Consider the following 121896-nt stretch of genomic DNA (forward strand, 5'->3'; position numbering starts at 1 on the left):
ATATATAATATACAGGGGGGGCTGTGATGTCATACACTGTACATGATATATATTATACAGGGGGGGCTGTGATGTCATACACTGTACATGATATATAATATACAGGGGGGGCTGTGATGTCATACACTGTACATGATATATAATATACAGGGGGGGCTGTGATGTCATACACTGTACATGATATATATTATACAGGGGGGGCTGTGATGTCATACACTGTACATGATATATAATATACAGGGGGGGGCTGTGATGTCATACACTGTACATGATATATAATATACAGGGGGGGCTGTGATGTCATACACTGTACATGATATATAATATACAGGGGGGGGCTGTGATGTCATACACTGTACATGATATATATTATACAGGGGGGGCTGTGATGTCATACACTGTACATGATATATAATATACAGGGGGGGCTGTGATGTCATACACTGTACATGATATATAATATACAGGGGGGGCTGTGATGTCATACACTGTACATGATATATAATATACAGGGGGGGCTGTGATGTCATACACTGTACATGATATATAATATACAGGGGGGGCTGTGATGTCATACACTGTACATGATATATAATATACAGGGGGGGGCTGTGATGTCACACACTGTACATGATATATAATATACAGGGGGGGCTGTGATGTCATACACTGTACATGATATATAATATACAGGGGGGGCTGTGATGTCACACACTGTACATGATATATAATATACAGGGGGGGCTGTGATGTCACACACTGTACATGATATATAATATACAGGGGGGGCTGTGATGTCATACACTGTACATGATATATAATATACAGGGGGGGGGCTGTGATGTCACACACTGTACATGATATATAATATACAGGGGGGGGGCTGTGATGTCATACACTGTACATGATATATAATATACAGGGGGGGCTGTGATGTCATACACTGTACATGATATATAATATACAGGGGGGGCTGTGATGTCACACACTGTACATGATATATAATATACAGGGGGGGCTGTGATGTCATACACTGTACATGATATATAATATACAGGGGGGCTGTGATGTCATACAGTGTACATGATATATAATATACAGGGGGGCTGTGATGTCACACACTGTACATGATATATAATATACAGGGGGGGCTGTGATGTCATACAGTGTACATGATATATAATATACAGGGGGGGCTGTGATGTCATACAGTGTACGTGATATATAATATACAGGGGGGCTGTGATGTCACACACTGTACGTGATATATAATATACAGGGGGGCTGTGATGTCACACACTGTACATGATATATAATATACAGGGGGGCTGTGATGTCATACACTGTACATGATATATAATATACAGGGGGGGGCTGTGATGTCACACACTGTACATGATATATAATATACAGGGGGGGCTGTGATGTCACACACTGTACATGATATATAATATACAGGGGGGGCTGTGATGTCATACACTGTACATGATATATAATATACAGGGGGGGGCTGTGATGTCATACACTGTACATGATATATAATATACAGGGGGGGCTGTGATGTCATACACTGTACATGATATATAATATACAGGGGGGGGGCTGTGATGTCATACACTGTACATGATATATAATATACAGGGGGGGGCTGTGATGTCACACACTGTACATGATATATAATATACAGGGGGGGGCTGTGATGTCATACACTGTACATGATATATAATATACAGGGGGGGGGGCTGTGATGTCATACACTGTACATGATATATAATATACAGGGGGGGCTGTGATGTCATACACTGTACATGATATATAATATACAGGGGGGGCTGTGATGTCATACACTGTACATGATATATAATATACAGGGGGGGCTGTGATGTCATACACTGTACATGATATATAATATACAGGGGGGGCTGTGATGTCATACACTGTACATGATATATAATATACAGGGGGGGGGCTGTGATGTCATACACTGTACATGATATATAATATACAGGGGGGGGCTGTGATGTCATACACTGTACATGATATATAATATACAGGGGGGGCTGTGATGTCATACACTGTACATGATATATAATATACAGGGGGGGCTGTGATGTCATACACTGTACATGATATATAATATACAGGGGGGGGGGGCTGTGATGTCATACACTGTACATGATATATAATATACAGGGGGGGCTGTGATGTCACACACTGTACATGATATATAATATACAGGGGGGGCTGTGATGTCACACACTGTACATGATATATAATATACAGGGGGGGCTGTGATGTCATACACTGTACATGATATATAATATACAGGGGGGGCTGTGATGTCACACACTGTACATGATATATAATATACAGGGGGGGCTGTGATGTCACACACTGTACATGATATATAATATACAGGGGGGGCTGTGATGTCATACACTGTACATGATATATAATATACAGGGGGGGCTGTGATGTCATACACTGTACATGATATATAATATACAGGGGGGGCTGTGATGTCATACACTGTACATGATATATAATATACAGGGGGGGCTGTGATGTCATACACTGTACATGATATATAATATACAGGGGGGGCTGTGATGTCACACACTGTACATGATATATAATATACAGGGGGGGCTGTGATGTCACACACTGTACATGATATATAATATACAGGGGGGCTGTGATGTCACACACTGTACATGATATATAATATACAGGGGGGGCTGTGATGTCATACACTGTACATGATATATAATATACAGGGGGGGGCTGTGATGTCACACACTGTACATGATATATAATATACAGGGGGGGGCTGTGATGTCACACACTGTACATGATATATAATATACAGGGGGGGCTGTGATGTCACACACTGTACATGATATATAATATACAGGGGGGGCTGTGATGTCACACACTGTACATGATATATAATATACAGGGGGGGGCTGTGATGTCATACACTGTACATGATATATAATATACAGGGGGGGCTGTGATGTCATACACTGTACATGATATATAATATACAGGGGGGGCTGTGATGTCATACACTGTACATGATATATATTATACAGGGGGGCTGTGATGTCATACACTGTACATGATATATAATATACAGGGGGGGGGCTGTGATGTCATACACTGTACATGATATATAATATACAGGGGGGCTGTGATGTCATACACTGTACATGATATATATTATACAGGGGGGGCTGTGATGTCATACACTGTACATGATATATAATATACAGGGGGGCTGTGATGTCATACACTGTACATGATATATAATATACAGGGGGAGGCTGTGATGTCATACACTGTACATGATATATAATATACAGGGGGGGCTGTGATGTCATACACTGTACATGATATATAATATACAGGGGGGGCTGTGATGTCATACACTGTACATGATATATAATATACAGGGGGGGCTGTGATGTCACACACTGTACATGATATATAATATACAGGGGGGCTGTGATGTCATACACTGTACATGATATATAATATACAGGGGGGGCTGTGATGTCATACACTGTACATGATATATATTATACAGGGGGGGCTGTGATGTCATACACTGTACATGATATATAATATACAGGGGGGCTGTGATGTCATACACTGTACATGATATATAATATACAGGGGGGGGGCTGTGATGTCATACACTGTACATGATATATAATATACAGGGGGGGGGGCTGTGATGTCATACACTGTACATGATATATAATATACAGGGGGGGGCTGTGATGTCACACACTGTACATGATATATAATATACAGGGGGGGCTGTGATGTCATACACTGTACATGATATATAATATACAGGGGGGGCTGTGATGTCATACACTGTACATGATATATAATATACAGGGGGGGGCTGTGATGTCATACACTGTACATGATATATAATATACAGGGGGGGCTGTGATGTCATACACTGTACATGATATATAATATACAGGGGGGGGGGCTGTGATGTCATACACTGTACATGATATATAATATACAGGGGGGGCTGTGATGTCATACACTGTACATGATATATATTATACAGGGGGGGGCTGTGATGTCATACACTGTACATGATATATAATATACAGGGGGGGCTGTGATGTCATACACTGTACATGATATATAATATACAGGGGGGGCTGTGATGTCATACACTGTACATGATATATAATATACAGGGGGGGCTGTGATGTCATACACTGTACATGATATATAATATACAGGGGGGGCTGTGATGTCATACACTGTACATGATATATAATATACAGGGGGGGGCTGTGATGTCATACACTGTACATGATATATATTATACAGGGGGGGGCTGTGATGTCATACACTGTACATGATATATAATATACAGGGGGGGCTGTGATGTCATACACTGTACATGATATATAATATACAGGGGGGGCTGTGATGTCATACACTGTACATGATATATAATATACAGGGGGGGCTGTGATGTCATACACTGTACATGATATATAATATACAGGGGGGGCTGTGATGTCATACACTGTACATGATATATAATATACAGGGGGGGCTGTGATGTCATACACTGTACATGATATATAATATACAGGGGGGGGCTGTGATGTCATACACTGTACATGATATATAATATACAGGGGGGGCTGTGATGTCATACACTGTACATGATATATAATATACAGGGGGGGGCTGTGATGTCATACACTGTACATGATATATAATATACAGGGGGGGCTGTGATGTCATACACTGTACATGATATATAATATACAGGGGGGGCTGTGATGTCATACACTGTACATGATATATAATATACAGGGGGGCTGTGATGTCATACACTGTACATGATATATAATATACAGGGGGGGCTGTGATGTCACACACTGTACATGATATATAATATACAGGGGGGGCTGTGATGTCATACACTGTACATGATATATAATATACAGGGGGGCTGTGATGTCATACACTGTACATGATATATAATATACAGGGGGGGCTGTGATGTCATACACTGTACATGATATATAATATACAGGGGGGGCTGTGATGTCATACACTGTACATGATATATAATATACAGGGGGGCTGTGATGTCATACACTGTACATGATATATAATATACAGGGGGGGCTGTGATGTCATACACTGTACATGATATATAATATACAGGGGGAGGCTGTGATGTCATACACTGTACATGATATATAATATACAGGGGGGCTGTGATGTCATACACTGTACATGATATATAATATACAGGGGGGGCTGTGATGTCATACACTGTACATGATATATAATATACAGGGGGGGCTGTGATGTCATACACTGTACATGATATATAATATACAGGGGGGCTGTGATGTCATGCAGTGTAGTGGGGTGTAATATGACATCACTGATGTGTTCTCCCTCCCTCGGGCTGGGGCGCTGTGGGCCGCGGCCTGCGGGCGGGGAGGCCTGGGGCTGGAGTGCGGCCTGGTAGCCGGGCAGTGAGCAGGGCGGGCGGCAGGTGTTGGCGCGGGGCTGCGGGCTGAGGCGGCGGCTCCGGGGAGCTGTGCTGCGGGCGGCGGTGACAGGAGCGGAGCCCCGGGCCTAGCGCTGCGCTCCCCGGGCGGCTGCAGGCACAAGGCACACTGGGTAACACACATTTATATACCAACCTCCGACACAATTTTCCAACAATTCCTCCGTCCGACCACCATGCATCAGGGCAGGAAACAGCCGCGCTCTACCGCCCTGCGCCCGGGATACCCTAATAACACGGCGGCGAGGCGGGGAGGCGGGAGCTCGCTCATTGGCTGCCGCCGGCCCGCGCTGCTTGACGCCGCTCTCTGATTGGTGGAGGGCGACTTGTGAACGTGTCTTATGTGCTTATACAGAGCGCAGGGTTGTTCTGAGGAGCCTGGAGAACCCGCCCAAATCGCAGACTCGTCTCTGGTTGGCTATGAAGAATTTCAGCTCATCTTAACTAGCCTCCTGATTGGTCTGCGGAGCTGTCAGTTCCAGACGGACCCGCCCAGTGATGCCTGGAAAGGTGCTGGTTCTGGGGCTGAGGGAAGCGGGCGCCATCTTGTGCGGAGTCGCTGAGAGACACAGAGGTTGTGCGGCCCCGGGGAGACCCGGTAACCGGCGTTATCACCCGCTACCCCACAGGGGGAACAGCCGGAGGAAACATGGGGAAGCGGTCACCTCATAGCGGCCTCACAGTAACCGCACTGACCCGAGATACGGCGGCTCTACCGTGTAACCACCGACACCTGTCATCCTCTGTGCTGCTATGTGTAACACCTTGTATAACACCTCACACACCCCTACAGATATACACTGCACCCGCTATATACTGCCACCCCGGAGTACAGGATAAGTAATGTCATGTATGTACACAGTGACTGCACCAGCAGCAGAATAGTGAGTGCAGCTCTGGAGTATAATACAGGATGTAACTCAGGATCAGTACAGGATAAGTAATGTCATGTATGTACACAGTGACTGCACCAGCAGCAGAATAGTGAGTGCAGCTCTGGGGTATAATACAGGATGTAACTCAGGATCAGTACAGGATAAGTAATGTCATGTATGTACACAGTGACTGCACCAGCAGCAGAATAGTGAGTGCAGCTCTGGGGTATATTACAGGATGTAACTCAGGATCAGTACAGGATAAGTAATGTCATGTATGTACACAGTGACTGCACCAGCAGCAGAATAGTGAGTGCAGCTCTGGGGTATAATACAGGATGTAACTCAGGATCAGTACAGGATAAGTAATGTCATGTATGTACACAGTGACTGCACCAGCAGCAGAATAGTGAGTGCAGCTCTGGGGTATAATACAGGATGTAACTCAGGATCAGTACAGGATAAGTAATGTCATGTATGTACACAGTGACTGCACCAGCAGCAGAATAGTGAGTGCAGCTCTGGAGTATAATACGGGATGTAACTCAGGATCAGTACAGGATAAGTAATGTCATGTATGTACACAGTGACTGCACCAGCAGCAGAATAGTGAGTGCAGCTCTGGGGTATAATACAGGATGTAACTCAGGATCAGTACAGGATAAGTAATGTCACGTATGTACACAGTGACTGCACCAGCAGCAGAATAGTGAGTGCAGCTCTGGGGTATAATACAGGATGTAACTCAGGATCAGTACAGGATAAGTAATGTCATGTATGTACACAGTGACTGCACCAGCAGCAGAATAGTGAGTGCAGCTCTGGAGTATAATACAGGATGTAACTCAGGATCAGTACAGGATAAGTAATGTCATGTATGTACACAGTGACTGCACCAGCAGCAGAATAGTGAGTGCAGCTCTGGAGTATAATACAGGATGTAACTCAGGATCAGTACAGGATAAGTAATGTCATGTATGTACACAGTGACTGCACCAGCAGCAGAATAGTGAGTGCAGCTCTGGGGTATAATACAGGATGTAACTCAGGATCAGTACAGGATAAGTAATGTCATGTATGTACAGTGACTGCACCAGCAGCAGAATAGTGAGTGCAGCTCTGGGGTATAATACAGGATGTAACTCAGGATCAGTACAGGATAAGTAATGTCATGTATGTACACAGTGACTGCACCAGCAGCAGAATAGTGAGTGCAGCTCTGGGGTATAATACAGGATGTAACTCAGGATCAGTACAGGATAAGTAATGTCATGTATGTACACAGTGACTGCACCAGCAGCAGAATAGTGAGTGCAGCTCTGGAGTATAATACAGGATGTAACTCAGGATCAGTACAGGATAAGTAATGTCATGCATGTACACAGTGACTGCACCAGCAGCAGAATAGTGAGTGCAGCTCTGGGGTATAATACAGGATGTAACTCAGGGTCAGTACAGGATAAGTAATGTCATGTATGTACACAGTGACTGCACCAGCAGCAGAATAGTGAGTGCAGCTCTGGGGTATAATACAGGATGTAACTCAGGATCAGTACAGGATAAGTAATGTCATGTATGTACACAGTGACTGCACCAGCAGCAGAATAGTGAGTGCAGCTCTGGGGTATAATACAGGATGTAACTCAGGATCAGTACAGGATAAGTAGTGCCATGTATGTACACAGTGACTGCACCAGCAGCAGAATAGTGAGTGCAGCTCTGGAGTATAATACAGGATGTAACTCAGGATCAGTACAGGATAAGTAATGTCATGTATGTACACAGTGACTGCACCAGCAGCAGAATAGTGAGTGCAGCTCTGGAGTATAATACAGGATGTAACTCAGGATCAGTACAGGATAAGTAATGCCATGTATGTACACAGTGACTGCACCAGCAGCAGAATAGTGAGTGCAGCTCTGGAGTATAATACAGGATGTAACTCAGGATCAGTACAGGATAAGTAATGTCATGTATGTACACAGTGACTGCACCAGCAGCAGAATAGTGAGTGCAGCTCTGGGGTATAATACAGGATGTAACTCAGGATCAGTACAGGATAAGTAATGTCATGTATGTACACAGTGACTGCACCAGCAGCAGAATAGTGAGTGCAGCTCTGGAGTATAATACTGGATGTAACTCAGGATCAGTACAGGATAAGTAATGTCATGTATGTACACAGTGACTGCACCAGCAGCAGAATAGTGAGTGCAGCTCTGGAGTATAATACAGGATGTAACTCAGGATCAGTACAGGATAAGTAATGTCATGTATGTACACAGTGACTGCACCAGCAGCAGAATAGTGAGTACAGCTCTGGGTATAATACAGGATGTAACTCAGGATCAGTACAGGATAAGTAATGTCATGTATGTACACAGTGACTGCACCAGCAGCAGAATAGTGAGTGCAGCTCTGGGGTATAATACAGGATGTAACTCAGGATCAGTACAGGATAAGTAATGTCATGTATGTACACAGTGACTGCACCAGCAGCAGAATAGTGAGTGCAGCTCTGGGGTATAATACAGGATGTAACTCAGGATCAGTACAGGATAAGTAATGTCATGTATGTACACAGTGACTGCACCAGCAGCAGAATAGTGAGTGCAGCTCTGGGGTATAATACAGGATGTAACTCAGGATCAGTACAGGATAAGTAATGTCATGTATGTACACAGTGACTGCACCAGCAGCAGAATAGTGAGTGCAGCTCTGGGGTATAATACAGGATGTAACTCAGGATCAGTACAGGATAAGTAATGTCATGTATGTACACAGTGACTGCACCAGCAGCAGAATAGTGAGTGCAGCTCTGGGGTATAATACAGGATGTAACTCAGGATCAGTACTGGATAAGTAATGTCATGTATGTACACAGTGACTGCACCAGCAGCAGAATAGTGAGTGCAGCTCTGGGGTACAATACAGGATGTAACTCAGGATCAGTACAGGATAAGTAATGTCATGTATGTACACAGTGACTGCACCAGCAGCAGAATAGTGAGTGCAGCTCTGGGGTATAATACAGGATGTAACTCAGGATCAGTACAGGATAAGTAATGTCATGTATGTACACAGTGACTGCACCAGCAGCAGAATAGTGAGTGCAGCCCTGGGGTATAATACAGGATGTAACTCAGGATCAGTACAGGATCAGTAATGTCATGTATGTACACAGTGACTGCACCAGCAGCAGAATAGTGAGTGCAGCTCTGGAGTATAATACAGGATGTAACTCAGGATGAGTACAGGATAAGTAATGTCATGTATGTACACAGTGACTGCACCAGCAGCAGAATAGTGAGTGCAGCTCTGGGGTATAATACAGGATGTAACTCAGGATCAGTACAGGATAAGTAATGTCATGTATGTACACAGTGACTGCACCAGCAGCAGAATAGTGAGTGCAGCTCTGGGGTATAATACAGGATGTAACTCAGGATCAGTACAGGAAGTAATGTCATGTATGTACACAGTGACTGCACCAGCAGCAGAATAGTGAGTGCAGCTCTGGAGTATAATACAGGATGTAACTCAGGATCAGTACAGGAAGTAATGTCATATATGTACACAGTGACTGCACCAGCAGCAGAATAGTGAGTGCAGCTCTGGGGGATGATACAGGATGTAACTCAGGATCAGTACAGGATAAGTAATGTCATGTATGTACACAGTGACTGCACCAGCAGCAGAATAGTGAGTGCAGCTCTGGGGTATAATACAGGATGTAACTCAGGATCAGTACAGGATAAGTAATGTCATGTATGTACACAGTGACTGCACCAGCAGCAGAATAGTGAGTGCAGCTCTGGGGGATGATACAGGATGTAACTCAGGATCAGTACAGGATAAGTAATGTCATGTATGTACAGTGACTGCACCAGCAGCAGAATAGTGAGTGCAGCTCTGGGGTATAATACAGGATGTAACTCAGGATCAGTACAGGATAAGTAATGTCATGTATGTACACAGTGACTGCACCAGCAGCAGAATAGTGAGTGCAGCTCTGGGGTATAATACAGGATGTAACTCAGGATCAGTACAGGATAAGTAATGTCATTTGTACACAATGATAACCAGCAGAATAGTGAGTGCAGCTCTGGAGTCCACATAAAATATCTCTCTGCCTATCACTGTAGCTGCACAGAGACTTTTACAAGGGTTAGACATCTGGTAGTTTCCCTGCAGTGAAGTCCTTATAGGACCAGGACGATCCTCCTACATGTTACATATCTGGTGAAGCCCTTGTCTTGTAGATGAAACATCAAAACACAGTTTGTATGGGGACGGTCAGTGTTCTTGGTACTGGTGTGGAAGGTGAAGTATTTTTATTGACCAATGAGCAGTCAGTAACTATAGACGTTGGGTTCTTCCTCTGTGATCAGGAGGTTTTGTTGCTTGTTATGTGTGTAACTTATTCTAATGACGTCTCTTCTTGTTCTGGGCTGTACTCGGCTGTTACACTGTGACGTGCAGCTTGTGTGTTATTCGGTTTGTACTTGTATTACGTTTTCCCTCGGCCACAGCACCAGATAACAAAACACAAATGAAGTCGCTGTCAGCCGGGAGAGCCCCAGTCTAAAGTATCCAAGATTTCGGATAAAGTCACTTCCTCTTTTACAAATGAGGAAATGCAGAAATTCTTTAAGTTCTTCTGACAAAGAGACTGGAACGTTATCCGGGGGAAACTCTCGTCTTCATATTTAGGAAAGGACGTTATAATTAATCCATATTATGTAATACTCAGGACGACTTGATGAGAAGTGTTTTAGAGCTTTTTCAGGAATCCAGGGAAGTGCTTAAAGGATTGGGTAATTACTTTAGCAATTGCTCATCCAGAAATTACCCCGCCTCCCCCACTGACTTGGGGTCTGAACAGTTGAACGCCTGCCCCCACACCAAAAACTGTCACATTCTTACCGAAGGCTGAAGTCACAAAAACTGCACTAAGTCTTTTGCACCAATTGAGTTTGCTCTCTGGGGCCATTTACAGCTGGAGTCATGTTGGACCAAATATATCATTTATAGCAATGCTAATTTATTAAAGATGGAAAAAGCTGGACACACTCTTAAAAGGAGGAGATCTATCACCAGGATGAAGGATTGTTAACCAAGCAAGGACATACTGGTGTGCACCCCCCATCTGGCTGGATCTGCTCCTCTTGAAGCTTCTTATGCCTTGGTTTTTATAAAAAGGAAAAATAATGACAATTATGCAAATGAGCCAAAGGTGCTCAAGGCTCTACTGGTGTTAATGAAGCCGGGAGACCCTCAGGCTCATTTGCATAATTTTAAGTTTAAAGAGGACCGCTCGCCAGATTTTGAGCACCCCGAGTAACACTGCTTGGTGATAAATGTTTACAAGTCCTCCCCATATCACCTAAAGTTAGCTGCCAGTGGGTACTGAACCGTCATTACAGATGTTTTTCTGATATGCAAATTAGCTTTTGTGACTCATGTCTGGTCTTTGTGACTCTTCTCTATACTGCGGGCTGCCAGTAAACCCCACTGTTGTGATCGACAGCTGTCTCTTCAAATCCCTGCTCTGCCTCCTCCTACTTAAGGACCGTCTGCTAATATTCAACTATAGACATATAAAGCTCAATGTACAGATGGAAAATATTGTGTCAATCATTTTACACGGTGTCTTATGTTACATTCATGACAGGTGATCAGTGACATCATCGCAGGTCCTTCAGCCTCCTAATAATAGCAAACTGTACACCATGTATGTGATTATATGAATGTGGATGGGGAGGAGTAGAAGTCTATGGAGTCTGCTGTGACTTCATGTGGACAGATACATGCATGGGATATAGTTTGCTATTGTTAAGAGGCTAAAAGGACCTGTGAGGATGTCACTCTGGCCACATGACATGAACTGTGACCAATAAGGAGGATTAGAGGGGCTGACTGAGCAGGACACGCCCCCTCATGCCAGTTTATTCAAGATAAAAGGTGATGTGGGTGTAAGCCAAACAAGTATCTAAAATAAGGCAGTCAGTTACTAGAGTTCTATTGGCTGTATCTATAAAGGGAACCTCTCAGCAAAGGGACCCTACCACCACCATTCCACCTATGAAGGTAGATCGGATGGTAGGTGGATGTAAGTATAGCCCTTTTTAGAGCCAATCCTCACGTCCCCGCTAACTTTTGGCAAACTTTATTGAATATGTAAATTTCGTTATGCGGCTACTGGGGCGTGGAGTAGCCGGCACGAGGCTACACAGCGCGGCTACTCTACGCCCCTGTAGCCACGTTACTCCTCCTACCCCGTTGTGGGCTGCGCGCCTTCGTCCGTCATGATGGCGTTCTGTGCATGCGCAGTAGCCGGCTTGTCGGACGAGGGCGCGCTGCACACAATAGATTAGGAGGAGTAACGTGGCTACCGGGGCATAGAGTAGCCGCGCTGTGTAGCCTCGTACCCGGCTACTCCACGCCCCAGTAGCCGCATAACGAAATTTACATATTAGTTCATTAAAGTTTGCCAAAAGTTAGTGGGGACGTGTGGATTAGCTCTAAAAAGAGCTCTCCTCACGTCCCTTACATCCACCTACCACCCGATCTACCTTTAAATAAGAGTGGATCCTGTCAGAGGGGGCACACACCAGTACGTCTGTGCTCGGTTTACAATCATCCTTCCTGGTGGTAAATGGCCTACAAAACACGGACCCTATTAAAGATTTCCTGACCTGGACACCAAACTAAAGGGATTACAGCACAGGGGGTGGAGGTCAGAGGAAGAGTTTAACGCAGTAATATCTGTCCCATATGACAGCCATATCTGCAAATGTGAAGCGGGGGGGGGGCCTAAAGCGGAAGCTTTACAAAATGTTCGGAGCAGAATATCCATTCCTGGGCAATGAAACAGTATGGAAGAAACAAACAAATGTCCCTTCAGAAAAACTTGAGATGAAAACAGCAAGATTTTTATATTTCTTATAGGAGAACGGTATTAAACCGAGCTTAGAACCAGGAAACCTTGAGCATGATGGTGGATTATCTCCTCTGGTCCTACATGCATCGCGTGGCAACATTTTATCAGCTCCCGGCTCTCGCGGTGACTGGAGATCAAAGACTAATTCAGGAGAGGAGAGGAGAGGCGATGGGGACAATTCTAGAGTCATGAGACAAAGTGGCATTGTCTGACCGGGGCATCAGAAAAGACAATCCATAACTAGAACAACTATTAGCCAGTCTGACGACGACAAAGTTATCAACATCTCCACATAAATCGTCCAGCAGGAGTTATCCGCACAGAATGAGACCAGTCTGGCTGTACCGATCTATTCACAGATACTTTGTTATATCTCCTGCATTGCCCTTACAGATGGCCTCCCCCCATTAGGAAGAACAACACCGTACAGATATTGTAACCCATAGACGTCAGATCTCGGAGCTGTTAACGTGTCCTTTGCATCATTACTACAGCCGACCTTATGCCCTGGTGCCCCAGACCACCACATCCACATGAAGTCCTTAGCACAAGGCCTCTATCCTGGAGACAGACCGGTGTCCGATCCTCTACACAGGGGCAGTCTGGAGCCTGTGAAACACTGCCACACCCTAATGGCCAGGTCATCACATCCTAGATGAAAGCAGCAGGACGGTTGTTTGCACAGATGAGCCTTCTAATGCATCACCTTATCACAGTCACTTATAACCATTAAGAAAAGTCACTTTCCTTGTATTAAGTTTTTTTTTGCCTCCGGTTGTCCCCCTTGTTACTTCCTGAAAGAATCGGTCCCCTCTGGAAGCCAACAATACAGTCCCTCATTACTTCCCTTACAGCCAAACTACAAAGGCTACGCTCCTGTCCTGCCAAGCAGGGCAAAGATCTACACAACGAATGACTCAGACAACGAATGACTCTGCTTTACAGACAGAGGCAAGACATCTTGTGAACCAGTATCCAAGACATCTGTGGAATAAGCCCAACTCACACCTCATGTACTTTATTAATCCTTTATCTAGTATAGAGGCAGAGGAACTTCCATCCAGAACGTGACAAATACTCTGTGGGTTACAGACACAAGGATTGGAAATAGTCTGCAGATCTACGGGTTACCCTTACAATGCAAGAGTCCATTACAGTCCTAGAGGAGCCACATCCAATCATTTAAAGAGAACCCGTCATGCAAAATAATCCCCCCCTAAACTAAATATATGTCCATAAACTGCCATTAGAGAGCATTGCCTCTATCCCTTCATTGTCCCTCTACACGCCTGTAAACCTAAGCAATGAGGTCCTAAAGCTGTATGCAAATTTAAGATGGAATAGCCCTCTAAATGTGGACACAAATCTGTATTTACATCGGATGTGAACTCTTTCCAGTCACCCCCCAACAGCTTTCACCTCGAGCCCCATCTATAAGTTATGTTTCACGCCAATACATCAGTCCCGTTCCTGCGCACGGAGCACAAACATCAGTCCCAACACGAAAGAAATAAGCACAAGGCAGGAAAATTCCCCAAATTCATCTTGATATCTTTTTTTAATAGATTGCATATACAGATGTTTCATCCACACACTTCAAACTCTTTGAGAGTAGAGATTCATGTCCAATTTATTACATGCGTCAGAAGAGAAGGGCCGTCCGTCTCTGGCCCCGTACATGACCGCTTTTGTATCCAAAATTTCATCGTACATCTTAGGAGGTTCAGGGACATGGAAGAAGGAAAAAAAAAATTGGAAAGAAGAAGAAGAAGAGAGGAGGACAGAGGGCGATGCGGAACGCAGCAACAATCGATTACCAAGCCTTATTATTATTCAAGTTAGGTCCAAGGAGAGACTCCGACGCGGAGCCACAAAGACACCGGATACCTGATAGCGTTCCCCCCCCCCGTCCGTCCGTTCCCTTCTAACGCACAAACTGAAAAATTCTGTTGCCAATTTTTTTTTTTTTAATTATTATTTTATTCACACTGGTCGGGAAGGATACGAATATATAAAAAAAAAAAGTGCTGCTCGTTTCCATAAGTCGTTCTGTGTAGTGCTACAAGTGTTCAACATTCTATGTTAGGACCGCTCCATTCTACCCCATAAAAGGGAAGTCGCCTAAGGCTACAATTCATTTGCCTCTTCAATTTTTTGCCTTTTTTTTTTTTTTACAATAAAAGAATGAACATCGATCTGAGGCAAGAAATAGGTTATAGGCTAAAGACACTAAAACTGGTGAAGTAAAATTGGCCCTTGTAAGACAGGAAGGATGTTACAACGTCCCGCGCTTCCACCAGATCATGGTTGATTTTTCTACCCCCTTCCACATTGGGAAAAAACAAAACAAAAAAAAAAAAGCTGCCACGATGACCTCCCTCCCCATCGGCCTCGGTATGGAAATTGAGCTCAAAGTGTAAAGTGGAATATATAAAAAAAAAAAAAAAAAAATTCTGACGAAAACCCCCTGTGTGTTTGTTGCTGTCCCTGGGCCGAGTCCCATGATTCGCTCTCTCACTCTCCAGAATCCTATGTCATAAGTTCAGAACGTGAACCGGTTTTCTGGATCCACTAAATCGGGAGGAACACAAGCTTCTCACTACAATCAGTCACACGTTAGCAGGAAAGAAGGTGACAGCTCAATTCATGCCGGGGGCTGGGCCTCCAAAATTGAATGAACTTGGCACAACTGGAGCATTGAACTTGTAGCCTCCGTGCTTCTCTATCATTTTGGATTCTGCAAAGAAAAGAAAAAAGAAGAAAATTAGTCAATTGCTCCGAAATAATGGAATCCTCACAACCATATTCTTGTGTCACTTCACAACGAAAATGGACGATGCGTTCCAGGACCTGGAACTATATTACTAAAAATAAAGAAGCGTTAGCAGCCGCATTGCAGAGGTCACCCGCTATCGGGTTTCTGTAGCAATTATAGAGCAGTACAACTATCCCTATATTGTCCCTCCCCCATGCTTGTAAAGTTCCAGTACATTCGTAAAGCTGACACCAATGCAAATGACCCCACATGAGTGGAACTCGAATCCGTGGAAAAACAATGGTCCATCATTTTTAGGTCTTTCCTTTTGAGCTGCAACTCCAACTCAACGGAACGGGGGGGGAGACGATGACTCTTCAGTCACAGCCAGCATCCCTCTAAACTCCCTGAGGATTTCTCTTTAGGAAGTCACACAGACAGCATCTCCCTCATTCTTAGCAAAGGGGAAAGCGGTAAAGCAGAGATCACTGGGCTGAAGAGAAAAGCAAACCACTTGTCAAACAGGAAGCTAAAGGTGTGGCCGAAACAGAAGACTATGAATAGCCATAGGCATGGGAAGGAACAATATAGGGATAGTTGTACTGCTGTATAGTAGCAGTTTTCAAAGATAAGCTGTTAGTCAGTGCGGGCTAGTTTATCTCTGGATCTCAGTGCATCACCCCTCCCATCTATGCACTTACCATGAGCTGCCCGCCTCTGGTCTGCCAGGGTGACAATGTCCTGTAAATGCTTCCCTTGCTCTTCATTTAGTCCTTGAGTGAGTGTCTGATACCAGGCCGGGTCATGACCCTGCAGCTCTGGAATAACACATGGAGATTACACATTACTGGTTCAGACAGTCACATATTATAGAAGAACCATTGATCATCTACAAGACTTACTCTGAAATATAGCTTTAAATATCTGATATTCATCTACAGGAGTATCTTCATCGTCGATTATAGTCGTATAACCCTCAAGTGCCGTTTCCTCTGCATCATCTTCCTCCCAGTCTTCATCATCCCCGTCCTCTCCAGCTTGCTTGGCCAACATCTCCAGGTATTCCTGGCCGTCTTCATCTATATCATCTTCATCGCTACCAAGTTCTAGAATTGGAACAGTATTGGTTAGAAGGAGCACATAGCCAAGAGCACAGCAGTGTGAGGACAGGTCCTCAGTGCACTTGGAGAAGCTACAATCCTGGGATATGAATCTATGTGCATTAGTAGCAGCAGGACTGTGACAAAGCTATGATTACTCTCCCCTCCAGGACTACTACCCAAATCTTAACAATAGGCATTTACTTACCAGCTTCATCTTCCTCTTCGCCATCCTCGTCATCGTCACTGTCGTTTTCTTGCTCTGCATGGCAGGCGTAAGCTCTTTTCAGACCGTTAAATAAGAGGATGAAAGCCGGAAGGATCTGCGTGGAGACCTCCGCCAGGATCTGGGGCCTCTGTTCAAGTTCTATAAGAGCACATAGTCCAAGGACACAGATCTTACGATCGTGTAACCTGCGGGGAAAGGGATTGCGTTCATGCTCGTATGAAGAAGCTCACCATGAATGCTACACACCGAGCACAACCGGGCTGGATCAGAACCAGGCACTCACCCTAGGAAGCAGTCCACATCGTTCAGCCACTGCTTGATGAAGTGGTTGGTGACGGGCTCCACTGTGTTGGGGAAGCGCAGGTTTTCTAGGGTGTTGAGGAGGAGGGGAGGACTGTAATACAAAGCAGCGATGGCCACCTGGAGGCACATTGTTCTCAGCTCACTCGTCTTCACCTCCCGGGTCAGCCTCTCCAGAGCCGCTTCAACAAATAATGGGATGCACTGCGGAGCAGGAAGGAGACAAGATGGCAATGAGCAGGAACGTCCCCCAGCAACGCAAGGCCACTCAGGAGTCCGCAGTCATGTCCTCACCTGGTCAATCCCACGTCCCTTACACTGTAAGATGACAACTTCTAGCAGTTTAGCTGCGTGACATTCAGCGTCTTCTCCGGCTACACCGGTCAGCACCTGTCAGGAAACGCATCCATGTAACAAAAACCCGGGACCTGAGCTGCGGTGTATAGTCATATGTGGAGGTCAAGGTACGACAACATAGGACTCTACAGGATACAAAGGCGTTTTAGATCCAGCCACAACCCTGTCCACCAGTGTGACCCAGTGTGAATAAACCCATGTCCTATAGAAGAGCCAGATCTCAGACCTACCTTTTTACACATACTGTAGATCATCTCCAGATACTTTGTGTCTGACAGGAGGGTGTCTGTGTCTACAGTGACGTAGTTATGCAGCAGAGGCATCATATCTGGGCAGAAGCAGAGGACACAAGTCAGTGACATGAATATTGGACCAGAGCAAAAGTTACACCAATACTGAAGAAGAAGTACAAGCCTCCTATGTACCAGGTTCCTATGTCTGTTCCTACTTATGTAGAATCCCAACAGTAAAGGCCTAAAATACAAAGTGTCCAGGAGCAGGCGAGGCTCTCGCAACACAACTCACCTGTGAAGTAATCAAATCCGTCCTGCTGAAAGACCTCAAACACCAGAGGCAAGAGCTGCCACATCTGAGGGGACACCTGCTGACAGGTGAGGCTGTGCGCCAGGGAGAAGATCTCTTCATAAAATTCTGCAAACAAAACCACGGAGCGTTATATCCCCCTTCATATATTGGGAGCCGCAGATTCATCCGGCTGGTGCTCACCTAGAACGTGCTGCTGAAGAACCGTCCCGATGACCTGGAGGCAGATCCCTTCCAGCTGCTGAGTGATCTGAAGGATTACAAAGGGTTAAGCCACCGCAGTGTTTTGAGATACTGGTAAAGAGGACCCCAAACAGAGAGAGGCCATGGCATGCGCACCTCTTTATGGTCTTCCACCACGCTGAGCAGGGTGTCTATCGTGTTGAGGATCCCCATCGCTGTGACCGCTTTATCATCGCTCCCCTCCTCATCGGGACCCGTCTGAATAACTTGATTGAAAGTCATTGCCTGGAAAACAATGGGGCAAAACAGTCTTTAGACCTGCATTGGCAAAAATCAAAAAGGAGTGAACTGGCCTTTAGGTCATGTATGAGAGTTTGGAGGCTGGCCAGCGGTGGGAGCGTCCGGAGGACATCACTAGGCCAGTACTATGATCTCCGATTTATCTCGGGCCGCAGGATTTGTGTGAATGAGGCTGCAAGTCGGCAGGACGCCAGCGAGCGGCTTCACTAGTCACAGACTGACACTGTGCACACTGCCCTGCAGCCCTGGGCGACGCTATACAAAAAAAGAGGCTCTGCAGCAGGAGAGTCAACCGCAAGTGACCGGCTCCAGACTCACCAGGTGCTGCGTCATCTCCACGGCTATAGGCGTCACCTCCTCGCTGTACTCGCAGATCATTTTCTGGATCACGTTGGTGAGATCGTCGTTCTCAGTCTCACGGATGATGTGTAGCAGGGCCTGCATCACGGGTCTGATGAACGGGGCGATGTACTCCTTAGCTGTAACACAACACAAGTCATTAGAGGATGTCCCAGATTGCGTCCTCTCCACCCCAAGCTAAACCCTGGTCACCCAGTTAAGACCAAAAAACTAGATTATCCGTGGATCCTGATTAAAGGTCCAAGAATCAATGTGCCGGGTCCAAGCAAGAAACCAGAGCAACAATAGTATTATAGCAGAGGACTACACTACATACAGGTAGGTTGTACCTTTCTCCTGATTGCTGATGAGAACCTGGAGGGCGATGGCAGCTTCCACCTTGACAGGCATCTCCCGGTCATCGATGAGACACCGCCTGGTCAGCTCCAGAGCCGTCTGCAGGTTTTGGTCGTTCTTGAATTTGACTTCACAGAAATAGTGAAGAACCCAACAAGCCTGAGGAGTACAGGACAAGTCAGAGGGGACGCCGATGCCCGATAAAGCTTCCCCCAGACGCGTATATAGATGTGTATGAGAGTTTGGAGGCTGGCCAGTGGTGGGAGCGTCCAGTAGACGTCACTAGACCAGTACTATGATCTCATCATGATCTCGGGCCGCAGGATTTGTGTGAGCAGAGAGGTCAACCAGCAAGACGCAGGGAAACCCCTAAACTAGACACAGACTGATACCGTGCACACAGCCCTGCGGCCACAGGGAAGTCCAGCAACACCGGAGAGCGACTTACCCTCGCCCGCATGTAACCCAGCTCACTGCTGAAGAGGGGGAACACGTGATTCTGCAGCATGAACTCCATCTGGTCCTTGTAGATCTTTTTCTGTAACAGAAGCACAAGGTGAGACCAACCCGAAACAAAATGTCACACAACACACCCCATCGCTGCATTACAAGAGATCTGCTAGAGCGGCAGTGGTTAGCCGTACAGATTTCACTTCTTGGGCAAGTCAAGACCAGAAAACCAAACCTTTTCCTAAAGGCTTTGAATTATCATGAGTTGTAAAAATTAAATGAAAATAAAATCCGTCAGGCCTTTGCTCCTACAAAGATTTGGATGCAGGTCTAGAACATACGACAGATCCAGATACCATGAGGGTTCCCTTCATGCGATGCCACCAGCAATTACTCCGCATATAATAGTTTAAGGAGATTATAGCTCAGGTAATTGATCCTCGGAGCTGATAATCCTCGCAGAGCTGCCAGGCAGGGAGATAATAGGCGACACGACCTGATCTGGAGGACCTGGAGCGGACCCTTCCCTACACATCTACTAACACCCACATACCTTCAGCAGAATCTCCGCCAGGGACCCGATCATATGGAGGGCTCCATCCTTCTTTCTGGGATCCGCTGTCGGCTCGGTTAAAATCTGATAACAGAATCCCATCGTCTTCTGTAAGACCTGAGGAGGAGCAACAACAACAAGATCAGAAAACCAGAAATACACAAAATCCAAGGGACAAGGGAGGGTGACTGCTTCATCACAAACCAGTCCTTGTGACCCTCTGCACGGCTGATCTGTCTATAACCTCAGAGAAATATGCTACAAGGCGTCAGGAGGCTCGGCTGCTTGGCTCGGAGGATATATGATATAGATAACATTACAGCCAAACCCCACACTAACAACCAACTCCAACAGCTTCCGGGTCTGGAACCCCGCAGTATATGGAGTGGATCCTTGAATTACACGGTGGCCAGAACCCCCGGATCCCCTGGCACAGTATGGACTGAGGTCCAGGCGTCTGGTCCCCACAAGTCACTATGCAGGGACATGGGAGCGACACAAGTCACAGAAACCGACTGATTTTGGCTCTTCCAGTAGACACAAGCCATTTTGAATTAAAATCCCATCGCTGAAGTTTTATATCAAAATACAGTAACTCATCAAGAAAAAAAAAAAAAATACAGCTTTGAGGGTGAAAGAGGATAATAAACCCAATCCAGACAATTCCCAGGAGAATCCTGGAGCCCTGCTAAGAAGAGGAGCTCGATAGACGTGTATAGACAAGCGGTGGCCGTACCTCTTTCCTCTTACTGCAGGACGTGAAGAGCAGCGTCTGGGCCGCAGTGGTGGGGGAGATAAAATCTTCAAACACATCTAAGAGAAGAGACAACAGATTAGACAATGGTCACCGCACCGTGGAGCACAGCCTGAAGGATTTGTATGGAGCGGCAGATCCAGAGATTCGCTGCAGCACGGAGAGAGCACATCCACAGGGCGCCGCTGGGGCACTGAACACGACCGGCTCCACTGCTTCCCTTATTTCTTATCAAATCTTTATGCAGATATGTGCACCCCCAAATCTTATGCGTGAACAGAAGATGAGAGGGACTTAGGATGCGGATCACCTGCCCTCCCGGCTCCCAAGCCCGATCTCTCTAAAGCAACTCACCAAATTTCATGCGGATGTATTCATAGGGGTCTTCCTGCCAGAGCTCCTCATCAGAGTCCGTGTAACACATCAAAGGAAAGATGACGTCCTGGATGATGCCCTGAGGTCACGGAGAGAAGACATGAAGCAGGAGGCGCGAGCCCAGCAGCGCGGCAGAGGACGCAAGGTACAATGTCACTCACCTGGATGTGGGGCTTTAGGTTCTTCCACGTTACTGCATGGGACACCCCCTGGTTCAGATAGTTGAGCGTTTGCTGCAGGACTCGTGGCGCCATATACTGCTTCTCCTTATAATGGTACAGAACCTTCAGCAGGACCTAAAAGAGAAACCATCACATAAGACTAAAGTTACACACAGCGTCGCATAGTGCGAGCCCGAAACGCATGATTACCGCCATCAGGGTAGACAAGGGACAATCCTGAACAAACCTGTTGAACGCCAGCAGCAAAGGCCTTCAAGAAGACTTCAGCAAATTCATTGTACTCCTTGGAGACGTTCCCTGGACTCCCGTACCTGGCAGGTGAGGAGCGCGAGACACGTGAGCAATCAGCCAACAAGATATATACAACATCATCCACCCCCCACCCTCTCCGTATCACAGGTTACCTCTCGAACAGCCGGGCCAGGATGTGCAGCGCCCACTTCTTACACTTCCACCATGGCAGCTCAGGCCGGTCATCCTCATCTACCTGGAGGGTCTCCTGCATCAGAGAGGACAATGAGAATACAGCACTAGAGACTGAGGAGCGCGGGGGCCATGGCTCCACAGACCCTCACATAACATCCCCCCCATCCCTGGGCACTCACTGCAGGAACGTCCCGATCCACCACAGTCTTCAGGATCTCGATCCATTCCGCCAGATTGGGCTGATTGATCAGCTCCAGGGGTAACGTATACTGCAACACAAACACAAGATGGCGGCTCAGCGACAGGACACAGAGCCAATGCAGACAGAGCCCATGACACGAGAGGCCATCACTCACCTGGACCAAGGCGTAGAAAATCTTAAAGATCTGTTTCTGGATCAGGACAGACTGCTCAGAGGGGTCCGGAAGCAAATAGATGAAACGCTCCTTCAGCATGGGCAGGAAGTGTTGCATAGCGGCGATGAGCGGAGTCCTCTCCTCCGGCTTCTTATACCTGGAGTGTAATACACAGGATTAGCAGAATAGTGAGTGCAGCTCTGGGGTATAATACAGCAGGAGCCCCCTGGTGCTGTTGATGCCACTTACTCGTAGTTCTTCACCAGCTGGTAGAGGCAGAGCAGGATCCCCAGCCAGCAGGCGCTGTTATCTGACTGCAGGTAGCAGCCGATCTTCTCTACCACGGCGCTCCAGCGGTTGGGGTAGTCGTGTTTGATGATGTGATGGATGCAGGTTGTGAGCTGGACCCTGTAACACACAATGAGAAGTGACTGAAAATACGTGGAAATGATGAACTGACACACAGCAGAGTTTGTTACAATGAGTCAGAGCAGCCACACTGTAATACAACCTCACCTGATGAGCTCCGGGGAATGGATAATGGCCTCCACAATATTCTCCCGGATGCAGTGACGATCCTCCTCGGGGATAGTGTGAGTGGGCACTTCTCCGGGGGTCACTTCACGATCCGGCCAATACTGAGTGATCATATTCTTCAGATAGATGACACCTGGAAGGAGAACCAGACATTACCCTGTCCACGTGCGTCTCCACCAGCCCAGAAACTAAGGGGTTACTGGCGCGGAACATGGGCCACTTACCTGCCTGCCGTACAGGTAGATCCAGCTGCTCGGACATGGTGATCTGCAGGAGAGTCGACACGAAGTTCACAGATTTGTGAGCCTGGAGGGAAAAAAAAAAAACACAAAGTTACGACACATTGTTACAAAAACGGACACACACAATACAGCGGTGCACAAGAGTAGTAACAAGCGCCCCCTAAAGTCACTGACTGCAAGCAGAGTTCCTGAACATGGCGAGGAGTTAAATAGGAACTTGGTCTGTTTGCACTCAGTGATGCAGGACTGAGGTCTACGTATAGGGGACTGGGCCTCTACATGTTATAACCGCTGAGGGGCCCCCGCTGCTACACACACAGGGATACAGTGATGGGTTCTGGTGAGACCCCCAGAACTTCTCCTATGGATCGCGGTGAGATCAGCGGCTCCAGTGAATGTCTTCACATAACATGAGAGAGTGGAAGCCCCCTAATAGACGTCATCATTTGGGGTCCCAGCTGTCAGACCCCACCAGATACAGTTGGGAATAACCTGGCTGCTGTGCAGGAGGTAACAATGTATCCGTCTGACTCAGAGACGTGGATACAATAGTAACAAGGACGAGGTCTCCGTGTAAACATTTTCATTTAATGACAGCAAGCAGAGATCTAGAGACCCAGAGCTGTGCAGGAGCAACCAAGTCCTCGACTGCTGCCCCCCCCCCAAATCACTGCATCCCCACCGACTCCCCCATATCCCCACGATCTCTGCTGTGTACTGCACTGACCCCAATATCCCCAGATATATCTGCTGACCCCCCACAATATACCCATCCCCTGGTGTGACCCCAGACATGCCCTCTGCTGACCCCTCCCCCAATATCTCCATGTCCCTCCCCCCCACTGCTATACACCACAGATGCACGTGTCTTCTGCTGTCCCCCTCCCCCAATATCTCCATGTCCCTTCATCTTCTGCTGCCCCTCTCTAATATCCCCAGGGCCACGTGTCCTCTGCAGATTCCCCCCAATTCAGGGGTGCAGGGTTCTGGGGTTAGGAAGCATCGCTGTGCCCCCAGAGCCACGCGTCTTCCCCCGACAATCCAATATATCTATGTTCCATCTGCCCCCCAATATAACCTCCCCCCTGCTGTCCTGCCCCAAATCGCTGCGTCCTCTGCCAACCCCCCCCCCCCATTATCCCCTGCTGTGCCCCCCAGATCCACGCATCCTCAGCTGATCCCTACACTCCCCTGCAGCAGTTTCACTTTCATTCCCATTTGTCAGTCTGGTGACTGTTGGGGGGGGGGTGGCAGAGTAGAGCGTCAGCTCTGGGGGCACAGCGGAGTCATAGATTATATAGAAAGTGCTGAACACTGGGAAGAGACGGCTGACTGCTCATCCGACACGTCCGGCTCTGCTTCATCAGCACCGGGCGGGCAGCAGACTAATCCACCCACAGCCGCACTCACCCCCTCCCCCCAGGGACCCCCATAACACTGCAGTAGCTCTATACCAGCCCCACCCCCCTCAGAGACCCCATAACACTGCAGTAGCTCTAATTCAGCCCCCCTCACCCCCCAGGGACCCCCATAACACTGCAGTAGCTCTATACCAGCCCCCTCACTACACTACACCCCCCAGGGACCCCCATAACACTGCAGTAGCTCTATACCAGCCCCCTCACTACACTACACCCCCCAGGGACCCCCATAACACTGCAGTAGCTCTATACCAGCCCCCTCACTACACTACACCCCCCAGGGACCCCCATAACACTGCAGTAGCTCTATACCAGCCCCACCCCCCTCAGAGACCCCATAACACTGCAGTAGCTCTAATTCAGCCCCCCTCACCCCCCAGGGACCCCCATAACACTGCAGTAGCTCTAATTCAGCCCCCTGCACTACACTACACCCCCCAGGGACCCCCATAACACTGCAGTAGCTCTATACCAGCCCCCTCACTACACTACACCCCCCAGGGACCCCCATAACACTGCAGTAGCTCTATACCAGGCCCCCCACCCCCCAGAGACCCCCATAACACTGCACGTCACTCATGCAGCGCTGTGTCAGTCCTCACTGCTGTTCTGGAATCTTATTCATGCCCCATGAGGACACGTCGGCTGTAAGAGGGGCCCAGCACATTCCCGGCAGACAGCGCCCACATTCCTGGGAACATTCCTGAATCCAGGGCATCTGCTTGCTGTCACTGAAGAGAACCTTACACACAGCGCAGTGATTGGCTGTGAGGGGTCAGAGGACGCGGAGGCAATGACCGGAGGGAGATCATCTACAAGCTCCTGCAACAAACTTTATTCGCAGCGTCTCAGAGAGCGACACATTACACCATGTGGTGGGGCCCGGGGAGGGGCGGAGCCTGAGGTCACATGTGACGGGAGGAGCCGCTGCGGGTGACTCATCTGCACAAACCACATGGAGGAAATGACTGCACAGGAAGAGCGGCAGGACCCAGCGGCCGCCATGTGTGTGGGGGGCTGCGCCTCAGGACCCCCATACAGGAGGTGGCAACAATGTATCCGACATCCAGGGCTCCGCACTCCCAGCCCCAACCTCACGGGGTTAATAGTCATTACTAAAATAGAAGGCTGTGACCCCTGAACCCTGGCCTGTGGGCATCTGAGGGGCAAATCAGCGACTGTTCTGTGCTATGAATCAGTGGAAAACCCCTCTAAGTGTCCGTCGCTCCAGAGAAAACCAGGAACAAGGAATGATGGGAGACCAGGTCATGTGACCGCACATCACAGACCTCTGCTGCCCGTCAGTGAGCGGACAGAAGATCCACTCTCCAAGAGTTTGTTACAATGTATCAGTCTGGTGTCTGTAGCCAATAGTAACAAACCCTCAGCTGTAAGACACCAGTTATAACAGGAAATAAGCGGAGCAGCGCGAGCCGGAATTATTACCGGATCAGCAGCCGAACCGGCAAACAGACGCCCCAAAGTACCAGCCGAGGCTGCAGAACCCAAACAGCTCGTCTCTAGGCGTCCACGTAACCCGGGAGACCAGAACCGCCACATGTGACCAGCGGCCGAGCTCCGGGGAGGATCACGAGTCACTGACAGCAAGCGGAGATACAGGAACAGCTCGTTATCTGTCATGAGGCGGCGATCTGATTTACGTGGAGTCACATGACCTCAGGATATCAGCGCAGACGTCACATGACCCCGGAGACGCAAAGAATAACAACTTAATAAAAAACTGATGAAACATTCACCGAATTTAGGTGAATTTTTGGATAAAATTATCTGTTTATAGAGATTATTACTAAGGACATAAGAAAACCCCACAGGGAGCGGCTCACACAGGGGCCACAGCCGGCAGGAGGGCCCCCGGGGGCCGCACACACAGGGGCCACAGCCGGCAGGAGGGCCCCCGGGGGCCGCTCACACAGGGGCCACAGCCGGGCCCCCGGCAGCCGCTCACACAGGGGCCACAGCCGGGCAGGAGGGCCCCCGGGAGCCGCTCACACAGGGGCCACAGCCGGGCAGGAGGGCCCCCGGGAGCCGCTCACACAGGGGCCACAGCCGGCAGGAGGGCCCCCGGGAGCCACTCACACAGGGGCCACAGCCGGGCAGGAGGGCCCCCGGGAGCCGGCAGGAGGGCCCCCGGGAGCCGGGCAGGAGGGCCCCCGGGAGCCGGGCAGGAGGGCCCCCGGGAGCCGGGCAGGAGGGCCCCCGGGAGCCGGGCAGGAGGGCCCCCGGGAGCCGGCAGGAGGGCCCCGGCTCTCACCTCGTTGAGCTGCCGCTCGGCCGCCTCCCTCAGGGCCGGGTCCATGGTGCCCCGCAGGGCCTCGATCAGGTTGCTGGGGTCCATGCCGCCGGAGTGGCGCCGCTTCCTGTCACTGTCCTGGGCTACAGACGAGCTGCGCACATGGAGCCGCCACACAGCGCAGCGCCCGGCGCGAAAGGAAGGAGAGCGCCAAGGCCCCGGATGGATCCGCCCCCGGCAGCGTCAGGGCAGCACGTCACTTCCGGCCCACAGCGCGGAGACTCACGGGACTTGTAGTCTCTGCGGACCGGGGCGGGGCCTGATCTCTAGGCACCTGCTCTTATATCCTCTCCTAGATGTAATCCACAGAAACCAGAAAAATATGGCGGCGTGTGATGGTATCTATGGGCAGCTACATCTGTTATCAAGTGCTCAGGGGTCGCTCTCAGGACATGGCCTCTGGGGGGCGCTCTCAGGACATGGCCTCCAGGGGGCGCTCTCAGGACATGGCCTCCGGGGGGCGCTCTCAGGACATGGCCTCTAGGTGGCGCTCTCAGGACATGGCCTCTGGGGGGCGCTCTCAGGACATGGCCTCTGGGGGGGCGCTCTCAGGACATGGCCTCTAGGTGGCGCTCTCAGGACATGGCCTCTAGGTGGCGCTCTCAGGACATGGCCTCTAGGTGGCGCTCCCAGGACACGGCCTCCGGGGGTCGCTCTCAGGACATGGCATCTAGGTGGTGCTCTCAGGACATGGCATCTAGGTGGCGCTCTCAGGACATGGCATCTAGGTGGCGCTCTCAGGACATGGCATCTAGGTGGCACTCTCAGGACATGGCCTCTGGGGGGCGCTCTCAGGACATGGCCTCCGGGGGTCGCTCTCAGGACATGGCCTCTAGGTGGCGCTCTCAGGACATGGCCTCTAGGTGGCGCTCTCAGGACATGGCCTCTGGGGGGAGCGCTCTCAGGACACGGCCTCTAGGTGGCGCTCTCAGGACACGGCCTCTAGGTGGCGCTCTCAGGACACGGCATCTAGGTGGCGCTCTCAGGACATGGCCTCTGGGGGGAGCGCTCTCAGGACATGGCCTCTAGGTGGCGCTCTCAGGACATGGCCTCTAGGTGGCGCTCTCAGGACACGGCCTCTAGGTGGCGCTCTCAGGACATGGCCTCTGGGGGGAGCGCTCTCAGGACACGGCCTCTAGGTGGCGCTCTCAGGACATGGCCTCTGGGGGGCGCTTTCAGGACACGGCCTCTGGGGGGCGCTCTCAGGACATGGCCTCTGGGGGGAGCGCTCTCAGGACACGGCCTCTAGGTGGCGCTCTCAGGACATGGCCTCTGGGGGGCGCTTTCAGGACACGGCCTCTGGGGGGCGCTCTCAGGACATGGCCTCTGGGGGGCGCTCTCAGGACACGGCCTCTGGGGGGGGCGCTCTCAGGACACGGCCTCTGGGGGGCGCTCTAAGGACACGGCCTCTGGGGGGCGCTCTCAGGACATGGCCTCCGGGGGTCGCTCTCAGGACATGGCCTCTAGGGGGGCGCTCTCAGGACACGGCCTCTAGGTGGCGCTCTCAGGACATGGCCTCTAGGTGGCGCTCTCAGGACACCGCCTCCAGGAGGCGCTCTCAGGACATGGCCTCCAGGGGGCGCTCTCAGGACATGGCCTCTAGGGGGCACTCTCAGGAAATGGCCTCCGGGGGGCGCTCTCAGGACATGGCCTCCGGGGGGCGCTCTCAGGACACGGCCTCTGGGGGGCGCTCTCAGGACATGGCCTCTGGGGGGGGCGCTCTCAGAACACGGCCTCTGGGGGGCGCTCTCAGGACACGGCCTCTGGGGGGGCGCTCTCAAAACACGGCCTCTAGGGGTCGCTCTCAGGACACGGCCTCTGGGGGGTGCACTCAGGACACGGCCTCTGGGGGGTGCACTCAGGACACGGCCTCTGGGGGGTGCACTCAGGACACAGCCTCTGGGGGGGCGCTCTCAAGACACGGCCTCTGGGGGGCGCTCTCAGGACACGGCCTCCGGGGGGTGCTCTCAGGACACGGCCTCCGGGGAGCGCACTCAGGACATGGCCTCCAGGGGGCGCTCTCAGGACATGGCCTCTAGAGGGCGCACTCAGGACATGGCCTCCAGGGGGCGCACTCAGGACATGGCCTCCAGGGGGCGCTCTCAGGACATGGCCTCCAGGGGGCGCTCTCAGGACATGGCCTCCAGGGGGCGCACTCAGGACATGGCCTCCAGGGGGCGCTCTCAGGACATGGCCTCCAGGGGGCGCTCTCAGGACATGGCCTCCAGGGGGCGCACTCAGGACATGGCCTCCAGGGGGCGCACTCAGGACATGGCCTCCAGGGGGCGCTCTCAGGACATGGCCTCCAGGGGGCGCTCTCAGGACATGGCCTCCAGGGGGCGCTCTCAGGACATGGCCTCCAGGGGGCGCTCTCAGGACATGGCCTCCAGGGGGCGCACTCAGGACATGGCCTCCAGGGGGCGCTCTCAGGACATGGCCTCCAGGGGGCGCTCTCAGGACATGGCCTCCATGGGGCGCTCTCAGGACATGATTTTTGTATACACCTCACTAACACTTTGTTTTGCCTCTTTATGCAATGTTGCCCCACTGGGTCCTGACCTTTTGTGTGGAGGCAGGTGGATTCCCTGCTATCTGAGTGGCTTGTAGCGCGGCCTAGCACCAGGGTATGTCACGGTGGCTTGGTTCAGGAGAACAGTCCTCATCCACATCTGTCAGGGTCCAGTGAGGTGATGCAAGAAGAGGTGGAGGCCGCAATTTAGTGGAGGGTTCCCCGTGGGGCCCTCCCGCTGTGTATATAATAGATCCCTGGGCAGAAGGTGAAGGGGAGGTCCGGGATGTTAGCGGCAACAACCCTGGATCATACGTGGAAACAGAAATCTTGAAGTAACTAACACAGTCCAACGAAGCAGCAGGTAAAAGGCTGGGAATCTTTCCTTCATGCAGATTGGCTCTGCCGCATGGGAAGCAAGATGGCAGTCTCTGGTGGTAACAGCACACAGAGGTTCATACCAAGGAAAGGCTCAGAAATCCACACAGAGAATTTATAGACTCTGTTTTTGTGTATTTCCAGGATATCAACCAATTACCAGCCTGGATTCTACAACATACGTTTCAACATATCAGAGCAGCTGGTTGAACTAGCACAACCCTGAGTCCAACGTTTTTCCCATCTGCCTCCAGTTTTCCAAAGATCTCCTCTGCCGTAACACCTCAAGAGCGCTCCAAATGTAGACAGGGAAATCTCTGCATCTACTGTGCCAGCCCGGAACACTTCCTCCAGTCGTGTACATTGCGTCCTCAGCATCTAGGAAGTCATTCACACCTAGGGTTCCTAGGAGGAGCGTCCCTAGGCGAGAGTAAAGCTTCCCCACGCCTGCATCTTCCAGTTCTGCTCAGCTTTGGAACCAGTGAATTTTGTGGATGATGCTCTGGTTTCCCAGCATCATTTCCCTGTGGTTTGTCTGGAGAAGCCCCTGGTCTTCTCGTCCGGCAGTGGGCAGATCCTCTGTGACCCAGTCCAGTATCGCACCAGTATGCCTCCCCGCTCTACATTCTCCGTTCTATTGGGACTTTCTGTGGATACAGCAACACGCTCCTGTCCTCAACTGGCAGACTGGGGAGGTTCTTTGCTGGGGTCCTGAGTGCCAGTCTCGCTGCCTCCTGGTCTTCTTCCGATTCTTTCAAGCCGTTGGTGGGTCTTCCTGCTGTTTATATGGATCTTGCTGACATCTTCCTAGAGAAACAAGCCAAGACTCCGCACCGTCCCGACGACTGTCCCACAGAGCTCCACGAGGTCGGGTGTACCCACTCTCCTTTACCGAGACTGCGGCTATTTCGGCCTATATCAAAGAGAATCTGCAAAAGGGGTTCATCCTTTCTTCTGGCGGTGCTGGATTCTTCTTCGTGGCCAAGAAGGATGGCTTCCTCCGTCAGTGTATCGACTACCGCGGCCTCAATAAAATCACGGTGAAAAAACGCGATCCACTACCCCCGATCACAGATCTTTTGGACCATTTACGGCTCTTGGAGACTGGAGCGGCTCTGGAAAGCTGTAGACTGGAGTGGCTTCTGGAAAAGCCACAGACTTGAGTGACTCTTGGAAAGCCGGAGACTGGAGAAGCTTTGGAAAGCCGGAGACTGGAGAAGCTTTGGAAAGCCGGAGACTGGAGAAGCTTTGGAAAGCCGGAGACTGGAGAAGCTTTGGAAAGCCGGAGACTGGAGTGGCTTCTGGAAAGCCGTAGACTGGAGCGGCTTCTGGAAAGCCGTAGACTGGAGCGGCTTCTGGAAAGCCGTAGACTGGAGCGGCTTCTGGAAAGCCGTAGACTGGAGCGGCTTCTGGAAAGCCGTAGACTGGAGCGGCTTCTGGAAAGCCGTAGACTGGAGCGGCTTCTGGAAAGCCGTAGACTGGAGCGGCTTCTGGAAAGCCGTAGACTGGAGCGGCTTCTGGAAAGCCGTAGACTGGAGCGGCTTCTGGAAAGCCGTAGACTGGAGCGGCTTCTGGAAAGCCGTAGACTGGAGCGGCTTCTGGAAAGCTGTAGACTGGATCGGCTTCTGAAAAGCCGGAGCCAGGCGAGGCGGATGTGGAAGCCGACCTCGAAGATGCTGGGGTTCAAGCACGTTGAAGTGCGGAGGCAACTCTGCCTAGTTGTTCTTCCCGAAGAGTGAGCAGACGGGACCGGAAAAAACAGCCAGCAACTGATGAGAATCCTTGTCTGAGTCCCTGATCCTGGCGGGGTCCATGGCCGGATCTTACTGTAATGGTACACAGACAACAGAACTAGAATCTCTGTGGGAAGAGTCCGGAAGGAGGAGTCTGTGGACCAGTAAACCCTCTGGACCACCGTGGGAGACCGGAGTCTAAGTGGCATCTGGTCTTCACCAGAGCCTACTGCAAAGCGAGATGGTCTTGCTGTGGCGGGGTTGGGCTCTGTTAACTTGTATTGGCACCTCTGCGGACTGTGCAGCCGAAGACAGGAATGACTCTTGGAAAGCCAGAGACTGGAGTGGCTTCTGGAAAATCCGCAGACTGGAGTGGCTTCTGGAAAATCCGCAGACTGGAGTGGCTTCTGGAAAATCCGCAGACTGGAGTGGCTTTTGGAAAATCCGCAGACTGGAGTGGCTTTTGGAAAATCCGCAGACTGGAGTGGCTTTTGGAAAATCCGCAGACTGGAGTGGCTTTTGGAAAATCCGCAGACTGGAGTGGCTTTTGGAAAATCCGCAGACTGGAGTGGCTTTTGGAAAATCCGCAGACTGGAGTGGCTTCTGGAAAATCCGCAGACTGGAGTGGCTTCTGGAAAATCCGCAGACTGAAGTGGCTTCTGGAAAATCCGCAGACTGAAGTGGCTTCTGGAAAATCCGCAGACTGAAGTGGCTTCTGGAAAATCCGCAGACTGAAGTGGCTTCTGGAAAATCTGCAGACTGGAGCGGCTCTTGGAAAGCCTGAGACTGGAGCAGCTCTGGAAAGCCACAGACTGGAGGGGCTTCTAGAAAATCAGCAGACTGGAGTGGCTCTTGGAAAGCCGGAGAATGAAGCAGCTCTGGAAAGCTGGAGGCTGGAGTGGCTTCTGGAAAAGCCGCAGACTAGAGTGGCTCTGGGAAAGCCGGAGACTGGAGAGGCTTTGGAAAGCCGGAGACTGGAGTGTCTTCTGGTAAATCAGCAGACTGGAGTGTCTCTGGAAAAGCTGCAAACTGGAGTGGGTCTTGGAAAGCCGGAGACTGTAGCAGCTCTGGAAAACCGGAGACTGGAGTGGCTCTGGAAAAGCCGGAGACAGGAGCGGCTTCTAGAAATCCGCAGACTGGAGCGGCTCTGGAAAGTCGGAGACTGGAGCGGCTCTGGAAAGCCAGAGACTGGAGCGGCTTCTGGAAAGATGGAGACTGGAGCTGCTTCTGGAAAGCCGTAGACTGGAGCGGCTTCTGGAAAGCCGTAGACTGGAGCGGCTTCTGGAAAGCCGTAGACTGGAGCGGCTTCTGGAAAGCTGTAGACTGGTTCGTCTTCTAGAAAGCCGGAGCCAGGCGAGGTGGACGTGGAAGCTGACCTCGAAGATGCTGGGGTTCAAGCATGTTGAAGCGCGGAGGCAACTCTGCCTAGTTGTTCTTCCCAAAGAGTTAGCAGACGGGACCGGAAAAAACAGCCAGCAACTGATGAGAATCCTTGTCGGAGTCCCTGATCCTGGCGGGATCCATGGCCGGATCTTACTGTAACGGTACACAGACAACAGAACTAGAATCTCTGTGGGAAGAGTCCGGAAGGAGGAGTCTGTGGACCAGTAAACCCTCTGGACCACCGTGGGAGATGGAGATGGTAATAGCCAACACCCGGGACCGGAGTCTAAGTGGCACCTGGTCTTTACCAGTGCCCACTGCAAAGCGAGATGGTCTTGCTGCGGCAGGGTGCCACCAGGTCGGACCACGGGTGCGACTAGGCCCGCGGTGGCAGCCAGGGAAACAGGGGTAGCAGGACACAGTCCGAGCCTGGGTAGACAGCAGGAGTATGGCTTGGAAGGATGAGCTGGAACTCACGGCTTGGAAGCAGGCTGGAGCTGACACACGACCAAAGCGGACAGGTCCTTGAAGAAACACAGAGGCGTCTGGAAACACTGAAGACACACTGAAGACAAGAAGCGTCTGGAAACGCTGAAGACACACTGGAGATACAGAGGCGTCTGGAAACGCTGAAGACACACTGGAGCATATGGGAACACTGGAAACTATCTCACGCCAGTACAGGAACAGCTTAGGGAAGCTTGGTACGGAAACCACGGAAGTTCCTTAGGGCACAGAAGATAGGGCTTTCACTTACATGAACAATGCTGAAGATCCGGCAAGACAGGAAGGGAGGTGCCGGATTATAAGGGCAAGCCAGATTAGCCCATCAGGAGGACGGTGGCCCTGTAAGGCTAGGAGAGCCAGGGCGCGCGCGGCCTAGTTGGGAAGCAGGAGTGTTGGAGAGTTGAGATTGGGCAGGAGGTGCCTGCGATCGTACTGAAGATCCCGGGTACGGCCGTGACAAAAAGTTGCAGTTTTATCAGAAGGGCCTTCCGTTTCTCTGATACATCATCTCTGGTGAGGGCCTACAGATGGATCCTACCAAGTTATCTGCGGTACTTCAGTGGCCTCGCCCAGTAGGACTTCGTGCTATACAGAGATTCCTGGGTTTCGCCAATTACTACCAGCAGTTTATACCGCATTTTTCCTTTCTCGTGTCTCCCATTGTGGCGTTAACAAAAAAGAGCGCTGATCCTAAGCTCTGGCCTCCGGTGGCCGAAGAAGCATTTTCCAAGCTTAAATCATGCTTCTGCTCTTGTCCTTACATGGCCTGACACTGAGAAACCGTTCCAACTTGAGGTGGATGCTTCCTCTGTAGGTGCTGTTCTCACCCATTAAGGGCCCAAAGGCTGAACACTCACTTGTTGGTCCTTCTCTAAAACCTTCTCTGCTGCTGAGAGGAATTACTCCATTGGAGATCGTGAACTTCTGGCTATTAAATTTGCCTTGGTAAAATGGTGCTATCTTTTAGAGGGAGCTTGTCATTCGGTCTGTGGATATATACGGACCACAAAAATCTCCTGTACCTCCAAACTGCTCAGCTCCTCAACCCATGACAAGCCCCCTGGTCCCTCTTCTTTTCATGCTTCAATTTCCTGATCTACTTTTGTCCTGCTGAGAAGAATGTCAAGGCCAATGCTCTTTCTCGTGCCTCTGATTTTGTCGGGGAAGAACCGACTCCGCAGCATGTTATCCCTCCTGAAAGACTGATTCTTGCTGCTCCAAAGGATCTGCGGCAGCTCCCTCCTGGCAAGACTTATGTCTGACCTGCTATACGGAAAAAGATATTGACTTGGGGACATTGCTCTCGAGTGGCTAGGCATCCTGGAAAGCAGCGCTTAGTAGCCCTCATTTTTCGTTACTATTGGTGGCCAGACCTGGTCAAAGATGTGCGGGAGTTTGTGGGTTCCTGAACCTCCTGTGCTCGTAGCAAGCCATCTCGCCTAAAACCTGCTGGTCTCCTGTTGTCGTTCCCCAGCTGCCCGTGGACTCAAGTGGCCATGGACTTTATGACGGATCTACCATCTTCCTCTGGGAATCCGTCATCTGGGTGGTAATTGTCCGGTTCTCCAAGATGTCTCATTTTGTTCCGCTGCCAGGTCCGCCGTCTGCTCCTCGCCTGGCCAGTCTGTTCTTCCTCCATATCTTCCGGCTACAAGGACTCTCTCTGCACATTGGGGCTTATTTACTAAGGTCCCGCGGCCGCATTTCCATCGGGTTTCCCGACGTTTTCAGGGATCGCGCTACGGATTACGTCAGGATTTAAAATTGTGTTACAAGCCAAACACTTACATGCAGCGGGAAGAAGAAGGTGAACTCCTGGGACCTGATCGGGGAAGTGACAGATGCAAGATATCGGGCACACGCTGGTAGTGAATCCCGGCAGACTTCTTCCTCGTCGGACAGGTCAAGCTGGACTTCTCCTCCGTATACCATCTTCAGACTAATGGGCAAGTGTCACGATTACACCCGCGATCCTCGGTACGTATTGCAGGTGCAACCGTGCCTGCAGCCGTTGTCCCCGCTCCCCCAGGTCCATACTCACCTCTCCTGGCACCGGATTCCGCGTAGGTCCCGTCCTGGTCCCACGCCGGCTTCCTCCGTATGCCGCGCTCCTGCTTCTTGCCGAGGCCGCGTGCTCCCGATGCTAGGGCGCACACGCCCGACTCTTCAGGAATTAAAAGGGCCAGCATCCTCCTAATTGGTGCTGGCATTCCCGGCTCTGCTATGTAGCCTGGCGACGCCCAGCATCCCCTGCCTGATCTTCAAGTCATTCTAACTGAAGTGAAAGCCTCCTGAGCGTTCCCAGACGCCTCCGTGATTCCTGAGCGTTTCCAGACGCCTCCGTGTTTCTCTGGTGTTCCCGTATTCCTGTGGTGTTCCCGTGTTATCCTGTGGCGGTCCCGTAATCCTGTGGTGGTCCTGTAATCCTGTGGCAGTCCTGTAATCCTGTGGTGGTCCTGTAATCCTGTGGCAGTCCTGTAATCCTGTGGCGGTCCTGTAATCCTGTGGTGGTCTGGTATCCCAGTGATCTTCCTGAGGTCCTGCCAACCGTCCTTCCGAGGTCCTGCCAGCCATCCTTCCTAGGTCCTGCCTTACCAAAGTCCTGCCTTACCGAGGTCCCTACCTTGACTGCCACCGCGGGCCTAGTCGCACCCGTGGAGCAAACCGGTGGCTCCCCGGCGCAGCAAGACCATCCCGCTTTGCGTCGGGCTCTGGCGAAGACCAAGACTCCACTTAGACTCCGCTCCTGGGTTGCGGCTAGTATCGTTATCCCCCGCGGTGGTCCAGGGAGTCAAGAGGCTTTAGCCTCTGAGACTCTTCCCGCACCCCAGTGCGTGACAGCAAGTAGAGAGAGTCAAACAAACTCTGGGCTGTTTCCCTCGTCACTTTGTCTGTGCCCATCAGGACGACTGGTCCACTCTTACCGTGGGCAGAGTTCTCCTACAACTCCTCGTATTCTTAGTCTGCTGGCGCTGACCCTTTTTTCATTGTCTTTGGATGAATTCCATGTCAACCTCTTCCTCTGTCCGTTTCCTTAGATGTCCTTGCAGTGGAAGAATTGGTGCAGGACCTCAAATCGATCTGGGAACAGACACATCAGTCTCTTCTTCAGGCGTTGGTCCGCACCATGAACCAAGCTGACAGAAAGCGCAAGTCTCCTCCAGTTTTCTCTCCAGGTGACAAGGTGGTTATCTTCCAGATATGTCCGGCTGAAGATTCCCAGCTACAAGCTTGGTCCACTTTTTCTGTGGCTTATAAGCTCCGCCTTCCTTCCACTTTGCGCATCCTGGACTCCTTCCACATCTTTCCCCTGTCATTTTGAACCGCTTCTCTCGGCAACCTCCTCCTCCTGTGGCGGACTCCGCTGATGTCTTTGTGGTAAAGGAGGTTCCGGACATGAGACAGTGAGAGTTAAGCGGTTCTTCCTTGATGACTGTAAGGGGTTCGGGTCTGAAGAGAGATCATGGGAGCCCAAGAAAAATATCTTGGACCGTGGCCTCCTGCAGAGGTTCCTCCAAACCAAGAAGAGGGGGAGGCTGAAGGGGGTGTACTGTCACGGGTTTCCCTGAGACCCACATCCTGGGTCCCATGCTCCCCTCTGTACTTCCTTACCTCTCTACGCTCCTGCTCCGGATCCAGCAGCCCAGCGTGTGCGTCCTGACCTTCTAGGGTGCCTGTAAGATTTAAAGGGCCAGCACACCGCTAATTGGTGCTGCCCATTTCCAGGAATTCTATAAAAGCCGGCCACTTCCTGCCTCATGCCTCAGAGAAAGCTTGTTTCCCTCTTGATTTCCCGTTGTGACCCCAGTTCTGTTCCTGACTTTGACTCCACGCTGCCTGCCCTGACCTCTTGCCTGTCCCACACCACGATTCTGCCTCACGACTTTGTACCACGCCTTGGCCACCACCGCGGGCAAAATCGCGCCTGTGGGGCGACCTGGTGGTGTTCTGCCGCAGCAAGTCCATCCAGCTTTGCAGTCCCCCAATCAGTCCCCTTAGTAGCCCCATCAGTGCCCCCAGTAGTGCCCCCGCCTCCTCCTCCAGCGCTTCTGTTGCCTCCCACAAGGCGCCATTGCTATGAGAACATGTCGTCTGCCGACTGCACACTGTGAGATGGGACGCGCAGAGCCGGGAGCTACAGGCCTCTGCGGCTGCACAAGGGGGGGCTGCCAGATCGCACCCCTGCTTCTCCCTGTCTCACCCAGCACAGGCGACTGCTGTGGGTGCACTCTGACAGCAGGGGGCGCCTCTGGGATGTGTCCATCAATCAAAATTATTTGTTCAGGGTCTTCTAATCTACAACTCAAACACTCCACAGCTCTACATATTGCAGGCAATGCGACTATTGGGGGCACTGTGACTATTGGGGGCACTGTGACTATTGGGGGCACTGCGACTATTGGGGGCACTGCGACTATTGGGGGCACTGCGACTATTGGGGGCACTGCGACTATTGGGGGCACTGTGACTATTGGGGGCACTGTCACTATTGGGGGCACTGTCACTATTGGGGGCACTGCGACTATTGGGGGCACTGTGACTATTGGGGGCACTGTGACTATTGGGGGCACTGTCACTATTGGGGGCACTGTGACTATTAAGGGCACTGTCACTATTGGAGGCACTGTGACTATTGGGGGCACTGCGACTATTGGGGGCACTGCGACTATTGGGGGCACTGTGACTATTGGGGGCACTGCGACTATTGGGGGCACTGTGACTATTGGGGGCACTGCGACTATTGGGGGCACTGTCACTATTGGAGGCACTGTGACTATTGGGGGCACTGCGACTATTGGGGGCACTGCGACTATTGGGGGCACTGCGACTATTGGGGGCACTGCGACTATTGGGGGCACTGTCAATATTGGGCCTGACCCGTATATCGAATTTTATTTACAAAAAAGGCAGATACGCCTCACTGAAACTGATTTGTCAAATTAAAACTTCACTTTTATTAAACTCTTTTAAGAATAATATATATTTTCCCAAATATTGTACGGACAATTTCCTATGCTATAAAATTTACGTAGGTCGTTGTGGAAACTTTACTGTGTGGTTTGGAGTGTTTTACCGACAGCTAGACTGTAAAGCAACGTAATCCTGAGGTGACCACAGGTCAATTCCTTTTCCTGACACTAGATGTCAGTCTCGTTCATCTAACTCACAAAGAGATTGTAACATTGTAGTAATTATATTGTAAATAGACGCTGGGGCTCATTTACTTTCGTCAGGTTTCCTGAATATTTCCGATTTGCCCTGAATTGCCCCGGGACTTTGGCGCACGTGATCGGGTTGTGGCACATCGGCTTTCACGCAACAGAGATGGGGGGGGCGTGGCCGTCGGAAAACCTGACGGATTCGGAATTATGCAGGATATCGGGGGCACGACCTTAGTGACTCCCGGCAGAACCCGAATCAGTGTCGGAGAACGCGCTGCGGGATCATGACTGGAGCGGGTAAGTAAATGAGCCCCGATGTGTCAATTTGACTGACTTGTATCCAATCCCATGTGCGCCGGTGCTGTTTGGTGTCGCTATAGTAATAATGAGTGACACTCGGGATGCTGACATCAGCACATTCCTTTATTCGGATATTATTTTACTTTATGATGAATAACTTACTGGTCGGTGAGTATTTGTTGTTCTATTAGCAGTTCACGTCACTGTCAGAGGACTCATTGGGGCAGATTTACTTATCCAGTCCAGTCGCGATCCCGCGGTGCGCTCACCTATGTAATAAGATTGGTTCTGGTTCTGTATCCATGTAGTAACATTGGTTCTGGTGCTGTATCCATGCAGTGACATCAGAGTGGACCTTTGGGAGGCTCCTTCCTGTGATTGTCTGATCTGCTGGTGATGTGGTGTAGAAGATCAGGCCCTGGTCTCTTCCTCTGCTCATCCTGCACCTCCTGTTTCATGGCTGCTAGTGATTATCAGAGCAGAGACACTTCCTGAGGGGCGCAGGCACCAGACTGATACACTGTGACGAGCCCTCAGCTGTGGACACCAGGGGGCAGCTCTGCAACCCTGCAGCGGCCCCTCCCACTGTCTCCAAGCCACTCCCCCTGTCTCCAAGCTCCTCCCCCGCTCTCGGGTCCTCCCGCACCATAGAGCTCAGAGTGTCAGAGACACCGTAGAGCGGCGCAGGGCGGATATCCGGGTCCTCCGCGTTGCCGTGGAGATCCTGGCGCATGCGCGCTACATCCACCCGGCTCTAAGGTTCAACGGAGCCGGAAGCGGCGGCTGTAACACCGCGGAGCGTCCAGTCATGGCCAAAGCGCGGAGCGCGGGAGCCGCCAGCACCGGAACCGGCCCGAGACACCGGGAGGAGGAGGAGGAGGAGCTGATCCAAGGTGAGAGGAACCGCCGCCTCACATACACAGCATTGCGTCACAGCTCTGACGTCACTGTGATGTAACAGCCTGTTGTCATAGTGCGGAGGAGAGGACCGCCCCCCTGTGAGGTGCCTGGGGGGAGGGGCGAGCCCTCTCCTCTGCTCTCTGAGGTGCCCGGGGGGAGGGGCGAGCCCTCTCCTCTCCTCTGTGAGGTGCCCGGGGGGAGGGGCGAGCCCTCTCCTCTCCTCTGTGAGGTGCCCGGGGGGAGGGGCGAGCCCTCTCCTCTCCTCTGTGAGGTGCCCGGGGGGAGGGGCGAGCCCTCTCCTCTCCTCTGTGAGGTGCCCGGGGGGAGGGGCGAGCCCTCTCCTCTCCTCTGTGAGGTGCCCGGGGGGAGGGGCGAGCCCTCTCCTCTCCTCTGTGAGGTGCCCGGGGGGAGGGGCGAGCCCTCTCCTCTGTGAGGTGCCCGGGGGGAGGGGCGAGCCCTCTCCTCTGTGAGGTGCCCGGGGGGAGGGGCGAGCCCTCTCCTCTCCTCTGTGAGGTGCCCGGGGGGAGGGGCGAGCCCTCTCCTCTCCTCTGTGAGGTGCCCGGGGGGAGGGGCGAGCCCTCTCCTCTCCTCTGTGAGGTGCCCGGGGGGAGGGGCGAGCCCTCTCCTCTCCTCTGTGAGGTGCCCGGGGGGAGGGGCGAGCCCTCTCCTCTCCTCTGTGAGGTGCCCGGGGGGAGGGGCGAGCCCTCTCCTCTCCTCTGTGAGGTGCCCGGGGGGAGGGGCGAGCCCTCTCCTCTCCTCTGTGAGGTGCCCGGGGGGAGGGGCGAGCCCTCTCCTCTCCTCTCCTCTGTGAGGTGCCCGGGGGGAGGGGCGAGCCCTCTCCTCTCCTCTGTGAGGTGCCCGGGGGGAGGGGCGAGCCCTCTCCTCTCCTCTGTGAGGTGCCCGGGGGGAGGGGCGAGCCCTCTCCTCTCCTCTGTGAGGTGCCCGGGGGGAGGGGCGAGCCCTCTCCTCTCCTCTGTGAGGTGCCCGGGGGGAGGGGCGAGCCCTCTCCTCTCCTCTGTGAGGTGCCCGGGGGGAGGGGCGAGCCCTCTCCTCTCCTCTGTGAGGTGCCCGGGGGGAGGGGCGAGCCCTCTCCTCTCCTCTGTGAGGTGCCCGGGGGGAGGGGCGAGCCCTCTCCTCTCCTCTGTGAGGTGCCCGGGGGGAGGGGCGAGCCCTCTCCTCTCCTCTGTGAGGTGCCCGGGGGGAGGGGCGAGCCCTCTCCTCTCCTCTGTGAGGTGCCCGGGGGGAGGGGCGAGCCCTCTCCTCTCCTCTGTGAGGTGCCCGGGGGGAGGGGCGAGCCCTCTCCTCTCCTCTGTGAGGTGCCCGGGGGGAGGGGCGAGCCCTCTCCTCTCCTCTGTGAGGTGCCCGGGGGGAGGGGCGAGCCCTCTCCTCTCCTCTGTGAGGTGCCCGGGGGGAGGGGCGAGCCCTCTCCTCTCCTCTGTGAGGTGCCCGGGGGGAGGGGCGAGCCCTCTCCTCTCCTCTGTGAGGTGCCCGGGGGGAGGGGCGAGCCCTCTCCTCTCCTCTGTGAGGTGCCCGGGGGGAGGGGCGAGCCCTCTCCTCTCCTCTGTGAGGTGCCCGGGGGGAGGGGCGAGCCCTCTCCTCTCCTCTGTGAGGTGCCCGGGGGGAGGGGCGAGCCCTCTCCTCTCCTCTGTGAGGTGCCCGGGGGGAGGGGCGAGCCCTCTCCTCTCCTCTGTGAGGTGCCCGGGGGGAGGGGCGAGCCCTCTCCTCTCCTCTGTGAGGTGCCCGGGGGGAGGGGCGAGCCCTCTCCTCTCCTCTGTGAGGTGCCCGGGGGGAGGGGCGAGCCCTCTCCTCTCCTCTGTGAGGTGCCCGGGGGGAGGGGCGAGCCCTCTCCTCTCCTCTGTGAGGTGCCCGGGGGGAGGGGCGAGCCCTCTCCTCTCCTCTGTGAGGTGCCCGGGGGGAGGGGCGAGCCCTCTCCTCTCCTCTGTGAGGTGCCCGGGGGGAGGGGCGAGCCCTCTCCTCTCCTCTGTGAGGTGCCCGGGGGGAGGGGCGAGCCCTCTCCTCTCCTCTGTGAGGTGCCCGGGGGGAGGGGCGAGCCCTCTCCTCTCCTCTGTGAGGTGCCCGGGGGGAGGGGCGAGCCCTCTCCTCTCCTCTGTGAGGTGCCCGGGGGGAGGGGCGAGCCCTCTCCTCTCCTCTGTGAGGTGCCCGGGGGGAGGGGCGAGCCCTCTCCTCTCCTCTGTGAGGTGCCCGGGGGGAGGGGCGAGCCCTCTCCTCTCCTCTGTGAGGTGCCCGGGGGGAGGGGCGAGCCCTCTCCTCTCCTCTGTGAGGTGCCCGGGGGGAGGGGCGAGCCCTCTCCTCTCCTCTGTGAGGTGCCCGGGGGGAGGGGCGAGCCCTCTCCTCTCCTCTGTGAGGTGCCCGGGGGGAGGGGCGAGCCCTCTCCTCTCCTCTGTGAGGTGCCCGGGGGGAGGGGCGAGCCCTCTCCTCTCCTCTGTGAGGTGCCCGGGGGGAGGGGCGAGCCCTCTCCTCTCCTCTGTGAGGTGCCCGGGGGGAGGGGCGAGCCCTCTCCTCTCCTCTGTGAGGTGCCCGGGGGGAGGGGCGAGCCCTCTCCTCTCCTCTGTGAGGTGCCCGGGGGGAGGGGCGAGCCCTCTCCTCTCCTCTGTGAGGTGCCCGGGGGGAGGGGCGAGCCCTCTCCTCTCCTCTGTGAGGTGCCCGGGGGGAGGGGCGAGCCCTCTCCTCTCCTCTGTGAGGTGCCCGGGGGGAGGGGCGAGCCCTCTCCTCTCCTCTCCTCTGTGAGGTGCCCGGGGGGAGGGGCGAGCCCTCTCCTCTCCTCTCCTCTGTGAGGTGCCCGGGGGGAGGGGCGAGCCCTCTCCTCTCCTCTCCTCTGTGAGGTGCCCGGGGGGAGGCAGGACCCTACAGCTCCGCCCACACACAGGTCAGATGAAAGGTCACAGCAAATCAGATACAAAGGAGTCACGGGGAGAGGGGGGGTGCAGGGGGATACAATCTATTACTCTCTGTTATCAGCCATTACACCCCGGGGAGAGGAGACTGTACAGGGGGGGGATACAATCTATTACTCTCTGTTATCAGCCATTACACCCCGGGGAGAGGAGACTGTACAGGGGGGGATACAATCTATTACTCTCTGTTATCAGCCATTACATCCCGGGGAGAGGAGACTGTACAGGGGGGATACAATCTATTACTCTCTGTTATCAGCCATTACATCCCGGGGAGAGGAGACTGTACAGGGGGGATACAATCTATTACTCTCTGTTATCAGCCATTACACCCCGGGGAGAGGAGACTGTACAGGGGGGGATACAATCTATTACTCTCTGTTATCAGCCATTACATCCCGGGGAGAGGAGACTGTACAGGGGGGATACAATCTATTACTCTCTGTTATCAGCCACTACACCCCGGGGAGAGGAGACTGTACAGGGGGGATACAATCTATTACTCTCTGTTATCAGCCATTACACCCCGGGGAGAGGAGACTGTACAGGGGGGGATACAATCTATTACTCTCTGTTATCAGCCATTACATCCCGGGGGGAGGAGACTGTACAGGGGGGGGGGTACAATCTATTACTCTCTGTTATCAGCCATTACATCCCGGGGAGAGGAGACTGTACAGGGGGGATACAATCTATTACTCTCTGTTATCAGCCATTACATCCCGGGGAGAGGAGACTGTACAGGGGGGGGGGGGATACAATCTATTACTCTCTGTTATCAGCCATTACATCCCGGGGAGAGGAGACTGTACAGGAGGGATACAATCTATTACTCTCTGTTATCAGCCATTACACCCCGGGGAGAGGAGACTGTACAGGGGGGATACAATCTATTACTCTCTGTTATCAGCCATTACATCCCGGGGAGAGGAGACTGTACAGGGGGATACAATCTATTACTCTCTGTTATCAGCCATTACACCCCGGGGAGAGGAGACTGTACAGGGGGGGATACAATCTATTACTCTCTGTTATCAGCCATTACATCCCGGGGAGAGGAGACTGTACAGGGGGATACAATCTATTACTCTCTGTTATCAGCCATTACACCCCGGGGAGAGGAGACTGTACAGGGGGGGATACAATCTATTACTCTCTGTTATCAGCCATTACATCCCGGGGAGAGGAGACTGTACAGGGGGATACAATCTATTACTCTCTGTTATCAGCCATTACACCCCGGGGAGAGGAGACTGTACAGGGGGATACAATCTATTACTCTCTGTTATCAGCTGCTCTTGTACGTTCTGCACTTGGGGAGTTTCCGTCTTGTGGTTTCATGTTATTTCATCACATCCAGTGTCTTGCACTTGGTTCCTGTGTGAGGAGAAGTTCTGCAGCTTTATAATTCTCACTGTGTCCATATCTCTGTTTGCTGTCAGTGAAATGAATCTTTCTTATTTGCAATAAGAGGCTGGAAACCTGCTCTGACCTTACACTGAGGGTTTGTTACAGTTGTATCTGGTTTCTTCTTACAGTGTCAGGATAATTCTCTAGAGACAACGAGTGTTTACAGACGGCAAACAGTGTAATAAGATATAACCTGCAGATATTACATCACATGTGACTGATCCCCTCCTCTTATAACGCTCCAGCACTGATATAACCTGCAGATATTACATCACATGTGACTGATCTCCTCCTCTTATAACGCTCCAGTACTGATATAACCTGCAGATATTACATCACATGTGACTGATCTCCTCCTCTTATAACGCTCCAGTACTGATATAACCTGCAGATATTACATCACATGTGACTGATCCCCTCCTCTTATAACGCTCCAGCACTGATATAACCTGCAGATATTACATCACATGTGACTGATCTCCTCCTCTTATAACGCTCCAGTACTGATATAACCTGCAGATATTACATCACATGTGACTGATCTCCTCCTCTTATAACGCTCCAGTACTGATATAACCTGCAGATATTACATCACATGTGACTGATCTCCTCCTCTTAGAACGCTCCAGCACTGATATAACCTGCAGATATTACATCACATGTGACTGATCTCCTCTTATAACGCTCCAGTACTGATATAACCTGCAGCATTACATCACATGTGACTGATCTCCTCCTCTTATAACGCTCCAGTACTGATATAACCTGCAGATATTACATCACATGTGACTGATCTCCTCCTCTTATAACGCTCCAGTACTGATATAACCTGCAGATATTACATCACATGTGACTGATCTCCTCTTATAACGCTCCAGTACTGATATAACCTGCAGATATTACATCACATGTGACTGATCTCCTCCTCTTATAACGCTCCAGCACTGATATAACCTGCAGATATTACATCACATGTGACTGATCTCCTCCTCTTATAACGCTCCAGCACTGATATAACCTGCAGATATTACATCACATGTGACTGATCTCCTCTTATAATGCTCCAGCACTGATATAACCTGCAGATATTACATCACATGTGACTGATCTCCTCTTATAACGCTCCAGCACTGATATAACCTGCAGATATTACATCACATGTGACTGATCTCCTCTTATAACGCTCCAGTACTGATATAACCTGCAGATATTACATCACATGTGACTGATCTCCTCCTCTTATAACGCTCCAGTACTGATATAACCTGCAGATATTACATCACATGTGACTGATCTCCTCCTCTTATAACGCTCCAGTACTGATATAACCTGCAGATATTACATCACATGTGACTGATCTCCTCCTCTTATAACGCTCCAGTACTGATATAACCTGCAGATATTACATCACATGTGACTGATCTCCTCCTCTTATAACGCTCCAGTACTGATATAACCTGCAGATATTACATCACATGTGACTGATCTCCTCCTCTTATAACGCTCCAGTACTGATATAACCTGCAGATATTACATCACATGTGACTGATCCCCTCCTCTTATAACGCTCCAGTACTGATATAACCTGCAGATATAACATCACATGTGACTGATCTCCTCTTATAACGCTCCAGTACTGATATAACCTGCAGATATTACATCACATGTGACTGATCTCCTCCTCTTATAACGCTCCAGCACTGATATAACCTGCAGATATTACATCACATGTGACTGATCTCCTCCTCTTATAACGCTCCAGCACTGATATAACCTGCAGATATTACATCACATGTGACTGATCTCCTCCTCTTATAACGCTCCAGTACTGATATAACCTGCAGATATTACATCACATGTGACTGATCTCCTCCTCTTATAACGCTCCAGTACTGATATAACCTGCAGATATTACATCACATGTGACTGATCTCCTCTTATAACGCTCCAGCACTGATATAACCTGCAGATATTACATCACATGTGACTGATCTCCTCCTCTTATAACGCTCCAGTACTGATATAACCTGCAGATATTACATCACATGTGACTGATCCCCTCCTCTTATAATGCTCCAGCACTGATATAACCTGCAGATATTACATCACATGTGACTGATCTCCTCCTCTTATAACGCTCCAGCACTGATATAACCTGCAGATATTACATCACATGTGACTGATCTCCTCCTCTTATAACGCTCCAGCACTGATATAACCTGCAGATATTACATCACATGTGACTGATCTCCTCCTCTTATAACGCTCCAGTACTGATATAACCTGCAGATATTACATCACATGTGACTGATCTCCTCCTCTTATAACGCTCCAGTACTGATATAACCTGCAGATATTACATCACATGTAACTGATCTCCTCCTCTTATAACGCTCCAGTACTGATATAACCTGCAGATATTACATCACATGTGACTGATCTCCTCTTATAACACTCCAGCACTGATATAACCTGCAGATATTACATCACATGTGACTGATCTCCTCCTCTTATAACGCTCCAGCACTGATATAACCTGCAGATATTACATCACATGTGACTGCTCTCCTCCTCTTATAACGCTCCAGCACTGATATAACCTGCAGATATTACATCACATGTGACTGATCTCCTCCTCTTATAACGCTCCAGTACTGATATAACCTGCAGATATTACATCACATGTGACTGATCTCCTCCTCTTATAACGCTCCAGTACTGATATAACCTGCAGATATTACATCACATGTGACTGATCTCCTCCTCTTATAACGCTCCAGTACTGATATAACCTGCAGATATTACATCACATGTGACTGATCTCCTCCTCTTATAACGCTCCAGTACTGATATAACCTGCAGATATTACATCACATGTGACTGATCTCCTCCTCTTATAACGCTGCAGTACTGATATAACCTGCAGATATTACATCACATGTGACTGATCTCCTCCTCTTATAACGCTGCAGTACTGATATAACCTGCAGATATTACATCACATGTGACTGATCTCCTTTTATAACGCTCCAGTACTGATATAACCTGCAGATATTACATCACATGTGACTGATCTCCTCTTATAACGCTCCAGTACTGATATAACCTGCAGATATTACATCACATGTGACTGATCTCCTCCTCTTATAACGCTCCAGCACTGATATAACCTGCAGATATTACATCACATGTGACTGATCTCCTCCTCTTATAACGCTCCAGCACTGATATAACCTGCAGATATTACATCACATGTGACTGATCTCCTCTTATAACGCTCCAGTACTGATATAACCTGCAGATATTACATCACATGTGACTGATCTCCTCTTATAACGCTCCAGTACTGATATAACCTGCAGATATTACATCACATGTGACTGATCTCCTCCTCTTATAACGCTCCAGTACTGATATAACCTGCAGATATTACATCACATGTGACTGATCTCCTCCTCTTATAACGCTCCAGTACTGATATAACCTGCAGATATTACATCACATGTGACTGATCTCCTCCTCTTATAACGCTCCAGTACTGATATAACCTGCAGATATTACATCACATGTGACTGATCTCCTCTTATAACGCTCCAGTACTGATATAACCTGCAGATATTACATCACATGTGACTGATCTCCTCTTATAACGCTCCAGTACTGATATAACCTGCAGATATTACATCACATGTGACTGATCTCCTCCTCTTATAACGCTCCAGTACTGATATAACCTGCAGATATTACATCACATGTGACTGATCTCCTCCTCTTATAACGCTCCAGTACTGATATAACCTGCAGATATTACATCACATGTGACTGATCCCCTCCTCTTATAACGCTCCAGCACTGATATAACCTGCAGATATTACATCACATGTGACTGATCTCCTCCTCTTATAACGCTCCAGCACTGATATAACCTGCAGATATTACATCACATGTGACTGATCTCCTCCTCTTATAACGCTCCAGCACTGATATAACCTGCAGATATTACATCACATGTGACTGATCTCCTCCTCTTAAAACGCTCCAGCACTGATATAACCTACAGATATTACATCACATGTGACTGATCTCCTCTTATAACGCTCCAGTACTGATATAACCTGCAGATATTACATCACATGTGACTGATCTCCTCCTCTTAAAACGCTCCAGCACTGATATAACCTACAGATATTACATCACATGTGACTGATCTCCTCTTATAACGCTCCAGTACTGATATAACCTGCAGATATTACATCACATGTGACTGATCCCCTCCTCTTATAACGCTCCAGTACTGATATAACCTGCAGATATTACATCACATGTGACTGATCTCCTCTTATAACGCTCCAGTACTGATATAACCTGCAGATATTACATCACATGTGACTGATCTCCTCCTCTTATAATGCTCCAGTACTGATATAACCTGCAGATATTACATCACATGTGACTGATCTCCTCCTCTTATAACGCTCCAGCACTGATATAACCTGCAGATATTACATCACATGTGACTGATCCCCTCCTCTTATAACGCTCCAGTACTGATATAACCTGCAGATATTACATCACATGTGACTGATCTCCTCCTCTTATAACGCTCCAGTACTGATATAACCTGCAGATATTACATCACATGTGACTGATCTCCTCTTATAACGCTCCAGTACTGATATAACCTGCAGATATTACATCACATGTGACTGATCTCCTCCTCTTATAACGCTCCAGTACTGATATAACCTGCAGATATTACATCACATGTGACTGATCTCCTCCTCTTATAACGCTCCAGCACTGATATAACCTGCAGATATTACATCACATGTGACTGATCTCCTCCTCTTATAACGCTCCAGCACTGATATAACCTGCAGATATTACATCACATGTGACTGATCTCCTCCTCTTATAACGCTCCAGCACTGATATAACCTGCAGATATTACATCACATGTGACTGATCTCCTCCTCTTATAACGCTCCAGTACTGATATAACCTGCAGATATTACATCACATGTGACTGATCTCCTCCTCTTATAACGCTCCAGTACTGATATAACCTGCAGATATTACATCACATGTGACTGATCTCCTCTTATAACGCTCCAGTACTGATATAACCTGCAGATATTACATCACATGTGACTGATCTCCTCTTATAACGCTCCAGTACTGATATAACCTGCAGATATTACATCACATGTGACTGATCTCCTCCTCTTATAACGCTCCAGTACTGATATAACCTGCAGATATTACATCACATGTGACTGATCTCCTCCTCTTATAACGCTCCAGTACTGATATAACCTGCAGATATTACATCACATGTGACTGATCCCCTCCTCTTATAACGCTCCAGCACTGATATAACCTGCAGATATTACATCACATGTGACTGATCTCCTCCTCTTATAACGCTCCAGCACTGATATAACCTGCAGATATTACATCACATGTGACTGATCTCCTCCTCTTATAACGCTCCAGCACTGATATAACCTGCAGATATTACATCACATGTGACTGATCCCCTCCTCTTATAACGCTCCAGTACTGATATAACCTGCAGATATTACATCACATGTGACTGATCTCCTCCTCTTATAACGCTCCAGTACTGATATAACCTGCAGATATTACATCACATGTGACTGATCTCCTCCTCTTATAACGCTCCAGTACTGATATAACCTGCAGATATAACATCACATGTGACTGATCTCCTCTTATAACGCTCCAGCACTGATATAACCTGCAGATATTACATCACATGTGACTGATCTCCTCCTCTTATAACGCTCCAGCACTGATATAACCTGCAGATATTACATCACATGTGACTGATCTCCTCCTCTTATAACGCTCCAGCACTGATATAACCTGCAGATATTACATCACATGTGACTGATCTCCTCTTATAACGCTCCAGTACTGATATAACCTGCAGATATTACATCACATGTGACTGATCTCCTCCTCTTATAACGCTCCAGCACTGATATAACCTGCAGATATTACATCACATGTGACTGATCTCCTCCTCTTATAACGCTCCAGCACTGATATAACCTGCAGATATTACATCCCATGTGACTGATCTCCTCTTATAACGCTCCAGCACTGATATAACCTGCAGATATTACATCACATGTGACTGATCTCCTCTTATAACGCTCCAGTACTGATATAACCTGCAGATATTACATCACATGTGACTGATCTCCTCTTATAACGCTCCAGTACTGATATAACCTGCAGATATTACATCCCATGTGACTGATCTCCTCCTCTTATAACGCTCCAGCACTGATATAACCTGCAGATATTACATCACATGTGACTGATCTCCTCTTATAACGCTCCAGTACTGATATAACCTGCAGATATTACATCACATGTGACTGATCTCCTCTTATAACGCTCCAGTACTGATATAACCTGCAGATATTACATCCCATGTGACTGATCTCCTCCTCTTATAACGCTCCAGTACTGATATAACCTGCAGATATTACATCACATGTGACTGATCTCCTCCTCTTATAACGCTCCAGCACTGATATAACCTGCAGATATTACATCACATGTGACTGATCTCCTCCTCTTATAACGCTCCAGCACTGATATAACCTGCAGATATTACATCACATGTGACTGATCTCCTCCTCTTATAACGCTCCAGTACTGATATAACCTGCAGATATTACATCACATGTGACTGATCTCCTCCTCTTATAACGCTCCAGTACTGATATAACCTGCAGATATTACATCACATGTGACTGATCTCCTCCTCTTATAACGCTCCAGTACTGATATAACCTGCAGATATTACATCACATGTGACTGATCTCCTCCTCTTATAACGCTCCAGTACTGATATAACCTGCAGATATTACATCACATGTGACTGATCTCCTCTTATAACGCTGGCTCGTGCTGTCTCCTCTGTGTTGCAGGGAAGGCTCGCTCTGAGGGCGGCTCGGCTCGGACCTCTCTCCTCATCCTGGTCTCCATCTTCCTCTCGGCCGCCTTCGTCATGTTCCTGGTGTACCAGCATTTCCCGCAGCTCAGTGTGTAAGTGTCTGTGACTCCCCCGCGGAGCTGACGCTCGGTCCTGCACCTCCGGGCCGCAGCCGCCGTTTTCTCACCTCCTTTTTTTCTATTTCCAGAGAAGAACGAGAGAAGATAAAGGTCCCGCGGGACATGGATGACGCCAAGGCGCTGGGGAAGGTCCTGTCCAAGTACAAGGACACCTTCTACGTGGAGGTCCTGGTCGCCTACTTCACCACCTACGTCTTGTATCCTTCCGAGAAACGGCAGCCCCGCCCCTCCATCTGTACAGCCAATCCGCTGACAGCACTCGTAGCTTCCCATTACTGCTGTGCATGAAGTAGCAAGCTCTGGATGAGCAGCACAGCGGGGGATTATGGGAAGGTCACCAGCTGCAGTGCCCCTGATCTCCTCCGGGGGGGCGCCCTCCACACCCCCTCTGGTCACATGATCCTTAATGACGCCCCGTACAGTCTGCAGACGTTCGCCATCCCGGGCTCCATCTTCCTCAGCATCCTCTCGGGATTCCTCTACCCCTTCCCCCTCGCCCTCTTCCTCGTGTGTCTGGTGAGTAACATAAGAGACTCCTGGATGCAGCTCTGGCTGTGACTAGAGGATGTGTGCGGAGGTCTCATGTCCTTTCCCTCTCTCCTCAGTGCTCGGGGCTGGGGGCTTCTTTCTGTTACCTCTTGTCCTACCTGGTGGGCCGGCCGGTGGTCTACAAGTACCTGACGGAGAAGGCCGTGCGATGGTCACAGCAGGTGAGATGCAGCGGTAGCGACACCTCAGCTGTGAGAAGTTTGTTAAGAAGGGCTTATTCACTGACAGCAAGCGTCTCCCCATGGGGCTGCTCCCCCCTGACGTGTCATCCCACAGGATCACCCCAGTTATTAGATATAATGTGATTGTCTCCCGATCCTGCGCTGACTCCTCCCCCCTCCTCCTCACAGGTGGACCGGCACCGAGACCATCTCATCAACTACATCATCTTCCTGCGGATCACACCCTTCCTGCCCAACTGGTTCATCAACATCACGTCCCCCGTCATCAATGTCCCCCTCAAGGTCTTCTTCCTGGGAACCTTTCTAGGTAAGAGACAAGAGCGCCCCCAGCAGAGAGAAGGGGAACTACAGGAAGTAATGTCATGTATGTACACAGTGACTGCACCAGCAGCAGAATAGTGAGTGCAGCTCTGGGGTATAATACAGGATGTAACTCAGGATCAGTACAGGATAAGTAATGTCATGTATGTACACAGTGACTGCACCAGCAGCAGAATAGTGAGTGCAGCTCTGGGGTATAATACAGGATGTAACTCAGGATCAGTACAGGATAAGTAATGTCATGTATGTACACAGTGACTGCACCAGCAGCAGAATAGTGAGTGCAGCTCTGGGGTATAATACAGGATGTAACTCAGGATCAGTACAGGATAAGTAATGTCATGTATGTACACAGTGACTGCACCAGCAGCAGAATAGTGAGTGCAGCTCTGGGGTATAATACAGGATGTAACTCAGGATCAGTACAGGATAAGTAATGTCATGTATGTACACAGTGACTGCACCAGCAGCAGAATAGTGAGTGCAGCTCTGGGGTATAATACAGGATGTAACTCAGGATCAGTACAGGATAAGTAATGTCATGTATGTACACAGTGACTGCACCAGCAGCAGAATAGTGAGTGCAGCTCTGGAGTATAATACAGGATGTAACTCAGGATCAGTACAGGATAAGTAATGTCATGTATGTACACAGTGACTGCACCAGCAGCAGAATAGTGAGTGCAGCTCTGGGGTATAATACAGGATGTAACTCAGGATCAGTACAGGATAAGTAATGTCATGTATGTACACAGTGACTGCACCAGCAGCAGAATAGTGAGTGCAGCTCAGGAGTATAATACAGGATGTAACTCAGGATCAGTACAGGATAAGTAATGTCATGTATGTACACAGTGACTGCACCAGCAGCAGAATAGTGAGTGCAGCTCTGGAGTATAATACAGGATGTAACTCAGGATCAGTACAGGATAAGTAATGTCAGGTATGTACACAGTGACTGCACCAGCAGCAGAATAGTGAGTGCAGCTCTGGGGTATAATACAGGATGTAACTCAGGATCAGTACAGGATAAGTAATGTCATGTATGTACACAGTGACTGCACCAGCAGCAGAATAGTGAGTGCAGCTCTGGAGTATAATACAGGATGTAACTCAGGATCAGTACAGGATAAGTAATGTCATGTATGTACACAGTGACTGCACCAGCAGCAGAATAGTGAGTGCAGCTCTGGGGTATAATACAGGATGTAACTCAGGATCAGTACAGGATAAGTAATGTCATGTATGTACACAGTGACTGCACCAGCAGCAGAATAGTGAGTGCAGCTCTGGGGTATAATACAGGATGTAACTCAGGTCCAGTACAGGATAAGTAATGTCATGTATGTACACAGTGACTGCACCAGCAGCAGAATAGTGAGTGCAGCTCTGGGGTATAATACAGGATGTAACTCAGGATCAGTACAGGATAAGTAATGTCATGTATGTACAGTGACTGCACCAGCAGCAGAATAGTGAATGCAGCTCTGGGGTATAATACAGGATGTAACTCAGGATCAGTACAGGATAAGTAATGTCATGTATGTACACAGTGACTGCACCAGCAGCAGAATAGTGAATGCAGCTCTGCTCTCTGTGTGTTGCAGGGGTGGCTCCTCCCTCATTCGTTGCGATTAAGGCGGGCACCACGTTGTACCAGCTGACCACGGCCGGGGAGGCGGTGTCCTGGAATTCTGTCTTCGTCCTCATGGTCCTCGCTGTTCTCTCGATTCTTCCGGCCGTTTTCCAGAAGAAGCTGAAGAAGAAGTTTGAGTGAAGCTTTTGTGACGCCTCAGGACGTTTTCGCAGGAGAATTAATTTAATTTTATGGATTTTCAGATTCTGGACCTTTATAATACAGAAGAATTATTTTATGTCGGACACTTCCCCTCCCCCGTGTCTGACGCTCGATGTCAGGACATTAATTATTTTCAGATTTTTAAGATAAAGTGTTAATATTGTATTATTTAACCCTTCCCATGATAGATACTGGGTTGGAGGGATCTGCCTTCATCCTGCCTAGGCTCTTCCCACCCCCATGGTGCCGCAGGTGTATGAGAGACTGGTGAGTGTAAGCTCTGCAGCCTAGTTCTTGGCATATCCATTGCGACTGCGAGGGATGGACCTTGGGCCCTGCTGATCAGCGCTGTTCTCCATTGGGCTCCAGTGCCTCTCTTCTAGGCGCTGCGGCGCCCCCTGGTGTCATTTTCCTACAGGTTCCCTCTATGGCCTCCTCCGTCCCTCACTGCCGTACACTACATCTCCAGTCCTCCCCGGTGTCTCTGTGACTGTGAGGCTGGAGGTTCCCTCTATGGCCTCCCCCGTCCCTCACTGCCGTACACTACATCTCCAGTCGTCCCCGGTGTCTCTGTGACTGTGAGGCTGGAGGTTCTCTCTATGGCCTCGCCCGTCCCTCACTGCTGTACACTACATCTCCAGTCCTCCCTGGTGTCTCTGTGACTGTGAGGCTGGAGGTTCTCTCTATGGCCTCCCCCGTCCCTCACTGCCGTACACTACATCTCCAGTCCTCCCCGGTGTCTCTGTGACTGTGAGGCTGGAGGCTCCCTCTATGGCCTCCCCCGTTCCTCTCTGCCGTACACTACATCTCCAGTCCTCCCCGGTGTCTCTGTGACTGTGAGGCTGGAGGTTCTCTCTATGGCCTCCCCCGTCCCTCACTGCCGTACACTACATCTCCAGTCCTCCCCGGTGTCTCAGTGACTGTGAGGCTGGAGGTTCCCTCTATGGCCTCCCCCGTCCCTCACTGCCGTACACTACATCTCCAGTCCTCCCCGGTGTCTCTGTGACTGTGAGGCTGGAGGTTCCCTCTATGGCCTCCCCCGTCCCTCACTGCCGTACACTACATCTCCAGTCCTCCCCGGTGTCTCAGTGACTGTGAGGCTGGAGGTTCCCTCTATGGCCTCCCCCGTCCCTCACTGCCGTACACTACATCTCCAGTCCTCCCCGGTGTCTCTGTGACTGTGAGGCTGGAGGTTCTCTCTATGGCCTCCCCCGTCCCTCACTGCTGTACACTACATCTCCAGTCCTCCCCGGTGTCTCTGTGACTGTGAGGCTGGAGGTTCCCTCTATGGCCTCCCCCGTCCCTCACTGCCGTACACTACATCTCCAGTCCTCCCCGGTGTCTCTGTGAGGCCGGAGGTTCCCTCTATGGCCTCCCCCGTCCCTCACTGCTGTACACTACATCTCCAGTCCTCCCCGGTGTCTCTGTGACTGTGAGGCCGGAGGTTCCCCGGAGCCGGCGCCATGTTTTGTATTGGATTCATCAGTGTTCAGTCTCATCCTGTCCTTGTCTTTTGTGTCTGTGATCGAAAAATCTTATAAATCCTGAAAGTCAGATTTATGTTTTGGATTATAAAAACAAGAATTTGAGTTTCATGTAGGTAGCGCCCCCTGGTGTTATATACAGGACATCCATGTGTACGTCCACCTCTGCGCTGAGGACTGCAGGACGCACGTGCTCAGTCTATAAGAATATCTGTTTGGCCTCAGGACAGGGGCGGAGCCTCCGGGGTACAGGTGAGGAGGATGATGAGAAACCAGCCTCGCAGATGCCACCTGCAGCTGACTCCCTGTAAGCTCAGTGCGCGGTTCCTTTAAAGGGGATGTCCAAAACTGGAAAGTCACGGCAGATTAGAGAAATGGCGCCACCTTTCTGCATGTGTCTGGTATCGCACCTCCTGTTAACTAAGGTGAATGGGGCTGAGCTGTAATACCAGACTCGTCCTGTGGAAGGAGGGGGCGCTGTTCTAGAAAGTAAGTAGATCTGACCAGTAACATCCCTTTCGGTGGGTCCCTTGTCGCTCGATCCTTGAGGGGAGCAGAAGATTCTTTTCTGATGTTTCCTGAAAATAATTTTTTGATAGCAGAAGAGGAAATAAAGAAAGTGATAAGAATGGGAGCGACGCTCTGCAGTGACGATGTTCTGCAGCTCATTGACTGAGAAATCATCAGGGACCTGAAAGGGCCGGAGTCGAGGCGTCTCCCGACAGCTTCCCCCGTGCCTGCAGGAATTCCTCACCGGGTTTAGGATCTCTGCTTGCTGCCAGAGAATGGGAACAACTCGAGGGGTTTCCAGGGAATTTGTAATAATACATCTTTATCTGCATATCGCCGTCATATTCCGGGGCGCAGTACAGATCCTGGGGGATAGTGTAATCACACAATCAGATCGGGCCCTGAGCACAAGAGCTTGCACTCTATTAGGCGATGGCGCACCAGAGCTGCTACTAATGACCCCCTGGAGATAGCACTGGGCCGACCCGATCCTTCCAGACTGGATACTGAGGGTTTGTTCCTATTGGGTCCAGTCAGGACCATCCCAATCCAGACTGACACACTGTAACAAACAGGGCGAGGGATGTGTGTAGATGGACTCGCCTCACAAAGGGGCCGATACATTGTAACAAACCTGCAGTGTCCCCGGCCCCTGACAGCAAGCAGAGATCCTGCAACTATCAGAGGACATTTCCTGGAGAGGAGGAGACTGCGCTGGGAATCTCCTGGGTTTTTTTTCTTCCCGACCCATAATGCAACGCTCTGTAGCAGCCGAATTCCATGTTACTAACAAGACCCATTACACAGAGGTCTATGGAGAGGGGAGGGGGAGCAGTGAGCTGGGGCTCCCTCCTCTCATACACATAGGGGTAATTGTTACTGCCCCCGACCACCCCAGCTGAGCATTATGTACAGGTAGTCACACTGGGATGTGCAGTGGGGTCTCCCTGGGGTCACACTGGGACGTGCGTTGGGGGTCTCCCTGGGGTCACACTGGGACGTGTATAGGGGGTCTCCCGGGGTCGGGGGTCGCACTGGGACGTGCATTGGGGTATCCCGGGGTCTGGGGGTCACACTGGGACGTGCATTGGGGTCTCCCTGGGGTCACACTGGGACGTTCATTGGGGTCTTGGGACGTGCATTGGGGTATCCCTGGGGTCTGGGGTCACACTGGGACGTGCATTGGGGTCTCCCTGGGGTCACACTGGGACGTTCATTGGGGTCTTGGGACGTGCATTGGGGTATCCCTGGGGTCTGGGGGTCACACTGGGACGTGCATTGGGGTATCCCTGGGGTCGGGGGTCACACTGGGACGTGTATAGGGGGTCTCCCGGGGTCGGGGGTCGCACTGGGACGTGCATTGGGGTCTCCCTGGGGTCACACTGGGACGTTCATTGGGGTCTCCCTGGGGTCGCACTGAGACGTGCATTGGGGTATCCCGGGGTCGGGGGTCGCACTGGGACGTGCATTGGGGTCTCCTGGGGTCGGGGGTCACGCATTGGGGTTGCACTAGGACGAGCATTGGGGTCTCCCGGAGTCGCACTGGGACGTGCATTGGGGTCTCCCTGGAGTCGGGGGTCGCACTGGGACGTATATTGGGGTCTCCCGGGGTCGGGGGTCACACTGGGACGTGTATTGGGGTCGGGGGTCGCACTGGGATGTGTATTGGGGTCTCCCGGGGTCGGGGGTCACACTGGGATGTGTATTTTGGGGTCTGGGGTCGCACTGGGACGTATATTGGGGTCTCCCGGGGTCGGGGGTCACACTATGACGTATATTGGGTTCTCCCAGGGTCGGGAGTCGCACTGGGACGTGTATTGGGGTTTCCTTGGGGTCTGGGGTCGCACTGGGACGTATATTGGGGTCTCCCGGGGTTGGGGGTCACACTGGGACGTGTATTGGGGTCTCCCGGGGTCGGGGGACACACTGGGACGTGTATTGGGGTCTCCTTGGGGTCTGGGGTCGCACTGGGACGTATATTGGGGTCTCCCGGGGTCGGGGGTCACACTGGGACGTGTATTGGGGTCTCCCGGGGTCGGGGGTCACACTGAGACGTGCATTGGGGTCTCCCTGAAGTCGGGGGTCGCACTGGGACGTATATTGGGGTCTCCTGGGGTCGCACTGGGACGTGCATTGGGGTCTGGGGTCGCACTGGGACGTATATTGGGTTCTCCCAGGGTCGGGGGTCGCACTGGGACATATATTGGGTTCTCCCGGGGTCGGGGGTCACACTGGGACGTATATTAGGGTCTCCCGGGGTCGGGGGGGTCACACTGGGACGTGTATTGGGTTCTCCCAGGGTCGGGGGTCGCACTGGGACATATATTGGGGTCTCCCGGGGTCGGGGGTCGCACTGGGACGTGCATTGGGGTCTCCCTGGAGTCGGGGGTCACACTGGGACGTATATTGGGGTCTCCCGGGGTCGGGGGTCACACTGGGACGTGTATTGGGGTCTCCTGGGGTCGCACTGGGACGTATATTGGGTTCTCCCAGGGTCGGGGTTCGCTCTGGGACGTATATTGGGGTCTCCCGGGGTCGGGGGTCGCACCGGGACGTATATTGGGGTCTCCCGGAGTCGTGGGTCACACTGGGACGTGTATTGGGGTCTCCCGGGATCGGGGGTCGCACTGGGACGTATATTGTGGTCTCCCGGGGTCAGGGGTCGCACCGGGACGTATATTGGGGTCTCCCGGAGTCGGGGGTCACATTGGGACGTATATTGGGGTCTCCCGGAGTCGTGGGTCGCACCGGGACGTATATTGGGGTCTCCCGGGGTCGGGGGTCGCACTGGGACGTGTATTGGGGTCTCCCGGGGTCGGGGGTCGCACTGGGATGTATATTGGGGTCTCCCGGGGTCGGGGGTCGCACTGGGACGTATATTGGGGTCTCCCGGAGTCGGGGGTCACACTGGGACGTATATTGGGGTCTCCCGGGGTCGGGGGTCGCACTGGGACGTATATTGGGGTCTCCCGGGGTCGGGGGTCGCACTGGGACGTATATTGGGGTCTCCCGGAGTCGGGGGTCACACTGGGACGTATATTGGGGTCTCCCGGGGTCGGGGGTCTCCTCCCATCACTTTCCTCTGACCAGTAAATACAATGACATCACCCCTGGCAGCGCACTGCGCATGTGCAGACAGGCCCCTCCCCCTGCGCACAGGCCCCGCCCGCTCCCGGTGCTCAGCTGTCCGGACATCCCGTCATGCAGTGCGAGGGGCAGCGGCGCCGCTGACCGGAGACATGAGCGGGGGAGGGGGGAGCAGCGCGGCGCCGGGGAGATTCGCCGACTACTTCGTCATCTGCGGACTGGACACCGACACCGGGCTGGAACCGGACGAGCTCTCCGGTAAGTGCAGGAGGAGGAGGGGGAACCGGGAGACACCGGACAGGAGGAGGAGGGAACCGGGAGACACCGGACAGGAGGAGGAGGAGACATAGCGGGACATAACGGTGCAGCTCATATCCGCTACACCCCCCCCCCCACACTGCTGTATACAGGGTGTATATATATATATATATATCTACTGACTGCTCCTGTATACAGGGTGTATATATATATATATCTACTGACTGCTCCTGTATACAGGGTGTATATATATATCTACTGACTGCTCCTGTATACAGGGTGTATATATATATATCTACTGACTGCTCCTGTATACAGGGTGTGTATATATATATATCTACTGACTGCTCCTGTATACAGGGTGTATATATATATATATCTACTGACTGCTCCTGTATACAGGGTGTATATATATATATCTACTGACTGCTCCTGTATACAGGGTGTGTATATATATATATCTACTGACTGCTCCTGTATACAGGGTGTATATATATATATCTACTGACTGCTCCTGTATACAGGGTGTATATATATATCTACTGACTGCTCCTGTATACAGGGTGTATATATATATATCTACTGACTGCTCCTGTATACAGGGTGTATATATATATATCTACTGACTGCTCCTGTATACAGGGTGTATATATATATCTACTGACTGCTCCTGTATACAGGGTGTATATATATATATCTACTGACTGCTCCTGTATACAGGGTGTATATATATATCTACTGACTGCTCCTGTATACAGGGTGTATATATATATATCTACTGACTGCTCCTGTATACAGGGTGTATATATATATCTACTGACTGCCCCTGTATACAGGGTGTGTATATATATATATCTACTGACTGCTCCTGTATACAGGGTGTGTATATATATATATCTACTGACTGCTCCTGTATACAGGGTGTATATATATATATATCTACTGACTGCTCCTGTATACAGGGTGTATATATATATATCTACTGACTGCTCCTGTATACAGGGTGTATATATATATATATCTACTGACTGCTCCTGTATACAGGGTGTATATATATATATATCTACTGACTGCTCCTGTATACAGGGTGTATATATATATATCTACTGACTGCTCCTGTATACAGGGTGTATATATATATATATCTACTGACTGCTCCTGTATACAGGGTGTATATATATATATATATATCTACTGACTGCTCCTGTATACAGGGTGTATATATATATATATCTACTGACTGCTCCTGTATACAGGGTGTATATATATATATATCTACTGACTGCTCCTGTATACAGGGTGTATATATATATATATCTACTGACTGCTCCTGTATACAGGGTGTATATATATATATATCTACTGACTGCTCCTGTATACAGGGTGTATATATATATATATCTACTGACTGCTCCTGTATACAGGGTGTATATATATATACATCTACTGACTGCTCCTGTATACAGGGTGTATATATATATATATCTACTGACTGCTCCTGTATACAGGGTACGTATATATATATATATATCTACTGACTTCTCCTGTATACGGGGTGTATATATATATATCTACTGACTTCTCCTGTATACGGGGTGTATATATATATATCTACTGACTTCTCCTGTATACGGGGTGTATATATATATATATATATATATATCTACTGACTGCTCCTGTATACGGGGTGTATATATATATCTACTGACTGCTCCTGTATACAGGGTGTATATATATATATCTACTGACTGCTCCTGTATACAGGGTGTATATATATATCTACTGACTGCTCCTGTATACAGGGTGTATATATATATCTACTGACTGCTCCTGTATACAGGGGGTATATATATATATATATACTGACTGCTCCTTTTGTAACCTTAGCCACATCTGTGCCTTGCCACAATGTTGTCTCCTTGGGCAGTTCCTTAGACCTCATGATTCTCACATGCTCTGACATGCGCTGTGATCTGAGGTCCTATGTAGATCTAATCCAGTCCATACAGTTTCATAACATACTGGGGGGGGGGGCAGAGGGCACATTACTGGGGGGGGGGCAGAGGGCACATTACTGGGTGAGGGGGGGGGGCAGAGGGCACATTACTGGGGGGGGGGCAGAGGGCACATTACTGGGGGGGGGGGGGCAGAGGGCACATTACTGGGTGAGGGGGGGGGGCAGAGGGCACATTACTGGGGGGGGGGCAGAGGGCACATTACTGGGGGGGGGGATACTTTTAGTACCCCCTGTATATACTTGGCACTAGTGATAAACTTTGCCCTCTATTTTATAGGTGAGCGGTTGCTGTTGTGCTGGGGTTTGGATTGGGGTTCATGTTTTATGGTGGGGTGGGGGGGTTATAATCCTGGGGGTGTCCGTTAGATGCTACAGGGAAGTTTGTTGCGGGGTGCGTTCACACGTCGCAGTAACGCATCAGAACAGCTGAGAAGAGGAGATGTGCCTGACTACACAGATGTTAACAATGTGTTTACAAATCATATGTATTTGTTAACAGCATGTTAACAGCTATGTAATTAGGCAAATTTCCTCTTCCCAGCTGTGTGAACAGGCACTGCATATAACAGTGGGGTTACCCAAGGTCAGGTGCTGCATATAATGGGGGGCACAGTGGGTCATGTGCTGCATATAATGGGGGTCACAGTGGGTCATGTGCTGCATATAATGGGGGTCACAGTGGGTCATGTCCTTTATATAATAAGGGGTCACAGTGGTTCATGCACTGCATATAATGGGGGTCACAGTGGGTCATGTCCTTTATATAATAAGGGGTCACAGTAGGTCATGCACTGCATATAATGGGGGTCACAGTGGGGTCATGTGCTGCATATAATGGGGGTCATACTGGGGTCATGTGCTGCATATAATGGGGGTCACACTGGGTCATGCGCTGCATATAATGGGGGTCACACTGGGTCATGCGCTGCATATAATGGGGGTCACAGTGGGTCATGCGCTGCATATAATGGGGGTCACAGTGGGGTCATGCGCTGCATATAATGAGGGTCACAGTGGGTCATGCACTGCATATAATGGGGGTCACAGTGGGTCATGCGCTGCATATAATGGGGGTCACAGTGGGTCATGCGCTGCATATAATGGGGGTCACAGTGGGTCATGCACTGCATATAATGGGGGTCACAGTGGGTCATGCGCTGCATATAATGGGGGTCACAGTGGGTCATGCGCTGCATATAATGGGGGTCACAGTGGGTCATGCGCTGCATATAATGGGGGTCACAGTGGGTCATGCGCTGCATATAATGGGGGTCACAGTGGGTCATGCGCTGCATATAATGGGGGTCACAGTGGGTCATGCGCTGCATATAATGGGGGTCACAGTGGGTCATGCGCTGCATATAATGGGGGGGTCACAGTGGGTCATGCGCTGCATATAATGGGGGTCACAGTGGGTCATGTGCTGCATATAATGGGGGTCACAGTGGGTCATGTGCTGCATATAATGGGGGTCACAGTGGGTCATGCGCTGCATATAATGGGGGTCACAGTGGGTCATGCACTGCATATAATGGGGGTCACAGTGGGTCATGTGCTGCATATAATGGGGGATCACAGTGGGTCATGCGCTGCATATAATGGGGGTCACAGTGGGTCATGCGCTGCATATAATGGGGGGGTCACAGTGGGTCATGCGCTGCATATAATGGGGGTCACAGTGGGTCATGTGCTGCATATAATGGGGGTCACAGTGGGTCATGTGCTGCATATAATGGGGGTCACAGTGGGTCATGTGCTGCATATAATGGGGGTCACAGTGGGTCATGTGCTGCATATAATGGGGGTCACAGTGGGTCATGCGCTGCATATAATGGGGGTCACAGTGGGTCATGTGCTGCATATAATGGGGGATCACAGTGGGTCATGCACTGCATATAATGGGGGTCACAGTAGGTCATGCGCTGCATATAATGGGGGTCACAGTGGGTCATGCGCTGCATATAATGGGGGTCACAGTAGGTCATGCGCTGCATATAATGGGGGTCACACTGGGTCATGCGCTGCATATAATGGGGGTCACAGTGGGGTCATGCGCTGCATATAATGGGGGTCACAGTGGGTCATGCGCTGCATATAATGGGGGTCACAGTGGGTCATGTGCTGCATATAATGGGGGTCACAGTGGGGTCATGCGCTGCATATAATGGGGGTCACAGTGGGGTCATGCGCTGCATATAATGGGGGTCACAGTGGGTCATGCGCTGCATATAATGGGGGTCACAGTAGGTCATGCACTATATGTATTGGGGGTCACAGTGGGTCATGCGCTGCATATAATGGGGGTCACAGTAGGTCATGCACTATATGTATTGGGGGTCACAGTGGGTCATGCACTGCATATAATGGGGGTCACAGTAGGTCATGCACTATATGTATTGGGGGTCACAGTGGGTCATGCACTGCATATAATGGGGGTCACAGTGGGTCATGCGCTGCATATAATGGGGGTCACAGTGGGTCATGCGCTGCATATAATGGGGGTCACAGTGGGTCATGCGCTGCATATAATGGGGGTCACAGTGGGTCATGCGCTGCATATAATGGGGGTCACAGTGGGTCATGCGCTGCATATAATGGGGGTCACAGTGGGTCATGCGCTGCATATAATGGGGGTCACAGTGGGTCATGCGCTGCATATAATGGGGGTCACAGTGGGTCATGCGCTGCATATAATGGGGGGGTCACAGTGGGTCATGCGCTGCATATAATGGGGGTCACAGTGGGTCATGTGCTGCATATAATGGGGGTCACAGTAGGTCAAGCGCTGCATATAATGGGGGTCACAGTGGGTCATGCGCTGCATATAATGGGGGTCACAGTGGGGTCATGCGCTGCATATAATGGGGGTCACAGTAGGTCATGCGCTGCATATAATGGGGGTCACAGTAGGTCATGCGCTGCATATAATGGGGGTCACAGTAGGTCATGCGCTGCATATAATGGGGGTCACAGTGGGTCATGCGCTGCATATAATGGGGGTCACAGTAGGTCATGCGCTGCATATAATGGGGGTCACACTGGGTCATGCGCTGCATATAATGGGGGTCACAGTGGGTCATGCGCTGCATATAATGGGGGTCACAGTGGGTCATGCGCTGCATATAATGGGGGTCACAGTGGGGTCATGCGCTGCATATAATGGGGGTCACAGTGGGTCATGCGCTGCATATAATGGGGGTCACAGTGGGTCATGTGCTGCATATAATGGGGGTCACAGTGGGGTCATGCGCTGCATATAATGGGGGTCACAGTGGGGTCATGCGCTGCATATAATGGGGGTCACAGTGGGTCATGCGCTGCATATAATGGGGGTCACAGTAGGTCATGCACTATATGTATTGGGGGTCACAGTGGGTCATGCACTGCATATAATGGGGGTCACAGTGGGTCATGCGCTGCATATAATGGGGGTCACAGTGGGTCATGCGCTGCATATAATGGGGGTCACAGTGGGTCATGCGCTGCATATAATGGGGGTCACAGTAGGTCATGCGCTGCATATAATGGGGGGCACAGTGGGTCATGCCCTGTATATAATGGGGGTCACAGTGGGTCATGTGCTGCAAATAATGGGGGTCACAGTAGGTCATGCGCTGCATATAATGGGGGTCACAGTGGGTCATGCGCTGCATATAATGGGGGTCACAGTGGATCATGCGCTGCATATAATGGGGGTCACAGTGGGGTCATGCGCTGCATATAATGGGGGTCACAGTGGGTCATGCGCTGCATATAATGGGGGTCACAGTAGGTCATGCGCTGCATATAATGGGGGTCACAGTAGGTCATGCGCTGCATATAATGGGGGTCACACTGGGTCATGCGCTGCATATAATGGGGGTCACACTGGGTCATGCGCTGCATATAATGGGGGTCACAGTAGGTCATGCGCTGCATATAATGGGGGTCACAGTAGGTCATGCGCTGCATATAATGGGGGTCACAGTGGGTCATGCGCTGCATATAATGGGGGTCACAGTAGGTCATGCGCTGCATATAATGGGGGTCACAGTGGGTCATGCGCTGCATATAATGGGGGTCACAGTGGGTCATGCCCTGCATATAATGGGGGTCACACTGGGTCATGCGCTGCATATAATGGGGGTCACAGTGGGTCATGCACTGCATATAATGGGGGTCACAGTGGGTCATGCGCTGCATATAAGGGGGGTCACAGTGGGTCATGCGCTGCATATAATGGGGGTCACAGTAGGTCATGCGCTGCATATAATGGGGGTCACAGTGGGTCATGCGCTGCATATAATGGGGGTCACAGTGGGTCATGCGCTGCATATAATGGGGGTCACAGTGGGTCATGCGCTGCATATAATGGGGGTCACAGTGGGGTCATGCGCTGCATATAATGGGGGTCACAGTGGGGTCATGTGCTGCATATAATGGGGGTCACAGTGGGGTCATGTGCTGCATATAATGGGGGTCATACTGGGGTCATGTGCTGCATATAATGGGGGTCACAGTAGGTCATGCGCTGCATATAATGGGGGTCACAGTGGGGTCATGTGCTGCATATAATGGGGGTCATACTGGGGTCATGTGCTGCATATAATGGGGGATTACAGGGGGTCATGTGCAGTATATTATGTGTCTGTTAATGTGGTTGTATTTGATGGTGTTCTGCCTGTCCCTGGTCATGGATTCCCTGTGGGGTGTCTGGGGGGCGGTGGATGTGGGTGTTGCTGCTCTGCTCCCGGTGATGTCACACCTGCTGATGACATCACACGCTGGGACATCTCCTTGTCACATGCCCTCCCTGGCTCCTCCTCAGTTGCTAGGAGACATAATACCGCCATCTATTCTTTGGCCACCGCTGCGCTGCACACAATTGTCTGGGGGCCAATATAAGCCCCCGGGGGCCATGACTCAGATCGGGAATATTGCGTGGAGTTACATGTAACCTGCTGGGAGCAGAACCTGAGAACCGACCCCAGAGCCCCTCCCCCATATATGTCCTCCCCCCCCCCCCCCCCTGTGCAATTCTATGCAAATGCCTGACACATTGTGACAAATGATAGAAAAATAGATGCAACACTACAGTTTGCTACATTCTCATCCCACCCGGACTGATACACTGTAACATCCAGTCTGTACAATGCTCTGTGAGCTATTTCCTGCACTGATGCACTGTAACATCCAGTCTGTAACAATGCTCTGTGAGCTGATACCTGCACTGATACACTGTAACACCCAGTCTGTACAATCCCCTGTGAGCTGATACCTGCACTGATACACTGTAACACCCAGTCTGTACAATCCCCTGTGAGCTGATACCTGCACTGATACACTGTAACACCCAGTCTGTACAATCCTCTGTGAACTGATTCCTGCACTGATACACTGTAACATCCAGTCTGTACAATGCTCTGTGAGCTATTTCCTGCACTGATGCACTGTAACATCCAGTCTGTACAATGCTCTGTGAGCTATTTCCTGCACTGATGCACTGTAACATCCAGTCTGTACAATGCTCTGTGAGCTGATACCTGCACTGATACACTGTAACATCCAGTCTGTACAATGCTCTGTGAGCTATTTCCTCCACTGATGCACTGTAACATCCAGTCTGTAACAATGCTCTGTGAGCTGATACCTGCACTGATACACTGTAACACCCAGTCTGTACAATCCTCTGTGAGCTGATTCCTGCACTGATACACTGTAACATCCAGTCTGTACAATGCTCTGTGAGCTGATACCTGCACTGATACACTGTAACATCCAGTCTGTACAATGCTCTGTGAGCTGATACCTGCACTGATACACTGTAACATCCAGTCTGTACAATGCTCTGTGAGCTGATACCTGCACTGATACACTGTAACATCCAGTCTGTACAATCCCCTGTGAGCTGATATCTGCACTGATACACTGTAACATCCAGTCTGTACAATCCTCTGTGAGCTGATTCCTGCACTGATACACTGTAACATCCAGTCTGTACAATGCTCTGTGAGCTGATACCTGCACTGATACACTGTAACATCCAGTCTGTACAATGCTCTGTGAGCTGATACCTGCACTGATACACTGTAACATCCAGTCTGTACAATGCTCTGTGAGCTGATACCTGCACTGATACACTGTAACATCCAGTCTGTACAATGCTCTGTGAGCTGATACCTGCACTGATACACTGTAACATCCAGTCTGTACAATGCTCTGTGAGCTGATACCTGCACTGATACACTGTAACATCCAGTCTGTACAATGCTCTGTGAGCTGATACCTGCACTGATACACTGTAACATCCAGTCTGTACAATGCTCTGTGAGCTGAGCCTGGACTGATACACTGTGACATCCAGTCTGTACAATGCTCTGTGAGCTGATACCTGCACTGATACACTGTAGCATCCAGTCTGTACAATGCTCTGTGAGCTGATTCCTGCACTGATACACTGTAACATCCAGTCTGTACAATCCTCTGTGAGCTGATTCCTGCACTGATACACTGTAACATCCAGTCTGTACAATCCTCTGTGAGCTGATTCCTGCACTGATACACTGTAACATCCAGTCTGTACAATCCTCTGTGAGCTGATACCTGCACTGATACACTGTAACATCCAGTCTGTACAATGCTCTGTGAGCTGATACCTGCACTGATACACTGTAACATCCAGTCTGTACAATGCTCTGTGAGCTGAGCCTGGACTGATACACTGTGACATCCAGTCTGTACAATGCTCTGTGAGCTGATACCTGCACTGATACACTGTAACATCCAGTCTGTACAATGCTCTGTGAGCTGATTCCTGCACTGATACACTGTAACATCCAGTCTGTACAATGCTCTGTGAGCTGATACCTGCACCGATACACTGTAACATCCAGTCTGTACAATCCTCTGTGAGCTGATACCTGCACTGATACACTGTAACATCCAGTCTGTACAATCCTCTGTGAGCTGATACCTGCACTGATACACTGTAACATCCAGTCTGTACAATGCTCTATGAGCTGATTCCTGCACTGATACACTGTAACACCCAGTCTGTACAATGCTCTGTGAGCTGATACCTGCACTGATACACTGTAACATCCAGTCTGTACAATCCTCTGTGAGCTGATTCCTGCACTGATACACTGTAACATCCAGTCTGTACAATCCTCTGTGAGCTGATTCCTGCACTGATACACTGTAACATCCAGTCTGTACAATCCTCTGTGAGCTGATTCCTGCACTGATACACTGTAACATCCAGTCTGTACAATCCCCTGTGAGCTGATACCTGCACTGATACACTGTAACATCCAGTCTGTACAATGCTCTGTGAGCTGATTCCTGCACTGATACTGTAACATCCAGTCTGTACAATGCTCTGTGAGCTGATTCCTGCACTGATACACTGTAACATCCAGTCTGTACAATGCTCTGTGAGCTGATACCTGCACCGATACACTGTAACATCCAGTCTGTACAATCCTCTGTGAGCTGATACCTGCACTGATACACTGTAACATCCAGTCTGTACAATCCTCTGTGAGCTGATACCTGCACTGATACACTGTAACATCCAGTCTGTACAATGCTCTGTGAGCTGATTCCTGCACTGATACACTGTAACACCCAGTCTGTACAATGCTCTGTGAGCTGATACCTGCACTGATACACTGTAACATCCAGTCTGTACAATCCTCTGTGAGCTGATTCCTGCACTGATACACTGTAACATCCAGTCTGTACAATCCTCTGTGAGCTGATTCCTGCACTGATACACTGTAACATCCAGTCTGTACAATCCTCTGTGAGCTGATTCCTGCACTGATACACTGTAACATCCAGTCTGTACAATCCCCTGTGAGCTGATACCTGCACTGATACACTGTAACATCCAGTCTGTACAATGCTCTGTGAGCTGATACCTGCACTGATACACTGTAACATCCAGTCTGTACAATGCTCTGTGAGCTGATACCTGCACTGATACACTGTAACATCCAGTCTGTACAATGCTCTGTGAGCTGATACCTGCACCGATACACTGTAACATCCAGTCTGTACAATCCTCTGTGAGCTGATACCTGCACTGATACACTGTAACATCCAGTCTGTACAATCCTCTGTGAGCTGATACCTGCACTGATACACTGTAACATCCAGTCTGTACAATGCTCTGTGAGCTGATTCCTGCACTGATACACTGTAACATCCAGTCTGTACAATGCTCTGTGAGCTGATTCCTGCACTGATACTGTAACATCCAGTCTGTACAATGCTCTGTGAGCTGATTCCTGCACTGATACACTGTAACATCCAGTCTGTACAATGCTCTGTGAGCTGATTCCTGCACTGATACTGTAACATCCAGTCTGTGCCTTTGTATGTTGTGGGATGTTAGAGGTCGAGGTATTAGATGTGATCTTGGGAGGTACTGGGATGTTCCATGTATGATGTTGGGGGGTCCGGGGTGTGATGTTGGAGGGGTGTCGTGTGCGATATTGGCGTTCCAGATCTGATGTTGGGGGCGGGGTTTGGGTATTTTGTGAAGTTGGGGGTCCGGGGTGCGCTGTGTATGATGTCGAGGGTCCGGGTGCTCCGTGTGTGATGTCGGGGGGGTCCGGGGTGCGCTGTGTATGATGTCGGGGGGTGTCCGGGGTGCTCCGTGTGTGATGTCGGGGGGTGTCCGGGGTGCTCCGTGTGTGATGTCGGGGGGTGTCCGGGGTGCTCCGTGTGTGATGTCGGGGGGTGTCCGGGGTGCTCCGTGTGGTGATGTCGGGGGTCCGGGTGCTCCTGGTGTGATGTCGGGGGGGTCCGGGTGCTCCGTGTGTGATGTGGGTGCTCCGTGTGTGATGTCGGGGGGGTCCGGGGTGCTCCGTGTGATGTGGGGTGCTCCGTGTGTGATGTCGGGGGGTCCGGGGGTGCTCCGTGTGTGATGTCGGGGGGGTCCGGGGTGCTCCGTGTGTGATGTCGGGGGGGTCCGGGGTGCTCCGTGTGTGATGTCGGGGGGGTCCGGGGTGCTCCGTGTGTGATGTCGGGGGGGTCCGGGGTGCTCCGTGTGTGATGTCGGGGGGGTCCGGGGTGCTCCGTGTGTGATGTCGGGGGGGTCCGGGGTGCTCCGTGTGTGATGTCGGGGGGTCCGGGGTGCTCCGTGTGTGATGTCGGGGGGGTCCGGGGTGCTCCGTGTGTGATGTCGGGGGGTCCGGGGTGCTCCGTGTGTGATGTCGGGGGGGTCCGGGGTGCTCCGTGTGTGATGTCGGGGGGGTCCGGGGTGCTCCGTGTGTGATGTCGGGGGGGTCCGGGGTGCTCCGTGTGTGATGTCGGGGGGTCCGGGGTGCTCCGTGTGTGATGTCGGGGGGGTCCGGGGTGCTCCGTGTGTGATGTCGGGGGGGTCCGGGGGTGCTCCGTGTGTGATGTCGGGGGGTCCGGGGTGCTCCGTGTGTGATGTCGGGGGGGTCCGGGGTGCTCCGTGTGTGATGTCGGGGGGGTCCGGGGTGCTCCGTGTGTGATGTCGGGGGGTCCGGGGTGCTCCGTGTGTGATGTCGGGGGGGGTCCGGGGTGCTCCGTGTGTGATGTCGGGGGGGGTCCGGGGTGCTCCGTGTGTGATGTCGGGGTCCGCGGGTGCTCCGGGGTGCTCCGTGTGTGATGTCGGGGGGGGTCCGGGGTGCTCCGTGTGTGATGTCGGGGGGGTCCGGGGTGCTCCGTGTGTGATGTCGGGGGGGGCCTGGGGTGCTCCGTGTGTGATGTCGGGGGGGTGCTCCGTGTGTTGATGTCGGGGGGGTGCTCCGTGTGTGATGTCGGGGGGGTGCTCCGTGTGTGATGTCGGGGGGGTGCTCCGTGTGTGATGTCGGGGGGGTGCTCCGTGTGTGATGTCGGGGGGGTCCGGGGTGCGCCGTGTGTGATGTCGGGGGGGTCCGGGGTGCGCCGTGTGTGATGTCCGGGGTCCAGGATGAGGGACCTCCATGCTGATAACCCTTTGTTTCCCGTTCAGCCCTGTGTGAGTACATTCGCGCCTCTAGAGACAGAGATGGTCCCGGCCGGTTCCAGTCCTGCGCACCGGAAGGTAATGGGGGAGCAGCGGCCGCACCGTCCACTAACCCGCTGTAGATCCGGGACTCCTCCGCCGCTCCGGTGACCGTCCAGCTGTCACACTGGGACTACAGGAACAGTCACCGGATCAGGAGCCGGGAGAGAGGTGGAGCCTCCGAGGATGAGACGTGCGAGAGACGGGAGCGGCCACGCCCACTTCCTGGATCTGTGATCTCCATATTCATTATAAATCTACATATAAGAACCCTGCTTGCTGTCCTGACACACAACCTCTCACTGCAGAAGGTTTGTTACATAGTCTGTGTCTGCACTGACAGCAAGCAGAGATCTTGGATATGAGGAAATGGCAAAAAGTTATAAAAGACTCGAAATTTACAGCAATGGAATCCAGTGATAAGTGACATCACACATCCAAGATGGCGGCGTGCACGCAGGACCTGTCAGCAAGAGGGGGGTCCCCGCTCCTCGTATCCACACGTCTGCTCTGGGGACACATCTGTGGAGTCCAGCTACACTCCTGTCTGCTGCTAACTAGATAGATAAAGCTACTTACAATCTGCAGAGCTTTCTGCTCTCTCACTGACGCTGAGCTTTCTGCTCTCTCACTGACGCTGAGCTTTCTGCTCTCTCACTGACGCTGAGCTTTCTGCTCTCTCACTGACGCTGAGCTTTCTGCTCTCTCACTGACGCTGAGCTTTCTGCTCTCTCACTGACGCTGAGCTTTCTGCTCTCTCACTGACGCTGAGCTTTCTGCTCTCTCACTGACGCTGAGCTTTCTGCTCTCTCACTGACGCTGAGCTTTCTGCTCTCTCACTGACGCTGAGCTTTCTGCTCTCTCACTGACGCTGAGCTTTCTGCTCTCTCACTGACGCTGAGCTTTCTGCTCTCTCACTGACGCTGAGCTTTCTGCTCTCTCACTGACGCTGAGCTTTCTGCTCTCTCACTGACGCTGAGCTTTCTGCTCTCTCACTGACGCTGAGCTTTCTGCTCTCTCACTGACGCTGAGCTTTCTGCTCTCTCACTGACGCTGAGCTTTCTGCTCTCTCACTGACGCTGAGCTTTCTGCTCTCTCACTGACGCTGAGCTTTCTGCTCTCTCACTGACGCTGAGCTTTCTGCTCTCTCACTGACGCTGAGCTTTCTGCTCTCTCACTGACGCTGAGCTTTCTGCTCTCTCACTGACGCTGAGCTTTCTGCTCTCTCACTGACGCTGAGCTTTCTGCTCTCTCACTGACGCTGAGCTTTCTGCTCTCTCACTGACGCTGAGCTTTCTGCTCTCTCACTGACGCTGAGCTTTCTGCTCTCTCACTGACGCTGAGCTTTCTGCTCTCTCACTGACGCTGAGCTTTCTGCTCTCTCACTGACGCTGAGCTTTCTGCTCTCTCACTGACGCTGAGCTTTCTGCTCTCTCACTGACGCTGAGCTTTCTGCTCTCTCACTGACGCTGAGCTTTCTGCTCTCTCACTGACGCTGAGCTTTCTGCTCTCTCACTGACGCTGAGCTTTCTGCTCTCTCACTGACGCTGAGCTTTCTGCTCTCTCACTGACGCTGAGCTTTCTGCTCTCTCACTGACGCTGAGCTTTCTGCTCTCTCACTGACGCTGAGCTTTCTGCTCTCTCACTGACGCTGAGCTTTCTGCTCTCTCACTGACGCTGAGCTTTCTGCTCTCTCACTGACGCTGAGCTTTCTGCTCTCTCACTGACGCTGAGCTTTCTGCTCTCTCACTGACGCTGAGCTTTCTGCTCTCTCACTGACGCTGAGCTTTCTGCTCTCTCACTGACGCTGAGCTTTCTGCTCTCTCACTGACGCTGAGCTTTCTGCTCTCTCACTGACGCTGAGCTTTCTGCTCTCTCACTGACGCTGAGCTTTCTGCTCTCTCACTGACGCTGAGCTTTCTGCTCTCTCACTGACGCTGAGCTTTCTGCTCTCTCACTGACGCTGAGCTTTCTGCTCTCTCACTGACGCTGAGCTTTCTGCTCTCTCACTGACGCTGAGCTTTCTGCTCTCTCACTGACGCTGAGCTTTCTGCTCTCTCACTGACGCTGAGCTTTCTGCTCTCTCACTGACGCTGAGCTTTCTGCTCTCTCACTGACGCTGAGCTTTCTGCTCTCTCACTGACGCTGAGCTTTCTGCTCTCTCACTGACGCTGAGCTTTCTGCTCTCTCACTGACGCTGAGCTTTCTGCTCTCTCACTGACGCTGAGCTTTCTGCTCTCTCACTGACGCTGAGCTTTCTGCTCTCTCACTGACGCTGAGCTTTCTGCTCTCTCACTGACGCTGAGCTTTCTGCTCTCTCACTGACGCTGAGCTTTCTGCTCTCTCACTGACGCTGAGCTTTCTGCTCTCTCACTGACGCTGAGCTTTCTGCTCTCTCACTGACGCTGAGCTTTCTGCTCTCTCACTGACGCTGAGCTTTCTGCTCTCTCACTGACGCTGAGCTTTCTGCTCTCTCACTGACGCTGAGCTTTCTGCTCTCTCACTGACGCTGAGCTTTCTGCTCTCTCACTGACGCTGAGCTTTCTGCTCTCTCACTGACGCTGAGCTTTCTGCTCTCTCACTGACGCTGAGCTTTCTGCTCTCTCACTGACGCTGAGCTTTCTGCTCTCTCACTGACGCTGAGCTTTCTGCTCTCTCACTGACGCTGGCCTGAGCTTTCTGCTCTCTCACTGACGCTGAGCTTTCTGCTCTCTCACTGACGCTGAGCTTTCTGCTCTCTCACTGACGCTGAGCTTTCTGCTCTCTCACTGACGCTGAGCTTTCTGCTCTCTCACTGACGCTGAGCTTTCTGCTCTCTCACTGACGCTGAGCTTTCTGCTCTCTCACTGACGCTGAGCTTTCTGCTCTCTCACTGACGCTGAGCTTTCTGCTCTCTCACTGACGCTGAGCTTTCTGCTCTCTCACTGACGCTGAGCTTTCTGCTCTCTCACTGACGCTGAGCTTTCTGCTCTCTCACTGACGCTGAGCTTTCTGCTCTCTCACTGACGCTGAGCTTTCTGCTCTCTCACTGACGCTGAGCTTTCTGCTCTCTCACTGACGCTGAGCTTTCTGCTCTCTCACTGACGCTGAGCTTTCTGCTCTCTCACTGACGCTGAGCTTTCTGCTCTCTCACTGACGCTGAGCTTTCTGCTCTCTCACTGACGCTGAGCTTTCTGCTCTCTCACTGACGCTGAGCTTTCTGCTCTCTCACTGACGCTGAGCTTTCTGCTCTCTCACTGACGCTGAGCTTTCTGCTCTCTCACTGACGCTGAGCTTTCTGCTCTCTCACTGACGCTGAGCTTTCTGCTCTCTCACTGACGCTGAGCTTTCTGCTCTCTCACTGACGCTGAGCTTTCTGCTCTCTCACTGACGCTGAGCTTTCTGCTCTCTCACTGACGCTGAGCTTTCTGCTCTCTCACTGACGCTGAGCTTTCTGCTCTCTCACTGACGCTGAGCTTTCTGCTCTCTCACTGACGCTGAGCTTTCTGCTCTCTCACTGACGCTGAGCTTTCTGCTCTCTCACTGACGCTGAGCTTTCTGCTCTCTCACTGACGCTGAGCTTTCTGCTCTCTCACTGACGCTGAGCTTTCTGCTCTCTCACTGACGCTGAGCTTTCTGCTCTCTCACTGACGCTGAGCTTTCTGCTCTCTCACTGACGCTGAGCTTTCTGCTCTCTCACTGACGCTGAGCTTTCTGCTCTCTCACTGACGCTGAGCTTTCTGCTCTCTCACTGACGCTGAGCTTTCTGCTCTCTCACTGACGCTGAGCTTTCTGCTCTCTCACTGACGCTGAGCTTTCTGCTCTCTCACTGACGCTGAGCTTTCTGCTCTCTCACTGACGCTGAGCTTTCTGCTCTCTCACTGACGCTGAGCTTTCTGCTCTCTCACTGACGCTGAGCTTTCTGCTCTCTCACTGACGCTGAGCTTTCTGCTCTCTCACTGACGCTGAGCTTTCTGCTCTCTCACTGACGCTGAGCTTTCTGCTCTCTCACTGACGCTGAGCTTTCTGCTCTCTCACTGACGCTGAGCTTTCTGCTCTCTCACTGACGCTGAGCTTTCTGCTCTCTCACTGACGCTGAGCTTTCTGCTCTCTCACTGACGCTGAGCTTTCTGCTCTCTCACTGACGCTGAGCTTTCTGCTCTCTCACTGACGCTGAGCTTTCTGCTCTCTCACTGACGCTGAGCTTTCTGCTCTCTCACTGACGCTGAGCTTTCTGCTCTCTCACTGACGCTGAGCTTTCTGCTCTCTCACTGACGCTGAGCTTTCTGCTCTCTCACTGACGCTGAGCTTTCTGCTCTCTCACTGACGCTGAGCTTTCTGCTCTCTCACTGACGCTGAGCTTTCTGCTCTCTCACTGACGCTGAGCTTTCTGCTCTCTCACTGACGCTGAGCTTTCTGCTCTCTCACTGACGCTGAGCTTTCTGCTCTCTCACTGACGCTGAGCTTTCTGCTCTCTCACTGACGCTGAGCTTTCTGCTCTCTCACTGACGCTGAGCTTTCTGCTCTCTCACTGACGCTGAGCTTTCTGCTCTCTCACTGACGCTGAGCTTTCTGCTCTCTCACTGACGCTGAGCTTTCTGCTCTCTCACTGACGCTGAGCTTTCTGCTCTCTCACTGACGCTGAGCTTTCTGCTCTCTCACTGACGCTGAGCTTTCTGCTCTCTCACTGACGCTGAGCTTTCTGCTCTCTCACTGACGCTGAGCTTTCTGCTCTCTCACTGACGCTGAGCTTTCTGCTCTCTCACTGACGCTGAGCTTTCTGCTCTCTCACTGACGCTGAGCTTTCTGCTCTCTCACTGACGCTGAGCTTTCTGCTCTCTCACTGACGCTGAGCTTTCTGCTCTCTCACTGACGCTGAGCTTTCTGCTCTCTCACTGACGCTGAGCTTTCTGCTCTCTCACTGACGCTGAGCTTTCTGCTCTCTCACTGACGCTGAGCTTTCTGCTCTCTCACTGACGCTGAGCTTTCTGCTCTCTCACTGACGCTGAGCTTTCTGCTCTCTCACTGACGCTGAGCTTTCTGCTCTCTCACTGACGCTGAGCTTTCTGCTCTCTCACTGACGCTGAGCTTTCTGCTCTCTCACTGACGCTGAGCTTTCTGCTCTCTCACTGACGCTGAGCTTTCTGCTCTCTCACTGACGCTGAGCTTTCTGCTCTCTCACTGACGCTGAGCTTTCTGCTCTCTCACTGACGCTGAGCTTTCTGCTCTCTCACTGACGCTGAGCTTTCTGCTCTCTCACTGACGCTGAGCTTTCTGCTCTCTCACTGACGCTGAGCTTTCTGCTCTCTCACTGACGCTGAGCTTTCTGCTCTCTCACTGACGCTGAGCTTTCTGCTCTCTCACTGACGCTGAGCTTTCTGCTCTCTCACTGACGCTGAGCTTTCTGCTCTCTCACTGACGCTGAGCTTTCTGCTCTCTCACTGACGCTGAGCTTTCTGCTCTCTCACTGACGCTGAGCTTTCTGCTCTCTCACTGACGCTGAGCTTTCTGCTCTCTCACTGACGCTGAGCTTTCTGCTCTCTCACTGACGCTGAGCTTTCTGCTCTCTCACTGACGCTGAGCTTTCTGCTCTCTCACTGACGCTGAGCTTTCTGCTCTCTCACTGACGCTGAGCTTTCTGCTCTCTCACTGACGCTGAGCTTTCTGCTCTCTCACTGACGCTGAGCTTTCTGCTCTCTCACTGACGCTGAGCTTTCTGCTCTCTCACTGACGCTGAGCTTTCTGCTCTCTCACTGACGCTGAGCTTTCTGCTCTCTCACTGACGCTGAGCTTTCTGCTCTCTCACTGACGCTGAGCTTTCTGCTCTCTCACTGACGCTGAGCTTTCTGCTCTCTCACTGACGCTGAGCTTTCTGCTCTCTCACTGACGCTGAGCTTTCTGCTCTCTCACTGACGCTGAGCTTTCTGCTCTCTCACTGACGCTGAGCTTTCTGCTCTCTCACTGACGCTGAGCTTTCTGCTCTCTCACTGACGCTGAGCTTTCTGCTCTCTCACTGACGCTGAGCTTTCTGCTCTCTCACTGACGCTGAGCTTTCTGCTCTCTCACTGACGCTGAGCTTTCTGCTCTCTCACTGACGCTGAGCTTTCTGCTCTCTCACTGACGCTGAGCTTTCTGCTCTCTCACTGACGCTGAGCTTTCTGCTCTCTCACTGACGCTGAGCTTTCTGCTCTCTCACTGACGCTGAGCTTTCTGCTCTCTCACTGACGCTGAGCTTTCTGCTCTCTCACTGACGCTGAGCTTTCTGCTCTCTCACTGACGCTGAGCTTTCTGCTCTCTCACTGACGCTGAGCTTTCTGCTCTCTCACTGACGCTGAGCTTTCTGCTCTCTCACTGACGCTGAGCTTTCTGCTCTCTCACTGACGCTGAGCTTTCTGCTCTCTCACTGACGCTGAGCTTTCTGCTCTCTCACTGACGCTGAGCTTTCTGCTCTCTCACTGACGCTGAGCTTTCTGCTCTCTCACTGACGCTGAGCTTTCTGCTCTCTCACTGACGCTGAGCTTTCTGCTCTCTCACTGACGCTGAGCTTTCTGCTCTCTCACTGACGCTGAGCTTTCTGCTCTCTCACTGACGCTGAGCTTTCTGCTCTCTCACTGACGCTGAGCTTTCTGCTCTCTCACTGACGCTGAGCTTTCTGCTCTCTCACTGACGCTGAGCTTTCTGCTCTCTCACTGACGCTGAGCTTTCTGCTCTCTCACTGACGCTGAGCTTTCTGCTCTCTCACTGACGCTGAGCTTTCTGCTCTCTCACTGACGCTGAGCTTTCTGCTCTCTCACTGACGCTGAGCTTTCTGCTCTCTCACTGACGCTGAGCTTTCTGCTCTCTCACTGACGCTGAGCTTTCTGCTCTCTCACTGACGCTGAGCTTTCTGCTCTCTCACTGACGCTGAGCTTTCTGCTCTCTCACTGACGCTGAGCTTTCTGCTCTCTCACTGACGCTGAGCTTTCTGCTCTCTCACTGACGCTGAGCTTTCTGCTCTCTCACTGACGCTGAGCTTTCTGCTCTCTCACTGACGCTGAGCTTTCTGCTCTCTCACTGACGCTGAGCTTTCTGCTCTCTCACTGACGCTGAGCTTTCTGCTCTCTCACTGACGCTGAGCTTTCTGCTCTCTCACTGACGCTGAGCTTTCTGCTCTCTCACTGACGCTGAGCTTTCTGCTCTCTCACTGACGCTGAGCTTTCTGCTCTCTCACTGACGCTGAGCTTTCTGCTCTCTCACTGACGCTGAGCTTTCTGCTCTCTCACTGACGCTGAGCTTTCTGCTCTCTCACTGACGCTGAGCTTTCTGCTCTCTCACTGACGCTGAGCTTTCTGCTCTCTCACTGACGCTGAGCTTTCTGCTCTCTCACTGACGCTGAGCTTTCTGCTCTCTCACTGACGCTGAGCTTTCTGCTCTCTCACTGACGCTGAGCTTTCTGCTCTCTCACTGACGCTGAGCTTTCTGCTCTCTCACTGACGCTGAGCTTTCTGCTCTCTCACTGACGCTGAGCTTTCTGCTCTCTCACTGACGCTGAGCTTTCTGCTCTCTCACTGACGCTGAGCTTTCTGCTCTCTCACTGACGCTGAGCTTTCTGCTCTCTCACTGACGCTGAGCTTTCTGCTCTCTCACTGACGCTGAGCTTTCTGCTCTCTCACTGACGCTGAGCTTTCTGCTCTCTCACTGACGCTGAGCTTTCTGCTCTCTCACTGACGCTGAGCTTTCTGCTCTCTCACTGACGCTGAGCTTTCTGCTCTCTCACTGACGCTGAGCTTTCTGCTCTCTCACTGACGCTGAGCTTTCTGCTCTCTCACTGACGCTGAGCTTTCTGCTCTCTCACTGACGCTGAGCTTTCTGCTCTCTCACTGACGCTGAGCTTTCTGCTCTCTCACTGACGCTGAGCTTTCTGCTCTCTCACTGACGCTGAGCTTTCTGCTCTCTCACTGACGCTGAGCTTTCTGCTCTCTCACTGACGCTGAGCTTTCTGCTCTCTCACTGACGCTGAGCTTTCTGCTCTCTCACTGACGCTGAGCTTTCTGCTCTCTCACTGACGCTGAGCTTTCTGCTCTCTCACTGACGCTGAGCTTTCTGCTCTCTCACTGACGCTGAGCTTTCTGCTCTCTCACTGACGCTGAGCTTTCTGCTCTCTCACTGACGCTGAGCTTTCTGCTCTCTCACTGACGCTGAGCTTTCTGCTCTCTCACTGACGCTGAGCTTTCTGCTCTCTCACTGACGCTGAGCTTTCTGCTCTCTCACTGACGCTGAGCTTTCTGCTCTCTCACTGACGCTGAGCTTTCTGCTCTCTCACTGACGCTGAGCTTTCTGCTCTCTCACTGACGCTGAGCTTTCTGCTCTCTCACTGACGCTGAGCTTTCTGCTCTCTCACTGACGCTGAGCTTTCTGCTCTCTCACTGACGCTGAGCTTTCTGCTCTCTCACTGACGCTGAGCTTTCTGCTCTCTCACTGACGCTGAGCTTTCTGCTCTCTCACTGACGCTGAGCTGCTTGTAGTCTCCTCTCTCTGTGTCTGAGCGTTGGCCTTTCTCTTGTAGTCACTACTTATGTGTTTGTCCTAACTTGGATTTGGATTTACAGCATTGACTTATTACAGCAGCTTCTTCTTTACTGCACTGCTGAAAATCTAGTCCTCAGCCCTGGACTGAGGCTACTGCATCACTGTATGATTCTCCTACAACCGCCGGCGGGCGCCGCTCCGTGTTCCTCCTCTGCCGGCGGGCGCCGCTCCGTGTCCCTCCTCTGCCGCCGGGCGCCGCTCCGTGTCCCTCCTCTGCCGCCGGGCGCCGCTCCGTGTCCCTCCTCTGCCGCCGGGCGCCGCTCCGTGTCCCTCCTCTGCCGCCGGGCGCCGCTCCGTGTCCCTCCTCTGCCGCCGGGCGCCGCTCCGTGTCCCTCCTCTGCCGCCGGGCGCCGCTCCGTGTCCCTCCTCTGCCGCCGGGCGCCGCTCCGTGTCCCTCCTCTGCCGCCGGGCGCCGCTCCGTGTCCCTCCTCTGCCGCCGGGCGCCGCTCCGTGTCCCTCCTCTGCCGCCGGGCGCCGCTCCGTGTCCCTCCTCTGCCGCCGGGCGCCGCTCCGTACCCTTCCTCTGCCGGCGGTTGGCGCTCTGTGTCCCTCCTCTGCCGCCGGGCGCCGCTCTGTGTCCCTCCTCTGCCGCCGGGCGCCGCTCTGTGTCCCTCCTCTGCCGCCGGGCGCCGCTCTGTGTCCCTCCTCTGCCGGCGGTTGGCGCTCTGTTTCGGGGTCTCTAACCTTCCGTCTCTTCTTGCTTGTTCTCTTCCAGGAGAGAATTTTGAGCAGACCCCCCTCAGACGCACTTTTAAATCCAAGGTTCTGGCCCGGTATCCCGAAAATGTGGAGTGGAACGCGTTTGACCAGGACGCGGTGGGGATGGTAAGTGCATGGGGCAAAGCGCAACTGTGTGTTCTACTCCAGTCACAGCCAAAGCTTTTACAAATATACATCTTGTTTGACATTCTAGTCACATCCAGAGCAGCATGCACATGTCTTCTAGCGTTCTGTCTCATACTCTAGTCACATCCAGAGCAGCGTGCGCTCTCATACTCTAGTCACATCCAGAGCAGTGAGCCAGTAGTTGGCGGCTGTGGATGCAGCTCTGGATGTGACTAGTGACTTGTGGTGTCTTGACAGCTGTGTATGCCCAAGGGCTTGTCGTTCAAGACCCAGGCGGACGGCCGGGAGGCGCACTTCCACTCGTTCATCATCACACGTGAGGACGGCTCCAGGACGTTCGGTTTTGCGCTGACCTTCTTCGAGGAGGTGACCAGTAAGCAGATCTGCAGCGCCATGCAGACGCTGTACCACATGCACAACGCCGAGTACGACATCATCCACATGTCCGCCACCAACGGCGCCACCGAGGACCCGGCTGTCACCAAACTGCAGAGGTTCAACTCGTACGACATCACCCGCGACACCCTCTACGTCTCCAAGTGCATCTGCCTCATCGCCCCCATGTCCTTCATGACGGCCTGCAAGAAGGTTCTGCAGCAGCTGCACCAGGCCGTCACCTCCGCACAGCCCCCGCCACTGCCGCTGGAGAGCTACATCTACAACATCCTCTACGAGGTCCCGCTGCCCCCCGCAGGCAGGTCCCTGAAGTTCTCCGGAGTCTACGCACCCATCATATGCCAGAGGCCGAGCACCAGCGAGCTACCGCTGTTTGACTTCCCCGTACAAGAGGTGTTCCAGCTGCTGGGGGTGGAGAACGTGGTGCAACTATTCACCTGCGCCCTCCTGGAGTTCCAGATCCTCCTCTACTCACAGCGTATGTACACACAGGAGCATAGCGGGGCGGTATTATAGTAGTTATATCCTGTACATAGGGGGCAGTATTATAGTAGTTATATTCCTGTACATAGGGGGCAGTATTATAGTAGTTATATTCCTGTACATAGGGGGCAGTATTATAGTAGTTATATTCCTGTACATAGGGGGCAGTATTATAGTAGTTATATTCCTGTACATAGGGGGCAGTATTATAGTAGTTATATCCCTGTACATAGAGGCAGTATTATAGTAGTTATATTCCTGTACATAGGGGGGCAGTATTATAGTAGTTATATGCTTGTACATAGGGGGCAGTATTATAGTAGTTATATTCTTGTACATAGGAGGCAGTATTATAGTAGTTATATTCCTGTACATAGGGGGCAGTATTATAGTAGTTATATTCCTGTACATAGGGGGCAGTATTATAGTAGTTATATTCCTGTACATAGGGGGCAGTATTATAGTAGTTATATCCCTGTACATAGAGGCAGTATTATAGTAGTTATATTCCTGTACATAGGGGGGCAGTATTATAGTAGTTATATGCTTGTACATAGGGGGCAGTATTATAGTAGTTATATTCTTGTACATAGGAGGCAGTATTATAGTAGTTATATTCCTGTACATAGGGGGCAGTATTATAGTAGTTATATTCTTGTACATAGGGGGCAGTATTATAGTAGTTATATTCCTGTACATAGGTGGCAGTATTATAGTAGTTATATTCTTGTACATAGGGGGCAGTATTATAGTAGTTATATTCTTGTACATAGGGGGCAGTATTATAGTAGTTATATTCCTGTACATAGGGGGCAGTATTATAGTAGTTATATTCTTGTACATAGGGGGCAGTATTATAGTAGTTATATTCCTGTACATAGGGGGCAGTATTATAGTAGTTATATTCCTGTACATAGGGGGCAGTATTATAGTAGTTATATCCCTGTACATAGAGGGCAGTATTATAGTAGTTATATCCTGTACATAGGGGGCAGTATTATAGTAGTTATATTCCTGTACATAGGGGGCAGTATTATAGTAGTTATATTCTTGTACATAGGGGGCAGTATTATAGTAGTTATATTCCTGTACATAGGAGGCAGTATTATAGTAGTTATATTCCTGTACATAGGGGCAGTATTATAGTAGTTATATTCCTGTACATAGGGGGCAGTATTATAGTAGTTATATTTCTGTACATAGGGGGCAGTATTATAGTAGTTATATTCCTGTACATAGGGGGCAGTATTATAGTAGTTATATCCTTGTACATAGGGGGCAGTATTATAGTAGTTATATTCCTGTACATAGGGGGCAGTATTATAGTAGTTATATTCCTGTACATAGGGGGCAGTATTATAGTAGTTATATTCCTGTACATAGGGGGCAGTATTATAGTAGTTATATTCCTGTACATAGGGGGCAGTATTATAGTAGTTATATTCCTGTACATAGGGGGCAGTATTATAGTAGTTATATTCCTGTACATAGGGGGCAGTATTATAGTAGTTATATTCTTGTACATAGGGGACAGTATTATAGTAGTTATATTCTTGTACATAGGGGGCAGTATTATAGTATTATATTCCTGTACATAGGGGTCAGTATTATAGTAGTTATATTCCTGTACATAGGGGTCAGTATTATAGTAGTTATATTCCTGTACATAGGGGGCAGTATTATAGTAGTTATATTCCTGTACATAGGGGGCAGTATTATAGTAGTTATATTCCTGTACATAGGGGGCAGTATTATAGTAGTTATATTCCTGTACATAGGGGCAGTATTATAGTAGTTATATTCTTGTACATAGGTGGCAGTATTATAGTAGTTATATTCCTGTACATAGGGGCAGTATTATAGTAGTTATATTCCTGTACATAGGGGGCAGTATTATAGTAGTTATATTCTTGTACATAGGTGGCAGTATTATAGTAGTTATATTCTTGTACATAGGTGGCAGTATTATAGTAGTTATATTCCTGTACATAGGGGGCAGTATTATAGTAGTTATATTCCTGTACATAGGGGGCAGTATTATAGTAGTTATATTCCTGTACATAGGGGGCAGTATTATAGTAGTTATATTCCTGTACATAGTGGGCAGTATTATAGTAGTTATATTCCTGTACATAGGGGGCAGTATTATAGTATTTATATTCCTGTACATAGGGGGAGTATTATAGTAGTTATATTCCTGTACATAGGGGGCAGTATTATAGTAGTTATATTCCTGTACATAGGGGGCAGTATTATAGTAGTTATATTCTTGTACATAGGGGGCAGTATTATAGTAGTTATATTCCTGTACATAGGGGGCAGTATTATAGTAGTTATATTCTTGTACATAGGGGGCAGTATTATAGTAGTTATAGTCTTGTACATAGGGGGTAGTATTATAGTAGTTATATTCTTGTACATAGGGGGCAGTATTATAGTAGTTATATTCCTGTACATAGGGGCAGTATTATAGTAGTTCTATCCCTGTACATAGGGGGCAGTATTATAGTAGTTATATCCCTGTACATAGGGGACAGTATTATAGTAGTTATATTCCTGTACATAGGGGGCAGTATTATAGTAGTTATATCCCTGTACATAGGGGGCAGTATTATAGTAGTTATATTCCTGTACATAGGGGGCAGTATTATAGTAGTTATATTCCTGTACATAAGGGGCAGTATTATAGTAGTTATATCCCTGTACATAGGGGACAGTATTATAGTAGTTATATTCCTGTACATAGGGGGCAGTATTATAGTAGTTATATTCCTGTACATAGGGGGCAGTATTATAGTAGTTATATTCCTGTACATAAGGGGCAGTATTATAGTAGTTACATCCCTGTACATAGGGGGCAGTATTATAGTAGTTATATCCCTGTACATAGGGAGCAGTATTATAGTAGTTATATTCCTGTACATAGGGGACAGTATTATAGTAGTTATATTCCTGTACATAGGGGGCAGTATTATAGTAGTTATATTCTTGTACATAGGGGGCAGTATTATAGTAGTTATATTCCTGTACATAGGGGGCAGTATTATAGTAGTTATATTCCTGTACATAGGGGGCAGTATTATAGTAGTTATATTCCTGTACATAGGGGGCAGTATTATAGTAGTTATATTCTTGTACATAGGGGGCAGTATTATAGTAGTTATATTCTTGTACATAGGGGGCAGTATTATAGTAGTTATATTCCTGTACATAGGGGGCAGTATTATAGTAGTTATATTCCTGTACATAGGGGGCAGTATTATAGTAGTATATCCCTGTACATAGGGGGCAGTATTATAGTAGTTATATTCTTGTACATAGGGGGCAGTATTATAGTAGTTATATTCCTGTACATAGGGGCAGTATTATAGTAGTTATATTCCTGTACATAGGGGCAGTATTATAGTAGTTATATTCCTGTACATAGGGGGCAGTATTATAGTAGTTATATTCTTGTACATAGGGGGCAGTATTATAGTAGTTATATTCCTGTACATAGGGGGCAGTATTATAGTAGTTATATTCTTGTACATAGGGGGCAGTATTATAGTAGTTATATTCCTGTACATAGGGGGCAGTATTATAGTAGTTATATTCCTGTACATAGGGGGCAGTATTATAGTAGTTATATTCCTGTACATAGGGGGCAGTATTATAGTAGTTATATTCCTGTACATAGGGGGCAGTATTATAGTAGTTATATTCCTGTACATAGGGGGCAGTATTATAGTAGTTATATTCCTGTACATAGGGGGCAGTATTATAGTATTTATATTCTTGTACATAGGGGGCAGTATTATAGTAGTTATATCCCTGTACATAGGGGGCAGTATTATAGTAGTGATATTCCTGTACATAGGGGGCAGTATTATAGTAGTTATATTCCTGTACATAGGGGGCAGTATTATAGTAGTTATATTCCTGTACATAGGGGGCAGTATTATAGTAGTTATATTCCTGTACATAGGGGGCAGTATTATAGTAGTTATATTCCTGTACATAGGGGGCAGTATTATAGTAGTTATATTCCTGTACATAGGGGGCAGTATTATAGTAGTTATATTCTTGTACATAGGGGACAGTATTATAGTAGTTATATCCCTGTACATAGGGGGCAGTATTATAGCAGTTATATTCTTGTACATAGGGGGCAGTATTATAGTAGTTATATTCCTGTACATAGGGGGCAGTATTATAGTAGTTATATTCCTGTACATAGGGGGCAGTATTATAGTAGTTATATTCTTGTACATAGGGGGCAGTATTATAGTAGTTATATTCCTGTACATAGGGGGCAGTATTATAGTAGTTATATCCCTGTACATAGGGGGCAGTATTATAGTTATGATTATGTGATTATTGATGTAGTCTCCGGTTCTCTTGGTTTTCAGATTACCAGAGATTGATGACGGTGGCGGAGACCATTACGGCGCTGATGTTCCCCTTCCAGTGGCAGCACGTCTACGTCCCCATCCTCCCGGCTTCGCTCCTGCACTTCCTGGACGCCCCGGTGCCATATCTGATGGGTTTACACTCCAATGGACTGGACGACAGGTCAAAGCTGGAGTTGCCGCAGGAGGTAGGACCCGTGAAGGGGTGACGGGTGACGTCCATCACTGGAGCTCGGGTAATACAGGACGGGAGACGATATCTGCTGTTGGGGCATTTACAAACCTTGTAAAACTTGTGGAGTTGCGGTTCCAGGTGATTGTGTGTGTCCTTGGGGGCTTCGTGTCCCTCTCTCCAGCACCGCTGTGGTGGGTTCTTGGGGGCTTCGTGTCCCTCTCTCCAGCACCGCTGTGGTGGGTTCTTGGGGGCTTCGTGTCCCTCTCTCCAGCACCGCTGTGGTGGGTTCTTGGGGGCTTCGTGTCCCTCTCTCCAGCACCCCAGTGGTGGGTTCTTGGGGGCTTCGTGTCCCTCTCTCCAGCACCCCAGTGGTGGGTTCTTGGGGGCTTCGTGTCCCTCTCTCCAGCACCGCTGTGGTGGGTCGTTGGGGGCTTCGTGTCCCTCTCTCCAGCACCGCTGTGGTGGGTCGTTGGGGGCTTCGTGTCCCTCTCTCCAGCACCGCTGTGGTGGGTTCTTGGGGGCTTCGTGTCCCTCTCTCCAGCACCGCTGTGGTGGGTCGTTGGGGGCTTCGTGTCCCTCTCTCCAGCACCGCTGTGGTGGGTCGTTGGGGGCTTCGTGTCCCTCTCTCCAGCACCGCTGTGGTGGGTCGTTGGGGGCTTTGTGTCCCTCTCTCCAGCACCGCTGTGGTGGGTTCTTGGGGGCTTTGTGTCCCTCTCTCCAGCACCGCTGTGGTGGGTCCTTGGGGGCTTCGTGTCCCTCTCTCCAGCACCGCTGTGGTGGGTTCTTGGGGGCTTCGTGTCCCTCTCTCCAGCACCGCTGTGATGGGTTCTTGGGGGCTTCGTGTCCCTCTCTCCAGCACCGCTGTGGTGGGTCCTTGGGGGCTTCGTGTCCCTCTCTCCAGCACCGCTGTGGTGGGTTCTTGGGGGCTTCGTGTCCCTCTCTCCAGCACCGCTGTGGTGGGTCGTTGGGGGCTTCGTGTCCCTCTCTCCAGCACCGCTGTGGTGGGTCGTTGGGGGCTTCGTGTCCCTCTCTCCAGCACCGCTGTGGTGGGTCGTTGGGGGCTTTGTGTCCCTCTCTCCAGCACCGCTGTGGTGGGTTCTTGGGGGCTTTGTGTCCCTCTCTCCAGCACCGCTGTGGTGGGTCCTTGGGGGCTTCGTGTCCCTCTCTCCAGCACCGCTGTGGTGGGTTCTTGGGGGCTTCGTGTCCCTCTCTCCAGCACCGCTGTGGTGGGTTCTTGGGGGCTTCGTGTCCCTCTCTCCAGCACCGCTGTGGTGGGTTCTTGGGGGCTTCGTGTCCCTCTCTCCAGCACCGCTGTGGTGGGTTCTTGGGGGCTTCGTGTCCCTCTCTCCAGCACCGCTGTGGTGGGTTCTTGGGGGCTTCGTGTCCCTCTCCAGCACCGCTGTGGTGGGTTCTTGGGGGCTTCGTGTCCCTCTCTCCAGCACCCCAGTGGTGGGTTCTTGGGGGCTTCGTGTCCCTCTCTCCAGCACCGCTGTGGTGGGTTCTTGGGGGCTTCGTGTCCCTCTCTCCAGCACCGCTGTGGTGGGTCGTTGGGGGCTTCGTGTCCCTCTCTCCAGCACCGCTGTGGTGGGTCGTTGGGGGCTTCGTGTCCCTCTCTCCAGCACCGCTGTGGTGGGTTCTTGGGGGCTTCGTGTCCCTCTCCAGCACCGCTGTGGTGGGTTCTTGGGGGCTTCGTGTCCCTCTCCAGCACCGCTGTGGTGGGTTCTTGGGGGCTTCGTGTCCCTCTCTCCAGCACCGCTGTGGTGGGTTCTTGGGGGCTTCGTGTCCCTCTCCAGCACCGCTGTGGTGGGTTCTTGGGGGCTTCGTGTCCCTCTCTCCAGCACCCCAGTGGTGGGTTCTTGGGGGCTTCGTGTCCCTCTCTCCAGCACCCCAGTGGTGGGTTCTTGGGGGCTTCGTGTCCCTCTCTCCAGCACCGCTGTGGTGGGTTCTTGGGGGCTTCGTGTCCCTCTCTCCAGCACCGCTGTGGTGGGTCGTTGGGGGCTTCGTGTCCCTCTCTCCAGCACCGCTGTGGTGGGTCGTTGGGGGCTTCGTGTCCCTCTCTCCAGCACCGCTGTGGTGGGTCGTTGGGGGCTTCGTGTCCCTCTCTCCAGCACCGCTGTGGTGGGTCGTTGGGGGCTTTGTGTCCCTCTCTCCAGCACCGCTGTGGTGGGTTCTTGGGGGCTTTGTGTCCCTCTCTCCAGCACCGCTGTGGTGGGTCCTTGGGGGCTTCGTGTCCCTCTCTCCAGCACCGCTGTGGTGGGTTCTTGGGGGCTTCGTGTCCCTCTCTCCAGCACCGCTGTGATGGGTTCTTGGGGGCTTCGTGTCCCTCTCTCCAGCACCGCTGTGGTGGGTCCTTGGGGGCTTCGTGTCCCTCTCTCCAGCACCGCTGTGGTGGGTTCTTGGGGGCTTCGTGTCCCTCTCTCCAGCACCGCTGTGGTGGGTCGTTGGGGGCTTCGTGTCCCTCTCTCCAGCACCGCTGTGGTGGGTCGTTGGGGGCTTCGTGTCCCTCTCTCCAGCACCGCTGTGGTGGGTCGTTGGGGGCTTTGTGTCCCTCTCTCCAGCACCGCTGTGGTGGGTTCTTGGGGGCTTTGTGTCCCTCTCTCCAGCACCGCTGTGGTGGGTCCTTGGGGGCTTCGTGTCCCTCTCTCCAGCACCGCTGTGGTGGGTTCTTGGGGGCTTCGTGTCCCTCTCTCCAGCACCGCTGTGGTGGGTTCTTGGGGGCTTCGTGTCCCTCTCTCCAGCACCGCTGTGGTGGGTTCTTGGGGGCTTCGTGTCCCTCTCTCCAGCACCGCTGTGGTGGGTTCTTGGGGGCTTCGTGTCCCTCTCTCCAGCACCGCTGTGGTGGGTTCTTGGGGGCTTCGTGTCCCTCTCCAGCACCGCTGTGGTGGGTTCTTGGGGGCTTCGTGTCCCTCTCTCCAGCACCCCAGTGGTGGGTTCTTGGGGGCTTCGTGTCCCTCTCTCCAGCACCGCTGTGGTGGGTTCTTGGGGGCTTCGTGTCCCTCTCTCCAGCACCGCTGTGGTGGGTCGTTGGGGGCTTCGTGTCCCTCTCTCCAGCACCGCTGTGGTGGGTCGTTGGGGGCTTCGTGTCCCTCTCTCCAGCACCGCTGTGGTGGGTTCTTGGGGGCTTCGTGTCCCTCTCCAGCACCGCTGTGGTGGGTTCTTGGGGGCTTCGTGTCCCTCTCCAGCACCGCTGTGGTGGGTTCTTGGGGGCTTCGTGTCCCTCTCTCCAGCACCGCTGTGGTGGGTTCTTGGGGGCTTCGTGTCCCTCTCCAGCACCGCTGTGGTGGGTTCTTGGGGGCTTCGTGTCCCTCTCTCCAGCACCCCAGTGGTGGGTTCTTGGGGGCTTCGTGTCCCTCTCTCCAGCACCCCAGTGGTGGGTTCTTGGGGGCTTCGTGTCCCTCTCTCCAGCACCGCTGTGGTGGGTTCTTGGGGGCTTCGTGTCCCTCTCTCCAGCACCGCTGTGGTGGGTCGTTGGGGGCTTCGTGTCCCTCTCTCCAGCACCGCTGTGGTGGGTTCTTGGGGGCTTCGTGTCCCTCTCTCCAGCACCGCTGTGGTGGGTCCTTGGGGGCTTCGTGTCCCTCTCTCCAGCACCGCTGTGGTGGGTTCTTGGGGGCTTCGTGTCCCTCTCTCCAGCACCGCTGTGGTGGGTCCTTGGGGGCTTCGTGTCCCTCTCTCCAGCACCGCTGTGGTGGGTTCTTGGGGGCTTCGTGTCCCTCTCTCCAGCACCGCTGTGGTGGGTCCTTGGGGGCTTCGTGTCCCTCTCTCCAGCACCGCTGTGGTGGGTCCTTGGGGGCTTCGTGTCCCTCTCTCCAGCACCGCTGTGGTGGGTTCTTGGGGGCTTCGTGTCCCTCTCTCCAGCACCGCTGTGGTGGGTCCTTGGGGGCTTCGTGTCCCTCTCTCCAGCACCGCTGTGGTGGGTTCTTGCTCCTCTGAGTTGTACTTTTCTGCAGCTCTTTGGCCTTTGGAAGTTTTGGGCCCCAGTTTTCCTCTGTTCTCCATCAGTGCACCCCCAGCCTGACGTTGTGATTTGGAGAGACTCTTCAATCTTGGATTTTTCCATCATCTGTAAAATCCAAGTTGAATTTTCCTGGTTATAGCCGGAGGCCGTGTCTGTCCCAGAACCAGCAGCAGCAGCGGACCTGACACTATAATCCCCTGATTGTTCTGGGCTTTCAATGGTTCCTTGTCTGCCGCAGCTTCAGGGTCTGACGCCTGTGAGTAATCGGGAGCAGAACACGACCAGCGAGAGAGTCCTGTGCAAACTACCAGCCAAAACAGATTTCAGACAAACTTTCAGCGATGGCGCCGCTGCTCTCTAGTGATGGATAGGCTGTATTCTCAGTGATGGCACCGCTGCTCTCTAGTGATGGATAGGCTGTATTCTCAGTGATGGCACCGCTGCTCTCTAGTGATGGATAGGCTGTATTCTCAGTGATGGCACCGCTGCTCTCTAGTGATGGATAGGCTGTATTCTCAGTGATGGCACCGCTGCTCTCTAGTGATGGATAGGCTGTATTCTCAGTGATGGCACCGCTGCTCTCTAGTGATAGGCTGTATTCTCAGTGATGGCACCGCTGCTCTCTAGTGATGGATAGGCTGTATTCTCAGTGATGGCACCGCTGCTCTCTAGTGATGTATAGGCTGTACTCTCAGTGATGGCACCGCTGCTCTCTAGTGATGGATAGGCTGTATTCTCAGTGATGGCGCCGATGCTCTCTAGTGATGGATAGGCTGTATTCTCAGTGATGGTGCCGCTGCTCTCTAGTGAGGGATAGGCTGTATTCTCAGTGCTGACACCGCTGCTCTCTAGTGGTGGATAGGCTGTATTCTCAGTGATGGCACCCCTGCTCTCTAGTGATGGATAGGCTGTATTCTCAGTGATGGCACCGCTGCTCTCTAGTGATGGATAGGCTGTATTCTCAGTGATGGCACCGCTGCTCTCTAGTGATGGATAGGCTGTATTCTCAGTGATGGCACCGCTGCTCTCTAGTGATGGATAGGCTGTATTCTCAGTGATGGCACCGCTGCTCTCTAGTGAGGGATAGGCTGTATTCTCAGTGATGGCACCGCTGCTCTCTAGTGATGGATAGGCTGTATTCTCAGTGATGGCACCGCTGCTCTCTAGTGAGGGATAGGCTGTATTCTCAGTGATGGCACCGCTGCTCTCTAGTGATGGATAGGTTGTATTCTCAGTGATGGCACCGCTGCTCTCTAGTGATGGATAGGCTGTATTCTCAGTGATGGCACCGCTGCTCTCTAGTGATGGAAAGGCTGTATTCTCAGTGATGGCACCGCTGCTCTCTAGTGATGGATAGGATGTATTCTCAGTGATGGCGCCGCTGCTCTCTAGTGATGGATAGGCTGTATTCTCAGTGATGGCGCCGCTGCTCTCTAGTGATGGATAGGCTGTATTCTCAGTGATGGCGCCGCTGCTCTCTAGTGATGGATAGGCTGTATTCTCAGTGATGGCGCCGCTGCTCTCTAGTGATGGATAGGCTGTATTCTCAGTGATGGCTCCGCTGCTCTCTAGTGATGGATAGGCTGTATCCTCAGTGATGGCGCCGCTGCTCTCTAGTGATGGATAGGCTGTATCCTCAGTGATGGCGCCGCTGCTCTCTAGTGATGGATAGGCTGTATTCTCAGTGATGGCACCGCTGCTCTCTAGTGATGGATAGGCTGTATTCTCAGTGATGGCTCCGCTGCTCTCTAGTGATGGATAGGCTGTATTCTCAGTGATGACGCCGCTGCTCTCTAGTGATGGATAGGCTGTATTCTCAGTGATGGCACCGCTGCTCTCTAGTGATGGATAGGCTGTATTCTCAGTGATGGCACCGCTGCTCTCTAGTGATGGATATGCTGTATTCTCAGTGATGGCGCCGCTGCTCTCTAGTGATGGATAGGCTGTATTCTCAGTGATGGCGCCGCTGCTCTCTAGTGATGGATAGGATGTATTCTCAGTGATGGCGCCGCTGCTCTCTAGTGATGGATAGGCTGTATTCTCAGTGATGGCGCCGCTGCTCTCTAGTGATGGATAGGCTGTATTCTCAGTGATGGCGCCGCTGCTCTCTAGTGATGGATAGGCTGTATTCTCAGTGATGGCGCCGCTGCTCTCTAGTGATGGATAGGCTGTATTCTCAGTGATGGCTCCGCTGCTCTCTAGTGATGGATAGGCTGTATTCTCAGTGATGACGCCGCTGCTCTCTAGTGATGGATAGGCTGTATTCTCAGTGATGGCGCCGCTGCTCTCTAGTGATGGATAGGCTGTATTCTCAGTGATGGCACCGCTGCTCTCTAGTGATGGGTATGCTGTATTCTCAGTGATGGCGCCGCTGCTCTCTAGTGATGGATAGGCTGTATTCTCAGTGATGGCGCCGCTGCTCTCTAGTGATGGATAGGCTGTATTCTCAGTGATGGCTCCGCTGCTCTCTAGTGATGGATAGGCTGTATCCTCAGTGATGGCGCCGCTGCTCTCTAGTGATGGATAGGCTGTATTCTCAGTGATGGCACCGCTGCTCTCTAGTGATGGATTGGCTGTATTCTCAGTGATGGCACCGCTGCTCTCTAGTGATGGATAGGCTGTATTCTCAGTGATGACACCGCTGCTCTCTAGTGATGGATAGGCTGTACTCTCAGTGATGGCACCGCTGCTCTCTAGTGATGGATAGGCTGTATTCTCAGTGATGGCACCGCTGCTCTCTAGTGAGGGATAGGCTGTATTCTCAGTGATGGCACCGCTGCTCTCTAGTGATGGATAGGCTGTATTCTCAGTGATGGCACCGCTGCTCTCTAGTGATGGATAGGCTGTATTCTCAGTGATGGCGCCGCTGCTCTCTAGTGATGGATAGGCTGTATTCTCAGTGATGGCGCCGCTGCTCTCTAGTGATGGATAGGCTGTATTCTCAGTGATGGCGCCGCTGCTCTCTAGTGATGCATAGGCTGTATTCTCAGTGATGGCGCCGCTGCTCTCTAGTGATGGATAGGCTGTATTCTCAGTGATGGCGCCGCTGCTCTCTAGTGATGGATAGGCTGTATTCTCAGTGATGGCGCCGCTGCTCTCTAGTGATGGATAGGCTGTATTCTCAGTGATGGCGCCGCTGCTCTCTAGTGATGGATAGGCTGTATTCTCAGTGATGGCTCCGCTGCTCTCTAGTGATGGATAGGCTGTATTCTCAGTGATGGCTCCGCTGCTCTCTAGTGATGGATAGGCTGTATTCTCAGTGATGGCACCGCTGCTCTCTAGTGATGGATAGGCTGTATTCTCAGTGATGGCACCGTTGCTCTCTAGTGATGGATAGGCTGTATTCTCAGTGATGGCACCGCTGCTCTCTAGTGATGGATAGGCTGTATTCTCAGTGATGGCACCGCTGCTCTCTAGTGATGGATAGGCTGTATTCTCAGTGATGGCACCGCTGCTCTCTAGTGATAGGCTGTATTCTCAGTGATGGCACCGCCGCTCTCTAGTGATGGATAGGCTGTATTCTCAGTGATGGCACCGCTGCTCTCTAGTGATGGATAGGCTGTATTCTCAGTGATGGCACCGTTGCTCTCTAGTGATGGATAGGCTGTATTCTCAGTGATGGCACCGCTGCTCTCTAGTGATGGATAGGCTGTATTCTCAGTGATGGCACCGCTGCTCTCTAGTGATGGATAGGCTGTATTCTCAGTGATGACACCGCTGCTCTCTAGTGATGGATAGGCTGTATTCTCAGTGATGGCACCGCTGCTCTCTAGTGATGGATAGGCTGTATTCTCAGTGATGGCACCGCTGCTCTCTAGTGATGGATAGGCTGTATTCTCAGTGATGACACCGCTGCTCTCTAGTGATGGATAGGCTGTATTCTCAGTGATGACACCGCTGCTCTCTAGTGATGGATAGGCTGTATTCTCAGTGATGACACCGCTGCTCTCTAGTGATGGATAGGCTGTATTCTCAGTGATTACACCGCTGCTCTCTAGTGATGGATAGGCTGTATTCTCAGTGATGGCACCGCTGCTCTCTAGTGATGGATAGGCTGTATTCTCAGTGATGACACCGCTGCTCTCTAGTGATGGATAGGCTGTATTCTCAGTGATGGCACCGCTGCTCTCTAGTGATGGATAGGCTGTATTCTCAGTGATGACACCGCTGCTCTCTAGTGAGGGATAGGCTGTATTCTCAGTGATGTCTGTTATCTATCTGTCTTTCTGTCCTCTCCTTTAGGCTAACCTTTGCTTTGTGGACATTGACAACCACTTTATTGAGTTGCCGGAAGATCTCCCCCAGTTCCCCAACAAGCTGGAGTTCATTCAGGAGGTGTCGGAGGTCCTCATGTCCTTTGGTATTCCTCCGGAGGGGAATCTGCACTGCAGTGAAAGTGTCTCCAAGCTGAAGAACCTCAAGACGGTGGACCTGGTGTCTGACAAGAAGAACGGGAACCTTGGTGGGTCACCCCTCAACTCTTTCGAACTCCTAAAGGAGAATGAAACATTGGCACGAATACAAGCTCTAGTAAAGAGGACTGGTGTTAGTCTGGAAAAGGTAAGATGGTCTTCGGGGAAGCTCTGGTGGCGGCCGATGACCGGGGGCAGCTCTGGTGGCGGCCGATGACCGGGGGCAGCTCTGGTGGCGGCCGATGACCGGGGGAAGCTCTGGTGGCGGCTGATGACCGGGGGAAGCTCTGGTGGTGGCTGATGACCGGGGGAAGCTCTGGTGGCGGCTGATGACCGGGGGCAGCTCTGGTGGCGGCCGATTACCGGGGGCAGCTCTGGTGGTGGCTGATGACCGGAGGAAGCTCTGGTGGTGGCTGATGACCGGGGGAAGCTCTGGTGGTGGCTGATGACCGGAGGAAGCTCTGGTGGTGGCTGATGACCGGGGGCAGCTCTGGTGGCGGCTGATGACCGGGGGCAGCTCTGGTGGCGGCCGATGACCGGGGACAGCTCTGGTGGCGGCTGATATGACCGGGGGCAGCTCTGGTGGCGGCCGATGACCGGGGGCAGCTCTGGTGGCGGCCGATGACCGGGGGAAGCTCTGGTGGCGGCCGATGACCGGGGGAAGCTCTGGTGGCGGCCGATGACCGGGGGAAGCTCTGGTGGCGGCCGATGACCGGGGGAAGCTCTGGTGGCGGCCGATGACCGGGGGAAGCTCTGGTGGCGGCCGATGACCGGGGGAAGCTCTGGTGGCGGCCGATGACCGGGGGAAGCTCTGGTGGCGGCCGATGACCGGGGGAAGCTCTGGTGGCGGCCGATGACCGGGGGAAGCTCTGGTGGCGGCCGATGACCGGGGGAAGCTCTGGTGGCGGCCGATGACCGGGGGAAGCTCTGGTGGCGGCCGATGACCGGGGGAAGCTCTGGTGGCGGCCGATGACCGGGGGAAGCTCTGGTGGCGGCTGATATGACCGGGGGAAGCTCTGGTGGCGGCCGATGACCGGGGGAAGCTCTGGTGGCGGCCGATGACCGGGGGAAGCTCTGGTGGCGGCCGATGACCGGGGGAAGCTCTGGTGGCGGCCAATGACCGGGGGAAGCTCTGGTGGCGGCCGATGACCGGGGGAAGCTCTGGTGGCGGCTGATATGACCGGGGGAAGCTCTGGTGGCGGCCGATGACCGGGGGAAGCTCTGGTGGCGGCCGATGACCGGGGGAAGCTCTGGTGGCGGCCGATGACCGGGGGAAGCTCTGGATGGTGATGGATATCCAGGTGGAGATCCACATCTGTTTCTTATTTCCTCTACAGGTGGAAGTTAAAGAAGAGACCACCATTAAGAAGGACACAAAGTTCCAGTGTGATGAGGAAGAACTCCGGATCCACCAGCTGAACATCCACGTCCGGGAGGTGTTCGCTAACCGCTTTACCCAGATGTTTGCTGACTACGAAGTGTTTGTCATCCAGCCGAGCCAAGACAAGGAATCCTGGTTCACCAACCGCGAACAGATGCAGAACTACGACAAGGTGAGGGATGCCGGAGCCTGATTTTTCATTGTAACAAATCCTCAGCTCTTGGAGATCTTGCGGTGTAAATATGTAAATTCCCTTTCACTGACAGCAAGCACGGAACTTAAAAAGTGATTGAATAATTAAAAAAACCTATAAGCGAAGTCCCGTTTCCCCTCCGCGGCCCCTGACCATGTGACCCTCTCTCCGTGCAGGCCTCCTTCCTCTCGGACCAGCCAGAACCGTACCTGCCTTTCCTCTCGCGTTTCTTAGAGACGCAGATGTTTGCCTCATTCATTGATAATAAGATCATGTGCCACGATGACGACGACAAAGACCCGATCCTGCGAGTGTTTGATGTGAGAGTGGACAAGATCCGACTGTTAAACGTCCGGACCCCGACCCTGCGCACGTCCATGTATCAGAAGTGCTCGGCCTTCGAGGAAGCAGGTAGTGGGCCAGGACTGGTGTGTGGTGCCCGGAGGAGGGGGTGAGGGATGTGAGGGCAGATGGTGATCGGTACGGGTTGGATAATTCTGCTCTTGTCTCGCAGTGAAGGCCATAGAGCTGCGGCTCTCGAAGATCGATCACACGGCCATCCACCCGCATCTCCTGGATATGAAGATTGGACAAGGGAAGTACGAGCCGGGGTTCTTCCCAAAGCTCCAGTCTGACGTATTGTCTACAGGACCAGCAACCAACAAGTAAGGAAGATAAAGCGCAGTGTGAGATGATGAGGGTGAATGTTCTCCTGGCTGGTGCTTGCTGTGTGATGGACCCTTCCTATGTCTCTTCCATCATGTATCGGCCACTTTGTATCTCACAGCTTTTCATTCTTATCTGCTCTACACAAAGAGGTTCTGCAGCAGCTGAGGATGGGTAGGGGACATCCTGCTGCGGCTCCAGCTTTTCCATGTTTGTTATCGTTAATAGTTTTCCCTCTTTTATAACAGATGGACAAAGCGAACCGCTCCAGCACAATGGAGGAGGAGAGACAGACAGAAGCAGCACACCGAGCACCTCAGGCTGGACAACGACCAGAGGGAGGTGAGGCCCCAACCAGCTCGAGCACAATCTATTACTCTATCAGTCAGTGTGGGCTCACTCCACACACCGGTGCCCGCCCATGGCTGCAGAGGGGCCGGCTACACACCGGTGCCCGCCCATGGCTGCAGAGGGGCTGGCTACACACCAATGCCCACCCATGGGTGCAGAGGGGCTGGCTACACACCAATGCCCACCCATGGGTGCAGAGGGGCCGGCTACACACCGGTGCCCGCCCACGGGTGCAGAGGGGCTGGCTACACACCGGTGCCCGCCCATGGCTGCAGAGGGGCCGGCTACACACCGGTGCCCGCCCATGGCTGCAGAGGGGCCGGCTACACACCGGTGCCCGCCCATGGCTGCAGAGGGGCCGGCTACACACCGGTGCCCGCCCATGGCTGCAGAGGGGCCGGCTACACACCGGTGCCCGCCCATGGCTGCAGAGGGGCCGGCTACACACCGGTGCCCGCCCATGGCTGCAGAGGGGCCGGCTACACACCGGTGCCCGCCCATGGCTGCAGAGGGGCTGGCTGCACACCGGTGCCCGCCCACGGGTGCAGAGGGGCTGGCTGCACACCGGTGCCCGCCCACGGGTGCAGAGGGGCTGGCTGCACACCGGTGCCCGCCCACGGGTGCAGAGGGGCTGGCTGCACACTGGTGCCCGCCCACGGGTGCAGGGGGGCTGGCTGCACACCGGTGCCCGCCCACGGGTGCAGGGGGGCTGGCTGCACACCGGTGCCCGCCCACGGGTGCAGGGGGGCTGGCTGCACACCGGTGCCCGCCCACGGGTGCAGGGGGGCCGGCTGCACACCGGTGCCCGCCCATGACTGCAGAGGGGCTGGCTGCACACCGGTGCCCGCCCACGGGTGCAGGGGGGCCGGCTGCACACCGGTGCCCGCCCATGACTGCAGAGGGGCCGGCTACACACCGGTGCCCGCCCATGGCTGCAGAGGGGCCGGCTACACACCGGTGCCCGCCCATGGCTGCAGAGGGGCCGGCTACCCACCGGTGCCCGCCCATGGCTGCAGAGGGGCCGGCTACCCACCGGTGCCCGCCCATGGCTGCAGGGGGGCCGGCTACCCACCGGTGCCCGGCCATGGCTGCAGAAGGGCCGGCTACCCACCGGTGCCCGGCCATGGCTGCAGGGGGGCCGGCTACCCACCGGTGCCCGGCCATGGCTGCAGGGGGGCCGGCTACCCACCGGTGCCCGGCCATGGCTGCAGGGGGGCCGGCTACCCACCGGTGCCCGGCCATGGCTGCAGGGGGGCCGGCTACCCACCGGTGCCCGGCCATGGCTGCAGGGGGGCCGGCTACCCACCGGTGCCCGCCCATGGCTACAGAGGGGCCGGCTACCCACCGGTGCCCGCCCATGGCTGCAGAGGGGCCGGCTACCCACCAATGCCCGCCCATGGCTGCAGAGGGGCTGGCTACCCACCAATGCCCACCCAGGGGTACGGGTAATGATGGGAAGGAGTTGAAAGAGGCAGGAAAATGGGCAATGAGAATGATCCAATCCATGTATTGTATTGCACTCTTCTGAATGATAAGTGGCTCTAGAATATAGCGCCCCTTGTGGTGTGCTGATGCGTTTCTGGTGAAGTTTTCTTCACCATATTTTTATATATTTGCAGAAATACATCCAGGAGGCGAGAAACATGGGCAGCAGCATCCGGCAACCAAAGCTCTCCAACCTCTCGCCCTCGGTCATCGCTCAGACCAACTGGAAGTTTGTGGAGGGTTTACTGAAGGAGTGTCGTAACAAGGTGCGGCCCGATATCCCTCCCATAGAACCACGACATTGTGTTTCTCTGTTTAACTATTGGATTGTTATCATTCCCATCCGGTAGTCCAGAATCTGGAGGCCAGGATGCCAGAGTCTGGTTATTCAAGGTTCGGACCTCTTCACGTCTTGTCTTCCAGACTAAGCGGATGCTGGTGGAGAAGATGGGTCGGGAGGCGGTGGAGCTGGGGCACGGCGAGGTCAGTATAACGGGCGTGGAGGAGAACACGCTGATCGCCAGCCTCTGTGACCTGCTGGAGCGCATCTGGAGCCACGGACTCCTGGTGAAGCAGGTAGGTCCCGCTTATAGGAGGTCACGTGACTCCGGTCTGGCGGAGGACTCAACCTGTGTCCTGTGCTTGTGCCGCAGGGAAAGTCGGCCTTGTGGTCCCACCTGCTGCATTACCAGGACAATAGGAGGAGGATGAACGCCGGGAGCCTCGGCCACACAGGTTATTACATCTACCTGCATCTCCAGCATCCCTTCTACATGTCCCCCACAATCCATCCTACTAACCTCCTCCTGCTGGAGGACCTACACCACTAATCTGGATTGTGTCCCTTCTACATGTCCCCCACAATCCATCCTACTAACCTCCTCCTGCTGGAGCACCTACACCACTAATCTGGATTGTGTCCCTTCTACACGTCCCCCACAATCCATCCTACTAACCTCCTCCTGCTGGAGGACCTACACCACTAATCTGGATTGTGTCCCTTCTACACGTCCCCCCACAATCCATCCTACTAACCTCCTCCTGCTGGAGGACCTACACCACTAATCTGGATTGTGTCCCTTCCACACATCCCCCCACAATCCATCCTACTAACCTCTTCCTGCTGGAGGACCTACACCACTAATCTGGATTGTGTCCCTTCTACACGTCCCCCACAATCCATCCTACTAACCTCCTCCTGCTGGAGGACCTACACCACTAATCTGGATTGTGTCCCTTCTACACGTCCCCCACAATCCATCCTACTAACCTCCTCCTGCTGGAGGACCTACACCACTAATCTGGATTGTGTCCCTTCTACACGTCCCCCACAATCCATCCTACTAACCTCCTCCTGCTGGAGTACCTACACCACTAATCTGGATTGTGTCCCTTCCACGTGTCACCCACAATCCATCCTACTAACCTCCTCCTGCTGGAGGACCTACACCACTAATCTGGATTGTGTCCCTTCCACACGTCCCCCCACAATCCATCCTACTAACCTCCTCCTGCTGGAGCACCTACACCACTAATCTGGATTGTGTCCCTTCCACACGCCCCCCACAATCCATCCTACTAACCTCCTCCTACTGGAGGACCTACACCACTAATCTGGATTGTGTCCCTGCCACACGTCCCCCCACAATCCATCCTACTAACCTCCTTCTGCTGGAGCACCTACACCACTAATCTGGATTGTGTCCCTTCTACATGTCCCTCACAATCCATCCTACTAAACTCCTCCTGCTGGAGCACCTACACCACTAATCTGGATTGTGTCCCTTCCACACATCCCCCCACAATCCATCCTACTAACCTCCTCCTGCTGGAGGACCTCCACCACTAATCTGGATTGTGTCCCTTCCACACGTCCCCCACAATCCATCCTACTCACCTCCTCCTGCTGGAGCACCTACACCACTAATCTGGATTGTGTCCCTTCCACGTGTCCCCCACAATCCATCCTACTAACCTCCTCCTGCTGGAGCACCTACACCACTAATCTGGATTGTGTCCCTTCCACACGTCCCCCACAATCCATCCTACTAACCTCCTCCTGCTCGAGGACCTACACCACTAATCTGGATTGTGTCCCTTCCACACGTCCCCCCACAATCCATCCTACTAACCTCCTCCTGCTGGAGGACCTCCACCACTAATCTGGATTGTGTCCCTTATACACGTCCCCCACAATCCATCCTACTAACCTCCTCCTGCTCGAGGACCTACACCACTAATCTGGATTGTGTCCCTTCCACACGTCCCCCCACAATCCATCCTACTAACCTCCTCCTGCTGGAGGACCTCCACCACTAATCTGGATTGTGTCCCTTCCACACGTCCCCCCACAATCCATCCTACTAACCTCCTCCTGCTGGAGGACCTCCACCACTAATCTGGATTGTGTCCCTTATACACGTCCCCCACAATCCATCCTACTAACCTCCTCCTGCTGCTGGAGGACCTACACCACTAATCTGGATTGTGTCCCTTCCACACATCCCCCCACAATCCATCCTAATAACCTCCTCCTCCTGCTGGAGGACCTACACCACTAATCTGGATTGTGTCCCTTCTACACGTCCCCCACAATCCATCCTACTCCCCTCCTGCTGGAGCACCTACACCACTAATCTGGATTGTGTCCCTTCCACACATCCCCCCACAATCCATCCTAATAACCTCCTCCTGCTGGAGTACCTACACCACTAATCTGGATTGTGTCCCTTCCACACATCCCCCCACAATCCATCCTACTAACCTCCTCCTGCTGGAGTACCTACACCACTAATCTGGATTGTGTCCCTTCTACACGTCCCCCACAATCCATCCTACTAACCTCCTCCTGCTGGAGGACCTACACCACTAATCTGGATTGTGTCCCTTCTACACGTCCCCCACAATCCATCCTACTAACCTCCTGCTGGAGGACCTACACCACTAATCTGGATTGTGTCCCTTCCACACATCCCCCCACAATCCATCCTACTAACCTCCTCCTGCTGGAGGACCTACACCACTAATCTGGATTGTGTCCCTTCTACACGTACCCCACAATCCATCCTACTAACCTCCTCCTGCTGGAGTACCTACACCACTAATCTGGATTGTGTCCCTTCTACACGTACCCCACAATCCATCCTACTAACCTCCTCCTGCTGGAGTACCTACACCACTAATCTGGATTGTGTCCCTTCTACACGTACCCCACAATCCATCCTACTAACCTCCTGCTGGAGGACCTACACCACTAATCTGGATTGTGTCCCTTCCACACATCCCCCCACAATCCATCCTACTAACCTCCTCCTGCTGGAGGACCTACACCACTAATCTGGATTGTGTCCCTTCTACACGTCCCCCACAATCCATCCTACTCACCTCCTCCTGCTGGAGTACCTACACCACTAATCTGGATTGTGTCCCTTCTACACGTCCCCCACAATCCATCCTACTAACCTCCTCCTGCTGGAGCACCTACACCACTAATCTGGATTGTGTCCCTTCTACACGTACCCCACAATCCATCCTACTAACCTCCTCCTGCTGGAGGACCTACACCACTAATCTGGATTGTGTCCCTTCTACACGTACCCCACAATCCATCCTACTAACCTCCTCCTGCTGGAGGACCTACACCACTAATCTGGATTGTGTCCCTTCCACACATCCCCCCACAATCCATCCTACTAACCTCCTCCTGCTGGAGGACCTACACCACTAATCTGGATTGTGTCCCTTATACACGTCCCCCACAATCCATCCTACTAACCTCCTCCTGCTGGAGGACCTACACCACTAATCTGGATTGTGTCCCTTCTACACGTCCCCCACAATCCATCCTACTAACCTCCTCCTGCTGGAGGACCTACACCACTAATCTGGATTGTGTCCCTTCCACACATCCCCCCACAATCCATCCTACTAACCTCCTCCTGCTGGAGCACCTACACCACTAATCTGGATTGTGTCCCTTCTACACGTCCCCCACAATCCATCCTACTAACCTCCTGCTGGAGGACCTACACCACTAATCTGGATTGTGTCCCTTCCACACATCCCCCCACAATCCATCCTACTAACCTCCTCCTGCTGGAGGACCTACACCACTAATCTGGATTGTGTCCCTTCTACACGTACCCCACAATCCATCCTACTAACCTCCTCCTGCTGGAGGACCTACACCACTAATCTGGATTGTGTCCCTTCTACACGTCCCTCACAATCCATCCTACTAACCTCCTCCTGCTGGAGCACCTACACCACTAATCTGGATTGTGTCCCTTATACACGTCCCCCACAATCCATCCTACTAACCTCCTCCTGCTGGAGGACCTACACCACTAATCTGGATTGTGTCCCTTCTACACGTCCCTCACAATCCATCCTACTAACCTCCTCCTGCTGGAGCACCTACACCACTAATCTGGATTGTGTCCCTTCTACACGTCCCCCACAATCCATCCTACTAACCTCCTCCTGCTGGAGCACCTACACCACTAATCTGGATTGTGTCCCTTCTACACGTCCCCCACAATCCATCCTACTAACCTCCTCCTGCTGGAGCACCTACACCACTAATCTGGATTGTGTCCCTTATACACGTCCCCCACAATCCATCCTACTAACCTCCTCCTGCTGGAGGACCTACACCACTAATCTGGATTGTGTCCCTTCTACACGTCCCTCACAATCCATCCTACTAACCTCCTCCTGCTGGAGCACCTACACCACTAATCTGGATTGTGTCCCTTCCACACATCCCCCCACAATCCATCCTACTAACCTCCTCCTGCTGGAGTACCTACACCACTAATCTGGATTGTGTCCCTTATACACGTCCCCCACAATCCATCCTACTAACCTCCTCCTGCTGGAGGACCTCCACCACTAATCTGGATTGTGTCCCTTCTACACGTCCCTCACAATCCATCCTACTAACCTCCTCCTGCTGGAGGACCTCCACCACTAATCTGGATTGTGTCCCTTCTACACGTCCCCCACAATCCATCCTACTAACCTCCTCCTGCTGGAGGACCTACACCACTAATCTGGATTGTGTCCCTTATACACGTCCCCCACAATCCATCCTACTAACCTCCTCCTGCTGGAGGACCTACACCACTAATCTGGATTGTGTCCCTTCCACACGTCCCCCCACAATCCATCCTACTAACCTCCTCCTGCTGGAGCACCTACACCACTAATCTGGATTGTGTCCCTTCTACACGTCCCCCACAATCCATCCTACTAACCTCCTGCTGCTGGAGGACCTACACCACTAATCTGGATTGTGTCCCTTCTACACGTCCCCCACAATCCATCCTACTAACCTCCTCCTGCTGGAGGACCTACACCACTAATCTGGATTGTGTCCCTTCTACACGTCCCCCACAATCCATCCTACTAACCTCCTCCTGCTGGAGGACCTCCACCACTAATCTGGAATGTGTCCCTTCTACACGTCCCCCCACAATCCATCCTACTAACCTCCTCCTGCTGGAGGACCTACACCACTAATCTGGATTGTGTCCCTTCTACACGTCCCCCCACAATCCATCCTACTAACCTCCTCCTGCTGGAGGACCTACACCACTAATCTGGATTGTGTCCCTTCTACACGTCCCCCACAATCCATCCTACTAACCTCCTCCTGCTGGAGGACCTCCACCACTAATCTGGATTGTGTCCCTTCTACACGTCCCCCCACAATCCATCCTACTAACCTCCTCCTGCTGGAGTACCTACACCACTAATCTGGATTGTGTCCCCTCTACACGTACCCCACAATCCATCCTACTAACCTCCTCCTGCTGGAGTACCTACACCACTAATCTGGATTGTGTCCCTTCCACACGTCCCCCACAATCCATCCTACTAACCTCCTCCTGCTGGAGAAGCTACACCACTAATCTGGATTGTGTCCCTTCTACACATCCCCCACAATCCATCCTACTAACCTCTTCCTGCTGGAGAAGCTACACCACTAATCTGGATTGTGTCCCTTCTACACGTCCCCCACAATCCATCCTACTAACCTCTTCCTGCTGGAGGACCTACACCACTAATCTGGATTGTGTCCCTTCTACACGTCCCCCACAATCCATCCTACTAACCTCCTCCTGCTGGAGGACCTACACCACTAATCTGGATTGTGTCCCTTCTACACGTCCCCCACAATCCATCCTACTAACCTCCTCCTGCTGGAGGACCTACACCACTAATCTGGATTGTGTCCCTTCCACACGTCCCCCACAATCCATCCTACTAACCTCCTCCTGCTGGAGCACCTACACCACTAATCTGGATTGTGTCCCTTCCACACGTCCCCCCACAATCCATCCTACTAACCTCCTCCTGCTGGAGCACCTACACCACTAATCTGGATTGTGTCCCTTCTACACGTCCCCCACAATCCATCCTACTAACCTCCTCCTGCTGGAGGACCTACACCACTAATCTGGATTGTGTCCCTTCTACACGTCCCCCACAATCCATCCTACTAACCTCCTCCTGCTGGAGCACCTACACCACTAATCTGGATTGTGTCCCTTCTACACGTCCCCCACAATCCATCCTACTAACCTCCTCCTGCTGGAGGACCTACACCACTAATCTGGATTGTGTCCCTTCTACACGTCCCCCACAATCCATCCTACTAACCTCTTCCTGCTGGAGCACCTACACCACTAATCTGGATTGTGTCCCTTCCACACATCCCCCCACAATCCATCCTACTAACCTCCTCCTGCTGGAGGACCTACACCACTAATCTGGATTGTGTCCCTTCCACACGCCCCCCCACAATCCATCCTACTAACCTCCTCCTGCTGGAGCACCTACACCACTAATCTGGATTGTGTCCCTTCTACACATCCTCCGCAATCCATCCTACTCACCTCCTCCTGCTGGAGCACCTACACCACTAATCTGGATTGTGTCCCTTCCACGTGTCACCCACAATCCATCCTACTAACCTCCTCCTGCTGGAGGACCTACACCACTAATCTGGATTGTGTCCCTTCTACACGTCCCCCACAATCCATCCTACTAACCTCCTCCTGCTGGAGGACCTACACCACTAATCTGGATTGTGTCCCTTCCACACGTCTCCCACAATCCATCCTACTAACCTCCTGCTGGAGGACCTACACCACTAATCTGGATTGTGTCCCTTCCACGTGTCACCCACAATCCATCCTACTAACCTCCTCCTGCTGGAGGACCTACACCACTAATCTGGATTGTGTCCCTTCCACACGTCTCCCACAATCCATCCTACTAACCTCCTGCTGGAGGACCTACACCACTAATCTGGATTGTGTCCCTTCCACACATCCCCCCACAATCCATCCTACTAACCTCCTCCTGCTGGAGGACCTACACCACTAATCTGGATTGTGTCCCTTCTACACGTCCCCCACAATCCATCCTACTAACCTCCTCCTACTGGAGGACCTACACCACTAATCTGGATTGTGTCCCTTCTACACGTCCCCCACAATCCATCCTACTAACCTCCTGCTGCTGGAGCACCTACACCACTAATCTGGATTGTGTCCCTTCTACACGTACCCCACAATCCATCCTACTAACCTCCTCCTGCTGGAGCACCTACACCACTAATCTGGATTGTGTCCCTTCCACACGTCCCCCACAATCCATCCTACTAACCTCCTCCTGCTGGAGCACCTACACCACTAATCTGGATTGTGTCCCTTCTACACGTCCCCCCACAATCCATCCTACTAACCTCCTGCTGCTGGAGGACCTACACCACTAATCTGGATTGTGTCCCTTCTACACGTCCCCCACAATCCATCCTACTAACCTCCTGCTGCTGGAGGACCTACACCACTAATCTGGATTGTGTCCCTTCTACACGTCCCCCACAATCCATCCTACTAACCTCCTCCTGCTGGAGCACCTACACCACTAATCTGGATTGCGTCCCTTCTACACGTCCCCCACAATCCATCCTACTAACCTCCTGCTGCTGGAGGACCTACACCACTAATCTGGATTGTGTCCCTTCCACACGTCCCCCACAATCCATCCTACTAACCTCCTCCTGCTGGAGGACCTACACCACTAATCTGGATTGTGTCCCTTCTACACATCCCCCACAATCCATCCTACTAACCTCCTCCTGCTGGAGGACCTACACCACTAATCTGGATTGTGTCCCTTCTACACGTCCCCCACAATCCATCCTACTAACCTCCTCCTGCTGGAGCACCTACACCACTAATCTGGATTGTGTCCCTTCTACACGTCCCTCACAATCCATCCTACTAACCTCCTCCTGCTGGAGCACCTACACCACTAATCTGGATTGTGTCCCTTCTACACGTCCCCCCACAATCCATCCTACTAACCTCCTCCTGCTGGAGGACCTCCACCACTAATCTGGATTGTGTCCCTTCCATGTGTCACCCACAATCCATCCTACTAACCTCCTCCTGCTGGAGCACCTACACCACTAATCTGGATTGTGTCCCTTCCACACGTCCCCCACAATCCATCCTACTAACCTCCTCCTGCTGGAGCACCTACACCACTAATCTGGATTGTGTCCCTTCCACACGTCCCCCACAATCCATCCTACTAACCTCCTCCTGCTGGAGCACCTACACCACTAATCTGGATTGTGTCCCTTCCACACGTCCCCCCACAATCCATCCTACTAACCTCCTCCTGCTGGAGCACCTACACCACTAATCTGGATTGTGTCCCTTCCACACGTCCCCCACAATCCATCCTACTAACCTCCTCCTGCTGGAGGACCTCCACCACTAATCTGGATTGTGTCCCTTCCACACGCCCCCCACAATCCATCCTACTAACCTCCTCCTGCTGGAGGACCCACACCACTAATCTGGATTGTGTCCCTTATACACGTCCCCCACAATCCATCCTACTAACCTCCTCCTGCTGGAGTACCTACACCACTAATCTGGATTGTGTCCCTTCTACACGTCCCCCACAATCCATCCTACTAACCTCCTCCTGCTGGAGGACCTACACCACTAATCTGGATTGTGTCCCTTCTACACGTCCCCCACAATCCATCCTACTAACCTCCTCCTGCTGGAGCACCTACACCACTAATCTGGATTGTGTCCCTTCCACACATCCCCCCACAATCCATCCTACTAACCTCCTCCTGCTGGAGGACCTACACCACTAATCTGGATTGTGTCCCTTCCACACGTCCCCCACAATCCATCCTACTAACCTCCTCCTGCTGGAGGACCTACACCACTAATCTGGATTGTGTCCCTTCTACACGTCCCCCACAATCCATCCTACTAACCTCCTCCTGCTGGAGCACCTCCACCACTAATCTGGATTGTGTCCCTTCCACACGTCCCACACAATCCATCCTACTAACCTCCTCCTGCTGGAGCACCTACACCACTAATCTGGATTGTGTCCCTTCTACACGTCCCCCACAATCCATCCTACTAACCTCCTCCTGCTGGAGCACCTCCACCACTAATCTGGATTGTGTCCCTTCCACACGTCCCACACAATCCATCCTACTAACCTCCTCCTGCTGGAGCACCTACACCACTAATCTGGATTGTGTCCCTTATACACGTCCCCCACAATCCATCCTACTAACCTCCTCCTGCTGGAGCACCTACACCACTAATCTGGATTGTGTCCCTTCCACACACCCCCCACAATCCATCCTACTAACCTCCTCCTGCTGGAGGACCTACACCACTAATCTGGATTGTGTCCCTTCCACACGTCCCCCACAATCCATCCTACTAACCTCCTGCTGCTGGAGCACCTACACCACTAATCTGGATTGTGTCCCTTCTACACGTACCCCACAATCCATCCTACTAACCTCCTCCTGCTGGAGCACCTACACCACTAATCTGGATTGTGTCCCTTCTACACGTCCCCCACAATCCGTCCTACTAACCTCTTCCTACTGGAGGACCTCCACCACTAATCTGGATTGTGTCCCTTCTACACATCCCCCACAATCCATCCTACTCCCCTCCTGCTGCTGGAGCACCTACACCACTAATCTGGATTGTGTCCCTTCTACACGTCCCCCACAATCCGTCCTACTAACCTCTTCCTACTGGAGGACCCACACCACTAATCTGGATTGTGTCCCTTCCACACGCCCCCCACAATCCATCCTACTAACCTCCTCCTGCTGGAGGACCTACACCACTAATCTGGATTGTGTCCCTTCCACACATCCCCCACAATCCATCCTACTAACCTCCTCCTGCTGGAGGACCTACACCACTAATCTGGATTGTGTCCCTTCCACACATCCCCCACAATCCATCCTACTAACCTCCTCCTGCTGGAGCACCTACACCACTAATCTGGATTGTGTCCCTTATACACGTCCCCCACAATCCATCCTACTAACCTCCTCCTGCTGGAGGACCTACACCACTAATCTGGATTGTGTCCCTTCTACACGTCCCCCACAATCCATCCTACTAACCTCCTCCTGCTGGAGCACCTACACCACTAATCTGGATTGTGTCCCTTCTACACGTCCCCCACAATCCATCCTACTAACCTCCTCCTGCTGGAGGACCTACACCACTAATCTGGATTGTGTCCCTTATACACGTCCCCCACAATCCATCCTACTAACCTCCTCCTGCTGGAGGACCTACACCACTAATCTGGATTGTGTCCCTTATACACGTCCCCCACAATCCATCCTACTAACCTCCTCCTGCTGGAGTACCTACACCACTAATCTGGATTGTGTCCCTTCTACACGTCCCCCACAATCCATCCTACTAACCTCCTCCTGCTGGAGCACCTACACCACTAATCTGGATTGTGTCCCTTCTACACGTCCCCCACAATCCATCCTACTAACCTCCTCCTGCTGGAGCACCTACACCACTAATCTGGATTGTGTCCCTTATACACGTCCCCCACAATCCATCCTACTAACCTCCTCCTGCTGGAGGACCTACACCACTAATCTGGATTGTGTCCCTTCCACACATCCCCCACAATCCATCCTACTAACCTCCTCCTGCTGGAGCACCTACACCACTAATCTGGATTGTGTCCCTTATACACGTCCCCCACAATCCATCCTACTAACCTCCTCCTGCTGGAGCACCTACACCACTAATCTGGATTGTGTCCCTTCTACACGTCCCCCACAATCCATCCTACTAACCTCTTCCTGCTGGAGGACCTACACCACTAATCTGGATTGTGTCCCTTCTACACGTCCCCCACAATCCATCCTACTAACCTCCTCCTGCTGGAGCACCTACACCACTAATCTGGATTGTGTCCCTTATACACGTCCCCCACAATCCATCCTACTAACCTCCTCCTGCTGGAGTACCTACACCACTAATCTGGATTGTGTCCCTTCTACACGTCCCCCACAATCCATCCTACTAACCTCCTCCTGCTGGAGCACCTACACCACTAATCTGGATTGTGTCCCTTCTACACGTCCCCCACAATCCATCCTACTAACCTCCTCCTGCTGGAGCACCTACACCACTAATCTGGATTGTGTCCCTTCCACACGTCCCCCACAATCCATCCTACTAACCTCCTCCTGCTGGAGCACCTACACCACTAATCTGGATTGTGTCCCTTCCACACGTCCCCCACAATCCATCCTACTAACCTCCTCCTGCTCGAGGACCTACACCACTAATCTGGATTGTGTCCCTTCTACACGTCCCCCACAATCCATCCTACTAACCTCCTCCTGCTGGAGGACCTACACCACTAATCTGGATTGTGTCCCTTCTACACGTCCCCCCACAATCCATCCTACTAACCTCCTCCTGCTGGAGCACCTACACCACTAATCTGGATTGTGTCCCTTCTACACGTCCCCCACAATCCATCCTACTAACCTCCTCCTGCTGGAGAAGCTACACCACTAATCTGGATTGTGTCCCTTCTACACGTCCCCCACAATCCATCCTACTAACCTCCTCCTGCTCGAGGACCTACACCACTAATCTGGATTGTGTCCCTTCCACACGTCCCCCACAATCCATCCTACTAACCTCCTGCTGCTGGAGCACCTACACCACTAATCTGGATTGTGTCCCTTCCACACGTCCCCCACAATCCATCCTACTAACCTCCTCCTGCTGGAGCACCTACACCACTAATCTGGATTGTGTCCCTTCTACACGTCCCCCACAATCCATCCTACTAACCTCCTCCTGCTGGAGCACCTACACCACTAATCTGGATTGTGTCCCTTCTACACGTCCCCCACAATCCATCCTACTAACCTCCTGCTGCTGGAGGACCTACACCACTAATCTGGATTGTGTCCCTTCTACACGTCCCCCACAATCCATCCTACTAACCTCCTCCTGCTGGAGCACCTACACCACTAATCTGGATTGTGTCCCTTCCACACGTCCCCCACAATCCATCCTACTAACCTCCTGCTGCTGGAGCACCTACACCACTAATCTGGATTGTGTCCCTTCCACGTGTCACCCACAATCCATCCTACTAACCTCCTCCTGCTGGAGGACCTACACCACTAATCTGGATTGTGTCCCTTCCACACGTCCCCCACAATCCATCCTACTAACCTCCTCCTGCTGGAGCACCTACACCACTAATCTGGATTGTGTCCCTTCCACACGTCCCCCCACAATCCATCCTACTAACCTCCTGCTGCTGGAGGACCTACACCACTAATCTGGATTGTGTCCCTTCCACACGTCCCCCACAATCCATCCTACTCACCTCCTCCTGCTGGAGCACCTCCACCACTAATCTGGATTGTGTCCCTTCTACACGTCCCCCACAATCCATCCTACTCCCCTCCTGCTGCTGGAGGACCTACACCACTAATCTGGATTGTGTCCCTTCCACACGTCCCCCACAATCCATCCTACTAACCTCCTCCTGCTGGAGCACCTCCACCACTAATCTGGATTGTGTCCCTTCTACACGTCCCCCACAATCCATCCTACTCACCTCCTCCTGCTGGAGCACCTACACCACTAATCTGGATTGTGTCCCTTCTACACGTCCCCCACAATCCATCCTACTCACCTCCTCCTGCTGGAGCACCTACACCACTAATCTGGATTGTGTCCCTTCTACACGTCCCCCCACAATCCATCCTACTAACCTCCTCCTGCTGGAGGACCTACACCACTAATCTGGATTGTGTCCCTTCTACACGTCCCCCACAATCCATCCTACTAACCTCCTCCTGCTGGAGCACCTACACCACTAATCTGGATTGTGTCCCTTCTACACGTCCCCCACAATCCATCCTACTAACCTCCTCCTGCTGGAGCACCTACACCACTAATCTGGATTGTGTCCCTTCTACACGTCCCCCACAATCCATCCTACTAACCTCCTCCTGCTGGAGCACCTACACCACTAATCTGGATTGTGTCCCTTCTACACGTCCCCCCACAATCCATCCTACTAACCTCCTCCTGCTGGAGGACCTACACCACTAATCTGGATTGTGTCCCTTCTACACGTCCCCCACAATCCATCCTACTAACCTCCTCCTGCTGGAGCACCTACACCACTAATCTGGATTGTGTCCCTTCTACACGTCCCCCACAATCCATCCTACTAACCTCCTCCTGCTGGAGCACCTACACCACTAATCTGGATTGTGTCCCTTCTACACGTCCCCCACAATCCATCCTACTAACCTCCTCCTGCTGGAGCACCTACACCACTAATCTGGATTGTGTCGCTTCTACACGTCCCCCACAATCCATCTTACTAACCTCCTTCTGCTGGAGGACCTACACCACTAATCTGGATTGTGTCCCTTCCACACGTCCCCCACAATCCATCCTACTAACCTCCTGCTGCTGGAGCACCTACACCACTAATCTGGATTGTGTCCCTTCCACGTGTCCCCCACAATCCATCCTACTAACCTCCTCCTGCTGGAGCACCTACACCACTAATCTGGATTGTGTCCCTTCCACACGTCCCCCCACAATCCATCCTACTAACCTCCTCCTGCTGGAGCACCTACACCACTAATCTGGATTGTGTCCCTTCTACACGTCCCCCCACAATCCATCCTACTAACCTCCTCCTGCTGGAGGACCTACACCACTAATCTGGATTGTGTCCCTTCTACATGTGCAATATCCTTAGATCATCTCATAGCGCCCCCCACAGGACATCCCCTGCTTTGTGCATGGCTGGTATAAAAGTGCCCTTTACTTCCAGCAGGGGGCTCCACATGTCACAGTACAGGTTTGTTTGTTTTAGATGATTCTTGTCGTGTTTTCATCCTTCTTCATACATTTTCGTTCCTTTTTCTAGAGTTATTTCTAGATTCTGAGAGGCGGAGGTCTGACCCGAATCCGGCGATGGCTCCGCTGAAGATCTCGCTGGTGCAGGACATGCTGTGAGTGCTGAGCTCCTCGTCACCTCCTGGGGTTGTGCTTATTACACTGCCATAGTTTGGGTATTGGGAGGAGACCTGGGTGGGTTCTGCCTGGGGTCCATAGTCTATACGGGCTCTGTAGTTCTGGGCTGGGCTCTGTAGTTCTGCCTGGGGTCCATAGTCTATACGGGCTCTGTAGTTCTGGGCTGGGGTCCATAGTCTATACGGGCTCTGTAGTTCTGGGCTGGGCTCTGTAGTTCTGGGCTGGGGTCCATAGTCTATACAGGCTCTGTAGTTCTGGGCTGGGCTCTGTAGTTCTGGGCTGGGCTCTGTAGTTCTGGGCTGGGCTCTGTAGTTCTGGGCTGGGCTCTGTAGTTCTGGGCTGGGCTCTGTAGTTCTGGGCTGGGCTCTGTAGTTCTGGGCTGGGCTCTGTAGTTCTGGGCTGGGCTCTGTAGTTCTGGGCTGGGCTTTGTAGTTCTGGGCTGGGCTCTGTAGTTCTGGGCTGGGCTCTGTAGTTCTGGGCTGGGCTCTGTAGTTCTGGGCTGGGCTCTGTAGTTCTGGGCTGGGCTTTGTAGTTCTGGGCTGGGCTCTGTAGTTCTGGGCTGGGCTCTGTAGTTCTGGGCTTGCAGGGGTCGGTATTGTGTCTGTATGTCACGGTGTCTCCCTCCAGGCACATCCAGAATATTGGGGAGATCAAGACGGATGTGGGGAAGGCTCGAGCCTGGGTCAGGTTGTCCATGGAGAAGAAACTTCTGTCGAGACACTTGAAACAACTTCTGCTGGATCATGAATTAACCAAGTAGGTCCCCCCGAGCCTCCACTATATGTCACATACACCGACCCCCGACCCGACCCCTGCACTGATACTCAGAGAATGTTTTTCTATAACAACAGAAAGTTATACAAGCGATATGCCTTCCTGCGCTGTGACGACGAGAAGGAGCAGTTCTTATACCATCTACTTTCCTTCAACGCAGTGGATTATTTTTGCTTCACCAATGTCTTCACAACAATAAGTGAGTTACATCCAGAGCTGCACTCACTATTCTGCTGCTGGTGCAGTCACTGTGTACATACATGACATTGCTTATCCTGTACTGATCCTGAGTTACATCCTGTATAATATACTCCAGAGCTGCACTCACTATTCTGCTGCTGGTGCAGTCACTGTGTACATACATGACATGACATTACTTATCCTGTACTGATCCTGAGTTACATCCTGTATTATACCCCAGAGCTGCACTCACTATTCTGCTGCTGGTGCAGTCACTGTGTACATACATGACATTACTTATCCTGTACTGATCCTGAGTTACATCCTGTATTATACCCCAGAGCTGCACTCACTATTCTGCTGCTGGTGCAGTCACTGTGTACATACATGACATTACTTATACTGTACTGATCCTGAGTTACATCCTGTATTATACCCCCAGAGCTGCACTCACTATTCTGCTGCTGGTGCAGTCACTGTGTACATACATGACATTACTTATCCTGTACTGATCCTGAGTTACATCCTGTATTATACTACAGAGCTGCACTCACTATTCTGCTGCTGGGGCAGTCACTGTGCACATACATGACATTACTTATCCTGTACTGATCCTGAGTTACATCCTGTATTATACCCCAGAGCTGCACTCACTATTCTGCTGCTGGTGCAGTCACTGTGTACATACATGACATTACTTATCCTGTACTGATCCTGAGTTACATCCTGTATTATACCCCAGAGCTGCACTCACTATTCTGCTGCTGGTGCAGTCACTGTACATACATGACATTACTTATCCTGTACTGATCCTGAGTTACATCCTGTATTATACTCCAGAGCTGCACTCACTATTCTGCTGCTGGTGCAGTCACTGTGCACATACATGACATTACTTATCCTGTACTGATCCTGAGTTACATCCTGTATTATACCCCAGAGCTGCACTCACTATTCTGCTGCTGGTGCAGTCACTGTGTACATACATGACATTACTTATCCTGTACTGATCCTGAGTTACATCCTGTATTATACTCCAGAGCTGCACTCACTATTCTGCTGCTGGTGCAGTCACTGTGTACATACATGACATTACTTATCCTGTACTGATCCTGAGTTACATCCTGTATTATACCCCAGAGCTGCACTCACTATTCTGCTGCTGGTGCAGTCACTGTGTACATACATGACATTACTTATCCTGTACTGATCCTGTATTATACCCCAGAGCTGCACTCACTATTCTGCTGCTGGTGCAGTCACTGTGTACATACATGACATTACTTATCCTGTACTGATCCTGTATTATACCCCAGAGCTGCACTCACTATTCTGCTGCTGGTGCAGTCACTGTGTACATACATGACATTACTTATCCTGTACTGATCCTGAGTTACATCCTGTATTATACTCCAGAGCTGCACTCACTATTCTGCTGCTGGTGCAGTCACTGTGTACATACATGACATTACTTATCCTGTACTGATCCTGAGTTACATCCTGTATTATACTCCAGAGCTGCACTCACTATTCTGCTGCTGGTGCAGTCACTGTGTACATACATGACATTACTTATCCTGTACTGATCCTGAGTTACATCCTGTATTATACCCCAGAGCTGCACTCACTATTTCTGTCTCTCCTCAGTGATCCCCTATCACATCCTCATCGTTCCCAGTAAGAAGCTTGGGGGCTCCATGTTCACTGCTAACCCCTGGATCTGTATTTCTGGAGAGATGGGTGAGACGGGTGTTCTGCAGGTTCCTAGGAACATCTTGGAGATGACATATGAGGCAAGTTGGTTCTTCCTCTTTTCGGCAGAGGGTGAATCTCTTCTCTTCCTCGATGTTAATGGTGTAACCTTCTCCTGCTTCTCCAGTGCCAGAACCTCGGCAAGCTGACGACTGTGCAGATTGGACACGACAACTCCGGGCTGTACGCCAAGTGGCTGGTGGAGCACGTCATGATCCGGAACGAGATCACAGGACACGCGTACAAGTGAGAACCTGCTGGCTGCTTCTGCGCCACCTGGACTGACACAGTGTAACAAAACACTAACACAGCAGAGCTCTATAGGCAGAGGATGACTCCGTAATATCAAACATTGGACGGGCGGCTGTAGCCCACGTGTTTCATGCCGGGGGTCCCTCAGTCAGAGCTTACACAGCAGATATTGGACGGTCTTCTTTGTTCTTCTTTGCCTACCAATGTGTTTGCTCTCAGGTTCCCCTGCGGCCGGTGGTTGGGGAAGGGGATGGATGATGGGAGTCTGGAGAGGGTTCTGGTTGGAGATCTTCTCACATCCACTCCAGACACTGAAGAAAGACCCTGCCGGACGCCTCCGCTGCAGCACTCCCCGGGCATGATCCGCAGACTCGTGGCAATATCCCCCAACAGCCGGCCCAGTAAGTTGTGTCCTGAACCCCAGGACCTCCTGCAGGGTCATATAGTCATCACTCATCCATGGGGCCTTGTCTTCCTCACAGAACTGAACACTGGGCAGATCCAGGAGGCCATCGGGGAGGCTGTCAATGGGATTGTCAAACATTTCCACAAACCGGAGAAAGAGGTAACGCGAAGCTCAACCATCCGCCCCTCAATCCTCTCTGCGAGATCTTCTTCTCTTCATCCCTTGCCATCAGCAATACATCCTCTTCTTTCTTTGCTCCTCTCTTCCCCTGCATCCTTCCATCCCATCGTCTCCTCTCTTCCATCCCATCGTCTCCTCTCTTCCATCCCATCGTCTCCTCTCTTCCATCCCATCGTCTCCTCTCTTCCATCCCATCGTCTCCTCTCTTCCATCCCATCGTCTCCTCTCTTCCATCCCATCTTCTCCTCTCTTCCATCCCATCTTCTCCTCTCTTCCATCCCATCTTCTCCTCTCTTCCATCCCATCTTCTCCTCTCTTCCATCCCATCTTCTCCTCTCTTCCATCCCATCTTCTCCTCTCTTCCATCCCATCTTCTCCTCTCTTCCATCCCATCTTCTCCTCTCTTCCATCCCATCGTCTCCTCTCTTCCATCCCATCGTCTCCTCTCTTCCATCCCATCGTCTCCTCTCTTCCATCCCATCGTCTCCTCTCTTCCATCCCATCGTCTCCTCTCTTCCATCCCATCTTCTGCCATTCTTCCATCCCATCGTCTCCTCTCTTCCATCCCATCGTCTCCTCTCTTCCATCCCATCGTCTCCTCTCTTCCATCCCATCGTCTCCTCTCTTCCATCCCATCGTCTCCTCTCTTCCATCCCATCGTCTCCTCTCTTCCATCCCATCTTCTCCTCTCTTCCATCCCATCTTCTCCTCTCTTCCATCCCATCTTCTCCTCTCTTCCATCCCATCTTCTCCTCTCTTCCATCCCATCTTCTCCTCTCTTCCATCCCATCTTCTCCTCTCTTCCATCCCATCTTCTCCTCTCTTCCATCCCATCGTCTCCTCTCTTCCATCCCATCGTCTCCTCTCTTCCATCCCATCGTCTCCTCTCTTCCATCCCATCTTCTCCTCTCTTCCATCCCATCGTCTCCTCTCTTCCATCCCATCGTCTCCTCTCTTCCATCCCATCGTCTCCTCTCTTCCATCCCATCGTCTCCTCTCTTCCATCCCATCGTCTCCTCTCTTCCATCCCATCGTCGCCATTCTTCCATCCCATCGTCTCCTCTCTTCCATCCCATCGTCTCCTCTCTTCCATCCCATCGTCTCCTCTCTTCCATCCCATCGTCTCCTCTCTTCCATCCCATCGTCTCCTCTCTTCCATCCCATCGTCTCCTCTCTTCCATCCCATCTTCTCCTCTCTTCCATCCCATCTTCTCCTCTCTTCCATCCCATCTTCTCCTCTCTTCCATCCCATCGTCTCCTCTCTTCCATCCCATCGTCTCCTCTCTTCCATCCCATCTTCTGCCATTCTTCCATCCCATCGTCTCCTCTCTTCCATCCCATCGTCTCCTCTCTTCCATCCCATCGTCTCCTCTCTTCCATCCCATCGTCTCCTCTCTTCCATCCCATCTTCTCCTCTCTTCCATCCCATCTTCTCCTCTCTTCCATCCCATCTTCTCCTCTCTTCCATCCCATCTTCTCCTCTCTTCCATCCCATCTTCTCCTCTCTTCCATCCCATCTTCTCCTCTCTTCCATCCCATCGTCTCCTCTCTTCCATCCCATCGTCTCCTCTCTTCCATCCCATCTTCTCCTCTCTTCCATCCCATCGTCTCCTCTCTTCCATCCCATCGTCTCCTCTCTTCCATCCCATCGTCTCCTCTCTTCCATCCCATCGTCTGCCATTCTTCCATCCCATCTTCTGCCATTCTTCCATCCCATCGTCTCCTCTCTTCCATCCCATCGTCTCCTCTCTTCCATCCCATCGTCTCCTCTCTTCCATCCCATCGTCTCCTCTCTTCCATCCCATCGTCTCCTCTCTTCCATCCCATCGTCTCCTCTCTTCCATCCCATCTTCTCCTCTCTTCCATCCCATCTTCTCCTCTCTTCCATCCCATCTTCTCCTCTCTTCCATCCCATCTTCTCCTCTCTTCCATCCCATCTTCTCCTCTCTTCCATCCCATCGTCTCCTCTCTTCCATCCCATCGTCTCCTCTCTTCCATCCCATCGTCTCCTCTCTTCCATCCCATCTTCTGCCATTCTTCCATCCCATCGTCTCCTCTCTTCCATCCCATCGTCTCCTCTCTTCCATCCCATCGTCTCCTCTCTTCCATCCCATCGTCTCCTCTCTTCCATCCCATCGTCTCCTCTCTTCCATCCCATCGTCTCCTCTCTTCCATCCCATCTTCTCCTCTCTTCCATCCCATCTTCTCCTCTCTTCCATCCCATCTTCTCCTCTCTTCCATCCCATCTTCTCCTCTCTTCCATCCCATCTTCTCCTCTCTTCCATCCCATCTTCTCCTCTCTTCCATCCCATCTTCTCCTCTCTTCCATCCCATCTTCTCCTCTCTTCCATCCCATCTTCTCCTCTCTTCCATCCCATCGTCTCCTCTCTTCCATCCCATCGTCTCCTCTCTTCCATCCCATCGTCTCCTCTCTTCCATCCCATCGTCTCCTCTCTTCCATCCCATCGTCTCCTCTCTTCCATCCCATCGTCTCCTCTCTTCCATCCCATCGTCTCCTCTCTTCCATCCCATCGTCTCCTCTCTTCCATCCCATCGTCTCCTCTCTTCCATCCCATCGTCTCCTCTCTTCCATCCCATCGTCTCCTCTCTTCCATCCCATCTTCTCCTCTCTTCCATCCCATCTTCTGCCATTCTTCCTTCTTCTCCTATCTTATCCTTCCGTCCCCTTCTTTCTTCTTCATTCCCTCTTCCCCTTGGTCTCTTCCTCTCTTCCATCCACTTTTCCGCTCAATCCCTTCCTCGCTTGCCCTCGGGCCCCCCCCCCTTCCTCGCTTGCCCTCGGCCCCCCCCCTTCCTCGCTTGCCCTCGGTCCCCCCCCCCTTCCTCGCTTGCCCTCGGTCCCCCCCCTCCTCGCTTGCCCTCGGTCCCCCCCCCCCTTCCTCGCTTGCCCTCGGTGACAGGTGTATCTGTTGCAGCGGGGAAGTCTGACGTTGCTGCTGTGTGGGGAGTGCGGACTGGTCGCTGCGTTGGAGCAAGTTTTCCAGCACGGATTCAGGTCTCCGCGTCTTTTCAAAAGTATCTTCATCTGGGACTTTTTAGGTAAGGAGCGGGGGGGAGATGCTGTGGGGACTGTGGGTGAGGGGTCTTCTCCCCTTTCTCTCATTATTATTATTATTATTTATTATTGGTAATTGGTTCTGTGTTGACATTTTGTGTAGAAAAAGCACAATCCCACTACGACGCCTTAGACGTGAGCGACACCGCTCTGGGGGAGGACTGGGAGAAGAGAGTCCGTATCTTCAGCCGCTTCATCACCGCCATAAACGGCACCCCCAGAAACATCGGCAAAGACGGAAAGTTCCAGATGTTTGTGTGTCTCGGAGCTCGGTGAGTTGTCTGTACGGTGGGGACACCAGTCAGCGATTGAACGCTTGCGCCATTTGCTTATGACGTCTTGTCCCGTTTTCCTCAGGGATCATCACCTGCACCACTGGATTGCCCTCCTGGCGGACTGCCCCGTCATAGCACAGATGTACGAGGACACCGCATTGATAAAGGACCACACCCTGGTCAACTCACTAATCCGTGTCCTGCAGACGCTGCAAGAGTTCAACATCACCCTGGAGAGCTCCCTCATCAAGGGGATCAACATCTGACCCCAGCAACGTAGCCAAACCCAAGAGATCTATCACTACTGTGCCCGGAGCGGCGCCCCCTGTGGCCGGAGCGCGCCCTGTCATATATTACAGAGTATCTCTATTTATGTAAATGCTATAAGACTTTCCTATGAGAGAGGTGACGTTGAATCCCGCGCGGCTTATTGTCAAGCTGTCCTATCTACTCGCCTTCCGAGCCAATCAGAGGCCGCCGCAGAAGGATGTGGGGCCCTTGTCGCCGTTTCTCTGTCTGTTACATTTTTGGGACATTTTTGCTTTCTTCGCTCCGCTCCCTTCATTTGCTGTTACAGGAAAGAGAAGAATCTATATTTTTAGACGTTGCGGTCTGGAGCGCAGTGTTTCGGGGGGTCGTGTTGGCTCCTCCTCCTTGTCAGTATTATATTGTGATTAGAGGGACGTTTACAGAGTGTTTATATATATATATCGTCACAATTATGCACAAATGTGCTTTTTTTATTATTCATATGCGTTATTTTATTTATTTAACTGTTCGTGTTCCCATCACTGCAGCCCCCCCCTCCCCCGGGCGGCACAGCGGGCGCATGATGACAGGGCCCTCTCTATCGGATCGCCCCCTTGGCCGCAGCTTCGCACATCGTACTCTCAGATTTACTTGACGTTTGTTCATTCTGCTGCTTCACGTTCCTCCGACATGCAATAACCAGGCGGCAGCGCAGCCGCTCGTCTCTCACAAACCCCCCCCCTGCGCTCCTCGCCCCGGGCCCCCCCCTCCCGGCTCTGGCGCATGAGGAATTTTGCACAGATCAGGTTAGAAAAAAATAAAAACATTTACACGATTAACGTCTGGAGCAAGTTTTTTCTTTTTGGATTTTGAATATATTTCTATTTCATACAATTACCAGATTTGGGGAGCAGGGAATCCTGGGAACAGACGGTAACTGAAGAGGTCTCAGCTACTAATGAGTAGTGGTCTCAGGGGTGTTGTCGGTTTTGGGAGCGGTCTTAGGTACTTTTGGTCTCTGGTACTGTCGGCAACGGGCGCCTTCGGTAAAGGCGCTGTC

The 121896-nt window shown here is 52.0% G+C and overlaps 3 protein-coding genes and 2 non-coding genes across 7 annotated transcripts; 2 read left to right on the forward strand and 3 right to left on the reverse strand.

The window, feature by feature from the left end:
* Positions 1 to 15310: 15310 nt before the first annotated feature.
* Positions 15311 to 27664, reverse strand: IPO7 (importin 7). Its single transcript, XM_072119133.1, has 25 exons — positions 27425 to 27664; positions 23714 to 23795; positions 23469 to 23622; positions 23202 to 23360; positions 22953 to 23109; positions 22776 to 22865; positions 22575 to 22669; positions 22397 to 22481; positions 22150 to 22284; positions 21968 to 22067; positions 21596 to 21672; positions 20860 to 20976; positions 20305 to 20394; positions 19850 to 20015; positions 19479 to 19639; positions 19017 to 19145; positions 18861 to 18927; positions 18660 to 18785; positions 18365 to 18462; positions 18072 to 18167; positions 17761 to 17981; positions 17457 to 17662; positions 17051 to 17254; positions 16850 to 16966; positions 15311 to 16130 (listed from the first exon to the last, which is right to left on the reverse strand). The coding sequence occupies exons 1-25, from the start codon at positions 27506 to 27508 to the stop codon at positions 16033 to 16035; spliced, it is 3114 nt and encodes a 1037-aa protein (XP_071975234.1). The 5' UTR covers positions 27509 to 27664; the 3' UTR covers positions 15311 to 16032.
* On the reverse strand, positions 19221 to 19401 carry LOC140071469 (small nucleolar RNA SNORA23). Its single transcript, XR_011849164.1, has one exon. It is a non-coding gene; the product is annotated as a small nucleolar RNA SNORA23 (small nucleolar RNA).
* Positions 20085 to 20265, reverse strand: LOC140071467 (small nucleolar RNA SNORA23). Its single transcript, XR_011849162.1, has one exon. It is a non-coding gene; the product is annotated as a small nucleolar RNA SNORA23 (small nucleolar RNA).
* An 11740-nt stretch (positions 27665 to 39404) lies between the features above and the next one.
* Positions 39405 to 56177, forward strand: TMEM41B (transmembrane protein 41B). 2 transcript variants are annotated; one of them, XM_072119135.1, is made up of 7 exons: positions 39405 to 39432; positions 51629 to 51746; positions 51842 to 51970; positions 52196 to 52289; positions 52379 to 52483; positions 52673 to 52811; positions 54433 to 56177. In XM_072119135.1, exons 1-7 carry the CDS (start codon positions 39420 to 39422, stop codon positions 54600 to 54602), a joined length of 768 nt encoding a protein of 255 aa, XP_071975236.1. In that variant the 5' UTR covers positions 39405 to 39419; the 3' UTR covers positions 54603 to 56177. The 2 variants fall into 2 exon arrangements, with proteins under 2 accessions (XP_071975236.1, XP_071975235.1); XM_072119134.1 differs by lacking the exon at positions 39405 to 39432 and adding an exon at positions 40072 to 40328.
* Positions 56178 to 59742: 3565 nt separating this feature from the next.
* Positions 59743 to 121671, forward strand: DENND5A (DENN domain containing 5A). 2 transcript variants are annotated; one of them, XM_072119136.1, is made up of 23 exons: positions 59743 to 59962; positions 71950 to 72021; positions 81245 to 81354; positions 81613 to 82249; positions 86646 to 86833; positions 95018 to 95335; positions 96525 to 96740; positions 96938 to 97172; positions 97276 to 97426; positions 97676 to 97769; positions 99398 to 99529; positions 99687 to 99839; positions 99917 to 99998; positions 113586 to 113670; positions 114320 to 114448; positions 114544 to 114665; positions 116294 to 116439; positions 116526 to 116644; positions 116870 to 117051; positions 117133 to 117215; positions 120173 to 120296; positions 120416 to 120584; positions 120670 to 121671. In XM_072119136.1, the coding sequence occupies exons 1-23, from the start codon at positions 59857 to 59859 to the stop codon at positions 120851 to 120853; spliced, it is 3837 nt and encodes a 1278-aa protein (XP_071975237.1). In that variant the 5' UTR covers positions 59743 to 59856; the 3' UTR covers positions 120854 to 121671. The 2 variants fall into 2 exon arrangements, with proteins under 2 accessions (XP_071975237.1, XP_071975238.1); XM_072119137.1 differs by lacking the exon at positions 71950 to 72021 and having other exon boundaries at positions 59744 to 59962.
* The last annotated feature ends 225 nt before the right edge of the window (positions 121672 to 121896 follow it).

Source organism: Engystomops pustulosus, chromosome 7, assembly GCF_040894005.1.
Source record: "Engystomops pustulosus chromosome 7, aEngPut4.maternal, whole genome shotgun sequence".
Lineage (NCBI taxonomy): Eukaryota > Metazoa > Chordata > Amphibia > Anura > Leptodactylidae > Engystomops > Engystomops pustulosus.

Excerpts from the sequence above, each read along its gene's own strand:
- TMEM41B (XM_072119134.1), top strand. The coding sequence starts at position 40,244 with ATGGCCAAAGCGCGGAGCGCGGGAGCCGCCAGCACCGGAACCGGCCCG. Across the intron at positions 40,329-51,628 it reads GGAGGAGGAGCTGATCCAAG|GGAAGGCTCGCTCTGAGGGC; the intron begins GTGAGAGGAACC and ends TCTGTGTTGCAG. Across the intron at positions 52,812-54,432 it reads CTTCCTGGGAACCTTTCTAG|GGGTGGCTCCTCCCTCATTC; the intron begins GTAAGAGACAAG and ends TGTGTGTTGCAG.
- DENND5A (XM_072119136.1), top strand. The coding sequence starts at position 59,857 with ATGAGCGGGGGAGGGGGGAGCAGCGCGGCGCCGGGGAGATTCGCCGAC. Across the intron at positions 86,834-95,017 it reads AGCTGGAGTTGCCGCAGGAG|GCTAACCTTTGCTTTGTGGA; the intron begins GTAGGACCCGTG and ends CCTCTCCTTTAG. Across the intron at positions 117,052-117,132 it reads ATCCCCCAACAGCCGGCCCA|AACTGAACACTGGGCAGATC; the intron begins GTAAGTTGTGTC and ends TCTTCCTCACAG.
- IPO7 (XM_072119133.1), bottom strand. The coding sequence starts at position 27,508 with ATGGACCCCAGCAACCTGATCGAGGCCCTGCGGGGCACCATGGACCCG. Across the intron at positions 22,670-22,775 it reads TGGATCGGGACGTTCCTGCA|GAGACCCTCCAGGTAGATGA; the intron begins GTGAGTGCCCAG and ends TCTCTGATGCAG. Across the intron at positions 18,463-18,659 it reads CGGATTTGATTACTTCACAG|ATATGATGCCTCTGCTGCAT; the intron begins GTGAGTTGTGTT and ends GCTTCTGCCCAG.